Raw genomic sequence first — 136,400 nt, forward strand, 5'->3', positions numbered from 1 at the left:
ATCAACCAGCTTTACATCTGCATGTGATTCCAGACTACCTATATTTCTTCCTGGCAACACCATTCCTTTCCTTACTTAATCAGTGGGATTCTGTTGTCAGTATTATGTCAATCGGCGACCTTGTGGGGACTGGTGCTGGTGCGTGGTCCGCTGTCTGGAAGAAGTACAGCTGAAAGAAAATGGGAAGTTACCTATTTAGTTATGGTTTGATGTGACCAGCTGATGCAAGGCTACATTTGGGTAGCTCACTGACCTTACAGCCAATCGCCAGCAGTGTGTGCAGTATTACTATGGTCGCAACTGTGGCCATCGCCATCACTTTGGTGTCGTCGCGCACAACAGGCCAGAAAGTGAGGACCAGGACAGAACCAGATATCACCATGGCAACCAGGATCAGTGTCCAGCGCAACCACTCAAATGGTATGATCCACAAAACCTGGTGGTGACAGTGTTACATGTCTAGGGTTGTTTTTATTAAATAGGCTGTGGGGTTTAGGGGAAGTGAGCACAGAGTGTGCTCACATTAGTTTTACACTTCTTCTGTGCAGAGAAGTATGTTCGAGTGGTGCAGGACATGTATGAGAGCTGTAAGACAGTGGTGAGGTGTGCTGTAGGGGTGACAGAGGAGTTCAAGGTGGAGGTGGGACTGCACCAAGGATCGGCTTTGAGCCCCTTCTTGTTTGCTGTGGTGATGGACAGGGTGACAGATGAGGTTAGACAGGAATATCTGTGAGTACATCAGAGGGACAGCTCATGTTAGATGTTTTGGAGAAAAAGCCAGGGAAGCCAGATTGAGATGGTTTGGACATGTTCAGAGGAGGGACAGTGATACATTGGTAAAAGGATGCTGAGGTTAGAGCTGCCAGGAAGGAGGCCTAGAGGAAGACCAAAGAGAAGGTTCTTGGATGCAGTGAAGGAGGACATGAGGATAGTTGGTGTGGGTGAAGAGGATACAGAGGATAGGGTTAAAAGGAGGCAGATGATTCGCTGTGGCGACACCTGAAGGGAGCAGCCGAAAGGAAAAGAAGTCCTGTAAACACAGCACATACAGTGGGTACGGAAAGTATTCAGACCCCTTTAAATTTTTCACTCTTTGTGTCATTGCAGCCATTTGCCAAAATCAAAAAAGTTCATTTTATTTCTCATTAATGTACACTCAGCACCCCATCTTGACAGAAAAAAGCAGGAAATGTAGAAATTTTTGCAAATTTATTAAAAAAGAAAAACTGAAGTATCACATGGTCATAAGTATTCAGACCCTGTGCTCAGTATTGAGTAGAGCAACCCTTTTGAGCTAGTACAGCCATGAGTCTTCTTGGGAATGATGCAACAAGTTTTTCACACCTGGATTTGGGGATCCTCTGCCATTCTTCCTTGCGGATCCTCTCCAGTTCTGTCAGGTTGGATGGTGAACGTTGGTGGACAGCCATTTTCAGGTCTCTCCAGAGATGCTCAATTGGGTTTAGGTCAGGGCTCTGGCTGGGCCAGTCAAGAACGGTCACAGAGTTGTTCCGAAGCCACTCCTTTGTTATTTTAGCTGTGTGCTTAGGGTCATTGTCCTGTTGGAGGTGAACCTTCGGCCCAGTCTGAGGTCCTGAGCACTCTTGGAAGAGGTTTTCTTCCAGGATATCTCTGTACTTGGCCGCATTCATCTTTCCTTCAATTGCAACCAGTCGTCCTGTCCCTGCAGCTGAAAAACATCCCCACAACATGATGCTCCCACCACCATGTTTCACTGTAGGGATTGTATTGGGCAGGTGATGAGCAGTGCCTGGTTTTCTCCACACATACCGCTTAGAATTAACGCCAAAAAGTTCAATCTTGGTCTCATCAGACCAGAGAATCTTATTTCTCATAGTCTGGAAGTCCTTCATGTGTTTTTTGGCAAACTCTTGGGCTTTCATGTGTCTTGCACTGAGGAGAGGCTTCCGTCGGGCCACTCTGCCATACAGCCCCGACTGGTGGAGGGCTGCAGTGATAGTTGACTTTGTGGAACTTTCTCCCATCTCCCTACTGCATCTCTGGAGCTCAGCCACAGTGATCTTTGGGTTCTTCTTTACCTCTCTCACCAAGGCTCTTCTCCCACGATTGCTCAGTTTGGCTGGACGGCCAGGTCTAGGAAGAGTTCTGGTCGTCCCAAACTTTTTCCATTGAGGATTATGGAGGCCACTGTGCTCTTAGGAACCTTGAGTGCTGCAGAAATTCTTTTGTAATCTTGGCCAGATCTGTGCCTTGCCACAATTCTTTCTCTGAGCTCCTTGGGCAGTTCCTTCGACCTCATGATTCTCATTTGCTCTGACATGCACTGTGAGCTGTAAGGTCTTATATAGACAGGTGTGTGCCTTTCCTAATCAAGTCCAATCAGTTTAATTAAACACAGCTGGACTCCAATGAAGGAGCAGAACCATCTCAAGGAGGATCAGAAGAAATGGACAGCATGTGAGTTAAATATGAGTGTCACTGCAAAGGGTCTGAATACTTATGACCATGTGATATTTCAGTTTTTCTTTTTTAATCAATTTGCAAAAATGTCTACATTTCTGTTTTTTTCTGTCAAGATGGGGTGCTGAGTGTACATTAATGAGAAATAAAATGAACTTTTTTGATTTTGGCAAATGGCTGCAATGACACAAAGAGTGAAAAATTTAAAGGGGTCTGAATACTTTCCGTACCCACTGTATTTTGTCACCATATGAGTGCAAGGATTTTCCCCAAAATATCACAAAAAGAGAAAAGCAGATTATGTTGTGTCTTATGTGTGTGTGTGTGTGTGTGTGTGTGTGTGTATGTGTGTTATTCTGCCTAGTTTAGCAGTTTAGGAATTAATACAAGGCACTTGAAATGTAGTAACCACACATAAACCTTGTTTCCACCTGTTCGACACTGTTTATACAGTATACCATATGATACATATAATCCAGTTGCAGTCAAAAGTATTACTGCTTGTAATCATTTATTTTGACATCCTAGGTAAGACCTAGGGAAACTAGGGACCTAGAACGAGAACCCACAGAGCCATTTAACTAAAATTCAAGGCAGGCCAGTCACTCAGTGTCCTGCAAAATAGATTTACTTTGACAGGACTGTTTCAAAGTGTTTTCAGTCTGTTTTATTTCGTAACAACAAACTTCTTACAAAGGCCACAGACTTGCCCTGCTGCAGATGTTAAAAAGTCTTGACAACACAAATCTTACAATTTCTGTGCAAATTGCTTTGCAATATGGATAAAAGCTTGTTTAGGTCTGGACTAACTCCTTAAAAAATTTCACTGTGGTTCAAAGTTCAGTCATGACCATGGAATGAACATGCTAACTTTCAGGTTCATTCAGTTGCTGTTCTGCAGCTCTTCAGTCATATCACCCCACACTTTTCATGAGGAGATGTTTTTCTCAGTAATTTAAAATTTGTGAACATTTAAAGAACTTAGACAAGATGACAGAAACAAAGACGACAGAAAAAATGAAAATAGAATCAATTGTTTACATTCTTTCATTTACTGTGATAGAGAAGAATCACATTAAGGAAAGGCTTTGCTAGATCATAAGATGTTAATGTAGGATGCTGGCACTATTTAAAAATCTGTTTTTAACCTCAGGCCATTTTTTGGGTTTAAGATAAAACACATGGAATGTGCTTTAAGCCAGAATAATTTGTCTGTGTAAATCCTGCTTATTATGACCATGACATTCATGAGTAAATCTCACCCACTCAAGAGCAAGAGTATACTCACAGAAGTGGGGATGTAGATGAAGAGGGAGTAGCCATAAACACACACAGTCTCCAAGAAGGAATAGCCTCTGATCTGTTTCTCGGCCCCTTGCCGCCATGTGAGGAAGCCCCACAGTCCAATTGGCACCAGCCAGGCATATAAGAATATCACTACTGCAGCTATCGTTACTGAAATAAAGCAAAGACGGCACATCTCAATAAAGACAATGCAACAAATTCAGGTTCACCATAGAACCTGACAGTGTGTGGGACTGACCTCTGTGGAACTGTGGTCTGTAGTGGTAGGCAGGGTTTCCCATCTCACTGATGAAGGTGGACAGGTTCCCACTGATTGCAACGGAAAACACCAGTGTCACACATATCCAAAATGGACCTACACACACACACACACACACACACACACATATATAAATGAGGACTTTCACTCATTGCCTTCATTTCCCTGCATCAGAAGCCTAGATTCAGATATAGAAACTATGTCTCAGTTTAGAGGGATTTTGTAGTCTTTTAATTCTAATAACAACATTGGGTTTGATGTTCATCAGAAATTGTCACCAAAACACCATACACCCACAGAAAAAACACCATTGAGGATTTTCAGCATCTGTGTACAATTGTGTTGGCATTCTGAAGAGTTCTCCAAACTTTGTTCATACAATCACAAACCTGTCACAGCTAATTAAACCGTGTAACCTTAAATGCTATTATTCAGCTAATATAACATTAACAACATTCTAGCTGAACCATATTCTTCCTATTACGCAGCAGACAAGAGCTTCCTGTAGCTATGGCTCAGACTTGCACAATGCTCTGAACAAGAACGTTCAGAAGACATGTTCTCTGGTGTGAATGGTGCTCAGAGATCATTTCACAGCATCCATATAGGTTTAACGTCGGGAGAGTGCCCTCAGTGTGAGCTGCCCTTTTTGAGATAAGCCTGAAAATTAGAGTAAGAACACATAACAAAAACATTATTTGAGTATGTCTCTTTTGGCTTACCATATAAATCAGGGTTACTCCTAAGGTAGTATTTGACAAAGTTTCTTCCAGGTAATGGCATCATCGATCCCTGAACTCTGTCCAGTACCTGCATCATGTGATTAGGGTGTCAAACAACAGACCAATAATTATAATTAAATATACAATTTTATATGTATGAACTTTATTACTAAAAACACACGTATCCACTGCTCGATTAAAACTGCATGTATGAAGAGTGTATTTGTAGAGTGGTAGTGGCTCATACCTGCACCGTGTCCACATTGAAGAAAGACTGATAGTACTCAAAGGTCCAGAAGCCACCAGATGGTTTCTGTCCTAACAGCTGGGAGCAGAGACATATCTCAGCTGCTGTCACCACAAAACAGCCACACTGCTAACCAGCGTTACAGTAACTTAAGTCAACCAGAGAGAAGATTTTTGTCATTTTTAGCATAATTGGCATCTACTAATGGCTCAGCATAATAAGCTCATTAACAGGCAGGTGCATCTGTGGGCAGTCCAGTGTTGTTATTGTGGGATCTAATAATGAATAATCATTAGGCCTACTCATTCAAAAGTGTTAAATTTGGCAAATGTGTTAAAGTTCTGAACTTGTCTTGTGAACTGCCACACACATACAGTATATGCAACATAGAAAAAAGTCATAGCTGTGGACTTCCTGGAGGAGGTTAAAACATCAAACAACTTAAAACGTTAACGTTAGCAAATATAGTTGTTGACTGCCCTGACTGAACACTGGGTTGTTATTACTGTGACTTAAAGAGGGTGTGGTTACAGTTCGATGGTGTGTATATTCTCACACAATGCTAGCCAACTTAGCTGATGCACTTTATTATTTCAGTTTAGGCGGTAATGAAATAGCAATAACATGCAGCATAATAAAGCATTGCAATTATATCTCTTAATTAATAAATGAAAGAACATTCAGTTCTATGTTTACATTAAAGGAAACATTAAATTTAGGCCACATGTCTAATTTACATCAACATAACCCCAAGGCTACTTAGCAAACCAACACTAAGTTGCATACTGTCTTTATGACGGATTTAAAAATGTCTGCTATGCAGTTACACTAGAAAATGTATTTACAGTACATTTATGGACAATGAAGTCAACCACTGGGAAATGTGTTCTCCCATACATTGACCATAGCAACAAAATGCGAATGCCCAGTAGAAGAAAATCAGCCCGACGTATCAGCCAACAAATAAAATCGGCATCATATATCGATTATTGCTGACCTGATTTTTAAAAATCAGTCAGCATTGGCCACAGAAGAACCCATATCCAGTGACCTCTAAAGTCAACAAACTCTGCTCACCTCTGAATTCTCCTCTTGACCCTCCTCATCCTCTGACAGGTCTAGTTTCACATCCTCTCCTACTGTTGTGGTAGGCTTGCTGGAGGCAGACATACTAAGTGTAGTAGCAGCTGGGTCTACAGACAACAGCTCTGCTGCTTCCTCAAACTCTAGAGGGGCAAGACAGGAAGTCAGATTTAGTGGTGAAACTGGTGGTGCTACAGATGTACACAAAAAACACTCTGTTCTAGTCCAGATTAAGCTTTCCATTCAGTTTCGGTTGGCTGATCAGGCAGAGGAATGTAAGACAGACTGATGAAATCAAAACACAACAAGCAAACTTGAAGTTTGTAAAAAGGATGCTGTCATTTTGGTAAATCTATAAAGGCTGCTTTACAACAGACACTTCTTCAAAAAATAATCAGATGTCAAGTTTGTGACTTTATAAACAAGTGAGAAACAAATCCCATTACTGCCTCCTCAGTAGCTTTACTGTATCCTGTACAAATCACATAAACGCCACTAGAGGTCACTGGATCCCAGGGTCACAATAAAGCTGCTTCAGGGGAGCTTCTCATTTGCCTTTAATTTATATTTCATTACTCCTCAGGTTACCCGAAAATCAATCTGGCCAATCACATACATCATGAAGGGCATCATAGTTCATTTATGTATGCTTAAAGTAATGAGGGAGCACAAGACTGGTCTAAACTGAAGCTGATTATCAGACATGGTTTAGATTGAACTTGTTTCTGAATCACCCCTTAATAGTATTAATAGTAATAGTACACTCTAGGTCTTTTGCCACATAGTGGGGGAGAAAAACGTATAAACTAACACAGGATGATATCATGAAAACAAATAGTGCTGTCAGCAATAATGGACATTTTATTTATTTATTTTTTATTAGTTATTTAACATCTCTTCTCTTCTTCCTCATTTATCTGTCCAATTTGGGAAAGGACTAAGTGTGGGAAATGTGGAGGCAATTTAAAACAAAATAACAAGCCCCCCATGGTCTGACAGAGATTTAACGTCATGAAGATCAGTATGAAGACAGATATATTTGTGTCACAACACAAATAGCACTGATGATCTTATGAAGACCACACTATCATAAACAGGCAAGTAAATCAAAACAGCAAATGAGCAGAAAAAATACATACTCTTTACCTTGAAACTGCAAATCATTTGGACTTGCCATTGTTTCAGTGGACAAACGGCAACCTCATGCAATACCTAAGATAAGACAACCACTGAAATGATATGTGTTAGTTAGATGATATCTCTTTACAGACTCAATTCATTTGCTAAGCAGCAGGTTAACCTACAAGGAAAGTCTTTTAAATATACAGCTAAAAGTTAAAGCACGTAATTCATGACAAGTAACTGTTTATTTATGCCTATGTGTCATAGCCAGAAAAGCACACCTGTCCGCAGCAGGATATCCCTGATGGTGATGGCGTGTCACAAAGCTGAACAGCTAAAAGTAGCTAGGTCAAACACACACTGCCACTTAACACATATTTAGCATTTCTTCAAACATCCAAATGTGGCTAACATACACACAGCAACACGGTCCATGTGTGTTTAAAAAACACTAACCAATAATAACAAAAGGCTGCTAGTATATCTCTTTCCTAGCTACCGCAGGTGCTGTCAGGCTGTCTGAGATCTAGTTAGCAAGACTTCCGGTCGCGTCACTACGTAAACAAAGCTGCACGTCACAGTTTATTTTTTTGTTTTAAACAAACTTTATAAGTGTAATGACTACAAATCATAGGTATTTACGATGTAAACGAATAGAAAAACAAAAAATACACAGTTTAAAAAGGACAACGCTACCATAAATGGACAATTATTTAAACAGTTTTATAGACAGAAAAAATAAACAACCAGGAAAAATGTTTATTCAATCGAATTAAAGGAACCTAATTCATTTACTACATCACCACGTATTTTCATCATTTTTCTAAAACACCGGAACCTTTGAGAGATAGCGCTTTCTTGTCGGAAGGTTACAAGGGAGTCACCCTCGGGCCGCCATCATGGCTTCATGTGCTCTTGTGTTAGTAATCACCGGGATGTTTCTTCTGTTTGAAGGTGACTGTTCTCGCAGTTAAAACTAGTTGAAATGGCTTCGTGGAGAGTGGCTAAGAGGATGTTCTGCGCTGCGGCAGAAAAAGCAGCAGCTCCGGTCAGAAGAGGCCGCTGGGAAAAGCTAAAAAACAGCAAAGCAGGTGAGAAATTGCTCGCGGCAGACATTAGCAAGTAATTCCAGAAGGACACTGATTAGCCAGGTATTGATATACGGGCTACATTAGTTTATTCTGCTGCCTAATACAGCAGTAATATGTTGATCTGCTGTCATCATCACGCCAAGGAGCTGGAGATGGCTTACATACTGCCAAACTCCTATCTGTAACGTTGTAGTCCAGTTGTTTTCAATTGAGTCATGGTTACTTGTATACACTTAGCAGCAGCAGCCAATAATGACTTGCATAGCTGCATAACTTGCATCGCTGTTAAATTTGACACTCGATGTTGACTACGTGAATAAATCATAGGAACAAAACTTCTAAATAAGCTGTTATTTATTTCATTAACATCTCACTCATTAGTTATCCCTGCCATAGAAACAGGTGTCTAGCCCCTCATTTCTCTCAAATAAAAAAAATTAAAAAAGAGAGAGAGAAATTAGATCTAAAAAAAAAAAATCTATCATGGTATTACTAGTTACAATTATCTCAAACTTTAAAAACAGAAAAAAATATTTTTTTGGTGATTTTACTAATTGTTTGGAGATTATTCCCAACAGGGAGGATTAAGTGTGTCCTCTTCCACCTTTTGTAGGTGTGTGGTGTCGCAGCCTGGTCTCTGATTATAGAGAGGCATCTAAGGAGATATTTGTTGGTGCCTGGGAACGACCAGTGAAAGCATCAGTATACATGGCTGTGCTGGGCGGGGCCTGGGCCTGTTTCTACACAAAGCCTGACTGCTTGTCCTTTGAGACAGCCCTCCTGGAACGCTCCAACCAACTCGGCCTGCTGTCGCCGTGGATCCGCAATGCAACCTCCGACAGCCATGTGCAAGGTCTAGTGAAACTTCAAAATGAGGGCCGACTCCGCCACACCAGCCTGGGTCTTCTGTCTCTGATTTACCGTGCCGACTACGACCCTGACACCACACTGTATGAAGCCCGTTGCTCCAACCTGTCCGTACCCTGGAGGGAGCTCCCTCAGCGTGTGGTAGATGTGGGCTTTGCTGGCCGCTGGTGGATCCTGAACTCAAAGATGCAGGACTATGATGTGAATGAGGAAGAGTTCAAGCACCTGCCACCTCATATGAAGGTGACATCACCACCCAACGTTCAGGGGGTGGAAAGGAATGAGAGGCTTCACAGAGAGTACTGGTTAGCCTTGACAGTGGACGACAGTAAGATAGAAGTGCATGTAATGGACAGAAAGGAGGGGAGTGTCAGTGAAGACAGCCTTATAAAACCACAGACGGAGAAACAGGCTCAAACATAAGTGCTGTATGGAACACTGCAGGATACCAGACTGTATCAGACTTCACTCTAGACTTACTACTGCCACAACCCACCAAGGAAAGATAGTAATAAAGTAATGCATTTTGTGCCACAGTCCAGAGTGTGTCAGTCAATCTGTCTCTAGGAGTGTTACAGTTGCATCTCTGTTCTCACAATTCCATTAATATATTTATGAAGATCTGAGCCTTTTATTTTAAAGGATTTTTTGTGATTACTGTTTTTACTGTACCTCCTCTCTGTCAAATTGCCTTGTTTTCTGTTTAATTTAGCATTTCCCCACACATTACCTAGGTGCATTTTGCTCAGTTTTCTGAAACTAAGGATGTAAAATATGTTTGTTCTTCAGTGAATTTCATCAGCAAAATGAAAGCTTAAGGAACAGGTGTTTAACATCAAAATATTGGATATTTTACATCACTTCAGTTACTTTATTTTACAGTTAAGTAATTTGAATAAACCCTTTTTAATAAATTCAAATATGCTCCCTAATATTTAAACACCTTATCCATCTGTCATGTTGTCTGGTACTCCCTCAGTTAATGAAAAGTATAATAATGTGACGATGGCCTTCGTGCAGAAATGAAAGTCTGTAATGTTAGATATACAGGTGCATCTCAATAAATTAGAATATCATCAAAGTGTTGATTTACTTCAGTAATTCATTTCAAAAAGTTAATAGATTCATTACACAGTGATATATTTAGTGTTTTTTTTTTTTTTTTACTTTGACTATTGTAACTTACCCCTAATGAAAACCCAAAATTCAGTGTCTCAGAAAATCAGAATATTGTGAAAAAGTTCAATATTGAACACTCACAGTGTCACACTCTAATCAGCTAATTAACTCAAAACACCTACAAAGGTTTCCTGGGCCTTTAAATGGTCTCTGTGTGGATCAGTAGGCCACACGATCATGGGGAAGACTGCTGACTTGACAGTGGTCCAGAAAATAATCATTGACACAATGGACAAGGTCATTGCTAAATAAGCTGGCTGTTCACAGAGTGCTGTATCCAAGCATTTAACGAAAGTTGAATGGAAGGAAAAACTGTGGGGCAGCACGGTGGAATAGTGGTTAGCACTTTTGCCTCACAGCAATAAGGAACTGGGTTTGCAACCTGTGAGGGACCTTTCTGTGTGGAGTTTGCATGTTCTCCCTGTGCTTGTGTGGGTTTTCTCCAGGTACTCTGGTTTCCTCCCACAGTCCAAAAACATGTATGTCAGGTTGATTGGTGACTCTAAATTGCCCATAGGAGTGAGTGTGAGTGTGTGAGGTTGTTTGTCTCTATGTGGCCCTGTGATGGACTGGTGACCTGTCCAGGGTGGACCCCTGCCTTTCACCCAGAGAGAGCTGGGATAGGGTCCAAGCAGATCCCTGTGACCCTGGTTAAGGGATAAGCAGGTATAGATGATGGATGGATGGATGGAGAAAATGTGGTAGAAAAAGGTGCACAAGCAACAGGATAACTGCAGCCTTGAGAGGATTGTGAAACGAAGCCCATTCAACAATTTGGGGGAGATTCACATGGAGTGGACTGCAGTCAGTGCTTCAAGAGCCACCACGCACAGACATATCCAGGACATGGGCTACAACTGTCTCATTTTTTATGTCAAGCCACTCTTGAACCAGAGTCAACGTCAAAGGTGTCTTACCTGGGCTAAGGACAAAAAGGACTGGACTGTTGCTCAGTGGTCCAAAGTCCTCTTTTCAGATGAAAGTAAGTATTGCATTTCATTGGAAATAAAGGTCCCAGAGTCTGGAGGAAAGGCACAGAGTCCAATTTGCTTGATGCCCAGTGTAAAGTTTGGTTTGGGGAGCCATGTCATCGGCTGGTGTTGGTCCACTGTTTATCAGGTCAAAGGTCAGTGCAGCCATCTACCAGGTAGTTTTAGAGCACTTATGCTTCCCTCTGCTGACCAGCTTTATGGCTACATATTACAAGCTTCATTCATTCAATTAGAAACTCTGTTGGATACAACACCAACAGAAGCATCGGCTCAGGAGAAATAATACAGATGTAAAAAGCTGGTAAGCCTCACTGTTAGAAACCTGGATATGTTTAGAAACATTTCTGCACAGATGCCACTGTCAAGAAAATTTATTAATAAGAAAACATCAGCATTTTACTTAAGTTAGACTTTTTAACTCACAGTGTCCAAGTTGTAAAAACCTCATCTATAAAGCACAGTAACCTTCAGCCAAATAAATGCAGAGCAGTAAAAAGTAGTGAAGTATCTAGTTGGATAACATGGAAGCGCTGAAGACCTTGATCATAGCACCTCCTTGTGTCAAACTATTGTCAACTCTGCAGATGGTCTGTAAGTGGGTCTAACAGCCACTCTGATCCCTTGCTCTAACAATCCAGGAGACTAAACCATGATAAGGCCAAAGGTTACCAATCTGTTGCCAATCTGTAATTTTCAGCAGAGAGCCGATTGACTGCCCCTGGGTTTCTTTTCACTCTGTCCAGGATCCAGTGATGGTTATGGACTGTACCATAAGATGGCGCTCTAGTGCAAGAGAAGAAGAGGCTGAAAATCAACAAACCATTTATGAGCACTTGTCAGTTTGGCTGGTAGACCCTTATTTAACTTAATTTATAGTGTGATACATTTAATTTTAATTGGAAAATTTTTTACAAGCTGATTTACAACCAATATTCCATAATATCAAAGTGAAGGCATGTTTTTAGAGTGTCATATAAGCTTTCTGCCACTTTTCTTCATGACAATTGGCTGAGCTACTCCACTCATGACTGAAAGTTTTCTTGTGTTAGAAATATGATCACTTCAGGAAGAATAATTACTATAATAAAATCATTTTTTATTCTAAAAGATTTTAGAAACTGTTAAGTTGTATTTGCATTAGAAATTGTGAAAATTTCAAAAAAAAAATTTAAAATGATCAGTCAATGATTGATCTAAAAATGTTCAGCAACTATTTAAATAAATGAATGTGTTAAAATATTTGACCACAAAAGTCAAACATTCCCTAGCAACATCTTCTTCTTGTGAGAATTTGTTGCTTTTTTGTCATATTTGATTGGAAACTGATAATCATTCTTGTGTGAGGAAGACCTTAGTCACTATTATCTGACACTGAACAGACATTGTCATAATTAATCTATGATTTAAAACAAGATGCTAGAACATCACTACCTCTCTTCCCATGTTTCAAACTTGTGACAACTGCTCTGTAATCTCTACTTCAGTAATACATGGTTTGCACCTTCCTGTAACCAGTGAAATGTGTTGAATTATTGAATGTATTTGTAATTGAATGTATTTCACCTCCCACACTAGTTGAAGTGGTTAGAGGTTTTCATTAGTCTGAAATAGCCACTGTTCCAATTTTCCAGCCAGGGATCAACCATTTTGTTCTTTAGGCAGATTGTATATGCTATCTATGTTATACCTATTATGTTTGGTGAGAGGGTTTGCCTCCCTCTGAGTTGCCTCCTTTAAATCTTCCTCTGTCTGCTTCTCCCTCCACCTTTGCCTTGTGGCCTGTATTAACCCCTGTACTTCTGTGCATCTTGTCCCCTCCTCCACTCAGACTGTGGGTCTGTTGGTTGTGCGGGTCAGTGAGGACAGTGTCAAGTGTGTTAAAAAATATGGGACGTTTTTTTCTTATAATGAAATGTTTTCCTTTGATGGTTTGGGAGCTCAACTTGGATGTGTGTTCACTTGTGAGGAAATGTGGGGTTATGTAAGGTTCAACTGAGCATTACAATAAAGGTGCAAAGTAAGATCTCTCCTCTTGCCACATCAACACATGAAGTTCCTCATGGGATGTGATGCACACTGAAAGTCAGTGCATTTCATTTTCTGTGAACTGCTATTAGACGTGCTGTTAGAGGAGTTCATGAGGGATGCTGACACTGTCCTTTATGTCTCAACTACACTCTCCAACTCTCAGAAGGGAGCGTAGGAGGTGATGGAGGAGGCAGGGAGGAACATAAAAATGTCTGTCTGGCCATTGTGTTGACCTCATTGACCACAGCAGGACCAGGCTTGTATGCACACACACATACACACATACACTTCCAGCAACCCAATCGATATGTAAGAAAGGAGGGAGGAGGATGGAGAGACTAGGGGATACATTGCAGAAGATGGAGGAGGGTTAAGCAACAGTATAAATGAAAGTACAAGTATGGAAAAATGTGAAACAGGATCAATTTTATCAAAATATAAACAATGGTGTGAAAATATCAGTTTGTTGTGTCAACCTGGACACAACATGAATACTCCCCCATTTCTCCCACTTTCAAACAAAGTCAGCTACTAGAAATACTCAGAGTAAGGTAGCGCCGTTTATTTAGAACTTCGGAGATGAACTCTGCCCAAAAATAACAACCAAAAGATACTAATTACCCTGCTTTACCTATCCAAAAATAAAAGTCAAACAAAAGACAGGATTTATAATCTAACTCCTTATTCAAAACAGGAGAAATGGATAACAAAACAAGGGCTTCTCACTCCTACTGTGGCTACCGGGTGCATTACTTATTTACAGTGAAGTATTTACAACTTCAAACATTTAAGTTAAGATTCCAACAAAGGTTTCTACTTCTTAACTCTACTCACATAAACAATAAACAGGGGTTTCTTATTCTTAGCTCTAAGCACACAAATCATACGAAGCTGGATTTAGTTGGAAGCCGAAGGAAGAGGTGAGGGAAAACAAGCTCATCAATGAGACAGTCCACTGGAGGTTATGAGGACAACAGGTTCCCAGTAGTCCAATCAGGTGGCAACAATTAGTTCAAATGGTCCACTCAGGATTTACCACCTGTCTTACTCTATAGATAATGAATGAATGAATGAATGAATGAATTTTAAATTCAGCATAATATGTGAAACCCTTTTCAAGTGTTTCACATGTGCAAATAGATTTTCAGATGTTGGATTTTATGTATCAATTTCATTTTTCAGCAGTATGCCACATTTTCAGATGTTTCCTATGTAATCACATGTAAAAATATAAATTTCACATATAATTTTATACTTTGGTACATGTTAGTACTGGACATTTCACATGTGAAACATATTTCAAAGATAAAAATGTGAAAAAAAACATGCTGACAAAATTACTGTAAAGATTATGAACTCTCACTATACAACAAGGAGAGTTGATTTAGTATATAAAAATAGACTCTGAAAACAGCATCTCTAAAGAAGATGCTAATAAACACAAACAGCAGGATGTGCAACTGCATCAAAGGGGTTAACTGTCCGGGTCCAGGAGAGAGAAATGTGTGTTGTGTGCACGTGTGTGTGTAGCTCTATAATGTCAGCGTGTGAACATATTTGAAGGCAGCAAGGAGGGAGGAGGAGGAGATCGTGAAGGAGGGTGAAGGAAGTGAGGAGTGGAGGAGGGGTGTCTGGTAGACAGAAAGAGGGGGAGGAGAGTCAAGCCAAGTGTGCACAATATTCATTCAAACTGACAGAGGCTGTGTGTGTGTCCTGGGTTGCACTTCCCATTAATCCTCTCTCTCTCTCTCTCTCTCTCTCTCTGTCTTCCTCTCGCTCTCTCGTGCTCTGTCTCCCTCTCACCAGACAGTCTGCAGTTCTCAGCAGCAAGAAGAAGACACTGGAGAGCCACTGGAGAGAAAGAAAGAAAAGGAAAAAACTGATAAATCAGAGACGAGGAGGAGAAGTACGAAACGAAAGAGGGTGAAGGCAAGAAGTGAGAAAGAGCAGCAGTTTGGCGACAATGTGATGAGTGAATGATGAGGGCAGGGGATGAAAGAAAGAGAGTGGTGGCTTGGCTTTTCCATGGGAGGGGTAAAGAAAGGGATAGAGATAAAGGCATGCAGAGAAAGAAGGGAGGATGTTGGGTAAGTCAGTTTGCACCTTCAGTTTCTATATTTTTCCAGGTTGATAGTTGTGCATGCAACTGTGGGGCACAGATCCCAGAGCAGTCCTAACATCTAGTTTTCATTGTTGGCTTCTGAGAGAGACTGCTTGCCAGCTGACATGAATGCAATGTGACAGTGTGTCAGCGAATGTTTGCCGACACTGATGTGCATGCAGAATGCAATGGCAAGAAGAAACGCCCAGGGAGTCAGAGAAAGAGTGCAGAGTAGAGCATGGAAATGGATGTAGTAAAGCACACCAAGGTGGCATGCTAACATAGCAGTGAGCACATGCACACAATGAGGATTTTCATTCATGCGTTTTATGTATGTTTGTGAAGGACGGGCATATTTTAACAAGGGTGCATTTCTGTTTTGGGTGTAGGTGTGTGTATGCCTGTGGGTGCCATATGGATATGAATGTTGCAAGGGTTGTGTGTGCATGTGTGCGTGTGTATGCGTTAGCTGGAAGTGAATGACAATTAGATTAAAGTATTGATCCAGTCTTGGCCAGGTAGTAAAATCAGACTTGGTCACAAACACGAGAAGCAAAAAAAAAAAAAAAAAAAAAAAAAAAAGGGGGGGGGGTAACCACCATTTCCATTACCTTTGACTCCACCCACACACAGACAGACACACACACACTCGCATTATACATATACATTAATAATCTCATTGATAAGTAAAGAGTAATTGTAATTCAGAATTATTATTGTAAAATAATTAACTTTAAAAAAAACATAGTAACAGGAACATAATGTTGTGTGGCAAGCCCATCTCAGGTCACATATGCTCTTCCATGTGGAACTGAAATTGTCCTAACAAGGCTGAAAAAAGGTTATCAACAAAAATTTGTCTACAGACATATACACACAGACTATCATCTTCCCTAATAATAGCGGTGCCTTGCATGAACTCATTCACCGAAAGGGTCACGGGTTCAAGTCCCAGCTGGGGGAGGGGGAAGAAGTAAGCAAGACGTGGAGTAAAGGAAGAAGATAAAAAGGGAGGGGAGGAGGACCACCACTTACTCACTCCCTTGCTCCCCACCACGCCACTCACCCACACCCTGTCTCTGTGTCTAGCTCTACCCTCCCCCTGTCCTTTACCTCACAGCCACATTCTGTCTCCCCATTCAGAAACACATACACACACACATGCACAGGGAACAGCGCATATAGATGCACCTTGATATTACACTCAGCACGCCACCATGTGACTGTGCGTGTATTTATGCATGCATGTTTGGTATGCCTACTAAATTTGGTTGGTTTGGTTCCTGTCTAGATTTGTGTGCGTGTGTTTGTCCAGGCCTGTGTGCGAGCTCCCTAAATTAAAGAGACAAGCAGGTAAAGAGATCCATCTCATTTGAAGAGACACTGTTTGCATGTGTTTTCATCCCCATGTCAGTGCAATGTAGTTATGCACGCCAGCACCCAGTCTTGGTGGAGTGGAATACTAACAGACAGCCAAACAGTCTCACACATGCAGCCATGCAGTAGTATAGAGCAGATGTGTCAGATTTGATCCCACCACCAGTAGCATCCAGCACTATTTTTAGCTTTTTCCTATGTGCCTTTGAGCAAGCTACCCAACCGCCTGCCTGCACACTCTGCTTTAGCTGTTGTTTTGAGCTTATGAGGTTTTCCTCCTCAGATCTTCCCTCCCAGATCTTCTTAAAGATAGAGATGAGTTGAAAGTGTTTTTTCCCTGGATTTATTAGTAGTATTTATAGTAACTAAAAACAGTAAACATGGTGTGCTGGAGGCGAGGAGAGCTCAGGGCATGAAACTTCAAAACCACAAAACAGGAGTGACAAAGTGAGCAAACAGATTTTGTCACAATAAGATTACTGGCTTATACACATACATGGTTACATACACACATGGATATTTGTCACTCTGCACATGAGCATGAAACACACACACATGCATAGCATGCCTTTCATAGGAAACGAGAGTAGCTGATCTTTCACCTTTACCATTCAGCCTGTCTGGAAAATACCAAGCCTGGAATCGATCAACACTGTTCACCCAGACACTCTGCCCCAACCCACCCACCACCACCAACTCCCACTCCACCATCCCCACTCACCCATCTCTTATTCTTTCTACTCAACCATGACTTTTACCCCCTCCCTAACATCCCCCCCCCCCCCCCCCCCCCCCACCCATCACCACACACTCAACCCCAACTGCACGTACACTATGAACATACAAGGTAGCAGTGAAGAAATGTATTTTAAAAGTGTTAAAGAGTGACCTGAAGATACTGGTATTGTGTCATGAAGAGCTGAAATGTTCATAAATTCTGTAAATTTAAAATAATCCACTCAAATGTTTGTTTGTTAGAGCTTCCATTTACATCCAATCCTTAGAAACTATCTGTAAAAACAATGATTTGACCGGTCACCATTCTTTAAAAAATGATGCACTTTAGTACTTGCAAAGTAATTGAAATTGCTGTCCACTCCCTAAAGCACTGGAGAACAGGCTTTTTGTTAACTCGCTGTCAGCCTGAGTTTTTCAAGTCTTGGGGAACATTCAACGCTGTCGGTGAGTTTTTAACTTAGTGAAACCATCGAGTGTTGAGTGTACCCTTACACTTGCACTGACAGCAGTTTGAAATGCACACGGCTATGCATGTATGTACACACACACACACACACACCATATAAATGTATCATACATTACACATAACCCTTCATATCTCTACAGCATAGAAACATCATCTAGATGGACATTTCAACATAAAACACATGTGTAAGAAAAAATTTTAACAATGCCTGCATTCCATTTTGGTGTTTCAGGCCTGGTGTTGTGAAAAACAAGCTCATGTCGATGGCTTACTTACATGTCTAAACACAGCTGAGCCATTGTCACTGTTATTTGTTCTACCTGTGCTTTTCTCACTATGACAAAGTCAAATTTCTGCTGTGAAAAAGGCTTGTTAAAGTAGCTTTTAAATATTTAAATGTTGCACATTTTAGTTATGCTTTGTAATTGTAGTAAGAATCAAACATTGTCAAATGCTTACAACATTATACTAGAACAGTTTTTGCCACGGTGAACTAATGATTAGGTTTGTGTGTGTTTCTTTGCTCTTTTCCTATGGAAGTTTAGGCAGTCTGCAATTTAAAGGTAAGACTGGTGATTTTTTATTTTTGTTTTTTTTTTATTTGCTTTTCTCCCAAAAATCCCATAAAACCAATAATGAATTCATTCGTTTAGCTTATTGGTCTGTGCCATAAATCTCCATTGTTGTCCAAAAGAAAACATTATGAAAATCGTTTATATACAAAGCTGATAAATCTCTTTACATTTACATGTAAATTTGTTGTCCTGTATTTAAATTTAATAATTTTCAATGTAATGCTAGTTGTGCATCCCCAATGGGACGTTCTTGTCATTGGCACATTCCTTGTTTATACTGATCTTTGATCTTCTTTGTAGATAATCAGATTTGTTGTTGTTTTAACATTGTTTAAAATACAAAGTAGTAAAACAGTCTCATACTAGTCTCAATTGCAGGTGCTGCATGGTTGAAATTTAATTGAATAAAAACCTCAAAAACAACCATTTCCATAACTAGGTCTGCAACTGTAAATGTATTGCAAAAATGCAAAAGTAGAAACAGGGGAAAAGGTCGGGTACTGAGTCACAGCTCAGCTATATATGGCAGTGAACATTTTCCAATCCCACCTTGGTCTAAACATGACACTTGTTTGTAAAAGAAAACCCTCCTAACTTGAATCTGTGGGTAGTTTGTTTATGATTACAATTGATATATAAATGTTGTGATATATCCTGTACATATTGCTATGGTTGCTAATAATTTCACGTCAGTTATCATTAAGTTTATATTTCATCATCTTAACACTATAAATGATGGTGATGTGCTCCTGTCTGTTTACAAACGTAGACAAAATGGTTGGTACGCTTCCATTAAAGAAAGAAAAACCCACAATGGTCACTGAAAAAACTGACAAAAGTAATAAATAAAAATTTTGTGAAAATTAATTAATGAAAATCAGACATTGCTTTTGAATTATGGTTCAACTAATGAAACGTGAACAAAAATGATGGTACCCTTAACTTAATATTTTGTTGCACAACCTTTTCAGTCAATCACTGCAGTAAAGCGTTTTCTGTAACTCTCAGTGAGACTTCCTCACCTGTCGACAGGTATTTTGGCCCACTCCTCATGAGCAAACTGCTGCAGCTGTCTCGGGTTTGAAGGGTGCCTTCTCCAGACTGCATGTTTCAGCTCTTTCCAAAGATGTTCAATAGGATTTAGATCAGTGCTCATAGAAGGCCACTGAGAATAGTCCAGTGTTTTGTTCTTAGCCATTCTAGAGTGTTTTAGCTGTGTGTTTTGGGTTATTATCCCGTTGAAGAACCCATGACCTGCAACTGAGACCAAGTTTTCTAACACTGGGCAGCACATTTCGCTCCAGAATGTCTTGATAGTCTTGAAATTTCATTGTACCTGCACATATAATAAAGCCTGTGCCACATGCAGCAAAGCAGCCACAGAACATAACCAAGCCTCCGACATGTTTCACAGTAGGTACCAGTGATCTTTTTGTATGCTTCATTTTTGCATCTGAACAGCTGATGCGACTTGCCAAAAAACTCCAGTTTTATCTCATCTGTCCAAAGGATAGCTTCCCGGAATTTTTGTATCTTGTCAATATGCATTTTGGCAAATTACAGTCTCAATTTTGTCATGATTTGCTTTCAATAGTGGAGTCCTCCTCGGTCGTCTTCCATTAACTCCACTTTGGCTCAAACAGCGACAGATGCGATCTGACGCTGATGTACCTTGACCTTGGAGTTCACCTCTAATCTCTTTGGAAGTTGTTCTGGGCTCTTTGATTTACCATTTGTATTATCCATCTCTTCAAGTCATCAATTTTCCTCTCGCGGCCACGTCCAGGGAGGTTGGCTACAGTCCTGTTGATCTTAAGCTTCTGAAAAATATGTGCAACTGTAGTCACATGAACATCAAGCTGCTTGGAGATGGTCTTATAGCCTTTACCTTTAACATGCTTGTCTATAATTTTCTTTCTAATCTCCTGAGACAGCTCTTTCAGCTTTCTGTGGTCCATGTTCAGTGTGGTACACACCATGACACCAATCAGCACAGTCACTACTTTTCACCCTTTAAATAGGCTGACTGACTGATTACAAGTTTGAAGACACCTGTGATGCTAATTACAGGACAAACCTTTGTTTAACATGCTTCTGTTAAACCACAATTTAAAAGCAATGTCTGATTTTCCATCCATCCATCATCTATACCCACTTATTCCTAATTAAGGTCCCAGGGATCTGCTGGAGCCTATCCCAGACCTCTTTGGGTGGAAAGAAGGGGTACACCCTGGACAGGTCACCAGTCCATCACAGGGCATGTCTGATTTTCATTAGTTAATTTTTCATTAATTTTTAGTTATTTCAATGACCATTTTGTTTTTTTCTTTCTTTAATGGAAGGGTACCAATAATGTTGTCCTTGTGTGTACCTGCAAAGATAACCAAATTACTTTACCTTAGGATCATGAGGTCTGCATTGTTTTTGAGTCTTAAAATAATATACAGTGGGTACGGAAAGTATTCTTTTTTAATAAATTTGCAAAAATTTCTACATTTCTGTTTTTTTCTGTCAAGATGGGGTGCTGAGTGTACATTAATGAGAAATAAAATGAACTTTTTTGATTTTGGCAAATGGCTGCAATGACACAAAGAGTGAAAAATTTAAAGGGGTCTGAATACTTTCCGTACCCAGTGTATACCAAAATGTATATCAAAGTTGTTTTTGGTTGTTGTAATCAGTCCTCCTACCCATACTTAGAAATGATGATCTGTTCTTATCCCAACATTAGTGAATTTCCACACAATACAGGTAAAAAGGAAAACAGCATCTTTGTATTGGCCTCTTCCCACCTTTTGTCAAAAGCTTGATGGGTGCACTTCTCCATCTGTTTCTCATGTCAAATAGCTGCTTGCTTGTCTGCAGTTCCCGGGGGGAATAAAAGTCAGATGAAACAGTCCTCTACCAGCGCAGGTGTCCGGTTCACATTCATCGCTGTCGGTGGGTTGGTGATGTGATCAACCTGCCGGTCGATGAATGACAACTGCAGCCATGCACGTGCACGCTTCCTGAAGCACTGCTTTGATCATAAATGTCAGTTTTTCTTTCTTCTCGAGTTGATGAGGTGTTTGTGCTTTCTAATCCCTGTATGAGACATAAATAAAGAATTTGACACTAACCCTTTGAAATTACCTGTTTTTCTGCGTCATAAACTGGTCATAAAACGTGAGCTGCGTCCTTTATACACAAGCACAATTTGCTTAGGCTAATAACACACAAATAATTACACGGTCATCTTTCCTGAACACACCCATTAAATATTCTCAGTGATGGTGGAAAAAGTCAGTGTACCCTTGGAATTAATAAGTGGTTAACCTCCAATGGCAGCAATAACCCCAGACAAGGTATGCACACAATGTTCAGGAGGCATTTGGTCCGTGTTATCTTTATAGTTTAGAGATATTCTCAGGATGCCTGGTGTGAACAGCTCTCAGAGCTCATTGACAGCATCTTGAATTTTGGACAGTGTGGACTGATGAATATCTGCACTCTTTGACTGTGTAACCCTCTCCAGCTTCTAAGAACTGAGCATCTCTAAATCACTGTTACTCTGAGATCTGTTATTTGCAAAGGCATTGTTTGCATCAGCAGAAGTTTCTTGTGAAAAGCAAACTCTAAATATCTGAGTGTATTTTATAAGTGAGAGTAGCTGTAACACACACCTCCAATCTGCTTTAACTGACTGGAGTCTAGGTTTGTAACTACTGACTCTAGTTAGCTTTGGTTGATCTCATTAGCTGTGTTCACATACTTTTTCCATCCTATGCTGTGAACGTATTTAGTATGGATAAGAACAATACAATGCTCTGTGTTGTTCATAACTATAACTGCTGATCATATTTTAAAAGAAATTTACAAAAATGCAGAGAATATCTCAGGCTTCTTGCCTGTGTGTTGCTAAAAATGCACCCACTTTAAAATGGGCTATTTAGATAATGAAGTAAAAAACTAAATGATTTTAATGTCTGAGAACAACAACAGTGCATAGTAAGCAGTAAACTGTCAGGAGAGAAAAATAAAGATAAAAATAGACACAAAAGAGGCAACACGTAAACAGCAGATGAGGGAGATATGCTTGGTGGAGAAAGGAAATAACACATTAAGAAGCACATGGAGATTTGAGATGACACTGCACCATGACTCCCAGTCTTGGCTTTTTGTGTGCCTCTAAGTGTGTGTGTATATTGCACCCAGGCTTTGCAACAAGGTCACTGATCAAGAAGCCCTCTTACACACAGCATGTATAACCAGTCTTTAACCAAGGGAGAACTGCCTTCTACCATGGACCTGAATCTGAATCCCAAGAGCATATAAAAAATTACCTTTGGTTAATCTAAACATTTAAAATCAAATATATTAAAATTTCATAGAATGAGTGGAAATGTGGTAATATGGAGGACCATTAATAGCTCCAAATATCTGTTCTTGGAAACTGTAAAGTGTACCGCAGGAAGCCACTCGATTAGGGTTTCAGTAAACTGAAATAATGCAGGAAAAACTCAAGAAGAGATTTCTAGTATTTCATTTAGATCACTACACCCAGATGACATGGATGTGACTGCACATGCTAGTCACTGTCATGGCAAAAAGTACTAGGAGGCAAATCTCAGGTTATAGGATGGCAAGTTTAATAGGCAAAAGCAGCAGAGCCACAGCAGAGCATACGATCTGCAGAACGGGTCAATACTGATTGACCCCGAACACAGAAAATGAGCAACTTTTATATCCGTTCAGCAGCATTAATTTACACATCAGAGTCACTCACATGTAAATCATGCTGGCCTGGTGGCATATATAATATAATTAGCGTGTCTATGACTTTTCGTCTGCTTCCTAATGAAATACAAATCAGTGTTAAAAGTCTTTGTTGAATTCACACAGGTCACACAGGGAGGTAGCAGACATATTGTCTGTTACATCCACACAGACATGACATCAGTCTGTCAAAGTGTAAATTTCCCTCACAGTCACATTTCACAAAACACAGCATTTACAACTTGAACTGAAACTACAGCAAGAAAAATGCTTATCGTTGGGTATTTAGTTTTTAAACATTTGAGCTCTATATAAGGCTTCTTTGGAGAGTTCTTCCTTTACTCTTTAGATTTTAAAATAATACTTCAGGTGTGACTGGTGATTTTCTATTTATCTTCCACAAATCACACACACTGAAACCAACAACGTTTAGGTTGTCTGTGCTGTAAACCTTCACTTTTATGACAGCTGTTAATTTTTTTTTACAATCATTTACACATAAAAAATAACACTAACAGTTAATGAGATTGACACATAAGGAGCAAAACCTCAGCCCAAGTCAGATGACTAGAAGCCAATTCTGTCTCACAGTTTTCACAAAAGCCATTGGGATCTAAAATAGCACACCTGCACTGATCCAACACAGGCATCAGCTGTGCAGACACTATATAAAAAGGCAACAAAGAGAAGTAAGTTTGCCTGACCTCAACAAAAATGGAAGAGGGAAATGCAGAGGTCTGGTAATCCTTGAAGAGGTCACTGAGGGAGGAGATGAGCTTGACCATCTGACCTGCTCACATAACAGTCACGTAATGAGGGGGATGAAGGAATGCCTGCTTCAGGGCATGACAATGGGAAATCCTCCTCCTACCTCCGGGAGACCTGAGTTTCTCCTCTGGCATAGACCCTGGTTGTGGTTCAGGAGATGAGCTTGATCTCTTCTGTCGACTTTGCCTGCTTCGAGGCTGGAGGACTGGAGATTGAGGCTGTGGACTTGACCATGAGCTCAGAATGTTGGCTAGGAGGACCAGACTATGGAACTGATGACTCTAGAGCTGGTGATTTTGGTGGTGGCACTGGGGACTCTGACTATGGAGCGGGTGACTTCAGCATGGACCCTAGAAAACCAGGCTGGAAAGCCAGGGATGCTGACTGGGAACCTGGAGCGACTGTTGAGGAAACATGAGGCGTAGGCTGAGCCAACACCAGGCCAGAGGAACACTTGACCGTCTCTAGTGGGATTCCTGAAGTCTCAAGATGAGACAAGTGATATTTTCGCAGCTGCATAGAGAGGTGGAGGGAAGAATGCTTGCTCCAGGGCCATACAATAGCCAATACTGTCCCGGTAGTTCTGGGAGACTTTGATCGTGTTGACGAGGTCACTCAGGCACCCTGAGGTAAGTCTCTCTTCTGGGGTGAGTGCTGGAGACTCTGATGCGGAAGCAGGTGCTGATGACTGACTCACTGGGACCATGGGAAGAGGCTCTGGAGAAATGGGCTGAGACACTGGAGACGGTGACTGAGACACTGGAGACGGTGGCTGCAATACCGGAGAGTCTGACAGGAACGCAGACTCAGATGTTTTTTTCTGGCGGTGGCGTTGTCATGGTCGAGACACCGGATCTGAGCTGGCAACCGAAGTCGACAGCGGCTGGAGAAGTGGAGACTGGCTGGGGCTCTGACTCGGGCCCTGGCTTTGGCTGAAATTCTGGAGAAGCTGACTGTTGTTCCCGAGGAGGGTTCCTTCTTGCCGCTTTCCGACCCAATCCTCCTGGCTGGATGAAGTCCCCTCATACAGATTCCAACTGTGTTCAGTGAAGAGGTCCTCCTCCTCGCCGAGCGATTCCCATTTGGAGTCGTCTTCCTCCTCGCTAAGTGATTCCCACTCAGAACTATCTTCAGCAATAATATTATTTTCCTGACCAGACTCAATGCGGAACCTAGGATCGTTCTTGAGAGCCTGGTTGGAAAGAAACCGGAAGAGGATAATCATCTCTCCTGACTGGGAGCTACTCTTCTTCAGAGCTGGCGATGACTTGGCATTAGTTGGTGAGTTCCTAAACACCCTTCTTGTAGAAATACAGGCTGGGGCTCACAATGCGTGGGTGGAAAATCTTGACTGTTGGGGTCTGGAATGACACTTAACTCTGCCCACTGGGTTCATATTGAGGCCAGATTGTTCTGTCAGGAGCCGCTGTGACAGGCGAACCCAAATGCAGACAGCAGACAGACTTAAGAGTAGATATTACCTTTATTAGAGGTGACAGTGTCCATGAGGAGAAATCAATAAACAATCCAGGAAAGGCAGGTAAGTCCAAAAACGAAGGCAATACCAATGATGAGGGTGTTCAAACTTGACATGACAATGGAAGTACAATCCAGCAACAAGGTGAGGCAAGCGACAGGTATATGTACCCTAGTCGCTGATTACTCATCTGTATCAGATGAGGCTCACCTTGTGGCCCGAGACCACACACACACAAGGCAGCTCACACGGGTGAAATTAATCAACATGGCTAAACATAAAGCTACATGGGACAAACCCAGGCAAATCAGGAAACACAACCAAAACAAGAGTCCCATTACAGGACATCCATGACCGGGATCATGACAATAAAACCTGTCTAATGATCTTCTAAAATTATTTATAGGAAATCTGTCAATCAGTAGCAGAACGGCAGACCAGCTTTGGTGAGTAAGTAACAAATAGCTGTATTGGCTAAAATAATGAAGAGTACAAAAACTTGTAATGATGTTTTTAACTTTAAAATGAAAGTGGTCCTAAAAGGTACAGCAACATACGCACTTATGTTATAATTAGAGACATTTGTTTAAAGATAACACTCGCTGCACACTAATATCAGCTAATAATATCATAATATCAAGCAAACCATTACTCAAACAAAATCTGACTTTTATCCCTCTCTTATTGTATCCGCCTCTGGCTCCATGCGTTCCCTCTTCTCCACTGTCAAAAATTTATTGGGCCCCCTCGATACTCCTCTCTTCCCCACACTCTCCACCACCTTGTGCAATAACTTCCTGGATTTCTTCTCATCAAAAATCGAAAATATACACCAGCAATTTCCCCCCATCTGTGACACTGCGAACTGCCTCCACTGTACCCTTCCCTGTCTATCAGTATCCTCCCTGCTTTCGAATTTTATCATTCCACCCACCACGGTTATCTCTTCCCTGATCCTCAAATCCAAACCCTCAACCTGCAAACTTGACCCCCTACCAACCAACCTCGTCAAGCTCTGTCTCCCCTCTCTCCTTCCTCATCTTACCCACATTATTCACACTTCCCTCAGTTCTGGCATCGTACCCCCATCACTCAAGACAGCCATCATCTCACCAATTCTAAAAAAACCTGGTGTCGATCCTGCCGACCTTAACAACTTCTGCCCTATCTCCAATCTCCCGTTCCTCTCCAAAATTCTGGAAAAAGTTGTTCACCACCAGGTCCATACCCACCTTTCCGCCCATAACCTATACAAACACTTTCAATCTGGTTTCCGCCAACTTCACAGCACTGAAACTGCCCTGGTCAAAATCACCAACGACCTCCTAGTAGCCGCAGACTCTGGCCTTGTCTCCATCCTCATCCTCCTTGACCTAACTGCAGCTTTTGACACCATCTCACACAAAATTCTCCTCCATCGCCTTGCTTCCATCTGCATAGCCGGCTCGGTCCTCTCATGGTTCACCTCCTACCTCTCTGACCGCACCCAGTCCGTCCATCTCCAGAACTCCCAGCCCTCTACTGTCAGTTGTGGCGTGCCTCAGGGCTCTGTCCTGGGGCCCCTCCTCTTTATTATTTATCTCCTTCCTCTCGGAAATATCTTTAGGCAACATAACATCAATTTCCACTGTTATGCAGACGACACCCAGCTCTACCTCTCTGCTGCTCCATCTTCTACCCTCCCCCCTCCCTCCCTCCGTACCTGCTTACATAATATCAAATCCTGGTTCACCCATAACTTTTTGAAACTCAACCCTGACAAAACTGAAATTCTCCTCGTGGGCACCAGATCCACCCTTTCTAAAACCAGCACCTTCTCTATTCAAATTGACAACAATACTGTCCTCCCCTCCCCCCAAGTTAAAAGCCTGGGTGTCATCCTAGACGGTACTCTCTCCTTCACTCAGCATATCAATACCACTACCCGGTCGGCCTACTCCCATCTCCGTAACATAAACCGCATCCGTTCCTCACTCACCACCGATAGCACGGCCATACTCATTAATGCCTTTGTCACTCTCGTTTGGATTACTGTAACTCACTCCTCACTGGTCTACCTCTCAAATCACTTCGCAAACTTCAACTTGTCCAGAACTCTGCTGCCCGAATCATCACCAGAACTCCATCCTCACATCATATCACCCCTGTCCTTAAACAACTTCACTGGCTCCCTGTGTCCTTCTGTATAAACTATAAAATCCTCCTTCTCACCTACAAAGCCCTCCACTCTATTGCCCCACCATACATCACTGAACTACTTCATATCTATTCTCCGCCTCGTCCTCTCCGCTCCTCCAGTTCCACTCTCCTCTGCACCCCTACAGCGCGCCTGGCCACCATGGGCGCTAGATCCTTCAGCCACACTGCGCCCCGCCTTTGGAACATTCTCCCTCATCGCATCCGGCCGTCTCCGGACTTATCAACTTTTAAATCATCACTCAAAACGTATCTGTTCCGTATAGCGTTTTCCACCTAACTCTCTTAACTTCTCAAAGCAGCCCGTGATGTCCTACCACCCTCTGCCTATTTCATATTGTCTTATACTGTTTCATATTTGTTGTTCTGTCATCTGGGTTTCTGTATTTCAATTTACTTTTACTGTACTTCGCCCACTTCCTAGATACTCCACACTTTTGCCTTTACATTCTCTCCCTCTGTTTATGCATTGTTGTTACTGTTGTTTTAATGCACTCTGTATTTCATGCTGTATGCTTCCTTTTCTCTCTGTAAGGTGACCTTGAGACTTTGAAAGGTGCCATGAAATAAAATGTATTATTATTATTTTATTATTATTAATTCCTTCATTATGCTGAAAAAACAATGTGTACATGCAAATATTTAATTCAATTCAATTCAATTTTATTTGTATAGCGCCAAATCACAATACAAATCATCTCATCTTTTAGGGTAGGGGAGCTCAGTCTAGGCCTATAGCAGCATAACTAACTAAGGGATGGTTCAGGGTTGCCTGAAGCCAGCCCTAACTATATGCTTTGTCAAAGAGGAAGGTTTTAAGTCTAGCCTTAAAAGTACAGAGAGTGTCTGCCTCCTGAACCCAGGCTGGGAGCTGGTTCCACAGGAGAGGAGCTTGATAGCTAAAGGCTCTGCCTCCCATTCTACTTTTGGAAACTCTGGGAACCACAAGTAGACCTGCACTCTGAGAGCGAAGTGGTCTATTGGGATAATATGGTACTATGAGGTCTTTAAGGTATGAAGGAGCTTGATCATGAAGGGATTTGTATGTGAGAAGAAGGATTTTAAATTCTACTCTGTATTTTACAGGGAGCCAATGAAGAGAAGCCAATATAGGAGAAATATGATATTGATATCTATATCTATATATCTCTATACATATATCTCTATATATGTGTATATATATATATATATATATATATATATATATATATATATTGATATCTATAAATATGATATTTATAAATAAAATGTTTAAATAATGGCCCTGCGACAGACTGGTGACCTGTCCAGGGTGTACCCCTGCCTTCCACCCGAGAGAGAGCTGGGATAGGCTCCAGCAGATCCCCGTGACCCTGAACAGGAAAAGCGGGTATAGAAGATGGATGGATGGATGGATGTTTAAATAATACTCACGATCAGCCAAAGCCATTCTTGAACTTATTTTCCACAGCAAGGTAGCATAGATTTATAGGCGTGGAAAAGCCCTTGTTATGCTGCGATCTGCCTGCACCTCGCGGGAGCGCGCTTGACCAAAGTGAAAACTCCCTACTAATGAATTCTGAGGCAAAGGACTGTTTAGAGGCGTAAGTTGCTTTTTTTTCTGGTTTATCAGCAATGGACTATTTGACATCCAGACTGCAGTATGTCAGGCTGGGGAGATGTGTTTCTGGGACACTGTAATGGAGCACTGGGGCTCCACAGGAGACTGTAAAATTGGTGAAGGGAGTCTGGAATTTCTGGCTCTCTGAGAGCCCTGGATCGGTCCTGGGTCATTGAGGCCATGCTAACTGAGTGGAGTCTCAGTGAATTATGGACTCAAATCAGAGCTATTGAACTGAGGAATTGGCAGCTTCAAAACAAAATGCTAACTCAAATCAGGGCGAGAGATTCTGGATTCAAACAAAACCGAAGCAGTCTGTGGGGAGACCCAAAGTAGAATAACCCCATGGTCTGTGCGAGGCCTGAAACAAAAAGCACCACGGCAGCATTGAAAGTTATTACCCTTATTAGTCTCACAAATGGGTAATTGCATTATCACCGAAGGTGCACACACAGCAGTGAGGAGTAGGCAGGCTCAGGGGTCTCATATCAGTTGTGGTATTGAAGGTGGAGAAAAGTCACTGGTTATTCACTCCACCCTACCAACAATTCCTGCTAGTCCTGAGACTCAAACCTGCAACTTCCAGGTTACAAGTCCAATTCACTATCCATTAGGCCACAACTGCCCCTGCAGTTTTCTCTTTTGAAGTTAACAAACAATGCCAATTTCGGTTTGCATTTGAGTCTAGGGGCAAAATGGACTTGGACATGGATTCCACAGGGTTATTGTGAGTCTCCTATCATCTTTTCTCAAGGTATGTCTGCTAACTTAGCTAAGTTTCCACGTCCTGAAAGAAGTCAAATACTTTTGCACGTAGATATTTTAATATGTTCTGGAGATGCTGATACTAGAGATGCTGTCAGAGGCTAAGCAGAGCAGTAAAACTAGTCTCATGACCTGGCAGAACCAGATGGCATTAGACATGTTGCTGGCTAAGGAAGGAGGTGTTTTTAAAATGTTTGGATCTACCTGTTGTACCTTTATTCCTAACAACACTTAACCAACCAGATGGATCTGTCACTTGAGCTTTATAAGAACTCCAAGACTTATCTGAGGAGCTCGCTGAGAATGCTGGTATTAACAACTTCACTTCATGGCTGGAAGGAATGTTTGGTAAATGGAGTGGTCTGGTTCAGTCCATACTCATCTCAATGGCTGTGATCACTGCTATTTTGGTTACCTGTGGTTGCTGTTGCATTCCATGTATTAGAGGCCTTTGTCAACGCTTTGTTGATACAGCAATTAACAAACAAATGTATCGGTCCATTTCACAGGATGACCAGGACACTGAAACTTCCCCAGAACCAATGAAAGAAGACATGACTGACTTTCACCGACAATGATAAATTTGTCTTAACTTCTGGACTATACGGCACGAATGACTAACATTAAAAATTCTTATAGAAAGTGATGTGATTCTCAAAAAGACAAAGTTATGACATTTGTTCTTCTTGTTATATTTTAGTATGCTAATCATCATAGCTTTGTGATTTTACCTTAATTATTTCTGATCTTACTTTTGTTTTACCCATAATAGTAATGAGGCTGATCCCACTTACCATAATGATTCTTGTGTTTTATCATAATAAAACATTTTCATAGTTATGCTAAGCATAAACAGGAGGGATGTGTTAGGGAAATTAAAGTGTTTCACCCTCAAGTGACCTAATCCACCTTACTCTAGTATAATTGAAACACCACTGAATAGGGCCTATTGTGCAAAGATAACTTTTTCAGGGAGAAGAGTTTGCTATCCTTGACTTTTTGATAAAGACACCTAGCATCAAAACCCTGATCTCTTGTTGGAAATTGCCTCCCCTTTCTGTTCACATTATTTGTATCATACCATTAAAAATGGTGTGCTGGGCAGCTATCAGCCAGTGACTCTCATGCTGTACCAAGGTGCTTGTATGACCGTCATTGCTTGCACGTAGAATTTCCATATAACTTACTGGAATTCGTCCTCTGGGTCTCAAAGAATTAGCCTAACAAACATCCATTGTTTACTGGAAATGAAACCTCATACAGAACATTTTAACAACTTCAATAAATTAAACGCAGCACATGTACCTTGATTACCAACAGTTTTTATTGAAAACAAACAGGTGCAGCTCAGGCTATGCTGCCTGCGTTGGAGGCGATCCTGGGCCATAGGTCAGCACACTCTTTGGCCACTGGGCCTGTGATGGCTGAACCTGCAGATACAAAGGAAAGCAGTTGTAGTTTCAACACCACATGCTTCATTCAAAACATATTTAAAATAAGAGCCAACTGACTGCTGCTCTTGAAACTAGCATAATATTAACACTGGTTTAATACAATACACCTCCTTTTGCCTTTTTTCTATTTTAGCTTACAAACTGGAAATAAAATGGATTTATTTACAATTTATATTTGATTTACACATGCTTACAACTTTTGAGGTGCAAAATATTTTTTTATTGTGAAGCAAACAAAAAAGAGACTAATTTGGGTGTGCATAATTATTCACCCTCTTAAAATTAATACATTAATATTATAGCCAAAGCTATCGTTTGGCTCTACAATGTATTAATTTTGGCCAGTCTCTTTGGTTATATCTCTATGAGCTTAGCACATCTAACCACTGGGAGTTTTGCCCATTTTTCCAGGCAAAACTGCTCTAGCATTCTGCTGTTGTACTGCTGTCTTTTAAATCAGACAAGTTCTTTATTGGGTTGAGGTCTGGGCTTTGACTGGGTCAACCCAACACATTTAAATATTTCTGAGTGTTGCTTTAGCAGTGTGGTTAGGGTCATTGTCCTGTTGGAAGGTGAACCTCTTTCCCAGTCTCAACTCTTGGAGAGGCTGAAACAGGTTTCCTTCAAGAATTGCCCTGTATTTAGCACCATCCATAACTCCTTCAATTCTGACCAGTTTCCCAGTACTTGCTGATAAAAACATTCCCATAGCATGATACTGCCACCACCATGCTTTACTGTGGGGATGGTGTTCTGAGGGTGATGACAGGTGTTGGGTTTGTGCCGAACAGTGTTTTCTGTAATGACCAAAATGTTCAATTTTAGTCATCTAACCACAGTTCCTTCAGCCATAAGTTTGCATGCATACCAAAAGGGGGTGAATACAAATGCACACACCAATTTTAACTGAGGGTGTGGAATACTTTTGCAAGGCAGTGTGAACATGGCAAGATGACATGACAAGCCTCAGGTAGTGTTAATTTCATTACTGAATGCCTGACATGTCTGTTGCATTGAGGCATATCCATAAATCTTCAGTGGACCCTAAACAGTGCTTTCTGATCAATCACTGAGCTGACTAACAAAAGCAATACAGTGCTCAAATACATGCTCATATTGAGCCATTTCCCAAACTTTGGCAGCACTGAGCAGATCTCAGTGTGTTTCATCACTGATTGAGATTAGTCAGCCACAAAGGATCACTGCTATCTCACCCACAGTGATGAGTTCAGTATTCCCTTCTACGACAACTCACCCAGCCACTGAGCAGACAAAGCAAGTGCTTTTGGAAGGGGGACACAATTCCTACCAACCTACCTCCTACATTGGCTCTACAAGAAGAATCAAGTTTATAGTAATTATAAACTTAATTCTTCTGAATAATGTAAACCTCAATGAAAATTTTATACTGATACACTAATTTATAGCACAATTCTGTGCTTGAGGTAATTTTACACAGATATATGAGCAAATACATGAAGTCTATTGCTTTCTGTGTAAACGACCCTGCTCAGGAGATCTTGCGTTAAGTATAACATTTAACACAGGAACCTTGTGCAGATTCTGAACAAACCCACCTTTCATCTCTCCTTTGTTGTTTACTATAACACCTGCATTGTCTTCAAAGTAAAGAAACACACCATCTTTTCGTCGATACGACTTCCGCTGCCGTATCACCACTGCAGGATGTACTGTGGAAGCAGAAAACATGGTTTGTTCAAAGCAGCAGAACACAGCTCAGGCTGAAAACAAAGACTGTCACATTTCTGCAACAGAGTGATGACAGATATAAAAAAAACTTTAAAAAAAACTAACACTTTCAGCTGCTACTTTCTCTTCATTAATGTAATACCATGTAATTCATTTGTTACACTTGTACATTGTTTATTATAAATATGGACACGTGGGAAACATGACTAAGTTTTTAGAACTTGTGGAATCCAATAGGTTTACGCTCTGCCACTTGCCAGAGCTAGCTCTCATTGAATTAGATTTACAAAAATTACAACCTAAATGCAGAGATGTGCAGCTTATGAATGTAACATATTCAAACATTAGTTGGTGCATACTTTGTAATACAGAAAGCTGACACTTAAAATCTTTCATCTACAGGAGTAAAAATGTTTCTTCCTTTGTATATTTGAACCCCAGTTGTCTATGCAAACATCAAATCTAACTGTCTTTAAAAGTACTTGAAGTATAAGGAAACATCTCAGTGCTGAATAGATTAGTTCGCTGCACTCACCCTTCTTCCTGAGCTCTGGCTTGCCTTTCTTGACTGTGGCCATGACCATGTCACCCACTCCTGCAGCAGGCAGACGGTTCAGACGCCCCTTGATGCCCTTCACAGAGATGATGTAGAGGTTCTTGGCACCTGAAGAATAGCACGAGAGCACAAACATGAAATAAGGACAACTGTGATAGAAAAGAGTTAAACAGCAAACTAGGACAGGAGCCACAATGTTAGAAATGACAGAGACTCAGCTGCTTCACTGTCTTATCACTGATTGAGATTGGTCAGCCACAGTGGATCACTGCCATCTCACCCACAGTGACGAGTTCAGTATTCCCTTATATCAGAACTCACCCATCTACTGAGCAGACAAAGAAAGTGGTTTTGGAAGGGAGATGATTTGCACAAAAAACATCTCTGGCAGTTACCCAGCATTAATATAAACTTATTTTTTCTTATTTAAAAAGTTGTTTTCATCCATTACCACAACTGCTTGTTAATTTACCAGATCACACGGTGCTTGTCTAACCATCACACTAGGTCAACATTAACAGGTGTATCTTTATCTTTCTTTAGTTATCTAATGTCATCTTGGTTTAATTAATACTGTAGGCCTTACCAGATTTTATCTTGTTGATTTAATCTACACCAAACAAATACGTAAAAATGATCATTTTAGTTTACCATTAAAGAACTAACGTGCTGCAGTCTCAGATGGTCGACTGCCCACTGGTGGCTTCAGCAACATATTCAGCCAACAGAAAGTAGAATAGCTTTTGTTTAACTTGCAGCAAAGTAAGTGCTAGTTGTTTAAATTTCAAGCTATTCCTACCACACTAACACACTGTTAATTGCCAGATCCAAAAGGCAACAAGTGACTTTTCTGACCAATATCAGTCTTAAAACGTTTCAAACTCATCAGCGAGAGTCACGCAGTTCTCTATAATTTTGTCTCTGACATCTCTGCTACCTGATTATGGATTTTACTCAGTGGTGTTACAGACTGGGTATTTCAGAGTAGTTGTATATGTATGCTGAGATGATGTGACATTTAAGACTACAGACAGGTGGACTTAATTTAACTCATTATGTGACTTCTTAAGGTAATGGGTAGCACCAGAACTTATTTAGTAGCTTCATACCAAAAGGGGGTGAATACAAATGCACACACCAATTTTAACTGAGGATGTGGAATACTTTTGCAAGGCAGTGTGAACATGGCAAGATGACATGACAAGCCTCAGGTAGTGTTAATTTCATTACTGAATGCCTGACATGTCTGTTGCATTGAGGCATATCCATAAATCTTCAGTGGACCCTAAACAGTGCTTTCTGATCAATCACTGAGCTGACTAACAAAAGCAATACAGTGCTCAAATACATGCTCATATTGAGCCATTTCCCAAACTTTGGCAGCACTGAGCAGATCTCAGTGTGTTTCATCACTGATTGAGATTAGTCAGCCACAAAGGATCACTGCTATCTCACCCACAGTGATGAGTTCAGTATTCCCTTCTACGACAACTCACCCAGCCACTGAGCAGACAAAGCAAGTGCTTTTGGAAGGGGGACACAATTCCTACCAACCTACCTCCTACATCGGCTCTATAAGAAGAATTAAGTTTATAGTAATTATAAACAGAGCTAGAGGCAAGTTACACATGAAAAGACAGTACAAAGAAAAAGAAAAAAGGCGATATATGTAGAAAACAAAGGGAGAGAAACTGTAAAGTGAGACAGAGAAAGAGAGAGAACTTAGTTAATGAGAGAACATTATACATATCTACAGCCATACAGATATGTTCAGTTGTATGTTACATGACAATAAATACTGTCAAAAAGTTTTTGAATTTTCCTGAATTCATCTGATTTGACAGTCAGGTATTGATTACATGCAGCTGTTGATAAAACTACTAGGCTACTTAAATATATATCACACTAACTAGTTAGACATAATGATCTTCCGGACCTTTGCTTCAAGAAATTTTCTCTAACTGGACCTCTTTAAATTTTAGTTGAATACCCCTGCTGTAGGCCTATACATAGAAACACCTGTTTGAGGCTTTTTTCTTAAGAGTATCATGCTAAATATTCTCATATGCCACCACATATTTGTTACAAAAATGTAGAAGTTTTGCATAACTTCCAAATATTTACATCCAAAATATTTTTCACAACTCTCAACATACATGATTACATTTCAGACAATATACTTATTGGATTACTCATGACTCAGAATATACCCACCACAGCATCTAAAATTCAGATTCATAGATTTTATCTTGTTCATTTAATCTACACCAAAGAAATACGTAAAAATTATAATATTAGTTTACCATTAAAGAACTAACATCCTGCAGTCTCAGATGGTTGACTGCTCACTGGTGGCTTCAGCAACATATTCAGCCAACAGAAAGTAGCATAGCTCTTGTTTAACGTGCAACAAGTAAGTGCTAGTTGTTTAAATTTCAAGCTATCCCTTAACCTACCACAATAACACACTGTCAATTGCCAGATCCAAAAGGCAACATGTAACTTTTCTGACCAATCTCAGTCTTAAAATATTTCAAACTCATCAGCAAGAGTCACACACTAATGTTTCCCCTAGCAATCTGTAAAAGTTACTATCAATATATGCATTATCAAACAGAAAAAGATCACACGTAGAAAACCTAGTTTGTTGTCAAACCCAGAACAATAGATTTTAATATGTTGTTTAATGCATACCTGTGTTGTCAGCGCAGTTGATGACCGCTCCCACTGGCAGACCCAATGAGATGCGGAACTTAGCTCCAGACGAACCACCACGTCCTGCAGAAAGACAGGTTAACATATTTATCACGTCTGACCAAATACACAAATTAAAACAAGCATTATCAATTTTGTCATGTTTAATGTTAAACATGTCAAAAACACACTTTTCATGAGATAAGACAGACTAGCAACTGGTTCATACCAATTCCAGTAATTAATTAAATGCCTGGTTGTTTCTGAACTGCATTAATGCAGGTAGCTAGTTCCAGTGCAGCCCTTTCACAAATAATTTCTACAACGTATCAAGCTGTGAGTGTCGGTAAGAACTGAAAAACAAAGACTACATTCAGACACATTGTGCAGTTACAGGACAGCTAATGTCCCTTTCCACGACAGAATTTGGTCTAAACTCTTTGTCTGCTACCATACATGAAAAATTTAAAGTCAAGTAGACCGCTGCCAACGTTAGTGGACGTCTCACTTAGCCTTTGCTAACTCGGCCCATTACTGACAAATATACAGCGCGGTGAATATCATTTGGACTCACGAAACAGCGCAACATTTAATATATCCCGATTAAAATCTGTCTAAGACTGAGAGAAAGAGCAGCAAACTCTGGTTATCTTAATGTAACTGTACTTGCTTTATGCCTACATGGCATTGAGAGCGCAACATGGCTTCGGCCATCTATTCCGTAAAAATGCTATAGTCCAGAACTGGTAAACAATTGACATCTTTTCAAAACTAATCACGCAGAGAAGTTGAATTTTTCACTCTGTCAAATATGAGCAACGCACAAAAGCTGGCATGCCGTTAAAACCCCAGATGAATGTGGATTTTATGAGTTTGGTTTCATACCTCTCTTAGACATCGCGGCTACACGGAAAGAGAAAGGCGGAAAAAGGAATTGTGGGAGATAAAATTGAACAGAACTTCATCCGGGTCATGACGCGGAGACGCGCTGCGTTCGTGAACTGTCGGAAACACAACAGCCAGGAAAATGCATCCATCATATGTTTCAATTGCCATCAATTCATTTTTGATGGAAATGTATTAATCAATTATATATATATATATATATTTTTTTTGTTTCACCTCTTTTTTTATTTTTATTGTCCACTATTCATCTGAACATTGTACTCTCGCCAGCTTACTGAAATGTGCCATTTTTACTATTGTAAATTAAAGCACTTGCTATTAATTACCTTTTTTACAGACATGAAGGTACCCCTCCCTTTCAAGTTTCAAGTTGTGTTTGTCTCGGGGTGGAAGTAAGAGGCAATTACAGGCAATTATCCAAAAGACAAAAGGCAAATATACTTAATTTATCTTGCTAACGTCCCTGACTCCTGAGCTACCATGTAATAAGTTACGTAAAGTTTAGCTAAGGCAATATGTCACGGGCATACAGGCCAACTTAATGAAGAAACGACAGCTGAATACAGTACAATTAATAACGTCATGACCGAAATTAGATTTTTTTCAGCGTGGCCGGGAGCTCCCTTAAAGATTGGGTGAGGAGCTCGGAGTAGAGCTGCTGGTCCTTCACATCGAGAGGAGCCAGCTAAGGTGGCTCGGACATCTGTTACGAAGTCTGAGCCTCCCTATTTAGGCTACTGCCCTCGTGACCCTGCCCCGGACTAGCGGGAGAACATAGATGGATGTATGGATGCATAATATGTACAGATCAGCAAAACAATGGTTTAGTTTCCTTTGTTGTTGCCTGTTCATGTGATTAATTAATGAATGCTAAAGAAGACCATGGTCTCTATGTCAACTGGTTATTTTGTAGACATCTATTGAAAAATGAAACATGAAACAATTGTCATTGAGGAAATGGTGGACATTCAAAACTTTGTCATTAGCATTTCACCATCAGCACATTGTTGAAAAAAATGTAGGAACTAATATAATCTATTCAAATATTACTCAGCCACTATGATGCCCGAATGATCCTAGGAGCTATGTTGTCCAGGGAGTGACAGGGTCGTTTCACTGAAAGGTCTCGGGTGCCTGTCGAGGTGGCAATCCCCGAACTCGGTGGTGGACACCAGAGGTAAGGGATGCCGTCAAGCTGAAGAAAGAGTCCTACTGAGCTTGGTTGGCTTGTGGGACTCCCAAAGCAGCTGACGGGTACCGCTGGGCCAAGCATGCTGTAGCCCAGGCGGTGACGGCGGCAATGACGACGGCAGGTATGGGAGGAATTCGGTGAGGTCATGAAGAAGGACTACCTGTTGGCCCTGAAGAGATTCTGGCAAACCATCCGGCGCCTCAGGAGGGGGAAACAGTGCTCTGCCAACACTGTTTACAATGGAAGTGGGGAGCTGCTGACCTCCACTGGGGATATTGTCGGACGGTGGAAAGAATACTTCGAGGATCTCCTCAATCCCGTCAAAGGGAAGCAGGGGCTGGGGATTCGGAGGCTGATCCATCCATCACCCAAGCTGAAGTCACTGAGATAGTTCGGCAGCTCCTCGGTGGCAAAGCAGCGGGGGTGGATGAGATCCGCCCAGAGTACCTCAAGTGTCTGGATGTTGTTGGGCTGTCATGGCTGACACGCCTGTGCAACATCGCGGGGAGTTTGGGGATAGTACCCCTGGATTGGCAGACCAGGGTGGTGGTTCCTCTTTTTTAAGAAAGGGGACCGGAGGGTGTGTTCCAACTACAGAGGGATCACACTCCTCAACCTCCCGGGGAAGGTCTATGCCAGGGTGCTGGAGAGGAGGATCCGGCCGGTGGTCGAACCTCGAATCCAGGAGGAACAATGCGGTTTCCGTCCCGGTCGTGGAACACTGGACCAGCTCTATACCCTCTCAAGGGTGCTTGAGGGCTCATGGGAGTTTGCCCGACCAGTTCACATGTGCTTTGTGGACTTGGAGAAGACATTTGACCGTGTCCCTCGAGACATCCTGTAGGAGGTGCTCCAGGAGTATGGGGTCCGGGGGCCTTTTGCTGAGGGATATCCGGTCTCTGTACAAACGGAACAGGAGCTTGGTTCGCATTGCTTGTAGTAAGTCAGACCTGTTCCCAGTGCACGTTGGACTCCGGCAGGGCTGCCCTTTGTCACCGGTTCTGTTCATTACTTTTATGGACAGAATTTCTAGGCGCAGCCAGGGGCCGCAGGGAGTCCAGTTCAGGTACCACAGGATCTCATCTCTGCTTTTTGCAGATGATGTCCTGTTGTCTCCATTGAGCCAGGATCTCCAGCATGCGCTGGGGCGGTTTGCAACAGAGTATGAAACGGTTGGGATGAGAATCAGCACCTCCAAGTCCGAGACCAAGGTACTCAACCGGAAAAAGGCGGCTTGCCATCTCCAGGCCAGGGGAGAGATCCTGCCTCAGGTGGAGGAGTTTAAGTATCTCGGGGTCTTGTTCACGGGTGAGGGAAAGACAGAACGTGAGATTGACAGATGGATCAGGGCATCGGCAGCAGTAATGCGGTCGGTGTACCGGTCCGTTGTGGTGAAGAAGGAGCTACGCCGGAAGGCGAAGCTTTCAATTTACCGGTCAATCTACGTTCCTACTCTCACCTATCATCATGAGCTTTGGGTCATGACCGAAAGGACAAGATCTTGGATACAAGCGGCCGAAATGAGCTTCCTCCCCAGGGTGGCCGGGCTCTCCCTTAGAGATAGGCTGAGGAGCTCGGAGTAGATCTGCTGCTCCTCCACATCGAGAGGAGTCAGTTGAGGTGGCTCAGGCATCTGTTTCGGATGCTTCTTGTGCGCCTCCCTGGGGAGGTGTTCTGGGTATGTCCCACTGGGAGGAGGCCCCGTGGAAGACCCAGGACACACTGGAGGGACTATGCCTCCCAGCTGGCCTGGGAACGCCTCGGTGTCCCCCTGGAAGAGTTGGAGGAAGTGTCCAGGGAGAAGGAAGTCTGGGTATCCCTGATTATGCTACTGCACCCGCGACCCGGTTCCGGAGAAGATGTATGAATGGATCACTCACACATCTTTACTGGTTTAATTTACAGTTATACTGTCAGTTGCTAAAGACATACTATCCTTAAAAATATACTAGTAGTCATAGCATCTTTCTTCTTTGTGTGTTTGGTCTCCTGTAGTTAAACACAGCCATTTTCTTCATAACACACTTTGTTCTGGTCTGTTTGTCAATACTAATTCTTCTGTCCAGCACAGGTGAGGTAACACCTTCATGCTGTTATCCACTATAAACCCTTCTGACTGGACAACTTGGAGCAAAGTATCAGTCACAATTCATATAGTGAAGGTGTTTGAAGACTTAACAGACAAAAAACAACCTTACTCTCTCTCTACAGGAATAAAAACAGATTTTAATGTAACATCAATATTTAATGACATTGCACATTCTGACAAATGACAATCTCTGAAACCCATGCTAATCTCTCTTATATACCCAAGCTCTCCTGTATGTGTCTGGGCCATGGCTGTATCGAGAGATGGATAGATCATAAGTCAAACCATAATTTTTCCACTTGTGGTATTGCAATGAAATATCCATATAGATCATAAACTACAAACAAGGTTACTTTTTCTATGATGAATTTTTAAATCAACTTTTTTTTACAGTTTTTTTGTTAACAGCCTAATTCACCTGCTCTTAATCATTTATGGATGAGTGTGCGTGTAAGCAAGCTCGGGTATTGTTTTAGAGACTGCACAAGCAAATTTCGCTGTGCTCTTTCTTTCTGTACGGCCACACAATCCTAAAGAATACTTGGAAGACAGAAAACCATTTTGGCTCATGCAGCAGTTAACAATTTTCATTCAACTATCAGGATGCAGTTCTTCTGAATACACACATGGTCAAGGCATTGCCTCCCAGCGTCTCTTTCGCCTAAAAAGGTCAAAAGTCAGCTGGGTGGGGTATGGTGTGGGGTGAAGCTTGCAGTCCACTGATCCCTCCTCTGGTGCAAGAGGCTTCTGTCTGAACAGGTCAGAGGTCATAAAAGGTAGGAGGGAGGGGCCATCCGCTTCCTTGTTGTCAGGGCAGTGGGTGGGTGGGGCCAGTGACAGCCTATCCTGCATCACCTGGCTGATCAGCTGATCCTCCTGCACCCTGATACTGACCAGTGATTTGAAGAGATTCTGAGAGCGAGAGACATTTACCACTACAGACACATGCAAAGAGAGAAAGAGAGACGTTAAAATCTTAAAACAGGCATAAAAATACACAATGCATACAGACCTATATCAAAAAGATATATGAAGGTATAATTTAGCTGTTCAAGTTGACAGTCTTTGCTGATCTATTAATAAACTAAACATCCATAGTGCTGGTCTGGCCAGCCAGACTAACTCTTCCTATTCTATACAAAGTCTGGAATCTCTTCAGGTGAGATCGAATTCCAAGGGCTGGGCCAATGGACGCAGAATAAACCAATCAGAGAAATGAATGACATGACAAATGCTGTAGAGTAGAGATGCTAGTGGATGGCTGGTTGTTTTTGCAGTAATAACATGAGAATACACAGAGTTATCACCAGTTCTATGCATATTTTTGAACAGCGTAAACAGCAGAAGCTAGTTGTACAAAGATTTGTGGACTGGCATTGAGCAACGTTATGAATAAGTCAGTGCGTATGTGCAAGGCTTGTTTAAATCTGGTTGGACTACTGGAGTGTTGGGCTGGGCGATATGACGATATACATCGGATGGATGAAATAAAAAGTCTATCGTTCCATATTATGCTCCATTGTTTATTTCGTGGTGTTTCAAAACCACTTTTTCATGATTTGGATGACCGCAATCTTACACACCACCATGAGGATGCACACAGAAACAGCATGGCGAGTGAAATGGAGACAGAACCAGGTGGCTCTGTGCAGGAGACGGACCAGCCAGGAGAAATCGAGGAGCTCGTTCCTAAACGTGGAGCTACCTTCTGTAGCATCGAGATGGTTTGGTTATGAAAAGTCTGACACAGACCAAAAAAAAAGTACTTTGCAAATTATGTCGGATGCCAGTTCCCACAACAGGCTCAAACATCACTAACCTCTTCTACCACCTACGCAAGAACTACGTGAAAGAGTATGGAGGTTTACGAATGAGAGGCACATATATTTCTACGTTCTTCATCACACATTTGCCCAGAAGTTCTAAATAAAGTGAGAAAAATAATCACATATGAATGAGTACATTTAGTGTATACTTTAAAATGTAAAAAATAAATAGTCCTTTCCATGTGGTCAATATATACAGTGGGTACGGAAAGTATTCAGACCCCTTTAAATTTTTCACTCTTTGTGTCATTGCAGCCATTTGCCAAAATCAAAAAAGTTCATTTTATTTCTCATTAATGTACACTCAGCACCCCATCTTGACAGAAAAAAACAGAAATGTAGACATTTTTGCAAATTTATTAAAAAAGAAAAACTGAAATATCACATGGTCATAAGTATTCAGACCCTGTGCTCAGTATTGAGTAGAAGCACCCTTTTGAGCTACTACAGCCATGAGTCTTCTTGGGAATGATGCAACAAGTTTTTCACACCTGGATTTGGGGATCCTCTGCCATTCTTCCTTGCAGATCCTCTCCAGTTCTGTCAGGTTGGATGGTGAACGTTGGTGGACAGCCATTTTCAGGTCTCTCCAGAGATGCTCAATTGGGTTTAGGTCAAGGCTCTGGCTGGGCCAGTCAAGAACGGTCACAGAGTTGTTCTGAAGCCACTCCTTTGTTATTTTAGCTGTGTGCTTAGGGTCATTGTCCTGTTGAAAGGTGAACCTTCGGCCCAGTCTGAGGTCCTGAGCACTCTGGAAGACGTTTTCTTCCAGGATATCGCTGTACTTGGCCGCATTCATCTTTCCTTCAATTGCAACCAGTCGTCCTGTCCCTGCAGCTGAAAAACACCCCCAGAACATGATGCTCCCACCACCATGTTTCACTGTAGGGATTGTATTGGACAGGTGATGAGCAGTGCCTGGTTTTCTCCACACATACTGCTTAGAATTAACACCAAAAAGTTCAATCTTGGTCTCATCAGACCAGAGAATCTTATTTCTCATAGTCTGGGAGTCCTTCATGTGTTTTTTGGCAAACTCTATGCAGGCTTTCATGTGTCTTGCACTGAGGAGAGGCTTCGTCGGGCCACTCTGCCATAAAGCCCCGACTGGTGGAGGGCTGCAGTGATAGTTGACTTTGTGGAACTTTCTCCCATCTCCCTACTGCATCTCTGGAGCTCAGCCACAGTGATCTTTGGGTTCTTCTTAACCTCTCTCACAATTGCTCAGTTTGGCTGGACGGCCAGGTCTAGGAAGAGTTCTGGTCGTCCCAAACTTTTTCCATTTGAGGATTATGGAGGCCACTGTGCTCTTAGGAACCTTGAGTGCTGCAGAAATTCTTTTGTAACCTTGGCCAGATCTGTGCCTTGCCACAATTCTGTCTCTGAGCTCCTTGGGCAGTTCCTTCGACCTCATGATTCTCATTTGCTCTGACATGCACTGTGAGCTGTAAGGTCTTATATAGACAGGTGTGTGCCTTTCCTAATCAAGTCCAATCAGTTTAATTAAACACAGCTGGACTCCAATGAAGGAGCAGAACCATCTCAAGGAGGATCAGAAGAAATGGACAGCATGTGAGTTAAATATGAGTGTCACTGCAAAGGGTCTGAATACTTATGACCATGTGATATTTCAGTTTTTCTTTTTTAATCAATTTGCAAAAATGTCTACATTTCTGTTTTTTTCTGTCAAGATGGGGTGCTGAGTGTACATTAATGAGAAATAAAATGAACTTTTTTTGATTTTGGCAAATGGCTGCAATGACACAAAGACTGAAAAATTTAAAGGGGTCTGAATACTTTCCGTACCCACTGTATAAACTATTAACTGATTGAATTTACAGAAAATGCACTATTTCGTGATATATATCGTTATCGGGATATGAGATGACTTATATCGTGATATGAAATTTGTCATCTCGCCCAGCCCTACTAGAGCGTAAAGCCCGTCCTATTGCAGATAAACGGGGGTGATTGTCCCGGCTCATTTGAGCCAGAGGAAAAGACTATGGCAGGCTTTCGCTGAGAAAGAATGTGGGTCTGGCTGGCCAGGCTACCATAGTGCCAGTTCCAACTAGCAACATCATAATCTTTTCAATAAATGATAGACCAATAACTATATAACATCTAAAGCAATGAGATGTTAGATCAGGTGAGTGCCTATAGCGTCTAGCCTACGTCTGCAAGATGTCAGGGTAATTTGCATTAAAAGTAGCCAGTGATCAACTCTGCACACACCTGGTTCATCTCAGAATGTCATCAAGAGATGTGTGCATTTCTTTTGGGGCTTCTCCTTAGTCTTAAAAGGCCTCCATGTTTCTCTAACTGATCCAACACAGTATCTGTGTGTGTAGACTTATCTTTTTGTGATTGTGTGGACAAATCTCAATGTGATACTGTTTTCAGAACATTCCAGCTGGTTTTCATAACTTCAAAGCACTATCTGAGAGTTAAGGGCTAGTTTTAGGGCTAAGGTTAGAATTAGGTTTAGGGTGGGGTTAAGCATTTATTTGTGATAGGTAAGGTCACAGTAATGTTCACACAACTACAAAAAGACAAGCATGTCTGTGTTTGTGTTACCTTCAGTAGCTCTGGTGTTGATCAGGTGTTTGGTCTTCTCTGACCGCAGAGTCTCCTGAATGGCCTTCTGAGAGTTAAAGACCACCCCCTGCAGGACAACAGACAGACAGTTGTTAATCAGGTTAGTGGTGATTTATAGATAGCCTACTACTAAATATATGTGAACCTGCAGTGACTGAAGCTCCGCCTTCAGAGCCAGAGTGGTATTGAGCTCCGCCCTCTCTAGACATGCTGGATCTTGATTGGATGTTGCAGAAAGAGGCTCCACTGACTCTCTGGGGCCTCCACCAAGCAGACGTCAAAAAAATAAAATAAAAAATATCACCCAGTTAGGAAGAGTATTACTGGTAAGACAACATCCTTTGTGAATATGACCCCTGATTAATAAACACAGTACAAATTTGCGTCAAAGAGATTCTGAACTCCGTGTTACCTGGGTTAGATTATAATCTGCTGCTGTGTCCTGATGCCTCATAAAGATATACAGTGCATCCAGAAAGTATTTACACATTATGTTACAGCCTTATTCAATAAAGGATTAAATTCATTACTTTCCTCAAAATTCTACAATACCCCATAATGACAACGTGAAAGAAGTTTGTTTGAAATCTTTGCAAATTTATTACAAATAAACCCCCCCCCCCCAAAAAAAGAAAAATCACATGTACATAAAGCAGTGATTCTCAAACTGTGGGGCGCAGCGATCAGGAGTAAATTAGTCTAATTTTGTGTATATCCTAATTCATAATTTTCTTTACTGACAAACACCATATACGCAAAATAAAACAACTACATACAAAGAAACGTGTCATTAAAAAACACAAATAGAGGGAAACAAGAGGAACCATGATGTGGGAAATAAATGTTTAACGTCGGCACTTAATTGTAGCGGAACAAAAAGCAAACCTTCACGCAGCGACGCAATGATTAGTGGGCATGACAATGGATACATTTGTTACACGGACCCCTAAAAGAGCAGGCGACTCCACACGCCAGCAGACAAAAAACACGACAGACAGTAAGGTAAATCAAGCATAAGCATAAATAAGTTTCATTGTCATTTTTTGGGGTGAAGTGGGGCGTGAAACTTTATGCTTGACTTTAAGTGGGGAATGGCAGGAAAAGTTTGAGAACCACTGGCAAAGTATTCACAGCCTTTGCACAATACTTTGTTGAAGCACCTTTGGCACCAATTACAGCCTCAAGTGTTTTTGAGTATGATGCTACAAGCTTGGCACAGCCGTTTTTGGGCAGTTTCTCCCATTTTTCTTTACAGTACCTCTCAAGCTCCATCAGGTTGGATGGGGAGTGTTGGTACACAGGCATTTTCGGATCTCTAGAGATGTTCAACTGATTTCAAGTCTGGGCTCTGGCTGGGCCACTCAAGGACATTCACAGAATTGTCCTGTAGCCACTCCTTTGTTATCTTGGCTGTATGCTTAGAGTTGCTGTCCTGTTGAAAGATGAACTCTCGTCCCAGTCTTAGGTCCAGAGCACTCTGGAGCAGGTTTTCGTCAGGGATGTCTCTGTACATTGCTGCATTCATCTTTCCTTTGATTCTGACTAGTCTCCCAATTCCTGTCGCTGAAAAATATCCCCACAGCATGATGCTGCCACCACTGCTTCATTGTAGGGATTATATTGGCCAGGTAGTGAGCGGTGCCCGATTTCCTCCAGACATGACATTTGGCATTCAGCCTTTGCCATGACACTCAAAATTGAGCTCAGGTGCAGCCTCTATCCACTGATCATCCTTGAGATGTTTGTACAACTTGACTGGAGTCCACCTGTGGTAAATTCAGTTGATTGGACATGTTTTGGAAAAGCACACACCTGTCCATATAAGGTCCCACAGTTAACAGTGCATGTCAGAGCACAAAGTCTTTATTAACTGATTTGCAAAGATTTTAAACAAACTTCTTTCACGTTGTCATTATGGGGCATTGTTTGTAGAATTTTGAGGAAAATAATGAATTTAATCCATTTTGCAGTGACTAAGTACATAATTTCTTTCTGGTCTGCAATTTCAAATTTCAATTACCCCAATATTGAAAAACTACATTCATATAACTCAAATCTCAAATTCATTAAACAGTAAAGCCTGAATATAATCATTCAGATTAAATCGGACTGTCAAACTAATTACCATTATGATGTCCTGTGCTCCTTCTCTGGCTTCTCTGGCTCACTGTGATGTGAGGCTCTGCTGTTACTGTGATGACCAATGGCTCTTCAGAACACACCTTCTGGAAAACAGCCACATAACAATGTTATTACAGACACACACACACACTACATTGAACACCTTTCGCTAGTCCCCTTTCAACTAAAGGCCTAATTTCAACACCTGACAACCACCCAAAATTTCCTAACATCAATGGTTTCAGAATGTAATTTGGTCAGATGACTACAGAAAGTGTGTGTACATACACACACACACACGGTTTTTTCTGCAGTGGACCTTTACGTTCCATGAAAGCCTGAATAATATGCTGCAAGTGCTGTGTGACTCTTCTGCTAGCTGGATATAATGCTGATTTGCTTCTCTGTTGCCACATGACTCAATGCTGCATCTCAGATCTTCAGCGTCATTTAAATATCTGCTGTCAGCCATTTCTTTTCATTGGCTCTTGAGGTCATGCTTATAGTGACTGACATCATCAAGATGAGTCTTGAGTCGGTCACTCAACACAGTCTTCATAGGAAGTTGCCTCTTTGAATATATTCCAATCAGTGTTTCTGAAACAATCCTGCAGGCCTAAGATAGCAGCCCCCTCTGGCCAGACTTCCATCTGTTTCTTGAGTGGTAACTATTTATAACCATTGCGCACTGAGTGTCTTAAACACCAGCCAGTGAGTTTTAGCGCCCCTATGCTTGTGCTGGCCAGTCTATACCAAGATCTGCAGCACCCACTTTCGTATTTAGGACTGCCTGGTTTGTTTTGTTAACTGCTGCTAGAGCCATTCTCCTCTTAAGATGTCAAACTTGTTTTGACATGTATTCATGAGGAATTTGTAAATTGTCAAATGCTCTGGAACAGCGCTGTAGCCTGAGATGCGACATTGGGGCTTGCAAAACAACCATCCGTCCATTTTCTATACCCGCTTATTCCTATTTAAGGTCACAGAGATCTGCTGGAGCCTATCCCATCTCTCTTCAGACAAAAGGCAGGACAGGTTACCAGTCCATCGTAGGACCACATAGAGACTCATTCCTATGGACAATTCAGAATCAATCAATCTATCTTACATGTTCTTGGACTCTGCAAGGAAGCCGAAGTACCCAGAGAGAACGCTTGCAAAACATGCAGGCCTAAACTCTGCAAACTGTACAAAAAGGCACAAGAACTCTGCCAAACTCCAGTGGGTGAGCTGTGTGTTTACATGCCTCCATGGCATCCAGGACTACAGGAGGATGTCACCACACACACCCAAACTACATCATCACACACCAGCATAATAACATCACACACACCAAGACTACAAGATCCACATACACACCATAATCACCTGTGTGTTCTTTTTTCTTCGTGCATGTCCTCTGGAGTGGGACTTCAGCTCTGTATGCTCCATCTGATGACTTGCCTTCAGTGGGCGGGGCTTTGGGTGTGTATGGCCAAGGTTGGGAGCGGGGCTGAGCATGACGGACAAGTCGAGTTCAGGACAGTGAGTCACAGAGGAAGCTGATGGGAGTGGGAATGGGGCTGGGTGAGGAGAGGGGGGAGGAGAAAGGAAAGAGGCAGAGCTCCTCATCCTGTCCTCAAACAGAGTGAGACATGTTTGTGATTTTCAGTGGAGAACTTCTTTAGGAACATGTTTGTGCTGTTAACCCTTAAGAGATCCTAGGGAGTTTTTGTGCTAGTTTTTTTTTATTTCCAAGCTATTTTGGCTGTGTTATATGACTATAGCTCAAATTTGCCAGGGGATATTCATTTTTAAAAACTTCAGAATTGTTGTCTCAGTTCCTTAAATTAGCCTAAAATGGCTAAGCTACACAAAAACTGACACATTTTTATCCTAACGACAAAAAATATCCAATTGAAATCCACTGAAAATGCCATTTTTGATCCCACATTTGTCTTAATATAAACTAGTGCATTCCTTTATGTTAAGATTTCATTTTGGAATACCAGCTTTCAATTTGTTTTTAATATTTGACCACCAGATGGTGTTACTTTTTCCTATTCATAGCATGCAGCAAAATTTCACACTTTTTACTGTTTTCTGCAATGGTGCCTTGCTAATGATGTTGGATGGATGGTGTGTGTGGGTGTCCAACTTCATAAGTCTTTTCTCTTAGAAGGCCACACTCACACTCTTATACAGATCAGAAGGAGGAGATGAGATGTGAGAACCAAAGCAAAATTGGACTTTGTTTTGGTTCTCGTCTCTCATCTTGAATTAGTTTAGTACCTACATAACACTCAGGTTGTTTGTGCAGCTGCACTGCAGCCATGGTTATAAGTATGAGTAGTAGTGCGGGAGTAGTTGTTTTGGAGATGGCAAGGCATTGCAGCAGACATGAGACTCTGGACATGATCATGCACTCTGAGTGCGAGGATGGCTCTTCATTCTCCTCCGAAGACTTTAAGGGTGACACGGAAGAGGCCTCAGAGGTAGAAACAGACCAGCTAGTTGACTTATCTGAAGATTCAGCAGCTGCAGGAATAGTTGCAAACCTGCAAGGTGCTGCTACAGGGCCCTGTCACATCAGTAAAAGTATAGGCAGGAGTCACTGTGACTTTTGCACAGACAGAAAGAGAAGAGTTGGGGGCACCTGCTGCAAATGTGGGACGTTCACATGCAAAGACCAGTCTGTCCATTTGCAGCCTCTGCTCCACCTAAGCAGGACTGACACCCAGACACATATGCTTTGTGTTCATCATTCAGTGTTCATCTTTCTAAGATAAATGTTTTTCTGATTCAAACTGATCTTGTATTTTTTTTTTAGACCACAACAGGGGTAATAAGAATTTAGTAGGGAAAAAAACCTTTTAGTTGTAGTAGAACAAGATCTAGTGAAAATCATCATATATCAATGTAGGCCAAGATTAATCTGCCACTGCAGAAAAAAATATAATGCATCAAAATCAATGTTGATGCCAATTATTGACCCATCTGATACTCCTTGAATTGTATTTTATGGAGTTTATTCAATGAAAAACTGTGTAAGTAAACATACAGGTCTTTAAAGAGTTATTACAAACCCAAAAAATATAATTAACATTTGATATGTATATTTCAGGCTGAAGTAGTTTTAAAAGACGGACTTGTTTAAAGTGGAAAAAATATTAATATATAATATTTTTACAGCAGTTTTTGGGAAGTTAACTTTTTTTGTCATTAGGGACAAATGTGTTAGGATATCAAAGGATCTCTTAAGTGTTAACTACAAATGAGTAGGCCTCTGCTCTAAATTACCACAGTAACACAAACACATTCATCAACAAAGGCGCACACCCACTGACACACAACAGAACAATAAAGTACAAAGGTCCTGTATATGTATGTGCTAACTGAAATTAAATAATAAAATATGAAACAAAATGGGACTGGAAGAGTCTATAAATTACATAGACAAAATTTGATATACCATTAAAATAAATATACACTTGAAAATTCAAAAACTGTGCTGCGTGATATTTCGGCCAACAAACTTATTAGCTTGGAAACAGCTTGCAGGTAATATATTAGGTCAGGTATTTAATTAGTCACACAGTTTTAACTGTAGTCATTCGGCGTTGTCAACCATCATGTTAACCAGCAAACGGTTTTATCCTTCCCGTTATTAACCCTTGTGCACTGTTCGAAAACACTAGCCTTTCATTATGTTCAGGATGAAAACATCAACTATAATAAACTATATAAAAATATATCAGATAAAAAAAAAACTTTTTTTTGCTTAAATCTGTTAATCAGCTTTTAAGTTCTGATCAAAACTACAAACTTTAAATGCCTCTTTCATATGTGATGTCAGATTTGGACACACACACACACACACACACACAAATGACTTATTTTCAATATAAAAAGTGATTGTGGACTGGATATTTTTTACCCCCTAACTCAGTCTTGGACAAGTCAAAGATTAGTAACAACACTGATTTTGATGCATTGTTAGTTTTTGTGCAGCTTCAGATTTTAATTTTTAGACTAATTTACTGTTCGTGGCCCATTGACATTATAACACTATATAATCATGCATTCTTGATGGTTGGTGGCTTCCCCTGTTGGGAAGATGTATAGAAAGCTTAGTTTCTGGCTTTTATATGGAGTTTTATACGGACTATATCAGCATATTATAGTGTGTGTTAATATGTATGTGTGTGTGCGTGTGTGTCCAGTAGGTCTGGGCGATAAACCGATTTTATTCGATTAACTCGAATGTGTAGTTTACATCGACTTGTTTGAATGAAAATCGGTTTTCTCTTTAACATCCGCCGACGTTCCCCTCTGGGCTCAGCCCCTACCCACACACATTAGCCATATTAGAGATACACAAACAACATGGCAGCGAGCAGGGAAGAACTTGTTCCCAAGAAGGGCACATTGTCATCCGTAATTTGGAATTGGTTCAGTTATGCGGCGTCAGACATAGAACAAACAACACCCGCTGCAAAGTGTTGTGCCATGGCTGTGCTGTCCGCAAACAGTAAATTTAAATGTGATGCCGCACAAAAACTAACAATGCATCAAAATCAGTGTTGTTACTAATCTTTGACATATCCAAGACCGTGATAAAAGGTAAAAAATATCCAGTGAACAATCACTTTTTATATTGAAGTCACCCCCCCCCCCCAAATCTGTGACATCACTTACAAAATTGGCATTTAAAGAGTTAAAATCCCGGATTTTTTCAAACAATTAGTCGTTTTGATCAGAGTTGAAGTTGATTGACAGATTTAAGCAAAAAAAATATTTATCTGATATGTTTTTACCGTAGTCTATTTTAGTGGATGTTTTCATCCCGAACATAATGAAAGGGTAGTGAATTTGCCCCCAGTGTATTATTGACCCATGAAAAAGTCCTTAATCGTATTTCCAAAATTCATGTCAAATTAAGGTTTGACACCAAAAATCATTCCATTTGCTGAAATACAGTGAAAGAGTGAAAAATGACCCTTGGTGGATGAAAACATCCCCAACAATACAGGAGGGTTAACTCCAGTTAGTTTACCTGTCACTTTAAGTGATAACTAAAGTGAAACGTTGCTAACTAGCTAGCCTAGCTTAGCTTAGCGTTAGCGTTAAACCCAAACGCACTCCTGCGTCAACAAACAGTCTAAGTCAGCTCTGTCCTGGTTTGTCTCCGTGTAACAGCGTAGGCCAACCATTAACCCTAGTTACCCGCTAAGAAACAGAATTACCTGGTCACATTACTGCATTACCTGGTTTAATAATGTCAGAAACAATCTTTGGGAACACCAGATCCGCTCCTACAAAACACACCTCAGTCTGTCTCTCTCTGAAGATGATCGAAATGTTTTATCATCCCAAAGTTTTGGGAAGAAAAAAAACTGCTTAGCATTTGAATTCCCCTCCCCAGCAACGCAGTTGAGAAAACAATAATCCTTCTTCTTCCCTCCACCTCTTCCGCCTCCTCTTCCTTCTTCTTTTATTTTTTAATTGACAGTTTGCAGGCTGACTAATGGTGCATTAGCGCCACTAATCGAGCTGGAGTGTGAACATCAATAAGCTCAAGGAAAGCTTTAGCTATATGCTATGATTAATATCCATTATTTTCTTAAAAATGACATGTGCTTTACTATTTTTATTGTTTAGAATACGCCTTCTTGTTCCTGTTTTTCCTTTTTCTTTAATGGCGAGTAAAAACCAACATTAAGGTGCAATACCAACACAAACCTGACATGCAGACGGGTCACCCCTTAATAAGAAACATTAAAGTTAAATTCTATTTGTTAATCAGGTTTGTCTCAGGTAACTACAAAACCCTTACAGCTTCCTACACTCTATTTGTTGCTATATGTTTTGTTACAGTCATGGTGCTTTAATTTGATTTCCTTTGCTTCCCTATAATTGCAGCCATGTTGTAAGTCTTTCATTGTATTGCTCCATATTTTTCATTATGCCTTGGCTTTGCTAACTAAACTCTCCATCCATTTTATCTTTGTTTGTCTCCTTTGCTAGTGTATTTGCAATTCCATTTTCTTTAATGCACCTTTGAGCTGCGGTCCACAGAAATGTAACTGTTATATTTGTATTTTGAGGGATAATGTTTCATATGTTTAATGTGTAATGTGGGATGAAAATGACTGTAGTGAGTAATGCTGGATAGGTCACTCTAATCTTTGCAATTGTCACACACGTAATTCAGTTTATTTAAACTGTAGAAATCTCAAGACATGCCACACTTATCTCAGCAGACATCCTCATACTCAGGTGATGGACATGATTATTATTGCTTGTGTGTATCACTTATCTTTACATCCTGCAGCTGGGTCTGTCTGCAGCCTCATATAAAATAAACTGGTCTCTAAAAAATTTAAAAGCCACAGATTTAAATTCACACCAAACCAAAAATAAATGAATCAGACATCTGCATGCATAGCAAAGACTTCCTAGAAAGGAGAGGAAACAGAAGAGAACATCTTAGATAAGTCAGTAAGTGATGATCCATTAACCACCCACATCTCTCTGTCTCAGATGTAAACGGACACACAGATATTATATATACCCCTGTTACTGAGCCCTTTTTAACCATACAGCTCTTTTATAGATATAGAGACACAGTGAGCTCAGCCAACATTTATCTTACTTTAGGATATCTGATTCTTTCACATCTCTGTGCCTCTCCCAAAAACCCCTCTCACTCAGTCATCCTTGCAGCTTGTTCTGTCGGCGGTGAATGGCCCTGTTAATCTCCCTCAGCAGAGTTTCGTTGTTGTTCTTCATGTTAGCTTTTGCTGTCTCCAACACAAAGTCAATCTTCTCTTGGCTAAAAGGACGCTGGAAGGTGGAGTACTCCTCCATCTTTGCTTTGAACTCTTCCTCATCTATAGAAGATATATGGTAATATAAGCAAGCAGAAGACATAATAAAAAAACAGCAAGAAGAATAAAGAACTAATGATTATTGCTGAAATTATGAAAATAAGATGAGTTTTGTTGCACAGCCAAAAAAAAAAAAACTCACATGGTTCCAAATTTTAAAATTGCTAAAACAAATCAACAAGTGTTTGTATGTGTGTGTAACAGACCTTTGCAGTTCTGTCTGTTGAAGAGTGGTAAGTAGACAATTGTGGGTTCCTTTGCTTTTCCCTCAAACACGTAGCAATTCTTTGGCCAGTCTCTCTCCTCCAGGATTTTGTTGTCTATCTCTGGGAAAGGCTTTTTCATGCTCACTGCATAGTCTCTGGCAAGAGTCAAAGTCTGTGAAGAGAGTGCAGGTTGATTACTACTTCAAACTCTGGTTGTACAGCATCAGTTTAAGCATCAGGGATTTAAAAAGTATTCTAATTCTGACTCTGACCAAGTATTTACTGTAGCCTGCAGGTCAGTAATTTCACACAGGATTACACATCTCTAACAGAAAGCTATTGTGGACCTCTGGTGGAGTATATTCTCAAACCATAATGAATCTTTCACTTTATCTGAAAAAAAGAAATTCAATACATTTCACTGGACAAAAGTAGTCACAGGTTTCACACTTTATATAAGATATCAGGTTTCTGTTTTCAAATGGTTAATAAATAATTAACATAATAATATGTTAATTAGTATGAATTGTCTCAAGCAATTTCCAGCGGGTAAAAAGATGAGGCGCTTCACAGTACCTCAAACATGTTTCCAGCACTGTACTCTGGTGCGATGATGAGGTCAATATCTCTCTTGTCTCCCAGAAATGAAGGATAAGCAACATTGATCATTATCCCAGCATCTATCAGGTGGAATCTGTCTTTAGAGGTGAGGCAAGGTGGAACAGAGGGATCTGCTCAACAACAGAAATGTACGACATCTCAATTCAAGATTTTTTTCTCCTCCAACTTCAGAGCTGGTGATTATCCGTAGCGTTATATTACACCACTATTTATTATCTTTGGATAGAGTCAAGCTTGATCATTGTGCAAAGCTAAAAGCGCTGCTGCTAACCAGAGCCTTATGTTTACCACATAAAATGAGAGTAGTATCAATCTGAACATATAGCTCTGTCTAGAGCCAGAGTTTGGCTTGTCTATTCTGGGCTACTGTAGAAACATGGTGGTGCCACATTGCTGCGTCGGTGAAAGGAGACCCTCTCTATTTCTAGATAAGGCTACAAGGTAGATAACGATAGATTAAGATATTAAGATAGTTGATATTTTCCAGTGATTACAGTAATTACAACATATTTATAAACAATATAATCCATTTCTGCTAATAGATTGCTCTAAATGTTACATATTGAACATTTAATACAAAAATATTGATTACAGTTATTGTAAAAGCACAGACAATTGAGGCAAAATTATTTAATGTTGCTGAACGGGTTTATCTTCTCACCTGGGTATTGGTAGAGGAAGTTGCTGGTTGTTCCCCACTCCCAATTTATAATCAAGGGGAGGACTCGCTTAACAAGCAGAAAGACTGTGGGAAACACGTTGAAAACAATTTCATAGATATGCTTTACATCTCTTTTCAAATTAAATGTGTCTGTTGTCTAATAATATTAACTAGTCTGGCTGTTTATGTGCTACACTTTACACTGGCCATGTGTTGTGAAGGTTCCATCCTCCAGGGTTTCGCTCCAGGTTTCTACAGCTCCCAGCAGATCCAGACTCCACTGCTGAAAAAGGCCTTTTCTTCCATCTGGATCCTTTGATTCGAGCAACTCCGATTTATTACAATTTACCATGTCTGAAAAATCAAATGGATAGCGTGTCATCATGTTTCAAAATCAGTTGCATTCAGAGGAAAATCAAAATACTAATTGATGGCTGTCTGGTTGTCTGTAGCTGCAAAGCTTGTAAACATTTGTAACTACACGCTACCAAAACAGTTAGATTTAAAGAAAAAAACTTCTAAAAAGCCAGTTTTATGTTAAATAAACTGTGTGATCACCACTGTCACCTTGTAATATTTTCTCCAGTTTATCCAGGTCCGACACAGCAGTAGGCTGCTTAATGAGGTTTCTGGTCAGGTCCACCAGTTTAACCAGGGCATTGTATACACGCAGGTACTCTTCAGCCGCACTGTCTGTATACTCTGGTACTGACACAAACAACACAGACACAGCAAATGTGTAAAAAAACAAAAAACAAAAAAACATCCAACTCACATGCTATATTGTATCATATACTGTATGTAGAGCAGGGGAAAACATGAAGATTTTCCCCTTTGACTGCTTTTTCCACCTTTTTTTTTTCCTGCTTATCAAAACACATGTTGCATTTGTTAAAAGTTCAAACTGTGATTACCATTCAGCCAGGGAGGGATGAACTGTTTTATCATGTCGCCATGCGCCAATGCACAACCTAGAACACCTGCACAGTTTCAACACACACAGTTGGAAAATTATGACATGAATGAGTGACCATTTTATGATATGTAATGGCAAAAAAGCATTTGTTATAATCAGTGAAGTCACCGTATTTCAATGCCTGCAATTTACCAACCAAAGCCTCAGTGATTTCTTGTTGACTCCATCTGTTAACATTTTTTGTGGATATCGTCACATAATAAAAGCTGTTCCTGTCTATACATGTGTAAACAGTATAAAAGCTTGTTCCTCTCTTTGCATGACTGAACATGTTATTTTATTGTTATTTGCTGTGTTCTCTAAATTATATATATTATATTATATTATTATATATAATTATATATATAGTTGCCAGTGGGTGGTGTTGCGTGAATTATGAATTTTTAATTTTAATTTTATAGTTTAAACCCTAAATATGCTCCCAAAACACTTCACATTTCATTTCAAACTCAATACATTATTAGTAAATAAATTACTGACCTAAATTAGTAAATTATATTGTTCTTAATAATTTAGCATTAAAACGCATGAACAATTATATATTGCCATGAAAAAAGCCCTAAAAAATTGTGGAGCATATTTGTGGTTTCCATGAAATTGCGGGGTTTCTGCAAACAATTAATAATTAGGTTCTAAAGAAAAATCTGCAAATGACCCACACAAGGCCCCACACAGACTGTGAAACTAAAGTGTGTAGTGCATTGGTGAAAAATTTCACACAGAAGTATAGAGCTGTGAGACTCAAAGTGCATCCTCCATGATTCCTCCCTGCTTTGTTTTTGTTTCCTTTATTTTCAGAAACCTGTTTTACTTTTTACTTTTTTTGGTGTATTTCATGGAAGCTATGAACCAGAGGGTTTTTTGGTACATTTTTTTGGGAAAACTTTTTAAAACAACTTATTCGTTTGGAAAATATTAAATGAATAAACCACAAAGTGTGTGAACCTGATAAATGTGTTCCTGGTGGTAAATCAAAATCCCTGGTCCCACACGCATATCCATATTACTCTAAGCAGGCCGTTGTGTTTATCACATGACCTGTTAACTCTGTACACACACCTTGTAGCTCAACCATATCCATCTCGGGCTTCTGTTCTAGCAGCTCTCCACTCTGAAATCTGCTCCCCAGGTGAGACGTTTTCACAAAGAGTCCTATCTCTGGGAACCCGGCCTCATGAGGGCTCACTTCAAACCATTTCCCTAAGTGACAGAGAGTCTGTTTTACATAATGCATAGCAATAACTAACTTAACCCCTAATGTACCATGTCCATACCTTCTGTAGGCCCATTTGAAAAACAGTGCTTCTCTATGGCGCTGTAGATGGGGTATGGGTTTGTGCTATTCCTCCTAGCCTCATCTGAAAAATGCCGTAAGTCTATCTGATGAAAGACAAGATATATCTCTGAAGAACAACATATATCTTCTTTGTAAAAGTGTGTGCTGCCTATCTTAATTTGAAAATATCAGAAGTAAAAGTATGTATGTGTGTGTGTGTATTTGCCCTGCTACCTGTCTCATGACCGCAGTAGAGGTCAAGACCCCCCAAACATCAGAGAGAGAGAAGTATTCCTTTTTAGACTTCTCACTCAACCAGGCCAGAGCCTCCTCCAGTCCAACCGCAGGACCTGTCAACCTGGACACTGCTTTGTCCATGTTGGTGCTCCAGTCTGGGTCACTGTACAGGGAGGACATGGACCTATAAGAGGAAAGAGGAAGACAGACAGCTACAAGGTCATGGAGTTATCCATGATCCATGATCATCTTGGAGGAAAACAGGATTTTTTTGTAAGTGAAAAAATATAATAAAATAATTTTTTAAGTCTGTTCCAGCCAAATGTTTATGTAATGACGCACAAAAACCACCACTCTGGGAACTTGGGCACATCATTATAGGCACATCATTATTCCTCATCCATTCACTTAACCTTTCATTCATGTTCAAACTTGATTTTATGTGTCATGACTGTTACCATGTTGACCCAGAAACCCCTCCTAGGTAAAGCAGAGTGTCCAGCAGACCTTCTTTTTCCATCTGATAGAGGAAACCAATCAGAGCCACGGCTGCCCTCTGACCACCGCCTGACGCCAAGAGAGCAATGTGGGGAACTGCATCCTGATTGGAATGATGATGGAGAACTGTTAGTGTACAGCTGCTCAGCTAATTGCAAGGTACAGTAAGCTAAAAGATAATGTCCATTTATTTATGTCATTTTCCAGTCTTTATGTAAGGGCATAGAAACAGAAACAACAATTCAGGATTCATTGCAGTTAAGTTTTTCAGCCGATAAGAGAGCATGATATATGGAATGTGCCAGCATCAAGTGATGTACTTCACTATCCTTCCAAAATATAAATCTGTAAGCTCCACAAGGCCGATAAATTATGAACCAAGAAGTACTTTTACTTAACATGTTGTGATAAGTGTGTTGATATGGACTTTTACTTCAGTACAACTGATTCCCAGGCTGTTGAGTGACTCCAGAACCACTAGTTTTCGTCGGACAACATATTCCTGTTCACCAGCACACAGAGAGCGGGACTGACGAATCACGTTCTGGAAAACATACACCCATTTAGACTGAATAGGAAATGGAAACTTTGAGCTTTTATTTTTAAGTTAAATATTTTGAGTTGAATCAAACCTCTAATCTGAAATGTGCTACAATATAGTATACATTATACTGCATCCTATAAATTATTTAGTGTGATTCTATGTATTACACTGCTGCTGCAAAATAATTTCTTATAACACAGCTGTGTTAACTTAATTTCATATTTACATGCAAGTTCACTTTAATAGTTTTCACAATAGGAGGAAATACCATAATACATACCATAAATACGATCATAGCTCATACTTCACAGTAAGTGAAGGTGTGTAGGCAAATGATTGCTTTTCTCAGTATACAGTACCATTCAGAAACATATGCTACACATACATGCAGTATATCAATGTAGTTTTTTGATATAGAGTACATAGACAGTTATACACATCATCCTACCAATGTACATATGAAATCCTTTGACATGCATTTCTCACCTCTGAAGCTGCTTCATTTCCCTCCATGTTATCCACTGATTTTGCTAAAGAATCTGCAAATACAAGCCAAAAGAAGAGTAAAAAGACTGACAAATATTCTTTTCCAGTCAGCATGTTTTATGTGTGGAAACAACCTGAACTGTCAAATGACCAGCCAAAGTTAAATCCACAATATAAACTCCACAAGTCCTGTGTTGTTCTGACTCCTCTGGTTATAGTTCTCTGATCAGACAAGGGTGGCTCTGAAGATGTAAAGCTGCATAATCTCTTTCACACTCACACTTTATTGTTGGCCCCAGCCCAATGGTATGTGTATTTACACATACCATTGGGCTGGGGCCAACAATAGTTACACAAACACTCAGATGAACTCTCTCTCTCGCTCTCTGTCACACACACACACACCACACACACATTTCTACAGACCACGTGACTGATGGACCCCAGCAGCATGGACCTGTGAGCCTCACTGCTGCCAACTTTGTCTCTATATTTAGAGAGTATTCAGATTCCTCTAGCAACAAATCTTGCAACTTTTTCTGGTGTTATTGGAGACTTTTAGATATCGTTCGTACTGTTCTCAACGAGCAGTGGGTGCTGCTATGGGCCCCTCCCCTGTCCCAAGGCACTCCCAGGTAGCTCAGTCTTCGCGCAGCAGACAGGCTCTCCCAACGGCAATCAGAGCAGATGTTCACTCCTCCCAGAGCGGTAGAGAAAACAAGCTATACCAGTTTGTTTAGTGTGTAGAAATGATCTGCAGTGGTATTTGTTGGAACAGGTATTCAAACTCCTCTGTTCCGTGAGTCTGTTTAATCGATGAGACTGGAGAAGGTCTTTCTTGGTCAAATTATTGTGTTTTATTAAACATTCACTGAATAAAGCATTACAGAGCTCTGGGTCAGACTGTCCCTAACACTAACAGTGTTCTCTGTCAGTTCACGAAGTCTGACTTCCTGACTCCTCTTCGACCCAGCATTATGTACAATTTTGAATGTTATGCAAGAGCCTCAGTTCTTTCTTTGTGTTGATTGGTCCTCCCTTGGGCATTCCTCGACTGTCTAACTCTTATGGAGTTTCACTATGCTTTTTGTGTATTCAATTTGGGTCTTTAAGGGTGAACCACGCCCTAGGGACTCCAACCCGGGTCTTTACTCAACACGTCTGCCAAGCAGGACTCCAACCCAGTTCACAAAAATTTAGGTGGACCTCACCCCACCAGGGGACTCCAAACCCAGTCTTTGTTTTCTCCGTCAAGAAAATGGTCGCCAAACCGGAGGCTTTCACTTTTTTTTTCAGTTACTCTTACTTACTCTTTACTCTTAATTATTCTTTTAACTTCAACACTTTTACTTCAAACTTCTTTTCTTTACTTCTTATTTTCAACCATTAATCTTTAAAGTAAATGCTTTATTCATCAATTTATTAAATGGTTTACCTTGACACCCGACAACTTTTAGAATGTTCAATTGCAGACTTTTGATATAAACAGGCGTCTGCTTACCTTTTTATGTTGGCCAACTAGTTGGGTGTCAAAGGGAGCTGTCCGTCTACTTCGTCGACCGTCTTTCTCCCTCACCGATCACATCCGGGTCACCAAATTGTTGGAACAGGTATTCAACTCCTCTGTTCGGCGTGTTCGTTCAATCGATGAGACTGGAGAAGGTCTTTCTTGGTCAAATTATTGTGTTTTATTAAACATTCACTGAGTAAAGCATTACAGAGCTCTGGGTTAGACTGTCCCTAACACTAACAGTGTTCTCTGTCAGTTCATGAAGTCTGACTTCCTGACTCCTCCTTGACCCGGCATTATATCCAATTTTGAATGTTATGCAAGAGCTTCAGTTCTTCCTTTGTGTTTAGTCCTCCCTTGGACATTCCTCGAGTGCCACATTGCTGTTGCCAACTTCTGCCGCTCCTGGGTGTGGTTTCTGCTTCTGAGACAGACACTCACAAACACAAGCCGCATCTGGTTATAACTGTCAGCCTGCTCTATAATACTGTACTCCCCTATAAATCCCCTTTGAGCTTTTGCACTCACTTTAATCATCATACTAGAACCTAAACTGATTCATTTATATTGCAACTGATTAATTTGTATTGTAATCATCACACAGACCTTTATTTAATCCCAACAATCCCCCTTTTGGTCTCCCAACTCTCTTGTCACAGGGGTGCTCCAAATGCCATGACCTCCTCGTCATCTGACTCCTGTGCCTCCCCCTTTGGGGTCAGCAGCTGCATTTGAACTGCTAGGGCGAGGCTTTCTCTCCTGATCAACGCAGTCTCTATAAATTGGCTCACCAGACTGAGTTCTCAGCCAGTTCCTCAGTCAGGGCAGTGAGTCCCTCCAGTGCCTTGGTGATACTACCATCTGGAGCAGTGTTATTTGGGATAAATGTACAACAGAAGGTACCAAACATTTTGCATACTCCCCCTTCTTTAGCCAGAAGCATATCTAAGGCCGTGCGGTTCTGCCAAGCCATCAAGGAAGTTGGGCCTAACTGTTCGGCAACTCCACGCATAGCATCTCTGGTAGAGTTAACAAATCTTTGTTGGTTATAGTACAGGTGATTGATCCAATCCATTTTTTTTTTATTAGTGGTGCTCCACCAAAAAAAGAAAGATTCAAACCAACTTGGTTTCTAGCTTTATACTCAGTGCACTGCAGTGTCTCTTTTCACACAGTGTGGGCTGTCTAGGGAAGAACCAGACAGAGGCAACACATAAAATGGCATCACCAATTGTATAAGAGCACAGGTTCCCTGCCAATCAGGTGGGAGCACTGGTCTCAATTGGTTTCCCCCACAAAACCACCACGGGTCAGCACGTGCAGTAACATGGTCAGTGAACCAGGAAGGGTCATAGCCTGCCCCAGGAGTGGTCACATTGGTAGTAGAGTTGCACCAGTGGAGATCACCAATCTTCTTGAAGTGGAATTTCTCAAAAACAGGTATAATTAGTACTATAAGGTGTAAAGAAAGGAGGAGTAGGAGCAGGAATAGGTGGCATCAAATAATGTAAGGACTTTGTTTACTGGCTGGAGGGCAGGTGGAAGTAAACAGCTGCCTGTTGGATCATTGTGGATTGAGTCTTATCAGTGTAACCTACATATGTTAGTGACATAAATATACTTGTCTGCCCATGTCAGCTGTTCCTGTCACACATTAGCACAGTTAACTACTTTACAAAAATCAAACTGGGTAGTTTGAGTCTCATTGGCCCAAAAGATAAAAGTGGGCACATCAGTAGCTCTCTTTGGCCTAGGTTTGGTTTTGGTGTTGTTCATGGCATTACGTGGATGTAGCAATTCCTTCTCAAGGGAGGAAACGATACCAGGTCTTATCTCAGTGGAGTTAGTAGCATTCTCCGGCTGTTGCAAACCCTTCTCAAAGAGAAACAAAATCAACATAACTGTGGTCAGCGATATGACAGTCAATATGCTTATTGTCAGTGTCACCCCACAAAATAGTCTAAAGGGGTCTCAGGGCCGATATATTGGACCCTCCATGGCAAAATGTACTTCTGAGCAGTCTTCTCCCCAGGTCACTCTACTCCTCACTCACCTAATCCCCTGGGTGTGGTTGGTTTCTTCACTGGTTTGAGACGAGTGGTCCCTATTGGTCCCACCCCCCTTTGTAGCCAGACTTCACCACAGGTTAGTTGGAGTTTAGAGTGAGTCCCTGCTGGTTTGACAGAATTACTCAGACAGTACTTTTACCTCTTTACAGTGTGTTAAATGAATCCAGGAAGGTCTTTCAACAATTCTCACAATCATGGGTGTGGACAGCAGTACTTGGTCAGGTCGTTCCCAGCACAGAGAATACCAATACTTCCCCTTGATGATTTTTACAAAGACCCAGTCTCCTGGTTTCATTCTAGAGTCTGGTTCAGGCTCAGGACCCTCCTGTTGTGCATTAATCACAGATACAACATTTTTATTATTCAACATTTTTGCCATGTGATCAGCAATGGTCTCAGTCATGTGAGCATCATCCTTAATGAATGGTTTTAGCTCAGGAAGATGATAACACTGCAGTAAGATGTTTAATTACCTGGTTTACAAAATATGTACCATTATTACAATAGATTTTCTCTGGAATTCCAAATCTGGGAATAATAGTGGTTGTCAGTGCTTTAGCATCTGTTAGTGCATCAGGATGCTTTGCTGGAAACACTTCAGTCCATTTAATGCATCAATGATTACTGAACAGTATTTCTTTCCCTCACAGTTATTTAATTCCATCCATGCAAATGTGTTGAAAGGATATTCAGGTAGTGGAAACTTTCCACTATTTCTTGTCACAGTCCGTCCCTGTGGATTATTTTTGTACATATTTCACATTGTTGATTTTTTTAGAGTAGTTTGTAAAACCATATGTTGTAAACACTTTGTTTACTACTCCTACCATCCCTCCTGCTGACGTATGCACATTAGCATGCGTCAGTACAGCTGTGTATCTAAATAAACCTTTAGGTAACACTACTTTTCATCTTTACATCTTCAAACGTTATTGTCATTTAATTTACTCTCTTCTCTCTTTGTTTTTGTTGTTACCCATGAGTCTTTTCATTTCTAAGGTACACTCTTCTGCATGTCTTTAAGTATCTGCTCATCAGGAGGTTCAATTGTAACTGTAGCTTGTAAAGGCAGTGGTTTCTGTGCTACTGATTTAGCAACTTCGTCAGCTTTACAATTACCAAAAGAAATCATGTCTATTCCTCACGTTTGCATCACTCTTCCAATTAGCAACCTCTTTACGTAGCTGCACAGCATCTAACATCTGTAAAATAAGATCTTTGTGTGTGATGGTCTTACCAGATGATGTGATCATTCCTCTGTTCTTCCACTGCTGAGCAAACACATGTACAGTTGAAAATCCATAATTGCTATCAGTGTAGATATTAACTACTTCTCCTTTTCCTAATATAGAAGTTTCTGTTAAGGTAATAAGTCTCACTGCCTGCAATGATAAATGAGATGGTAGTGATTCAGCTTTAAAAACATCTTTAAGGGTTACAACAGTATATCCTGTAGAATGAGATCAGTCTGATTTTTTTTTTTTTTCACAAGATCCATCTACAAACATTGTCGTTTCAGCATCTTTATAAGGTGTGTCAGTTTGGTCAACCCTGGGCAACACTCTATTCTCAGTTTCAGCAATACAGTCATGGCCCACCATCCTCAGCTATAGGCATTAATGTAGCAGGATTAAAGGTCGTACATCGTTCAATAGTGAGATGTGGCTGTGAAAGCAATGTAGTCATGCAGGACAAATGTCTAGCTGGTGACGTGTATGCTAGTTTGTTTTGCAACAACAGGACAGAGACTGCATGTAGAACCTTTAGTGTCAGAGAATGGACCAACATAATGCTTGCTGAAGCCTGGACTGTCATGGAGGCTGCAATAACAGCTTGAATACATACAGGCATTGCTCTTGCCACTGAACCCAATTGGGCAGAATAATAAGCAATAAGCCTGTTTTTGTCCCCATAAGGCTGAGTCAGCACTGAAGTCATGTGACCATTCTTACAATCTACAGTTTGCATAAAAACATTTTTCATAGTTAGGCAGTCCTAAAACAGAGGTGCTGGTCAGGGTCTTTTTAAGATCATTAAAGGCTTTTTCTGCAATTTCAGTCATTGTATTTTATCGTGAGCTGCCATAGGTGTGTCATAAATCAATTTCAACAATGGACTAGACAACTCTGAATAGTTTGGTATCCATGCTCTGCAGAGGTTTGTCATACTTAAGAAAAACATCATCTGTCTTTTAGTTTGTGGTTTTGGTGCTTTAAGTATAGCTTCTTTTCTGTGTGAGTCTAGAGCTCTTCCTTGCTGTGAAAGGTCGTGACCTAGGTATTTAACTCAGGTACCTAGATATTTAACTAACCTTTTTCCACAACTGTAGTTTGGTCTTACTTGCTTTGTGTCCCTATTCTGCTAGAAACTTAAACAGAGCTACGTGTCTGTGTCTGTTTTATACTGTTTTTGTGTTTCAGAGCATATCAAAATTTTATTCTACATACAAAAGTATTTGACTCCCTGCAGGAGGAGAAAACTTAGCTAAGAATTGATTTACAAAGTTTTGTACCAAAAAGGAATCTTATCTTCGACCTTGTACCAGCAATGTTACTTTAGCTTTTTTTTTTTTTTCCTTAAAACATAATTTAAGTTACTTCTTCATGGCTCAAGTGTTAGCTTCAGTCAGATGTGAGTCTTGTAGCTTTTTCTGCTGTTCAGTTTGTGTATTTTGCATCTGACCTTTCTTTTGCTGTCTAGTCATGCAGAGTATCCTGCTCCTCCCTCCTGGTGCTCAGGGCGTGTCTTTCTCTGTGGGCAGCTCTTAGCCCAGTGTCCTGCTTTTCCACAGACGTAGCAGTAGTCATGATCAACTATCTGCCAGGTCTCCAGCCACGACCTCGTCCCCACCCCCTGCCCCGGCTATCAAGTCATAGCTTGTCCCCCTGGAAATAACACTCAGAAACCATTTCATTATCATAGTCAGTGAAAAACACTTCAGCTGTTTTTCTAACTTTCTTTTGTGCTTTTGCTCTTTTTTGGAGAACAGTGGTCACATCACAGCATAATTTTTTGTATCTGTTAGGACACAAGTTTGCCAACCAATCTGATGCTTTCGAATAAATCCTGAAATTTCAGGTTTGAGGCCATTCAAAAAGGCATTCTTTTAACTGCTGTGCATAAGGCCCATCCCCATTTTGTGCAGCACCTTCAGGTACTGGTATTCCACTATGAGTGTTAAACATCTTTCAGTCTGTTAAAATAAGCCAGCACTCCCTCACTATCTTCTGTATAAGGAGATTGAGGCTGAGGCACAGGATCAGAAGGTGCTGTGGGAGGTGATATTGCTCTACCAACAGCACCCTCTTCTCCCTGGGCGTACGGAGGAAGCTGAGGAGGTGGTCTACAACATATTGCCCCAAATGTTGGTGAAGAGGCTTTTAACTGTTTTTTCTATTTGCTTCTGTCTCTCTTCTCCTTCCTTTCTCTCTTTCCCTCTGTCTACTCTCTGCCTCCTTTAACCATTCCTGTGCTGCAAACAGCCCTTCTTTTCTCTGATAGTTCTGATTCTGATTTCCCTTAGTCTTACTCTTTATGTCATTTACTAAGTTCTCTACAGTTCTTTTAACTTCCCTGAAAAAACATATTTATTTTTCCATTTTTCTAATTTTTCTATGTTTTTTAGGATCCTTTTGATGCATCAATTTTGCGTCACTGGTGACTAGTTCTTCTAATTTTGTATTCTTATTACCGATTTTATTTCTTTATATTCAGTTACTATTTGTTTTTACTCACTGCTATTTATTTTATTTATTTATTTAGTATTATTATAATTATTATAGGCCTACACTTATTATTTTAACAGGCTCCTTTCTCCATTGAGAAAACTTTTTTTTTTGTTACTCTTACTTATTCTTTTAACTTCACACTTTTACTTCAAACTTATTTTCTTTACTTCTTATTTTCAACCATTAATCTTTAAAGTAAATGCTTTATTCAGCAATTTATTTAATTGTTGTGGGTTTTCTGGTATCTGACCTTCTCTCAAAAGTCTAAAAGCACTGTTCTTAACACAGTCCATGTTTGAGTTATCTTTTGTTGTACTCTCATGTGTCTTGTCACCAATAATTTGACAATAGGCTCATCTTGTTTCTTCTGCAGAATCTGGCAACATGACTTGAGTGGCGACACTTCCATAGGAAAAAAAATGGCAGCAATATTTCTGTTACGTTTGTAGTGTCGTGTGTGTTTGAGGGAGGAGGACCCACACGCAGATACAAGTGGTAGAGTGACTTTATTAAAGTTTGTGGGAGGAGACGGGTGGAGCTCGGGCTGAGACGAGTAGTGTCTCAGTCCGGGGAGGAGTGAAGCTTCGTTCATTTCTACTGCTGCTTATAGGGCAATTGCAGTTGATTACATGGCGGCATTTTTCAAATGATAAAATGCATATCCTATATAAGATGCCCCTATATACAATAGATACTGTTTTTTTTGTATGTGCTCAGCGTAGTGATTAATCCTTATTTTGATTTTTTTTATCGGAGCACCAGCCTGAGAACTTTGATGTCTTTGCCAACTGTGAAGGCCAACTTAGCGCGATTTGGTACTTCAGTAATGAATAACAATAACAACAAAATAACATTTGGTTGTCCATATACTGTACATACCCATAGGCACATATTGTATATACTTATAGTCTTTGTAGCTTCATAGTTCTATTCCACTTAGTACTTTTTTAATATTTTTAATTTCCTATTTATCTCACATCTTGCTACTTCTGGCTCTCTGCTGTGTGCTGTACTTACTGTTGCAACAATGCAATTTCCCCATTGCGGGACAAATAAAGGTTTTCTTATTCTTATTTAGAGCAGGCTAATGTGGGAAGTTATTTAACAAAGGTTTTGATTTATATATTTGTTGACCCTGAAGGCGTTAGCTAGGTCAGCCCACACATTAGCTAGCTACTTGGAGAAAAGTACATGTCATCAAATATTAAATACATCTCATATATTTAAGTCAGTAACCTAAATCTATTATGATGTGCTGGGTATGTCACGATGCGGTGGTGTGGTCGTGAAGGAGGAGAGGTGAGTACCCAAATGCAGGACACAAACAGTTCTTTATTAGCCTGGACTCACCAGGCACAGACAAAAAAATCACTAACGTAACTCGGCGTTCAGGACACAAAGCAAAGAAACTGGAGACGGCGAAAAGCTCTCCTCAGACAAACATAACACAATAACTCCAACAAAGAACAATCTCGGGAGATATAAATACACTCAGAACCAAGGACTAATCTAACACAGGTGAAACTGATCAAATTAATGAACATAAAGTTACCTAGATCAACATAGGTGAAAAATGGAACCAGACACAAAATAAAAGTCCATAAACCGGAACTAAACCTCACTCTATAACAGTACCCCCCCCCTCAAGGGCCAGCTCCCAGATGGTCCAAAAGTCCAGCTAAAAGTCCCAGCAATTCCAAATTTGGAGTCCTTTCCCAGGACAACCCACCAGGCAAAATAGATCCCCATCGTGGCTCAGGGCAGAGTCCGTGGTTGCTCTGGGGGTCAACTCCTAGAGTAATAAGTCCGGGGTTGTAGGCCCCTCGGGCAGGTGTAGGTCCGAGGCTGCTTGGGCGGATGGTTCCTCGGGCAGACGCAGGTCCGAGGCCGCTTGGGAAGACAGCCTCTCAGGCGAGGGAGGAACAGGCGCGGGTCATGCTCTGTAGCACTGACCGCACTGGCTCCTCAATGTTGGACTCTGGCTCTGAGTCCTCTGGTTCTGCAGCCCTGGGCTCTGGCTCTGGCTCCAGCTCCTCTGGCGGCTCTGGCTCCGCAGCGCTGGGCCCTGGCTCCGGATCCTCTGGTGGCTCTGGCTCCGCAGCACTGGGCCGTGGCTCCAGATCCTCTGGCAGCTCTGGCTCTACAGCGTTGGGCTCTCTTGCCGTGGGTTCGGGCTCGAGCTCTGGCTCTCTGCCGTGGGTTTGGGATCGGGCTCTGGCTCTTTCGCCGTGGGTTCGGACTCTGGTTTGGCGGCACTGCTGCGGGACTCGGGAAGCAGGCTAGTTGGCCGAGGGCACTGGAGCTCGGCTGGGCACCTATGCCTAGCCTCGGTGAACGGGAGACTCCGGGTCCAGCACGTTTCCAGTAGCATGCGGGAGGCCGTAGACAAGAAGACCACTGTTACCTTGGCGTCGGTGTGAGGACGCTGCCTCATGGCCTCCTTCAGCTGGGAAGTCAGTGCGAGTGCCTCATTCATTCATCTCAATCTGGCTTCCCTGGCCTTTTCTCAAAAACATCTAACATGAGCTGAACTCATTCCTGATCCTATCCATCCTCGTCACTCCCAGAGAGAACCTCAACATCTTCAGCTCTGCTACCTCCAGCTCTGCCTCCTGTCTTTTTCTCAGTGCCACTGTCTCTAAACCATACAACATTGCTGGTCTCACCACTGTCTTGTCCACCTTTCCTTTCATTCTTGCTGACACTCTTTTGTCACACATCACACCTGACACTTTCCTCCACCTGTTCCAACCTGCTTGCACACGTCTCTTCACTTCTTTTCCACACTCTCCATTGCTCTGGACTGTTGAACCTAGGTACTTAAAATCCTCCACCTTCTTCACCTCTACTCCCTGTAACCTCACCATTCTACTTGAGTCCCTCTCATTTACACACATGTTCTCTGTTTTACTGTGGCTAACCTTCATTCCTCTCCTTTCCAGAGCAAACCTCCACCTCTCTAGATTTTCCTCCACCTGCTCCCTGCTCTCACTACAGATGACAATGTTGTCTGCAAACATAATGGTCCATGGAGATTCCTGTCTAACCTCGTCTGTCAGCCTGTCCATCACCACAGCAAACAAGAAGGGGCTCAAAGCCGATCATTGGTGCAGTCCCACCTCCACCTTGAACTCCTCTGTCACCCCTACAGCACACCTCACCACTGTCTTACAGCTCTCATACATGTCCTACACCACTCGAACATACTTCTCTGCCACTCCTGACTTCCTACAAACCCACAGCTCCTCTCTCGGCACCCTGTCATAAGCTTTTTCCAAATCTACAAAGACACAATGCAGCTCCTTCTGGCCTTCTCTGTACTTCTCCATCAGCATTCTCAAAGCAAATATTGCATCTGTGGTTCTCTTTCTTGGCATGAAACCATACTGCTGCTCACAAATGCTCACTTCTGACCCCAGCCTAGCCTCCACTACTCTTTCCCATAACTTCATTGTGTGACTCATCAGCTTTATTCCTCTGTAGTTTCCACAACACTGCCCTTGTTCTTAAAGATGGGCACCAGTACACTTCTCCTCCATTCCTCAGGCATCCTCTCACTCTCCAAGATCTTGTTAAGTAGCCCAGTCAAAAACTCTACTGCCACTTCTCCTAAACACTTCCATACCTCCACAGGTATGTCGTCAGGACCAACTGCCTTTCCACTCTTCATCCTCTTTAACGCCTTCCACACTTCATCCTTACTGATCTTTGCTGCTTCCTGCTCCTCAACAGTCACCTCTTCTACTCTGTGTTCTCTAACATTTTCCTCATCCATCAACTCTTCAAAGTATTCCTTCCATCTTTCCATCACACTTGTGGCACCTGTCAACACATTTCCATCCCTGTCCTTGATCACCCTAACCTGCTGAACATCCTTCCCATCTCTGTCTCTCTGCCTCGCCAACCTGTACAAATCCACCTCTCCCTCCTTAGAGTCCAACCTATCATGCAAATCCTCAAACGCCCTTTGTTTGGCCTTTGCCACCTCTACCTTCACTTTACGTTGCATCTCCCTGTACTCCTGTCTGTTCTCTTCTGTCCTCTCAGTGTCCCACTTCTTCTTAGCTAACCTTTTCCTCTTAACACACTCCTGAACTTCCTCATTCCACCACCAAGTCTCCTTATCTGCTTTCCTCTTTCCAGATGACACACCAAGTACCCTCCTATCTGTCTCCCTGATCACTTTAGCTGTAGCTGTCCAGTCATCTGGAAGAACCTCCTGACCTCCCAGAAGAGCCTCTTTCAGCTCCTCCCTGAAAGCCACACAACACTCTTCCTTTTTCAACTTCCACCACTTGGTCCTCTGCTCTGCCCTTGTCCTCTTCATCTTCCTCACCACCAGAGTCAACCTACACACCACCATCCTATGCTGTCTGGCTACACTCTCCCCAACCACTACTTTGCAGTCACTGATCTCTTTCAGGTTGGAACATCTGCACAAGATGTAATCAACTTGTGTGCTTCTGCCTCCACTCTTATGTGTCACCCTATGCCCCTCCCTTTTCTGGAACAATGTGTTCACTACAGCCATTTCCATCCTTTTTGCGAAGTCTACCACCATCTGTCCTCCATCACTTCCTCGTCACCTCTGTTTCCCTCACCAACATGTCCGTTGAAGTCTGCCCCAATCACCACTCTCTCACCACTAGGGATACCCTGAATCACCTCATCCATCTCCCTCCAGAATTTCTCCTTCTCTTCTAACTCACATCCTACCTGTGGGGCATAACCACTGACAACATTCAACATCACACCTTCAGCTTCCAGCTTCAGACTCATCACCCTATCTGACACTCTCTTCACTTCCAGAACAATCCTAGCAAAATCCTCCTTCAGGATAACTGCTACTCCATTCCACTTTCCATCCACACCATGATAAAACAGCTGGAACCCTGCTCCTATAGGCCTTGCTACCTTTCCACCTGGTCTCCTGAACACACAAGATATCCACCTTTCTTCTCTCCATCATATCAGCCAACTGTCTAGTTTTCCCTGACAAAGTCCCTACATTCAAAGTCCCTACTCTAAGTCGTACACTCCTGCCCTTCCTCTTCTCTCTTTGCCTATGAACTGCCCTTCCTCCTCTCCTTCTTCGACCAACAGTAGTCCAATTTCCACCGGCACCCTGTAGGTCAACAGCACCAGTGGCAGTTGTTGTTAACCCAGGCTGTGACCGATCCAGAAGTCATATTTGTGATTTGCATGTTTGATTTACTCAGATGCCATACCTGACACAACCCACTGCATTTACCCAGACTTGGGACCGGCGCATGAAGACACTGGAATGTTCCCCCTTGTGGTTGCAAACTAAGGTGTTCATAATAATAATGATAAATTAGGGCTGTGTAATTAATTGAATTTTGATTTTAATTTCGGGTCTCAATGATCACAACACCTATGTAATTGAGAAAAAACAATGATTCTGTTTTTCAAGTTATTTTGGCCTGCGTTCTTAACTTTCGCCCCCCTGGAAGCCTGAACTCTCTCAGCCTGTACTGTTGGCGAAACAAGTCACATATGTGGTATCTAGTAGCATTTAAAAATCAGCACGAGTGAAGATGGCGTAAAGAGAGCAGCCACAGTAGTGGTGGGTGATACTGCAAGCTTTGGTGTCAATCCAATACCAAGTGAATACTGGGCCAGTATCGCCGATATCGATACCGATACTTTTGACAATTAATGCATTATCAAATATAAATACATTTTCATGACTTTCAGATGTTTTGTATCAACCACACGCTGCTCCTCTTTCTTGCTTCCATACTTCTGCTTCGTCTCTGTGTCCTCCTCCTGCTTGTTTGTTTGCTGGCCCGAGTCGCTGAGTCACGTGAGATATCAAGGTTGGTGTGTGCCTGCTTTGCTCTACAAAATTGGCATACAGGCACGGCACTTACACACAGGCACTTACTTAGAGATGAAGACAGACAAGATAGTTAGGTCGCCTCTTTGAAAAAACGGCAGCAGTGCATACGGGAGTAAAAATTCCACCAAAGTATCGATATTTTTGTCGGGGTATCGACCGATATCAATACTAGCGTTGGTATCGATATTATCGATATTAGGATCGATTCGCCCTAAGCCACAGAAGTCTGTGGTCAACAAAAGAGGTAGAAGCACTTACGTTGTTTGGGAACAGTTTGGATCAGTGGCAGACTTAGCGCTTCTTTGATCTCACACAGCAATGTATTACCCTTGTATTACTGTTATCTTTTTTCTCATGTTTTACACTGTTTCTTCTATGTCATCTCTATATTTTCTTCTTCTATTATTTTCATGTCTTTCCTCTTTTCCTCCTCCTTTGTCAGTGTGTTCCTCCAGTTTTCATTCTTTCTCCCTGTTATTTCGTTCTCCTCCTCAAATGTTATTTTCATGTCTTTCTTCATTTTCTCCTCTTTTGTCTCTGAAATATGGAGTTATTTTTGCCAAAGATGCTACAAACGTTTTGCTCTCATCTCGTTTTCTCTGCTTCTCAGCACCACTAGACGATTTTAAGCCTGATTTCATGCCCGACTGGTCAGTGTGGGGGACAAATCCAGAGCCAAAAGGCACGTTGCAGACAGGCTTGTTGAATTATGTCAGTGATTCTCAAACTGTGGGGCTGGGCGTGACGCCGTGACAGGTGGGGCGCAGCGAACGGGAGTAAATTAGTCTAATTTTGTGTATATCCTAATTCATAATTTTCTTTACTGACAAACACCAGACACGCAAAATAAAACAACCACATACAAAGAAACGTGTCATTAAAAAACACAAATAGAGGGAAACAAGAGGAACCACGGTGTGGGAAATAAATGTTTAACGTCGGCACCTAATTGTAGTGGAACAAAAAGCAAACCTTCACGCAGCGACGCAATGATTAGTGGGCATGACAATGGATAAATTTGTTACACGGACCCCTAAAACAGCAGGCGATTCCACGCCGGCAGACAAAAACACGACAGACAGTAAATTAAATCAGTGGGGCTGGTGGGGGCAGAGGAGAGACCCATGTGTGTTGTGTGCAGTGCAAAACAGGCTCATTGCAGCCACTAATAGTGATAATGCCCACAGAATGACACCTTGACCATGTTCTAGACTTTGTTGTTTTCTCAATTATGTTTAATCTTTTTTTTTTGCACAGAATGCAACATGCCTAAGTAATTACACAATTGCACTTTCATTTTATTTATTTTGAACTCTGTATTATTTATTTAGAAGTTATTTTGAATAAATTTGAAAATTTTAAGTTTGAAATAAGTTTCATTGTCATTTTTTGGGGTGATGTGGGTTTTGAAACTTTATGCTCGGCCTTAAGTGGGGAATGGCGGGAAGAGTTTGAGGACCACTGAATTATGTGAACAACACAAGTGTCTTTTTAACGTATTGTGCATGAGATAACGTTACTACAATAGAGCCGACAATGAACAGGCGTGCGTCACGATGTCACGTTTTATCGCTAACATATATTTAGCCTGCATATGACACCATGATCTAGACTTCCCTCGAAAAAATAAAAACTAATAGAACTGTACTCCGGATGTAATATATGAGTGTAGAATCAGTTAAAGTGTAAAAATGATTTGGTTTATTTTAATGTTTACCTTCCATAATGCAATTGCTGTTGGTCTGTCCCATAGAAGAACTATGCAGAGCGGTAGAGCGCAGGGTTTGTTTGGAACTATTGAAGCCTACATGGACCACGTGACCGTGCGGCGTAAAGACAAAAGAGTGTCGTCACTGTTTTCTCTACCGCTCTAACTCCGCGTCCAGAGTGCACTGCAAATCGCGCATGCGCAAAGCAGCTAATTTTCTCAAATTGCCATTGACAGGTTTTTCTATTGTCTCTTTTTGGTCCATTTAGATTGTTAATGTAGATTGTATACAAAAATGTAATGCTTAAAAATATTCATGTTTTACTGTGACTTGTATGCTCTTAAGGTTAAAAACCAAACCAGACTTAAGAAAACTAAGGTAAAAAACTAAAAAAAAACAAACAAACAAACAAACAAAAAAAAACCCTAAGTAACTCCACCTCTGTTTTGGACTGGTTTCCAAAATTAGTTTGTTAAAGAGTTTTTGTAGGTCTATGTTTGATTTTTTATTATATTTTAATGTGATTATTTCCAATGTTCTGTTTAGATGAGAAGGTAGTGAAGTAATTTGAAGTGAAACATTTGTCGAATGTGTTTGTCTGTTTCAACAGTTAGCTAAATCTAAAAAACAAATGTCTAATGGTAAATAGTTTTTCTTTCCTAAAATTAAGTAGCATATCAACCCCAAATGATCGGCCTTGCTTATCGACCATTGGCTGAACTGGATTTTGAAAATTATCGGCATCGGCTATAGAAAAACCCTTACAGGTCAACCTGTATTTTTCAGCCTATACAGGTGTGAAGTGAAACCAACTCAGGAGTGTGGGTCTACCAACTCAAGCCTATTTGGGCTAGAGATGAAGTGAAACCAACCTGAAAATTTGAGATTCCATATCAGCTCTGCTTTATACTGATGAAACTACTTGGATGAGTAGTGAAACGTTTCTGTTAGGCCCCGAGGTTTCTGTTTCCTGTTTGTCTTTTATTTTGGTACCTCAGTTCCTCTTGCCCCAGTCTCTATCCCAGGTAGCTTTGTCCTGTTTGTTCATTAGTTTGATTACTTTCACCTGTGTCCTTGGTTCTGTGTATATATGTCCCCTGCATTCCTTTGTTCTTTGTCGAAGCATTAATATGGTTATTATGTATGATGGTTACTGCCGAAGGTGCTTTTCCCAATCTGCCTACCTGCCTGTCCGCTGAGTAGAGGAGGATATTTGTGATTTGCCTGAGCCCTGGATGATTCAGGGGAAATAAAGCATGTTCGTGTCCAGCATTTGGGTCCTCACTTCTTCCTTCATTACCGACACCACCAGCTCCTAACAGTTTTGACCTAAAAAGTAGAAGTCCATTTGCCATGACTCAACCTCTAGACATCCTTATTAGCAGTAGGCCACTTAACCCGATGATGATCTGAGTGCCTAACTTGGGGAATACCTTGTGGGGTGTAGACGGTCTGGCCACTGTGTGTGGGGGGTAACTCTGTACTGAGCACCTCATGTGTCTCCCCAGGTATTGGACCTATGTGTTGCACCCCTTGCTTTCCTACCTGGAATTGCATTCTAGCCTGGTGGATCTTCAGGCCATGCAGGTTTTTGCAGATTTGTCACATCTGCAGATGGCATGCGTCGTTGTATGTCTATAAGCTTTGGTTTGATAGCTTTGATTCTGTCCCATTGGGGTGCTGACCCACCCCATTAGGGCTTTCCATAGCTTATCTATGGGTGCTCCCTCACGAGAGCTGCTGTTTGAAAAGCTCCCTGGCCCAGTTACTGTCTCTCCAGTTGTCCACTGTTTTTCCATGTCACCACTCTTTGTGGTAGTCATCTGATCTGTGCCCAGAAGAAAGTAGCTCTGCCAGATTGGTCCAATTCAGCACACATCTTGTACTGCAACATAGACACATCGTCAGTGATCATAGTAGAAACCAAATTACCATGCCACATTTTTATGGTACCATGTTTTCCAGCTCTATTTCCTGTTTATTGCTTAGAAACTACTACGTGTTCCACTAAATCATTGTAGCACTTGGTGTTTAATCTAACATTACCAAGACATTAAGTAGAAACAGATAGTTTTATGTTTTCTAACTCTTTACTTTTTACTACTCAATCTACATATTCATAACATTTATTGTTATATGTACAGTAAGGAAAGTGTCTTGCCCTGTACAATGAAATTCTTTCTTTGCTGCCCACAGTGAATGCCAAATAAAAGCAACAAGGTATAAGCTAGATAAATACTAAGTATAGTACTGTGTACAGAAGGAAATAATAAAAAAAATATAACAATAAACAAATACAAATATTGGTTATGTGTACATTGTAGTACAAGGTAAGTGTGCAATATTGCCTTATGTGCAAAGTATAGTAGAACCATATGGCAATGATAAATTAACAGTAGTAACAGATGTGCAAATTGAACCATAATGACAATAATAGCAGCAGTAACATTATTAAATGTGCAAATTGTTTGTGTTTAATTCAGCCAGTCTGTGTCCACTGGCTACCTGTTTAAAACTGTGATGGCTGAGGGAAAGAAAGAGTTCCTTAACCTAGAAGCCCTGCATTTTACACTCCTGTACCTCCAGCCTGAGAGTAGGAGTGTGACCAGTCCGTGTTGGGCATGGGTGGGGTCCTTAAGGATGGAGGCAGCTCTGCTGTGGACTCTGTGGTGGTAGGTGGCCTGCAGAGGGCAGTGGAGTCCTGGTGATCTTTACAGCAGTCTTCACCACTCTGCATTTGCGGTCTATTGCTGTTATCCTGGTGCTACCATACCACACAGTGATGCAGCTGGTCAAGATATTCTCAACAGTACAGCTGTAGAGGTTGCTGTGGATCTTGACATATGTTTCCAAGTGATCATTATAGCTTTCAGTGTCAGGTTTATTTTGAAATTTCCATGACATTAAGTAGAAACAATTAGCTTTGCATTTTGCAAGCTGTTTCTGTTTTCCTTTTTATTAGCATTAGATGTGTTAATAAAAATTAAGACCACTCCTCTTATTGAACAGAACAACAGAACTGTCAACTATTAAATATTAGGTCCCTTTCATCTAAATCTCTGTTAGTAAATGATTTGATAACTGATCACCAAATTGACCTACTTTATCTTACTGAAACCTGGTTACAGCAGGATGAATATGTCAGTCTGAATGAATCAACCCCCCTCAGTCATAAAAATTATCATGTTCCTCGAAGCACAGGTCGAGGTGGAGGAGTAGCTACAATCTTCCAGTCAAACTTATTATTAAACTTTCATCCTCAGAACAGTTATAACTCACTTGAGAGCCTCACTCTTAGTCTCTCACATACAAACTGGAAAACACAAAAACCAGTTCTACTTGTCATTGTGTACCGTCCACCTGTCCCTTACTCAGAGTTTTTAACTGAATTCCCTGACTTTCTGTCTGATTTAGTGCTTAGATCAGATAAAGTCATTATAGTGGGAGATTTTAACATTCATGTAGATGTTGAAAATAACAGCCTCAGCATTGCATTTAATTCTATATTAGATTCAATTGGTTTCATTCAAAACGTTAATAAACCCACCCACTGTTTCAATCACACCCTTGATCTTGTTCTGACCTATGGCATCGAAATTGAACATCTAATAGTTTTTCCCCCAAATCCTGTTTTGTCAGATCATTCTTTAATAACTTTTGAATTTAAAATGATGGATCATGCAGCGTTTGGAAGAAAATTCCACTACAGCAGATGTTTATCCGACAACACTGTTAATAAATTTAAGAAAATGATTCCATCTTTATTTACATCTATGCCAAGTACCAACACAGTGGAGGGCAGTTGCTTCAATCCCACTCCCTACCAAATTGATCATGTTGTTGACAGCGCTGTAACCTCACTGCGTGAAATGCTTGATTCTGTAGCCCCTCTGAAAAAGAAGTTAGTGAATCAGAGAAGACTAGCCCCATGGTATAATTTACATATTCGTACCTTAAAGCAGGCATCACGAAGGCTGGAAAGGAAGTGGCGTTCCACAAACTTAGAGGAAATTTTTCTAGCCTGGAAAAACAGTCTACTAACATATAAAAAAGCTCTCCGTAAAGCCAGAACTGCATACTATTCATCACTAATAGAGGAAAATAAGAACAATCCCAGGTTTCTTTTCAGCACTGTAGCCAGGCAGACAAAAAGTCACAGCTCTGTTGAGCCCAGTGTTCCCTTAGCTCTCAGCAGTGATGAATTTATGAGTTTCTTTACAAAAAAAATCACAACTATTAGAGATAAAATTCAGCAGATGCTTCCTATACCTGCAATAAATGAATCTTCTACTACAGTAGCTCTTGAATCATCTGTAGGACCTCAGTTATGTTTAGACTGCTTCTCTCCTATAGATCTCTCTGAATTTACATCAGTAGTTGCTTCATCGAAATCATCAACGTGTCTCTTGGACCCCATCCCGACTAGACTGCTTAAAGGCACCCTGCCATTAATGAACTCATCTTTATTGGACTTGGTAAATTTATCTCTAGTATCAGGCTACGTACCACAGGCCTTTAAGACTGCAGTAATCAAACCTTTACTCAAAAAGCCTAGTCTTGATCCAGGAGTCTTGGCTAATTATAGACCAATATCCAACCTGCCATTTATTTCTAAAATCCTGGAAAAAGCTGTTGCTAAGCAGCTATCAGACCACTTACACAGGAATGAACTATTTGAAGATTTTCAATCAGGATTTAGAGCACATCATAGTACAGAAACAGCACTGTTGAAAGTTACCAACGATCTTCTCTTAGCCTCAGATAATGGACTTGTTTCAATACTTGTCCTCCTAGACCTTAGTGCAGCATTCGACACCATTGACCACAACATCTTATTACAGAGACTGGAGCATGTGATTGGTATCAGAGGAACAGCGTTAAAGTGGTTCCAATCCTATTTATCGGACAGATTCCAGTTTGTTCATGTCCATGATGAACCTTCCACACGAACAAAAGTTAGTTATGGAGTTCCACAAGGCTCCATGCTAGGACCGATTCTGTTCACCCTGTACATGCTTCCTTTAGGATATGTCATTAGGAAGCACTCTATTAATTACCACTGCTATGCAGATGACACTCAGTTATATCTATCTATTAAACCTGTTAACACAAACCAGTTAACCAGACTTCAAGCCTGTCTAACTGACATAAAGGCCTGGATGACCAGTAACTTTTTACTTTTAAACTCAGAGAAAACAGAAGTCATTATATTTGGGCCAAAAAATCTCAGAAATAACTTTTCTAAAATTATAGCTACTCTAGATGGCATAACCCTGGCCTCCAGCACTACTGTAAAAAACCTTGGAGTTATTTTTGACCAGGACATGTCCTTTAACTCACACATAAAACAAATCTCTAGAACTGCATTCTTTCACCTGCGCAACATTTCCAAAATTAGGAACATCCTGTCTCAAAATGATGCAGAAAAACTAGTCCATGCATTTGTTACCTCAAGGCTAGATTACTGTAACTCATTACTATCTGGATGTCCAAATATCTCCATAAAAAGCCTCCAATTAATCCAGAATGCCGCAGCCAGAGTCCTGACAGGAACTAGCAAGAGAGATCATATTTCTCCTATATTGGCTTCTCTTCATTGGCTCCCTGTAAAATATAGAATAGAATTTAAAATCCTTCTTCTCACATACAAATCCCTTCATAATCAAGCTCCTTCATACCTTAAAGACCTCATAGTACCATATTATCCCAATAGAGCACTTCGCTCTCAGAGTGCAGGTCTACTTGTGGTTCCCAGAGTTTCCAAAAGCAGAATGGGAGGCAGAGCCTTTAGTTATCAAGCTCCTCTCTTATGGAACCAGCTCCCAGTCTGGGTTCAGGAGGCAGACACTCTCTGTACTTTTAAGGCTAGACTTAAAACCTTCCTCTTTGACAAAGCATATAGTTAGGGCTGGCTTCAGGCAACCCTGAACCATCCCTTAGTTATGCTGCTATAGGCCTAGACTGTTTTTTCTTCCATTAAAGGGAGTTTTTCCTCTCCACTGTCGCCAAGTGCTTGCTCATAAGGGAATTGTTGGGTTTTTAGTTTTAGTTTTTGTAAAGTGCCTTGAGATGATTTGTATTGTGATTTGGCGCTATACAAATAAAATTGAATTGAATTGAATGGAATGTGTTTCCATGTTATTATAAGCAATGTATTATAATTATTCTTACATTGTTCCTTTAAAAACAAAAGGGTGTGCTTACAACATAAGGATGATGAATTTCCACATTATATTCTGGTAATTATTGTAATCTGAAGGTATTAGGCTGATCTGAGTCTATAGGATTTCTGCTTTCATCTTCATTGTTATTAAATCATTAGATCTCTCTTCATATTATTGCCCACATGCTTTTGGCCTCTTGTTATCCTGTTACTAAAGTTGTGCTCTAATATTGTCTAGATAAACCCACTGAGATTTCTAAGATTTTAACTGGTTATTTCTTTGATAATAACCATTTATTACCCTATTATTTTCAAAATGTTACCCCCTTTGTACCTTCTTATTACCTGGCTGAAGCCTAATGTGCTACTGAAAATGCATTACAACCACATTTATATTGTTGAACATACAATTGTTTAATGAATGTAAGTTAGGCTACGTTGTTACTGCAGTTTTCAATATTTACACAATAAAATCTAATTGTTTTCTAATTATTTTCTCCTAGAGGAAATAATTAATAGGGAACCAAATATCTTAATTGCATTTTGTATAAAAACAAGTAACGTATTTGACATTTGTAATCCAAATAGGAGTTTTTAGGCATAAATCTCAGATTTGGAAAGACATTATATACCTTATAAAGAGCTCAGTTGTATTTTCTCAAGTGCAAATTCTTCACACATTTGCCTTTTAAGTGCATTTCAAGAAATTTAATTTCATAAGTCTGCTGAGCATTAAATAAGCTGCTGGACTAAAGGTTGCGTTATAATTTCATAATCACTGTATTATCAAAACAAAATCACACATTACTGATATAAGCTGTAACTGGGTAAATTACCATATGTAAATAAGCTGAAAATGTATATTTATCCTTGTAGCCTAATTCACAAACATGTTGCGAAAAACTTCAGCTCTAAACTATAATAATAATAAATGTGACTGCTGAAGAACAGACTATACAGTTCTGAAACACCTGGAAGTGGGACGGAGCTGTGACTGTAGGGTGAAGGTTCAAAGTTCATTTATTGTCATTCAAACATGTTACATGAAGAAATAAAATATGTAACCATGCCATCCAGCTAACAAAACAACCTACACCAATTTATCCAAATAAAGTGACAACAAAAAAATAATCCTAAAAGCACAACCAGAAAGTGATGCAGCTGTATCCTGTAGGTAAGTGGAGTAATACTACATTGAAGTCCAGTTTAGCTCTCCTGATTTTAATAGAGTTTATTTGTACCTGCCGCAATAAAACATTTATTTAACAAACTTTATGGTATCAGCTCCAGTCGGGGATTGAATGGCCTTCCTCCTCTCCCTCTGGTGTCCTCATCCCTGGGGGCCTCGGTGCGGAGGTTGGGTGTTGGGCTGGGCTGGGGACGCTGCTCACAAGTGGCATGGGGATGGGTATGCCACGTGCCATCCCGGTAGGTGCAGTAGCATACTGTCTGCTCATCAATGTTCACACGTTCCCCCGCTGGGATCACCTTGTTCCCAGCAAAGCAGTTGGGGCCTAGAAGGCAAGAAAGATGGTACAGCACAAATTGTTCACACAAGCAATTGAACTTATTTGATTATTTGCTCTTCATCTGTTGTTGAAAGTTTGAATTACACACAAAAGCTTGTTTGAACATTTAAGAAGTTTTTTTTTTTACCTTTTACACTAGGATCATGACAGCAAGTTTTTAGCTCCACATATAGCCTACTTCACATTTCTGCTGACCATTTTCATTTACTGTTTTACTGTTCTAGAGTTTTTAATGTACTTATCTAGCCAGATAGCGGTATGGCTCTAGATCAGTGGTCACCCACCTTTTCTCAGCCAAGATCAGTTCATGTCAGACAAAAAGCAAAGATCTACCGTATCTGTTAGAAGATTAAAAAATAAAATCCCATACAGAAGATCAATTGTGGAAGAATGCTTTATCTTTTTACCAGCAAAGCATTTTGACCACAGATATAGAACACAGTATCTAAAACTTAAATACAAATAATCACTGCAGTTTATCTTAGCTTCCAACAAAAACTGAAGGAAAAAGAATAACATTCCAAAACATTAAAAGACTGTAAGTAGAAAGTGCATTTTCAGAAATTATGGGAGTGACTGCATAAAGCTGAACATGACTGTTTTAAAAATATGAAGGCATGACCTACTGACAGCATGAAAGGGAAAAGATTTGAAAATAATTTAAATGGATGCAGTCAACACTATAAACACAATGGCACTGAAAAATCCCACTGTACTTGAATGCATCTAAGAAAAACCGTAAAGGTATAAACTACTGACAGCAGGCAAACCTCAGCTCTTCTTCCTTTGGTAAAATTCGGCACACCATTGAACCAGTCAGGTGAATGGTATAATGGTCTTATGGCAAACATATTTGCAACAGTGTTCTGATTGGTGACACATAGTAAATAATTTTTGACCCTTAAAGATCAACTTTGAATGTGTGAAGGTGTAAAGATCGACCTGTCGATTGCGATTTATGGGTTGGCTTTTGGTCTGCCAGACCTCTTCCTGTCAGTTTCTTCTTGTTTCTAAGTGTCTCTTGATGGTGAACAGAACTGTGCTCACACCTTCACCTTGACAATTTGGATTTCTTTGCAATTTCTTTAAAGGAAAGCCCTACACTTTTAAGGGTTAGAATGATCTGTATTTGTTGTTGTTTTTGGAAGAAGAATTTGTACAGAGCACAGGTGTAACTAATCCTATTCATCAACATAAAGTTACCTGGACCCTAAGCCAGACGGGATAGGAAAACAGAAACCAAAATAAAAGTCCCACAGGAAACGGAAAACACCAGGCTATGACTTAAGCATGATCCCCCCCCAACTGTCAAGGACCGGCTTCCAGACAGCCCAAAAGTCTGGAAAATAAATCTTATGGTCAACCAGGGCTCAAGAAGCAGGTGTCAAATGGCGGGCGGGCGGGAAACAGGTCAAAGTCCGGGGGTCCTTCTTGATAGTGTCCCAGGAGCCGCACTGACCTTCCATCATGGCTCTTACAGCGCAGAGTCAGGGGTCGCTCACGTGGGTGACCCCTCAGGTAACCAGACATTCGAGGCTGCTCTGCAGGACGGGCCCTCATGGGCGAGAATAACAACAGTCTCATTAATCAGTTTTTCGGGGGGATCAGACTCTGGAGTAGGGGCCCCTCGGGGAGCGGCGCCGTCAGCACACCGAGGTCTGGGCAGCAAGGATGAAATCTCAGTGGGGATGGCTTCGTCAGGGAACTGGGACTTGGACGAGACTGGTAGAGATACTGGAGACTGAGACTGGGGCGCTGGAGACAGACTGGGAAACTGGAGACTGAGATGGCCTCTTCGGGCGGTGTCATCACCGGTGCCAAGGCTGCAGGACTGGGAGCAATGGCTGGCAGAGGGGCTGGTGACTCTGGCCGCGGGAATGGGGGCTCTTGCTGAGAGACTGGTGACTCAGACCGAGGGACTGGTTCTGGCAGTGGGCTTGAAGACAAGGACGGCGGACGGCCCCCTCCAGCGCCACGCAGAGTGCGTAGCAAGAAGAGAGAGGCTAATCGGTCTGCCCTTCATTTGGTGACGTACCGTGGGGAGTGCAGGAACTCCCGCTCCAGTCGGAAGCACAAAGCGACTGCCTCCTGGTACTCTTCAGTGGAGCGTAGAAGGTTGGCAAATAGCCAAAGAAGCCCTGAGGTGAACCTCTCCTCCGGCATCTTCCTCTCACTGTCCACTGGGTCCATTCTGGCTGGAGTATTCTGTTTTCGGAAGAAGAATTAGTACAGGGCCCAAGTGCGGACAACTAAAATTCTTTATTTTAAGCGCCAATAGAAGAGAAACCTAACTCGGGATGGCTTGGACAGGAGAGGATGCAAAACAAAACTCCAGCGTGTGGCAAACTCAAACAAGGTCTCAACACACAAACTCAATTCAGTTTACAAACACAGGTGTAACTAATCCCATTCATCACCATAAAGCTACCTGCACCCTAAGCCAGGCGGGACAAGAAAACAGAAACCAAAATAAAAGTCCCACAGGAAACGGAAAACATCAGGCCATGACAGTCTTCCCTTGTTAATTGGCTTTTTCGATATCTGATTGGCTGATCAGCTTAGGGACCAAATCCATATAGGCTGGTCAATAAACTTTAATGTGATTAAACAGTTTTTCTTGGTGTATAACTATGAAATGCACATTGTTTTCAGTCATTGGTAACCAAAAGTTTTTTTCACCTCTGGCATTTTACTGCTTACCTTTGTAAACATTTTCAGGTTGTACACTGGGATCCAGCTGCATAAAAACTGGAAAAAATGGCGTGTTCTTAAACTTTTGGGCGATGGTGTAAATCCAAGCTCACAGAGCTGCCAGCTTGGCTGTAGACTATTAGCCTTGTTATTTTACTAATGGATCACATGACTGTGAGTAAGGTAAAGATGTTGTTTACAATTTTTCATCACCAGCTCTGTAGCTGGTACAGTTGCAGTCTGATGTCTTTCTTTGATTGTGATTCAGCTTCATTTTGATATGGGGTAGTAAGAGAAAAAGAACAGCAAGAAAAGATACAAGACCAAATTTATGTAATATCAAATGAAAATGTCCCCAAAACCCTAATGGCAGCAGCTATTTCTTTTCCCCTCCCACATGTAATTTACTGTATATGTTTCAGTGAAACTGTTAAGTGTTTCAACTATATATTTATACACCACGCAAGAAGAATGTCTGAATCTTCCTGCCTTTAATATTCTGTGCATCCCTCATTCACAGATGGGGGCTGCTTTATTTGGTAGCTACCTGTGAAACAATTACCAACACCTGTCAGCAGGAGGACAGGAAGTGGAGTTCATCCGATGCCAGATCCAACTGTGTTTGATAAAACTGCAGCAGCAGAGCCAAAAAAAAAAAAAAAAAAGTGACGCAACAAACTAAACCATCTGTGCTACTGTCTGTCCTGCAGAGGAGCTGTAAAAATAGACTATGGCTTAACTACAACTGCTGTAAAATAAACTGTGAAGTATGTAGACTGTTTGTGGTGTTTTTTTGTAGGTGACCATAAAGAATATGTTAAATAATGCTTTTGTTTTGCCATGCACGACATTTGCAAACCCCACTAATGCTAGAAACGGGCAGTGACATTGAAAACATGCATGACATAACAGGGATGGCTCTGTAAGCTTGCAGGGTGTATCAGGTGATGTAACCAATGGCAGGGGGTATGGGCTTAACTTTGTGTGTGTGTGTGTGTGTGTGTGTGTGTGTGTGTGTGTGTGTGTGTGTGTGTGTTAAGGACAGAGTCAGTGAGATGTGATAGCACATGTGATAGCACATATGGTAATGCTTCCGTTCTCAACTGTGTACAGCAGCACAGGCAGGAAGGAATAACATGGATGAAACTGTTGGGAAACCCTTGATTCAGACAATTAGAATTCACACTGGTAATACACAATGTATGGAGGTAAATAAGGCTGCAAGGTGCAACATAACAGTCTTAGTCCTTTGCCTAGTCCTACTTAAGACAGCAGTAAGAGAAATATTAAAGTTCTGAAGCTGGCTGGGTAACGTCATTTCACTATTAAGTCATAGTCTCTCTACTTTTTCTCTTAAATTAAATACATTTTTTAATGTGTGACCACATGAACTCCATGAAAGTCCAAAACTGGGATAGCAGCTAACAACATCTGATTAAACATACGCCAACATCTAATTAGCTTAGCATACAGTACATATTACAAACCAGTTGGTGTTAGAGGTAGGTCCACGTGTTTAGCTAATGGCGTTAGCGATGTTAAAAATAATTTCAATTACAGGTGATATGACGATAGAGGCATGGAGCGGGAAGGCTTGGTTTATGTTTCTGAGTTTTACTACAGTCTACTGACTTAATAAGTTAGGCATGGCTATAACAAGCTTTAAATACCAACAACTTGCTCAGAACTGGCTCTGCAAAAAGGTAAGGCTGCTAATATTCTGTATTCCTCAATTATTTTAGTTTTGTCTTATTGTCAACACATTCCACGAAACCCAACTGTTAGTCCATGCCTCGATTCTTATCTTATCCTCCTTATCTGTATCAATCAGTCCTGAGCCAAATATGTTCCGACAGAACAGTGTTAAATTTGTCAGCTATTTTTAAATTTAGTCTTAGTCCTACGTCAAATGTCCTTAATAGTTTCGGTCATATATAGTCAACCATATACAAATTTCATATACAATTTTTTTTTTTTAATCGACTAAAAGTCTGGGCATTTTAGTCTTATTTAAGTCAAACGCAAACTAAAAATGTCTCAGTTAATGAAAATCATTGTAGGCACATTTTCAAATTTTTGATTAACATTTTATTCAGTCTAGTCTAAACAAAAAAGATATTATTTTAATCTTTCACTCATCTCCTATATGAATGAGTTGATGAAATACACATGTTGAATATTACTCCAACTGGAGGGAATATTGGTTGGGGACTATTTTTAGCCTGCGATGGACTGGTGACCTGTCCAGGGTGTACCCCTGCCTTCCACCCGAGAGAGAGCTGGGATAGGCTCCAGCAGATCCCCGTGACCCTGAGCCAGGAAAAGCGGGTATAGAAAATGGATGGATGGATGGATGGACTATTTTTAGCTGTGGATTAATACATATTTGTGGTTCTGACAGCAGGAAGGTGTATGTTTTGTGTGTGTCCTCACAATCAAAGTGGCCCTAAAGAGTGTTCTCCTGGGAAGCATTTCTGAGTTTAAGAACTTTTACCACAGTATAATATATTGCTATTGTTTTAATCGACTTTTAATGAACTTTGACTTCAGAGTGGTGCAAAGGAAACATCAAAGGGTGACTAAAATATTAGTTACCCTCTGGGGACCATGAATATCCACAGTAAATATAATTAACACCCTCTATTTAGTTTTTGATATACCTTGTGATTGACTGAAGTGTTGGACTAACATGGATGAAGTGCTGTGGTGGAGTCTTACCTGTCTTACAGATGGGGCAGCAGCGGTTGGGTTCGTAGGTGGGGTTGACACAGTGAGGGGCAGGGCAGTCGGAAATGCTGCAGTATACCTCTCTGTTGGCCTCGCAGCGACATCGCTCACACCTAGACAACTGAAAAACACAGACTATTTGAATTTCAAGCTGACAAGACCAAGGTGAAGACTGACTGGTATGTACAGAGGATGTCATAAATGCCCAACACATGCACGCAGACGTAGCTGATCTGACTGGTAGAAGGCACTTTGTCTAATACATCATTGGTTACATAAAACACTGTCAGTGCCTGTCCTCTCACTGCTCAGTGCTCAATGAGCACATGGCTGCATGTCAGCGTGGAAGCTGTTTGTTGATATGAGGAAGAAACAGCACACCTTCCCCTCTTCTTTTACTGTTAGACCAGTTCATACATCCCAGCCCATGCCAATGTAGAGAGAAAAGCAGGAGCAGGAGTTTGGACCTGCCAATATATGTGCTTATTGCCTCATTTGTGGAAAGATAGCAAACTCCTCTTGTATTTAAATACGATAGAATTCCTTTTATTGTCATTGTATATAATACAATAAAATGTCTGTCCAGTGTGTGCTATCACGCCATGTAAAAGAGAGGAGGTGAAAAAAAAAAATCAGCTCTGCAATTGTGTTATGAATGCAAAGTCTGTTATGATGGTGCGTATGAGCATGTCTACATCTGCAGGTCTGCACTAGAGCATACTAAAACATACATATTACATAATATTGTGGCAAACATCAGGACTTTGTCCCTAATACAGCTTCCTGCTACAGCGAACAAGCCTGATGAGAGCGGTATCACTCATAATGTCTCAGGACATACACCCACAATCACATGAAAGACTCAGAAAAGGCTCAGAGAGTAACTGTAGTCAGGTGATAAGTATCTATGAACAGTACCACACATCCTCTGTGGTCACTTGAGGGCAGCAGGACCAAGCTTTAAAAGACAACATGGACATATATTACCACCTTAAAACATTCATGTGAATGGTGAGACTGAGCCAAGACATTACATGTCTGGGCTGTATAGCCAAAACAATGACCTGAAAGATGCTGTGGGGAACTGCCAGGATCTGGGACCAGGTACTTTACCGTTTTGGAGTAGTGGATGGCCTACCATCAAATTAGAACTTAGCTGTATATATTAGCAGTCTCCTATGTGCACTGTATTTTGAGGTGACAAATGGGGGAAGACCTTATATAAATGAAGCCCCCACCAACCCATAGCCCATTTGAATATATCTTCAGTCAATATAATGGAATACCTGTGTAAGCAATGTGTAACATGATCACTGTTACGACACACCATTAAGTTTACATGTGCATTATTAATGTAGCCAAAGAAATAAGACCTAATATTAAGTAGCTACAGAGGAGTGGATATCAGACAGTAAACTCTCAAAGCACTAGTGTATTAATCACAGACAGGTGATCTGCCATCTGACTTCTGCCTCACTTGGATAGATGAATACATTTGGAGCTATGTGAACTTGTGAATGGGACAGCGGGGGGAGGGTGTAGAAGTTTGGATCTTTCTCACCCTGAACTCCTCCAGGAGCCGGTACGTTTTCCCCCCGTAGACACAGACCCTGGCCATAGCCTCGCACACCGGACAGCATCCCTTATACCTGATCCGCGTGCAATGGGGGTGGATGCGGGGACACTTGGGCCGAATGCACACCGGGCCGTCCACAGTGCACGTGCATGGACACGCCGAGGGGCTCGGGTAATAAATCTCTCCGATGCCGTAGACGAAACCGTGGTCGTCGATGCACCACTTCCCCCGGTAGTCGCCGAACTCGTAGTCCATTTCGGTTTTGGATGAGTACTCCGCAGCCACCACCACCGTGAGCTCCGTGGCGCGCCCAGGACCGCGCGGTGGCAGCGGCTGAAGCACTCGCATCACGACGAGAGCGATGGGGAGGCAACTGAGTACACGGTGCCATTGCCTCATGGTGAATAGGTTTTCCACACCGACACGTTGTGTGTTTCTGCGCTCCGACGAGCTTCTCCTCCCACGGCGGGGGTGACGCCCAAACATGCGCATCAGGTGTTGTGGGTCCGGAGTGTGACCGAAGTTCAGCTCAGGAGTTCATCCATCTGAGCCAGCCAGGTGCTCAGCTGGAGCCATTGGTATGACCCCGATGACCCAACTCAAACTACAGATGATGCATTGCCTGTTTGGTGTGAACTAATGCATAACTCATTTGACTTCACAAATAAATACTGCAGGAAGGACCATGCGCTCCTGCAGTGGACATGACTGGTCAGTTAACACTCAACAGCCCTGATCTGACGGGACAGCTGACAATGAGTGTGCAGGGAACCCCAGGGCCCTGAGACTGGGGCACCCACTACTCATTTTGTGCTTCTTCCACTGTGACATGTCAAACTGTCTGCTGTGATCCTCAAAGGATGACTGTTAACTCAGACTGACTTTTTACATGGATGGAATATACTAACAGACCTTACCACAAGACAGTGGTGGATCTAGAAATTTTTACATGGGGTGGCAAAAGGTTTTGGTAGGGTGACACAAGAAGGTGATATATATGGGTCCTAACACACAGTAAAAAATGGCCAACAAGGGCAAATGTGTCGCAACAGCCAAACACTGAAAATACAGAAATGCTGCGAAAACCAAAAACACATGCAACAAAGAAATGCTGCATATTCATGGAATGGAAGTGTATCAGGCCTCTAGGGGGACCCCAAACTGATGGATGCTATAAACAACTTTTGGCTAACTTTTAGAGGCAACATAAAAAAGGTACATTTATTTCTTAAAAACTTGGCCATTATCTTTTACAGTTCTGTACTCTTATAATACTGTAAACCCTCTAAATAGGGGGCAGATGGCCCCCCTTGCTCCCCTGTAGATACGCCTCTTCCACAAAGGTTGGCTGCATCATATCTCAAAAAGAGACAAAAAATCATATATAACAGCTGAGATGAGATGGAAAGATAGTAGTCACAGACACAACATGACCCAAGACATGCTAAATGACCACAGAAACAGACAAAATTATTGTGAAGACATGTAAAAGTACCACACAAACACCCACTGAGCCCAGTTTGGGTGGCCAGCTACCTCGACCGGTTGGGGTGAGTGGATAGAGGGGAGAGAAAAGAGCAACAAACACATATTGTGCAGGTCGATGGGACCAGTAACTGCACATCAGCAATATACAGCTCCAGGGATGCCTGCAGAAGATATAGAGAGACAGAGCACAAACCACAGGAGAGAGAAGGCACAAAGTTAGTGACATTCAATTCAGCCATGTGAGAGGGGAGGAGAAGAGTGGAAAAAGACTAGGCTTTTTGAGTAATGGTTTGATTACTGCAATCTTCACCCTCCTGTACTGTTCAGGATGTTTTCATCCACCAAGGCTCATTTTTCACTCTTCATTTGGCCAGAACTTTCACTGTATTTCAGCAAATGGAATGATTTTTGGTGACAAACTTTCCATAGGTCAATAATACACTGTGGGCAAACTCACTACCCTTTCATTATGTTCAGATGAAAACATTCACTAAAATAAACTGCTGTAAAAACATATCAGATAAATATTTTTTTCATAAATCTGTTAGTCAACTTCAGTTCTGATCAAAACTAAATGTTTTAAAAAAAGTTCCAGGATTTTAATTCTTTAAATGCCAATTTCATAAGTGATGTCACAGATTTGAAATGATCTAAAAATCTTGGTGAATTAACATTTCTGAGAAAACACCCTGAATTTTGCTACATGTGGTTATCATACAATGATAAAAGGAGGGATGTGTAAAGGAAATTTTCACCTTGACATCACGTGTGAATGCAACAGACAGTACGTCTGCTACCTCCTTGTGTGACCTGTGTGAATTCAACAAAGACTTTTGACACTGCTTTGTATTTCAGTAGGAAGCAGAAGAAAATCCAGGTAGTCACACAGACTTGCTAATTATATTACTGACCACTGTGCATTGCCATGCCATTGAAACTGCTGAGTTGATATAAAAGTTTGCCATTTCCTTTGTCCTGGGTCAATTGGTATTGACCCGTTCTGCAGATTGTACGTCCTGCTTGTGACTCTGCTGCTAGTAGCTAGTGTTCCAACATCCGCAAATGGAAAATGCTCTCACAACTAGGGATCGAAGAGATACAACACATCATCCCTACCTGAGATTGGGTATCTAGCCCCAATAACAACAAGCTCCTCTGAGCTCAACACAAGAGCAAATGACCTGAGATTGAAGACCATGAGTAAGCTGAACACCTGGAACCTCTGCAGCTGGTTACCAAGAGTAAGTGAAGTATCCTCTGAAAGTCTACTAGAAGATGTGAATGCAGCATTACGAACAATCCCCACCACAGAGACGGCCCGTGGCATAGGTAGTATAGGCAAATGTTTATTCAAGATGGCGCTGCAAGAGCAGCAGCAAGTTATTTTATATACTTTGCACCGTACTGTTGCCCTGTAGCTGTGGTAACAATTGAATTTCCCCACTGTGGAATCAATAAAGAATTATCTTAGGGCACAGTCCAGCCAGGGGGCGCCACAAATGGGAGAAGAAAAAAAAAGTAACTATTGCTATTCTTATTATAGTAAAACTTGTTAGTACTATTATTTCTACATTTTAAAAAAAAAAACAAGTTCACATTAATTTAACTGCATATCAAAACCTATTAAATAATAATAATAATACTTTCCTAGGTCTCCCTCCCAGGTCCGGCTGGTTAGGCTGTACCTGCTCTCTGGGGGATGGCTGAGTTTTCTAATGTGACCCCACTGTCACCCCCAAAAGTGTTATCGACAACATGTGAAAAAGACCCAAACTGTCCAGGGAAGGAAAAAAAGAAGAGGCAGAGGAAAAACATGAAAACAGAGGTACACCAAAGATAATGTGATGAAATAATGTCTCTGTCTCTGCATTGCATTATCGAGCAGAGTGTAGAGTTCATTTGCTAACTTGCTTTTAAACGACAGTAGCCTTAGCCTAACAGGATTTGCTAATCAATAAAGACCTAGTTGTAAAGTCAGGTAATGTTACTGCAGCTGAGCATTATTGCCTAGGATGCCAAATTGGTCAGGGCCAGCACTGATGACTAAAATATTACTTTCACCACTATTATCTACCAGGATACTGTCTACCAGACTGAAAGCCCTCTGCCTCTGGCTTGGGGTTTAGGTCTGTTGGGACCAGGAGGTGGGGGATTTCTCTCCTCCTCTCTCTGTTTCTGTAACTCACTGTTTTCTTTGGCATGATTTCTTATATGCATGTATATGTTTGTTGTATTGCCTCTGTATACTGTATATACAAATTGTACAGCTTGATGTTGTTTCATTATCTGCCATAAAATATAGCCAGAGGTGGCCAGTAATGAAGTAAATTTATTTGAGTACTGGACTTCAGTAGTGTTTTTGAGAATTTGTACTTGAGTAATATTTTTTGGGGAAACTTATTACTTTTACTTCCCTACTATTGAATGATAAATATAATATAGTTTACTCCACAAGATTTCAATGAAGTGCAGAGAAATAGTTTTAAAACTGAAAGACAATTGACCGTGTTCATTAAGTTTCTTATTTGTGTGTGGTTTGTCCCACTTACACACCCTAAAGATACACACTATGGTATAGTAGGTGGTGGTATGCATTTTGAATGCTGGTTGCAAACTGCCAAGAAGAAGAAGAAGGTGAAGGTTTTCCTTATCGTGCTCAGATAAGGCAGTTTGTACTGTGCGTGGCTGTAATGATTCAGTCCTGGATCAGTCTTGGTTTAGTCTGCCTCTGGATTGGGGTTCTGGGTCTGTCGGGACCAGGGGGTGGGGGATTTCTCTCCTCCCCTCTCCGTTTCTGTAACTCACTGTTTTCTTTGGGATGATTTTTCATATGCTTGTATATTGCGCTGTGTTGTACATTTTCTTTTCTTATTAGAGGGTTTATCTATTTATCTTTTTTAATCTTTTAAATCTTTATTCTGCACAGTCTGGTGTGTTGCAATTGTATTTCACTACTGTTGTACTTTTACAACCACGTATGTGACAAATAAAAATTCTGAATTTGAATGTTGTTGAGCATATGGCTCCCTCTGTGAATGAAGGCGATTATGTCAATAGGAAGTCCTTCCACAGCATTAATGTACAGGTAAATAGTGGCCTTTAGCATTCATTATGAAAAATAATTCCATCACAGCTAATGCAGATTTTTTGTCCTGTGTGCTTAAGGTCATATGTGATGCATCACGTGATAACGAACATGGAAGCAAAGAGCCTGGACCTGTGTGCACTCACTCACAAAAACTTAATAAAAAGTTGTGTTTGATATCATTGAAACTGTGCCACCTCTGTCTTTAAAGCCTAGTGACTTCTAGTCTACACTAAACAATGTTTCCTGTTTCCCATTTACTGATTCTGTACAAACACTTTACTGAAAATAATAACTAGGATGGATGGCTCCTCTTCATTACCACATTCAGCAATACTCTGTGACATAAAAATGTGTGTTATACTATTGTATGATGTCATCAACTATTAAATGATCTATAAACCTGTATACATCAATAGCATGGCAGCAGACAAGGTTTCCTTATCATCATCCTATAATGGAAAACAATTTACCACTCTGATCTCCATTCTGTTCTGTTAGGACAATTCATTAGGAAGAATAAAAATACAACAGTAGGCCCATGGATTTCTGTTATAGTAGAAGGCTCAACCAAGCATATTACACCGTCAGTTACTGTTTGGAGGCAAAGTATAGATTAAATTATAACCCACAAATATCACAGCAATTTATGTGTTGTATGATTGGTCTGTACTGTCTTGAGAGTATCTGAAAACATTACAAAGAAGTAGCCTTTAGTATTCATCAGGTGAGGACTAGTCTTTTACCACTATAGAAGATCAATGTCACACCTCAGATATGTCGAATCACTGAGACAATGCTTTAAAAGGAAAGAAAACCAACAGTTTACAAAGACTAATGGGTCCTGACAGGTGCATGGAACAGATGAGTTTCCTCCAGCACTGCCTTCTACCATGGGTTGGCTGCAGTTCTGGGTGAGGACCATCTCCTCAGCCTGTGAGACAGGTGGTGGAGCTGGACCCCCACCTGTTCTCTGGGCGTCAGCCTATTAGCTATAAAAGTGGACATGAAACATGAATATTGAAACGGAACATTGCGAGATGTTTATTTTAGCCTACATAGGATATATCATACGCTACTAGCCCTAAATATGTGACGATGAATAATTCAATAATACCTACGCATTTGAAGGAGATTTTTATAGTTCATTTTAATTTGCTGCCATGTTCGTTTGGCACCTGTAGGGTCGCATCTGCATGGACATTGAACACGCTCAGAGGAGCACATCAATGTTGGAACACGAGAGGTTTAAAAAAAAATGTAAAGTGTTAAAAAAAAAAAAGTTTTAATAAAAAAGAATTTCAATACAGAGAATGAAAACAGTTACCCATTGACGCAGTCAGTAGTTTTCTGCCACGCTAACTCACGTTCTTTTGCTGCGGTGAATGTTGTTAAATACAGTGGGTACGGAAAGTATTCAGACCCCTTTAAATTTTTCACTCTTTGTGTCATTGCAGCCATTTGCCAAAATCAAAAAAGTTCATTTTATTTCTCATTAATGTACACTCAGCACCCCATCTTGACAGAAAAAAACAGAAATGTAGACATTTTTGCAAATTTATTAAAAAAGAAAAACTGAAATATCACATGGTCATAAGTATTCAGACCCTTTGCAGTGACACTCATATTTAACTCACATGCTGTCCATTTCTTCTGATCCTCCTTGAGATGGTTCTGCTCCTTCATTGGAGTCCAGCTGTGTTTAATTAAACTGATTGGACTTGATTAGGAAAGGCACACACCTGTCTATATAAGATCTTACAGCTCACAGTGCATGTCAGAGCAAATGAGAATCATGAGGTCGAAGGAACTGCCCAAGGAGCTCAGAGACAGAATTGTGGCAAGGCACAGATCTGGCCAAGGTTACAAAAGAATTTCTGCAGCACTCAAGGTTCCTAAGAGCACAGTGGCCTCCATAATCCTCAAATGGAAAAAGTGTGGGACGACCAGAACTCTTCCTAGACCTGGCCGTCCAGCCAAACTGAGCAATCGTGGGAGAAGAGCCTTGGTGAGAGAGGTAAAGAAGAACCCAAAGATCACTGTGGCTGAGCTCCAGAGATGCAGTAGGGAGATGGGAGAAAGTTCCACAAAGTCAACTATCACTGCAGCCCTCCACCAGTCAGGGCTTTATGGCAGAGTGGCCCGACGGAAGCCTCTCTTCAGTGCAAGACACATGAAAGCCTGCATAGAGTTTGCCAAAAAACACATGAAGGACTCCCAGACTATGAGAAATAAGATTCTCTGGTCTGATGAGACCAAGATTGAACTTTTTGGCGTTAATTCTAAGCGGTATGTGTGGAGAAAACCAGGCACTGCTCATCACCTGCCCAATACAATCCCTACAGTGAAACATGGTGGTGGGAGCATCATGTTGTGGGGGTGTTTTTCAGCTGCAGGGACAGGACGACTGGTTGCAATTGAAGGAAAGATGAATGTGGCCAAGTACAGAGATATCCTGGAAGAAAACCTCTTCCAGAGTGCTCAGGACCTCAGACTGGGCCAAAGGTTCACCTTTCAACAGGACAATGACCCTAAGCACACAGCTAAAATAACAAAGGAGTGGCTTTGGAACAACTCTGTGACCGTTCTTGACTGGCCCAGCCAGAGCCCTGACCTAAACCCAATTGAGCATCTCTGGAGAGACCTGAAAATGGCTGTCCACCAACGTTCACCATCCACCCTGACAGAACTGGAGAGGATCTGCAAGGAAGAATGGCAGAGGATCCCCAAATCCAGGTGTGAAAAACTTGTTGCATCACTCCCAAGAAGACTCATGGCTGTACTAGCTCAAAAGGGTGCTTCTACTCAATACTGAGCACAGGGTCTGAATACTTATGACCATGTGATATTTCAGTTTTTCTTTTTTAATAAATTTGCAAAAATTTCTACATTTCTGTTTTTTTCTGTCAAGATGGGGTGCTGAGTGTACATTAATGAGAAATAAAATGAACTTTTTTGATTTTGGCAAATGGCTGCAATGACACAAAGAGTGAAAAATTTAAAGGGGTCTGAATACTTTCCGTACCCACTGTATATGCTCTGGGCACTTACACAGACAGCCAGGTCGCCTCTTTGATGAAACTGCAGCATGCACACAGAAGAAAAACTGAAACTAATGCATGGATCTCATTACACTGGTATCAATCAATATCAATACCAACGTTGGTATCGATATTTAGATCGATACGTCCATCACTAGTATTCAGACCCTTTGCAGCAACACGTGAAAATTAGCGCAGGTGCCTCCCATGTCTTTTAGTCGTTGCTGAGATGTTTTTACACCCTGATTGGAGTCCACCTGTGGTACACCGACTGGACATCATCTAGAAAGGCCTGACAGCTGGCGACGCATACCAGAGCGAAAACTAAGCCATGAAGTCAAAGGAAGTGCCCGCAGAGGTATCTTTTGGTCATTTTTCCGTTCAAAGGCGGATACGATTAACAAATAAAACCAAGTGGTTATTAGATTTTTAAAATCCAAAAATTCAAATTGAAATACATTTTTCTTTTTCGTGGGTCTAAAGGGGATAACTGAAAATAAACTTTATGTAGCATAACCAAATACACAATAACGAAGAGGCAAAAACTAAAAACAGACACCAGATGTTGGCATCTCTTCTTCTTCTTTCCATTCGGAGCATTGTCGCCCCCTGTTGTTCTGTAACTAGAATGGTTCCTGTGTCTGTGACGTCATTGTAGTTTCGACAGTCATGTCCGTTTTTTTTGTTGACGGTAACCATGGCAGCCACGGAGCAACACGCCGATTTTCGAAACAATCAAAGAGTGTGCCTTAGTGGGGAACACGTGACTGCGGAAAAACTCCGTCGCATTTTTCTGTTAAATAAAAGTAACCTGAAGTAGACTCCACAGCACAGCTAGTCCTGCTACTGGGTACTCATTGGCTAACATTAGCCTTAGTTCACCTGTTAAGCTAAGGCAAAGGCAAATGTGTTTGCACCATTCATACACTACGCAATTCAAAGTGCTTTACAAGGCATAGAATTACATTAAAAGCATTGAAAAGAGCATCTAAACATAAAATAAATTTAAATCAAATCAAGTGAATTAAAATAAGACGTAAAAGCACATTAAGAAAACAAAGATAATTATTTGAAGGCAGCAGTAAACAGAGTTTTCAGTCCAGATTTGAATGAGCTGACAGTTGGAGCAGACCTCAGGTGTTCAGGAAGTTTGTTCCACAAGTGAGGAGCACAGTGACTGAATGCTGCTTCACTTTCTTTGGTTCTGGTTCTGGGAACACACAGTAGACCTGTCCCAGATGACCTGAGGGGACTGGAAACCTCATAGGGAACCAATATATCTTGGATATATTTTGGTCCACAACCATTTAGTGCTTTATAAACTAGCAATAAGATTTTAAAATCTATCCTTTGACTAACGGGAAGCCAGTGTAGTGATCTGAGAACTGGTGTGATATGGTCCAGTTTCCTGGTGTTTGTAAGGACTCTGGCAGCAGCATTCTGGATCAGCTGCAGCTGCCTGATTGACCTGTAAACAAGCCATTACAATAATCTAACCTACTAAATGCATGATGAAGGTAATGGAAGTCCTATTCACTATTCCACACATTTTATTTTGTTATTTATTATTACATAGTTTTTTTTATTGTTTCGAAAAACAGCGTAATGCTCCGTGGCGCACACGGTTACATCAACACGGGTGGTGTCTGCAGAAACTACAGTGACGTCACAGACGACGTAACCATTCAAATTAAAGAACAGCAGGGAAAACAATTTCAATTTGAATTGATAGTCTGAGCTGCAAAGATCCTGTGTGGAGATGGGACAAGAATCCAAAATAACAGCCATCACCCAAGTCCTCCACTGATCTTTAAGCAGAGTGGCTAGATGCAAGCCTCTCCTCAGTGCAAAACACATCAAAGCCTGCTTGGAGTTTGCAAAAAAAGCACCTGAAAGACTCTCAAACTGTTAGGAACAAGATTCTCTCATCTGATGAAGATTGAACTTTTTGGCCTCAATTCTAAACATCATGTCTGGAGGAAAGAAGACACCACTCGTCAGCTGCCCAGTACCATCCCAAAAGTGAAGCATGGTGGTGGCAGCATCAGGTGGGGGTGTTTTTCAGCAGCAGGAACTGGGAGACTGGTCAGGGTTGAGGGAAAGCTGAATGGACCAAAGTACTGAGATAGCCTCAATGAAAACCTGTTCCCTAGCACTCAGGACCTCAGACTTGGCTGAACGTTCAACCTTGCAACATGACAACGCTCCTACGCACACAGTCAAGACAACACAGGAGTGGCTTAGTGACATCTTTGTGACTGTTACAGTGAGCCCTAACTTGAACCTTGTCAAACAACTCTGGAGAGACCTGAAAATGCCACCAACCAACCAACCTGACTGAGCTTAAAAGGATTTGCAAAGAATGTCAGAAAATTCCCCAATCCAGGTGTGCAAAGCTTGTTACCCAAAAAGTAATTCACTTAATTCACTTAAAGTAATTCCAGTGGCTGGAAAGTAAAAGGTCTAAATATTTATTTAAATATACTTGTTTTTCCTTTTTAATAAATTTAGACATTTCTAAAAACTGTCATGTGGTACTGAGTGTAGATGGAGGAAAAAAGTTAAAACTATTGTATCAGGCTGCGACATAACAAAATTGAAAAAAAAGGGGGTTTGAATACTTACTGATTGCACTATATATAGACATACAGTGGGTACGGAAAATATTCAGACCCCTTTAAATTTTTCACTCTTTGTGTCATTGCAGCCATTTGCCAAAATCAAAAAAGTTCATTTTATTTCTCATTAATGTACACTCAGCACCCCATCTTGACAGAAAAAAACAGAAATGTAGAAATTTTTGCAAATTTATTAAAAAAGAAAAACTGAAATATCACATGGTCATAAGTATTCAGACCCTGTGCTCAGTATTGAGTAGAAGCATCCTTTTGAGCTAGTACAGCCATGAGTCTTCTTGGGAATGATGCAACAAGTTTTTCACACCTGGATTTGGGGATCCTCTGCCATTCTTCCTTGCAGATCCTCTCCAGTTCATTCATCTTTCCTTCAGTTGCAACCAGTCGTCCTGTCCCTGCAGCTGAAAAACACCCCCACAACATGATGCTCCCACCACCATGTTTCACTGTAGGGATTGTATTGGGCAGGTGATGAGCAGTGCCTGGTTTTCTCCACACATACCGCTTAGAATTAACGCCAAAAAGTTCAATCTTGGTCTCATCAGACCAGAGAATCTTATTTCTCATGGTCTGGGAGTCCTTCATGTGTTTTTGGGCAAACTCTATGCGGGCTTTCATGTGTCTTGCACTGAGAAGAGGCTTCCGTCGGGCCCCTCTGCCATAAAGCCCCGACTGGTGGAGGCAAATGGCTGCAATGACACAAAGAGTGAAAAATTTAAAGGGGTCTGAATACTTTCCGTACCCACTGTACAGTCATACACAATGGCAATGTTAATTTCAGTTTTAGAAGTCAGTTAAAATTCACTATATTCCTATTTCAGATCTCAGAAGGAAGGGAAAATACTAGACAATTACTAGTACTACCTGCTGGTATTGCAGAAAATTTCAACACAGCCACACAAAGAATTCATCTTTATTTAGACAACTAAGTTCAAACAGTACAAAAAAAAAAAAAAAAAAAGAAGCATATTACTAAGACCAAATTCAAGTAAGAAAACAAGTCCTTTAAATGCATAAGGTTACATTTGAGGGTAGTATGTGAATTTAAACGTGTGTGGTGTTAACAGCAACATACAGTGTAAATGACAAAAATGATCTTTTAAAAATAGCCTCTAGTGGTAGATAAGCTCATACATATGAAATGCTAATATTGCATGTTAGCTCTTTCTATTGAAAAACAGATGAATACAAGGGGAACAATAAACATTATTCTTATACTCGTAAGTCATTTTATCTTTCATAGCTTAAAAACACCCTGGAGGCATGCCAATCATTTCATCTTTTTTTCAGTTATCTTACACTTTTATTCTAATCAACAGTTTTCCTCAGCATCAGCTTTTTCAAGAATTGTTTAAATAACTTGCAGGATTAGGGTTAGTATTTAGTTCAGCATGCAGAATGTGAGTGCACAAATTATTAAAAGGTGGTTCCCTCTTCTCCAACATCAGACTTGGAAACAATTATCTGCACTACCAAAATATGTGTCCTCCCCAGCCAAACTGAAACGAGCACAAGTTTAATATGAAGGCAGAATTTGATTATACTCATCTAAAAACTTCCACTAGATCTCTAAAAACACAAAGTAACAGCAGTATTCAGGTAAATCACAAACTGATAAGACTACAATACTCTGAGGGGGAGCTGATTTGAATGTTTATACATAAAGGCTGAGTAATAGACAGGTACATGTATGTGCTTGCACATAACAGTCATCAGTACCGGCTCTACACAGTGGAGGTTATTTGAGGTTCTGCATTTGAATTGTGCATGTATAAGAAAAAAATGGTCCCACTACAACTGATTGAAATCCATTAAACCTTTAGTTCATGTCATAGACAACTACATTAGCAGTACTGATCAATGCATACATTGCTCTGACTGGAGTGCCCCTCTCACAGTAGGACACTCATTATAGCTGAAATGGTTATTAACAAGAGGAAAATAATCACCAACAGTTTAATCACTGATATCGGCTCAATTGTTTTCCAAGTAGAAACAAGAGAATCTCAAATTTTCTCTAGTTCAATCCCTTCAAATGTGAGCATCCGTTACTTTTCTCTGGCATATGAATCTAAACTATCTTTGGGTTTTGGATTGTTGGTCATTTGGAGGAAAAAAAAAAAAAAAAAAAAAAAAATTGTGAATATGGACCCTGCCAACTGAAAAAGTATCAGGATTATCAGGTGGATCATGGACAGTTATGGTCAACAGGAGCACATTAACAGTGACATTAAGTGATAAGCTTGATACCAGCCTACCTCACTGGCTGGTGGGACCTGATACCCTGATTGTTCCTGCTCAGCATCTGCCATTTTCCAGCCCCACAGTGTCCTGTTTTAAGTCCATATATGGTTATTTCAGACTAAGAAATTGGCATGATTAGAAAAGAGGAATGGCTTGTTTCAATTCCTGGAGCACAAACCCAGTCAGGTCAAATTTTGTAATCACTGTTGTCATTTTACTTCTACCATCAAAGCATGCTGAGTAAATTTAAAGGAAGCATACACAAATTATTCCCATATCACCAAACATTCTAATTTCCCCCTGGGGTTTTGTTTGGTCCAGCTATATGCAACTGGATGAAACCTTGCATGAACTCTTGAATGAAATATCTGCCATTTCTTGACCTTAATTAACAGACCCTTGACAATTATTTCCAATCCTAAACTTAACTGTGCTAAGGTGGCCACCAAGTCCCAGTTCTACATGTGAACAGGACTACAAGAGAGCTGCAGCACAGGGAGGACTTCTACAACTACCACAGTGTTTCTCACAAACTATTACATATCATACTGTTGACTGCTCTGGCTGGGGGGCAGTAGTGGTCGTGGGGCTGGTTCTTCTGAGGCAGAGGCAATTGGCGTGGTGGCCATGTTAGGGTTAGCCACACCAAGGTTGGTTTCCTGGGCCACTGGGGGATCTGTGGCTGCTGCTCCAGGGTTGATGTCTGAAGGTGGCGGAGGCATGCTACTGTTGCTTCCTTCATCGCTGGGGGCACTGCTGCTGGGGGTGCTGCTCTCTCTGGGGGCCTCAGGGCTCGGGATTGTTTTATCAGAGGCAGAAGAGGGGTGCTCGGATGCAGGAGGCAGAACAGGCTGAGGGTCAGACAAGAGCTCTGTAGGCGTTTCATCTGGGGAAAGAATAAGAGATTGAAGTGAAATATAACCTCTGATCAAATTAATTTTATTGCTGGCTATATTCTAACTAAGGTTCTTGATGATTTGAGAGATGCAAGCTTTTTGCTAAAACAGTGCAATTTCAACTGTCCCTTGACAAGGTGTGCTCAGAGACAGGTCAACAGGAGGCTCTGCCACTCAGATCTCATGAATGATTAAAAATAAATTAATTGGAACTGATAATATTGAGCCCTGTGATGGACTGGTGACCTGTCCAAGGTGTACCCCTCCCCTGCATTTCATCCACAGAGAGCTTGGATAGGCTCCAGCAGATCCCTGTGACCCTGGTTAGGAATAAGCAGGTATAGATGATGGATGGATGGATGGATGGATGAATATTGACTGCTGAAGCACACACAGTGGCAGATAAAAGAGTGTTTGCTAAACTCAGCACTCCCATGGGAACTTGGAAGGAAGTCATGGAGGGGAGGGTATCAAATGTACAACAAAGAATCTCCAATACATAACAACATAGCTCAGTTACTGGCTTGATGATGAAAAAAAAAAAGGAAGTGGCAAAAGGAGAACACAGACCAGCTCCCAGAAGCCTTCGAGAGAGAGCTACCAAAAACCTGTTGAAAAGAGGCGAGTACCTGTCTCCATTGGTGTCGGCTTTTCCTCGTCTTTGGTCCCTGAGGTGGGCGTGCTGCTAGCATTATCACTGCTCTGTTCTGCAGCTTTGTTTTCAGCAGCTTCATTCTGTTGCTGAGCCTGCTCAACAGCTTTCTCTGCCTGCTCAGCTGCCTCTCGCTCCCTCTCCTCCACCCGGCGCCTTGCAGCCTCTTCAGCAGCAGCCATCTCTGCTGCTAACTTCTCCATGTCCACCTCAACCTTCTGACTGCAAAGCTGGACACAGGAAACACTGGCTTCAACATTCTACTTTTGGACAAGAGCTTTCAGTTGCTCACTAATACTTCATTACTGTATGTAAATAAAAACAGGTGAAAATATCCTTGTCTTTTAGGGAACGTTCTACAAAAAACCTCAGTGGTTGCTCGTAATTCTATATGGATGTTTTGTGAATTGGAATGAACCCTTATCCACACTACATGTTCAGCTTCAATTTCTTGATGAATAAGTCCTGCTGTACCCGCTTGAGTTCAGTGTTGAATGAGTCAGTGGTCTCCAGGAATCGTCTCTTCTTGTCCTGATGCCGATCCTCAATCTGCAGAAGTTCTGCCTCCAACTTCCTCTGAAACACAGACGCATGTATGTCTGTAAAGGTTATTAGTAACTGACATTTGTTCTGTGTACATGACAGGACAATATCATTCTTTAACAGTAACAGGCTTTTCAGAAAACCTGTCCTTTCAGCCTACCTGATGCACCATAAGAGACTGAACCTGCCTCTTGAGGACCTGCATGCGGGCTGTGGTGACCACTGAGCGGACATCAGGCACTACAATCTCACTGAGGATGTCACTGATGAGCCGGTGGTTCCTTTGGAAGCGAGCAGCTGCTGTATGCTTTACTGAAAACCCATCATCATAGTCTGGACGGGGGGGAATAAGGTTAACGGTTAGTTTCACACATGCTCAGTATAAAGTTAAAACCAAAATCAATTTATATGACCAGGAAAAGAATTGCTTTCCCATTTTCTCATGGTCAATACACAGACTTTTACTTCTATTCAAGCCAGTGATATCTTAAAAGGTAGACATGTAAAACTTGCCATCTGGGTCTTCAGCAGGCTGAATGCTCATGTAGGGCTCTCCTTTGTCCATACGACTCTGTCTCTGCCGGCTCTCCTCCTCCATTGCAGCCTCAGCCCGGTTCTTGGCGTTGACATAGGCCAGATAGGCTGGTGAGTTGTGATACGCCTTCAAAGAGTCATTATACTCAATCTAGGGAGGCAGACAGAAAAAGCAAATAATATACTAAGCAAGTTGACAATTTTGTTGATTGATAAACTACACTCCCTGGTTTCTCCTCTTGTAGAAACTACATTTGCCATATGCCACTTTTCCATTATACAGTTTTAGCAGTACTCGGCTCTACTCCACTCCAGTTTTGGTAATTTTGCATTACAATTGAGTACCACCTCAATGTGGGCGGGTCATCATAGCACTTGGTTCTACATTTATTAGAAAAGTTATAGAAAAAGCACTACTGAGAAAATGAGTAGCAGTCCTACTGTGGACAGCCACTGTAAAAACACATAGGTCACCTATGGAAGAATAGAGCTCCAGTTAGTGAGGATTTGCACAATGGTTCAATTCACATTCTATAAATGTACTGTAAATAATTGTTTTTGTGCAACTGCATAGCAAACATTTGTAATTTGATTATAAAGCAGTATGAGGTGGATTGATAATTAACCATGTGGTCATGCTGATGTATGCAAATTAGTCCTGTGGTCTGAATTTAATGTTACATTTAATGTAAACAAAAATGAATTTTCCTTTGTTAATGAAGAGGTATAATTGCAATACTTTATAATACTGCATGTGCATCAGCTAAGTCAGCTAACATGGTGTGACTGTACAGACACCATGGAACTGCATGCTTTCTAGCCACACACTTTCTAAGTTATAATAATAACACTATGTTCACAGTTCTACTACGCACTTCTATGTTGCTTTTACATGTCTGGTGGATTATAAGAGATGTTTGCAAAATCTAAAGTTAAACAATAGACCTAATGGTTAATCACTATTTTTTTGGGTTGCTGAGATGAAATTTAGGTGGGCCTGAGCACCTCTAAAAAGGGTCTAAAATTGACCCTCCTTAAAGTAACATTTCATATCACCTTAAATATATATAGCTTTGAAAAATAAGATATGAAGCTATGCTATTTCCTCCCATGACATTTTTTTTTTCACTCTTCCAAAAGTTAGTTAACTTCCACTTGTCCACATCCTCTGAGGTCTGATAGAAAGTTGAAAATTGACAAGTGTCAGCGTAACACAGGTCCCACAAGAAGAACACTAGGTTCAGGGTGCACTTGCTTGTAACCGGATTAATTAGCTCATTGGGTGATTACGATTATGTTAAAATTGGCAAAAATCTACCCAATTAATTGGTGGACAACTAACTTTTACTCTGATTCACCACAGCATTTAACGCAAGACCACAGTCAGTGTCAAAGTATATATAGAGATTATTCAGACTGGGGATGAACACACAATATGTATGTCATCGTTACAAGACAGATCTTAAAAGAGGCAGGATTAATAAATATAGTTCTTGGGTAACAAACTAACAGACTACTATCGAACCAGAACTATTAACTTCTCACAATTTGGGCATTTCCAGTAGCACTCGGCTCAGCTTTTTGGGTTATTCCTTAGGGGATAGTACCTGGTAACAGGTACTTGTTTAGTACGCCCTTGTCTGACCACGAAACAAAAACCTGGCATTTTTAAAAACCAGCAACAGGAACCGTTTGTCTTCGCATTTTTAGAGTGTTTAAGTGAGGCAAATGGGTAACGCTACACACTAAACAACACTGTGGTCCTATGAGCAGGAGGTTCAGTTTCACACTGCTGAGTTATGATGGCCCCGCCCAAGCTGAGGTGGGACTCAATTGTAATGTAAAACAACCTAAACCCAGTCGGGTCCAGCTGACTAGTGCTAAATCTGTAAAATGTAAAAGGGACAAATGTAAACTGCTGCAGATTAATGTGACCCTTGTACCCCCTACTCTAGTTCCATGTGTGATGGAGGGTACGATGGCCATGAGCGATCATGTGAAAATGGGATTCCCTGTCTAGAGCCAGTGTTTGGTTTGTCCGTTCTAGTCTACTGTAGAAAAATTACTAGAGACCAGCTCTCTATGTAGATTTAAAAGGCTCGTTCTTAAAAACTAAGAAATGCAATGGTTGGTAGGTTACACACTAATGAATACTATATTTAATATATTATATATTTCAGCTAATAGAGCCCTCAAAATATCACACAATGTAACTTTAAAGTTTGTAAAAGTGACTGATCCTGGAACTGAAAACAAAAGCCCACTTTCTCTAATTCATTTCTGAAGTATTACATGCACCTGAACCCTTCTGCCAGCTCACCTTCTCAGCCTCATACTCATTCAGGTAATCCTGTTTCTCCTCATCAGTCAGGTCCCTCCACATCCCTCCAATAATCTTTCCAATCTCCCACAGCTTCAGGTCCGGGTTGGATGCCTTCACTTGGTCCCATACCTTACATGTGTAAACACACATACACAAACACAGAGAGAAATAACATTTGGTCACTACCAGGCAAATGCAGTTAATTGCAAAATGAAATCACTGCAAGATAAGAAAGCAAATAAAGGGAGCAATGCAAAGAAAAGTTGTTTTTTTTGTTTTTACTGTATCTTCTATTGTCAACCAAACAGAAACAGCAATCACGTGATTTGATCATGCTGGTAGACTCCTAAGGGTTAAAAAAATGTAAAGCATGCAGTATTACAATAATGGTGGAATGAAATGAAAAATTTCTACACAATATTCTATCAAACCACCAGTTTCACATCAGTGCAGATGTTTTTTATATCATTGCATGCTAAATTTTTCATGTTTAGAATTTGGGAAGCAGGAAGGGGTTAAGGGAGGAAAAGAAAAAGCATGAGCAGACAACATAATGAAACAGGGATATACTATAACTGCTCTTTAGCATCATAAGCAGAGGAGGTTACTATAAGCAAACAGGGTAACAGCTGAGAGACTCCACTAGCTGAGGTGGAGGTGAAGGCGTCATAGCTTGGCTGTTTCCCACCCTCAAACCCCTGCAACCTTTCAGGGGGTTGGAAGGACAAGCAGTAAAAGCAGACACCGTGGATGGGTGTCTTACCTTCCTGCTTACCTTCCGGCTGTACCGCATGTAAGGCATCAGTGGCTTGTCTGGAGGTTTGGGTGGCTTTGGGACAGTGATGCCTGAAGAGTTCTGTTGAAGTAAGGGGAACAAAGAAGGGGAGAAAAGTCTATATGAGGATATGGAAGTATTATCGAAGATTAGACAATTGCAAATCAAAACATCATAAAACATCAGCTGTTTATGGTCTCATGATGGTGAAGCTTATGTAAAAGGTAAAATAAGAGGTGCACATGTAAGCAGGACAATACATTACATGGAAATGATCCTGAACTGGATTAAATGCATTTACACACAATTATGGATGTAAATTCATTTAGCAACCAATAGCTGCATTGCTACAGGCATGTGGGTATAGTGGTCAAAACATCGGAAACTACATCAGGTATCTGGAAATTCATTAAGTATGTTCATGTTTGCATTGCCACCACTTACCAAGTAACTTGAGGACTAGGCATTTTAACTAAAAGCTTAAAAAAAAAAAAAAAAAAAAAAAAAAAAAAAAATTCTTCCCAGCTTCTAAATCAAAAGACAGGTCCACATTTTAAAAACAGTAGTGATGTAAAAGTACAATATTTCCCTGCAAAATCCCTCCAAAATAAAGTAGTAGTATAATGTGGCATGTAAATATTGTAAATACATTGCCCCCAAAAAACATAACCCATTCTTGAATCAAAATCTAAGATGCAAAAGAGAATCCAATAAATATTAATGACAGAAGGTATTTGTGCTTAAAGCATCTGTGCTGAATGATCCATTCAACTGTGTTGAGAGAAAAATAACCACAAAAAAAAAAACAAATCTAGTGTATAACGGTGTCTTAACTGATGTCGCAAAATACTTTGTGTGGCTAAATGAGCTCTAACCCCTAGAGCACCAGTGTGCCCCTGATGTGACAAACTTAAAAGCACTTTAATAATGTACTAAATACACTAAATAATACACTAAATACTTTGATAGAGTGGTTTCTGTGAAACAATGCAAATATCTTCATCAATGTTTTTACACAGAATGTACATCCCGGAAATACATCAAAGAGCTCTGAGGATTTACGTTGTACATTCTGATATCTCATGAGGGATGTTGACATTTAGTTTCTGCAATTTCTAAAGCAGAAAAAAGCAGAATCCAAGAATATAAGTTTTGTTATGGGCCAATAAGTTCCCATGCTGGAAAAGGCTTAATATGTAAATATCTAGTTATTATAGATATATATCTATATTATATATCTAGTTATAAGTTAATTATATATCTAGTTATAAGTTAACTCAATAAGTAATGCGGACTGTGTGGTTTGGGTCACACAAAAATTTGTTGTCAACTAGTAAAATTAACTAATAGTTGCAATCAGCCGAAGTACAACAGAGCTGCTAACATCATGCACTGAATCCTACTTAACTGACGTTTACTGTAAGACTGGGGAAATTATGGAAAAAGAAACTGTGAGCCTGGTAAGAGAGCTGCTAACATGAAACTGTAGACAACAAATCACACAAGTTTATGCAGCAAATAATCTATATTCCGATACCACCTCCTTTTTTCGTTTACCTTTCAGAATCATTATACCCCTACCACATTTTCTGTCATGTATTACTACAAGCCCATGTCTTACTCTATTTCACAGATTGTCTGCATTACGTTACTCTTGACTATGATTTTACCAAATGACAATTCTGTGCATTTCCAACATCCATAAAAACACTCCATCTTTCAATCTTTCATATAAAAACAATTTTTACTATAACATTTTTCATCATCATTCCAACAGCCCCTGACTTTATCTCCATGTTCTAAGCCTTTTTCACATTCCTGTCATTCCATTTTCCCCTCAAAGCTGTGGCACCGATTTAGGGCAATATATTTTCTTACTACCCTCCCTCTTATCCAGAACCCATCCCCTTTATATGTTTTCTTTTTTCAAATCCCTCCATTAATTCATTACCCTGCTGGACCCTCCGGAGCTCCCTCCCAGCCGGAGGTTGTTGTACGCCAGATGGCTGTAAGGATTGTAGCCCACAAACCCTGGGGTGGAAGGCATTTGCTGATGAAGACAAATGAGACAAAACACGAATGAGAAATGGCTCACATACAACAGGAGGAAGAGGGATAAACAAATAAGTGCCGACATTCAGAATGAGTGTGAATGTTACATGTACATTAGGATCTCGCCACAAACCCAATTTACAAGTCGCATTTTTTTGCATCACTACTGACTTAACTTCACACAGTGTTGTGTACTGTTACTCAACACAGCATAATAAAAATCATCAAAATGAATCATATTGATTCTAGTACTGTACACAGATGCCTACTAACAAAAGTTAGAAAATTTGATGTCTAGGATTTTAAACCAGATTTTGAGGAAACTTTTTTGCCAGCACCAAACTAAATCCTTGTGCACAAAACCTTAAAAAAAAAAATGGTGGCATGACAGGAAAAAGCAGAAGCGAGAGTGATAATGAAGAGCTGAACAAGAGATGTGGGAACCTCTGTATTAAAACAGAAAAAAATAAATAATAATAAAAAAAATTAAAAATCAAAGGAATACGAAATGTTGAGAAAGAGCGATTAAGACAGCAAGAAAAACTAAATAAAAAGAAACCAGAAGGAATGTAAGAGAGCCTGTTGGCCATTGTGATTGTTAAGACTAAATCTGAAAGTTGGACACTTTAGGGGCTGAGTCATGGCAACTGGACTTCTAGTTTTTAGGTCAAAATGTTTCACTACTCATCATGTAGCTTCAACAGTCTAAGAGAAAGCCAATAGGCTCACAACCACTTCAGGAAGGTGGGTCTAACAACTCTCGATTTACATAGTTCACCTAATGAGCTTATTGGGTTCCATACCAGCTTTCTTTTAGACTGATGAAGCTACTCGGATGAGAAATGAAACATTTCGACCTAAAAACTAGAAGCCCAGTTACCATGACTCAACCTCTAGATAACTTCACCTGGACAACTGACAATCTCCACATATACATTGGACACTTACTGTGGTTGGGGCAAGAGGAGGGGGAGGGGCGTAAGACGGTCGTTCTGTCCAGGGAGGAAGAATGCAAATAAGTGTCAGTATGTTATCAAAATATGTGTCATACGTATGTGTCAATATATAGTATGTCCATACTATGTCATGCCAAAGACACACACTCTATATGTCTTTGACTTATGTAAATTGAATAACGTCATATCACAGATGACCCTCAAAGGTACGAATGCATAATTATGGGTAGTGTTTTCACAGTTTCAATATCAATAACCGCCTTGACACCAATATGAAACAATATATACTGGAATTAAGGATGACAGAACCTGACAGAGTGCTGCCCAGTATCAGACATCAATAGCAAATAACAGCAATAAAAATAGGTCCTGAAAAACAATAGTCAGTCTAATTTTTAATGGGTATTGTGATTCCTTTCTAATACTGGTATGTGGTGCAACACTAACTATAGGTAATGACTATTACAGAGTAGGGGGTCAAGGTCATGACCAACATAATATGCAGACCCATTTTTGAACACTTTCTATTGAAGATTTCATTTTAAATGGATAAAATTAAATTTTACTCATCAATTTACACCAAATGGTCAGAGGTGAACTGTTAATTACTTTACACAATTTGAAATAGTTTTGCTTTTGGAGAAAGAGTTGTTGTGGATTTACATCTTAATATTTCAGGTTACCTGAAAACTAACTCATTTCCTCCAAGCTAGTTTCCCATTGCAGTTAAAGTATTATAGATAGTGTACATTACTGGTCTCAAAGCAGGACTGTGAAAAGCTGCCTATTTGCAATAATTAATTTCAACTAGCTTTAGCACTTCTACATATGACTAATCTGCATTAGTGAAAAAGGAAGTCAGGGCTATGAACACTGAAAACAACACATAACTTTATCATACTGGATCTTTCATAAGACGGATGTAACACCTGTGACTGTTGCCACTAATAGCGTCTGCTCCTAAGGGCTATGAATGACAACAAGATAAAACGTCGCTATTCACTTGTGATCTCGACTATAACAAGAACATGACCGTCACCAATGGAGTGAACTTTTGATATTTCTATCAATAACCTGAATATTTACTTACTTGACATTGTAGCTCAAGACTGCGTTAAGGAGCACCAACTACTGTCATATTGGATAACCTGGTTAAGAAAACATAAAAGGGAAAAGAATTAGTTAACGTTACACGAATTAGCTCAACACAAAGCACTGCACTATTACACATAAGTCGTTTGGTAGACAAAAACCGTTGAATTGAACCAGTAACTTAAATTTGTCACCAACTCTGATAGCCATTAACAATGCCTGACTACGTTTAAAACCAGGCTTCACCGGCCTGGCCTAACGTTACTTACCAAACATGCTAACACAAAAGACAATTCGACCCCAAATGAAAGTCAATATCGAATTAATGGTATTTACAAGTAAATTTATTCTCAAAAACCGCGGTCACGCACACAAATACATCACACGACATAAAGAATGGCTGACATTTGAACCAGCCTGGTCAACTTGGTTAGCTAACAGCTAGGTTAGCGGGTGAAGCTAGGCTAAGGTGCGTAGAAGTGGAGATAATAACACACTCCATCATCCACCGATAATCATCCAATGGTAAACAATGCACATATTAAGTAACTCCTACATCAATGTTACATAAAATCAATGACGAACATTTTAAATTATTCTGTTAGCAACAACGTAAAATGACTTACTGAACTGTCCTTTGTTCACTGGTCTCTCTACTGGGCCGCTCCTTCTACCTTTCATGCAGAAACCGGAAGAATTATTGTTCTTGTTCTTTCAATTTATTGGCGGATTGCAAACCAGCAAGAAGGGGCATACCGCCACCTACTGTAGCGGAGTATGAGAGACGCATGGCTTTGAAATGATTTATTCCAAATTAAACAGAGGCCTCCTCTATATCTCTATATGTGGTTTCCTAATTCTGTCTCCATCACATAATGCATTAGTGCCCTTCTAAGTGCCCTTGTTTCTTGACTTAGACTCAATAATGATTTAGAGCTCCATTCCTGACCTCCCTCCTGTACTATTCCTCTTAGAAGCTTATCTCATTGTGCTGCAGAACTGAGAAGTTGAGGAGATTCTTTGTCTCCACAGCCATTAGACTTTTTAACATTAACTGCTGATATTATATATAGTAAATTTTTTGTTTAAAGTAAATATAAGAGCTGCCGGACAGTCAGAATTCCCCCCATGGGGGATGAATAAAGTATCTATATATCGATCCATCCATCGGTCCGTCCGTCCGTCTATCTATCTATCCATCTATCTATCTATCTATCTATCTATCTATCTATACTGTATCTGTGGCATTGCATAATAACATGTTCAACACCTCCCGGAGTGCCATGCCAGCAGCAAAGATACATCTGACTTTTCCCCACTAAATACAAGATTGATCTTACATCTGCATGTCCAATCCTTAACCATGTGAATATCACCTCCTCTCTGCTCCTAGAGGATGTTCCTCTGATCTGTCTTACATTAACTGATTTCAGTATTCTATGGTAATGTCTCCCTTTAGTGTCCAAAACCGATTCTCTCTGCCATGCAAGGTATCTGTTAGATATCTGTTAGTCTGTTGTATAGATTGATATTAAATTCTGTAATGTGTATACCTATACCTATACCTATGCCCGTTATCAGGATTCTTAGAGCCATCTGTATATATCGTAATATATTTATAAAACTGTCTGTCTAGCCAATTCTTCTTGTCTTCCAGCAGTTGTAAATTAACATGAACATCTGGGAAAATGTATGGGTATACATTACTTAGTACTACATATGGACTATAGTTTAGATCTTTTAAGGCATATTTCTCTGCTATCTTACCTATTCCAGTCAAATCCTTTATCATTAAATTTTGTGTATTCCCAACATTAATCTAGTACTTTGGTGGTGGGATGTTCATTTCCACATTCTTTCAGTCTGACCCAGTATGCTAGTGAGAGTTTCTCTCATCTAAGGTGTAGTGGTAACTCTGCAGCTTCTACTAACAGCATGAACTGGTGAAGTTCTCATAGCTCCTATAGACAGCCTCAATCAACAACAGATCTTATTAGGGCTTGATTTACATCTAATAATGACTGTATGTCCACTCCCCAGTCATAACCACATGTTTTTTTTAAATTATTATATCTATATTCTAGTTACTACTATTTATTTACTATTTATTATTCTATTTACTATTATTTATTTATTTATCTAATTACTATCTATTTACTATTTATTATTATATCTATATTCTTATAAGATTTAATACTTTTTTACGTTTTATTTCTATCTGCTTTATATGGGATTTCCAAGTATTGTTTTCATCAAGCCATAATCCTAGATATTTGAATTCTTCCACTCTTTCTAAATGCTTTGCATATAAAAATAAATCTATATTTGTCAGTATTTTCTTTTGTGAAAATATCATAAAGCATATTTTTGTTACTGAAATTTTGAAACCTCATTCATATGACCAGCTTTCAACAATATGTAGAGCTTTCTGAATATTTTTAATCACGTGATTCACATTTCACCCTCGTTTCCATATTGCCCTGTCTTCTGTATATAATGTAGTGTTTACTACATGTACAGTACATCCCTAAAGATATCATTTAACATAATGTTAAACAAGACCGGACTGATTACACTTCCTTGACGTGTTCCGTTTTCTATTTTAAATTCATTTGATATGGATGATCCTATTTTAACCCTAAATGTTCGTTGTGATAGGAAGTCCATTATCCAATTATACATCTTTTCTTCTATACGCAGTTTACTCATTTTAATTAGTAATGCTTCATTCCACAGAGAGTCATATGCCTTTTAATATCTATGTATACTACTGCCATTATTGCTTTCATATTGAGAGTCTTTTCTATATCATTACTCATTTGTACTATAGCATCTATAGTAGACCTACCCCTATGAAAGTCACTCTGACATGGATTTATTATTCCTTTATGTTCTAAATAGTATACTAGTCTTTTCACGATCATCTTTTCCATTAACTTACCTAAAGGGGAGGTTAAAGCTATAGGTCTATAGTTTCCTGCGTTAGCTGGATATTTTCCTGATTCAACAAATGGTAGAATCATTGCACTTTTCCATGTATTGGGTTGTTTCAATTCATTCAACAATCATGTTAAATAACTCTAGAATAATACATAATGTCTTATCTGGTAACTGTTTTAAAATAGCAAATCTGATCTTGTCCAGGAGCAGACTATCAACTTCCATCTAGAGCACGATTTAATTCAATCATAGTGAAATCTAGATCTAAACTTGACTCCATGCTTTCACTTTTCCTGTTCATATTAGCTTTTTTTAATGAACTCCTTTTTCCTTTGTGTATGTTGTTGGGGAAATAAATTTTACAACTTTACTAACTTCATTTATAATTGTTTGGAAATAAATCTTACTAATTTCACTTATAATTATTGGGAAATAAACTTACATATTTACTTATTTCATTTATAATATCATTACTCTTATAAACGTTTATACATTGTTGCAAAAAGTTGTAAGATTAAATTGTGGGGATCAAGGGTTACAAACCTTGCCCCACTGTGTGAAGAAGCAATCAGATGTAAGGGAGATTCTAACACATACACTTACACATACACACACCTACACTTACACCCACACATATACTTACACATACACTTACAATACACACACACACACACACACACACACACACACACACACACACACACACACAGGTGCTTACACATATACTTACCCACATAAGTAGTTTAGGAGAATGACTAACTAAAATACTATATTTACATGTGTGTTGTGCAATGCCATAGAAATGCATGAAAATTAATGTAAACAACTTGATGCTGGGTTAACCATCTAACTTTGTAATTACTAACATATGTGTTGTGCAGGGAAAGGTCACAGGGAGAGAAAGGTCACAGGAATAGTTTCTACAGTGTGTAGGCATGATACTACAGATAAGATCAGCCTGCAGAAAGAGCAGGCCCCATATGATACACTGTTGCTGAGGGGAGGCAAGGTGAAGTTAGGGATGAGAGAATCACAGACCTCAAGGATGAGTTACCATATAAGGGGGGGTTGTGTAAAGGGATGCAGAGGTACTAGGTACTGTGTCACAGAATGTTTTGTAGGATGGGGAGCAACTCTACACAAGAAGATAAGAAGAGGAGGATGGCAACGTGCTGAGGGGACCAACCCAGGGCACCAACAAGGGAAGGTGAAAGTCTAAACCAAAGCCCTCCCCACCTGTAGTCAACCAATAAAATTTGATTTTTGGCAACCTTATAATGTCATGTATGTCCTTTGTTCATCATCTTTCTTCCTGTGAAGTTGGTTACAGCTAACTGCTTGCAGACTGTGATTTTCTGATCAGGAAGTAGGTCCTTGTACAAGCTTTGGAATTTCAGTTAAATACTTTTGAGACCAATCAAACTCTCCTCCACTAATTTCAAATAAACAAACACGCTGACAATGTCTATCTTCAAGATGGTCTCCACTATGTACACTTGCAAACATTTTCCAAAGCAAATTCGCCTTTTTTTCATTATTTATTATTACATTCTCTTCATCAACTAGAACAGGAATGTTCTTTTGCCACTCATTTTTTTAAACAGTTCAAACCTTATTTAATTGGATTTCCCTTCCTATTATTGAACAAAACTGTCCCCATGTATTTCTTATTGTAAATTCAATACTTTTCCTTACCTGTAATGGGCTGGTAATTTGAAGTTCTGTGATGGAATTTTTTTTTTGGTTTCCAGGTTTCCTGCACTGCCTGGTCTTTTTGCCAGGTAGCTTTGCTTTTGATTATTATTAGTTTCACCTGTGTTCTGTCCTTGGTTCCATGTGTATATATACCTGCTGGTTCACTTTTTGCGTTGCTGGAGTATTATTGAATATATGTTTGACTTCATACTGGGTCCTGTGTCCTTTCAACATTCCGAGATTCCTGAGTCATCTGTGTCTGTTCCCGTCCATGCCTGAGCTGAGTTTGTATTCCTGTCCTGGAATAAAGAACTATGTTGTCCGCACCTGGGCTTTATAGGAATTCTTCCTCAAAACATAACAGAATACTCCATCCATGAAGGGCCCAGCAGACATTGACGGGAGGACATCTGAGGAGGAGTTTATCTTGGGGTTCCTCCATCTTCCAAGACCTTCTCCAAGCCTCCGACAACTACGTAGAGGCACTCAATTCGCGTTCCCAGTTGGAGCAGGTGCTCCTGCACCCCCCATGCTATGTAGCTAAGGTTAAGGCAGATCAATTAGCCCCCCTCTTCTTCGCCTTCTGCACCCTGCTGGAGAAGTTTCAGAACCTGCGACTTCCCCTCCACGAGGCTAGGTAGTGGTATCTAGCCCAGCTCTAGCCCTTGCAGGCTCCCCAGTTTCCATCGCCGGCTTCCATGTCCCTGTTGCCGGCTCTTCAGTGCTCACTGCCAGCTCTCCTGTCTCCTATGCTGACTCTCCTGTCTCCTATGCAGGCTCTCCAGTCTCCAATGCTGGCTCCCCAGTCTCCGTTGCCGACTCTCCAGATCCTGACCCTACCTTAGTAAGAAAAGTTACTTACCTGTCCTGCTTGTTTCCTTAGATTCCCGTGCTCCAGTACCTACTTGTGTGCGTCTGGTGCCATTTTGTCCCACACGAAAAAATGTCCCGAGTTGACGTGTGAACGGTGCTTCCTTAGCCCCTCACTGACTCCTGCATCCCAGCCATCTGACACTGAGGAACCAATGCAATGGGTCGAGCTGGGCTGAGCCCTGATTAGCAGTGATGGTGGTTCCAATGGGGGGTGTGTTTGTACTGTGGTGAGTTGGGTCACATAGTGAAAATCTGTCCTCAGTGGCCAAAAGGGTTGACTCATCAGTGAGCCTGGAGGTACTGGTGAGTCGGGTTCCGAAAAATTCGGCTTCCCCCATCTTAACGTTGTCAGCCGTTCCACAGGTGTTCTCTTGGAACACCAGCTGGAAATTCCTCACTCACCTCTTGGAGCTGACGCTTTGCATGGTCACCTGCTTACCAGTTACTCGGGCCACCATCCCTCTCACACTTGTCCTCTTGGGCAACCACCGAGAGGACAAGAGATAATTTTTAAAATCATGTCTGTGCTTCATTTGCCCTGTAGTTTTAGGTCTCCCGTGGCTCCAGAAGCATAATCCCAATAATAACTGGTCCACGTGCCAAATTTGTCAGTGGAGTCTCCGCTGCCATGCTACTTGCCTCCGGGCCGTGCTTACTCCCACTCGTGAACGTAGAAGATCTAGAAGAATGGAGACATTGGACGCTGTTTCCTGGTAAGATAATTCACTTCCTGTCGCAAGCATGTTGTACTGTGTAGCTCGCGTATGGATTAGCAACAGACTAGCTTTAGCTTTAGCCTAAAAACTAACTAAAATCTCTGAACAAGTCAATAAATGCTACATAGTCCTGTACTAGTCAACTACCTTTCTATTTTGTCCAGTACTTCTTGCTATTTCCAGACTTAGCACTCGTTAGCCTACCAGTTAGCTTAGCTAGCTAGTGGCATGGCTTCTCCCTCTCTTTCTCTTTCCTGCTCGGTGTGCCACGTTTAGTTATTTCTCTGCCTCCTTTAGTGATAATGATACCTATAAGAAGTGCAAGGTTCTGGTAGCATTGGAGGTGAGGATCACTGATTTGGAAGCGCGGCTCCGCACCTTTGAACAAAAGCCAGCTAGCCTAGTTCTGTTACCAGGTGTGGAGCTACCGAGCTCAGACTCAGGGTCTGTTAGCGGTCCAAGGGCAGCTCCGGAGCAGCCCGGAGAATTAGCCTGGGTGACGGTCCGATGGAAACATAGCCCTAAACAGAAGCCCATGGCTCATCCCCTGCCTATTCACATTTCTAATAGATTTTCCCCGCTCAGCGACACACCCGCTGAGAGACCGACTCTGATAATTCGCGATTCCATAGTCAGAAACGTGAAAATAGAGACACCAGCGACCATAGTCAAATGATTCCTGGGGCCAGAGCGGGCGACATCGAGTCACATTTGAAGCTGCTGGCTAAGGCTAATCGTGAATATGGAAAAATTGTTGTTCACGTCGGCAGCAATGACACCCGATTACGCCAATCGAAGGTCACTAAAATTAATGTTGAGTCGGTGTGTAACTTTGCTAAATTAATGTCGGACTCCGTAGTTTTCTCTGAACACCTCCCCAATCTGACCAGCGATGACATGTTTAGCTGCATGTCGTCATCCCGTCGCTGGCTGTCTAGGTGGTGTCCAGCAAACAATGTGGGCTTCATGGACAATTGGGCCACTTTCTGGGGAAAACCTGGTCTGGTAGCGAGGGACGGCATCCATCCCACTTTGGATGGTGCAGCTCTCATCTCTAGAAATCTCAAGTTTATTAGCCAACCTAAAGTTTGCCAATCCAGAGTGGGGACCGGGACGCAGAGACTCAGTCTAAAACGCCTCTCTGAAGTTTCCTTAGAGCCATAACCCCCCACCCAAACCACATACAGACTGTGTCTACTCCTCGAACAACTAAATCATACAAATCAGAAGTTAACACAAGATGAGTTATTCATAACAACCTAATAAAAATTAAGACCACTCCTCTTCCTGAACAGAAAAACAGAACTGTCAGATGTGGATTATTAAATATCAGGTCTCTTTCATCTAAATCTCTGTTAATAAATGATTTGATAACTGATCACCAATTGACTTACTCTGTCTTACTGAAACCTGGCTACAGCAGGATGAATATGTTAGTGTGAATGAATCAACCCCCCTCAGTCATAAAAATTATCATGTTCCTCGAAGCACAGGTCGAGGTGGAGGAGTAGCTGCACTCTTCCACTCAAACTTATTATTAAACTTTCATCCTCAGAACAGTTATAACTCATTTGAGAGCCTCACTCTTAGTCTCTCGCATCCAAACTGGAAAACACAAAAACCAGTTCTACTTGTCATTGTGTACTGTCCACCTGTCCCTTACTCAGAGTTTTTAACTGAATTTCCAGTCTTCCTGTCTGATTTAGTGCTTAGTTCAGATAAAGTTATTATAGTGGGAGATTTTAACATTCATGTAGATGTTGAAAATAACAGCCTCAGCATTGCATTTAATTCAATATTAGATTCAATTGGTTTCACAAAATGTTAATAAACCCACCCACTGTTTCAATCACACCATTGATCTTGTTCTGACCTTTGGCATCAAAATTGAACATCTAATAGTTTTCCCCCCAAATCCTGTTTTGTCAGATCATTCTTTAATAACTTTTGAATTTAAAATGATGGATCATGAAGCGTTTGGAAGAAAATTCCACTTCAGAGGATGTTTATTTGACAATGCTGTTAATAAATTTAAGAAAATGATTCCATCTTTATTTACATCTATGCCAAGTACCAACACAGTGGAGGGCAGCTGCCTCAATCCTACTCCCTACCAAATTGATCATGTTGTTGACAGCGCTGTAACCTCACTGCGTGAAACGCTTGATACTGTGGCCCCTGTGAAAAGAAGATCATGAGTTAGGTCCATGGTCACATACAGTGGGTACGGAAAGTATTCAGACCCCTTTAAATTTTTCACTCTTTGTGTCATTGCAGCCATTTGCCAAAATCAAAAAAGTTCATTTTATTTCTCATTAATGTACACTCAGCACCCCATCTTGACAGAAAAAAACAGAAATGTAGAAATTTTTGCAAATTTATTAAAAAAGAAAAACTAAAATATCACATGGTCATAAGTATTCAGACCCTTTGCAGAGTGACACTCATATTTAACTCACATGCTGTCCATTTCTTCTGATCCTCCTTGAGATGGCTCTGCTCCTTCATTGGAGTCCAGCTGTGTTTAATTAAACTGATTGGACTTGATTAGGAAAGGCACACACCTGTCTATATAAGACCTTACAGCTCACAGTGCATGTCAGAGCAAATGAGAATCATGAGGTCGAAGGAACTGCCCAAGGAGCTCAGAGACAGACTTGTGGCAAGGCACAGATCTGACCAAGGTTACACAAGAATTTCTGCAGCACTCAAGGTTCCTAAGAGCACAGTGGCCTCCATAATCCTCAAATGGAAAAAGTGTGGGACGACCAGAACTCTTCCTAGACCTGGCCGTCCAGCCAAACTGAGCAATCGTGGGAGAAGAGCCTTGGTGAGAGAGGTAAAGAAGAACCCAAAGATCACCGTGGCTGAGCTCCAGAGATGCAGTAGGGAGATGGGAGAAAGTTCCACAAAGTCAACTATCACTGCAGCCCTCCACCAGTTGGGGCTTTATGGCAGAGTGGCCCGACAGAAGCCTCTCCTCAGTGCAAGACACATGAAAGCCTGCATGGAGTTTGCCCAAAAACACATGAAGGACTCCCAGACTATGAGAAATAAGATTCTCTGGTCTGATGAGACCAAGATTGAACTTTTTGGCGTTAATTCTAAGCGGTATGTGTGGAGAAAACCAGGCACTGCTCATCACCTGCCCAATACAATCCCTACAGTGAAACATGGTGGTGGGAGCATCATGTTGTGGGGGTGTTTTTCAGCTGCAGGGACAGGACGACTGGTTGCAATTGAAGGAAAGATGAATGCGGCCAAGTACAGAGATATCCTGGAAGAAAACCTCTTCCAGAGTGCTCAGGACCTCAGACTGGACCGAAGGTTCACCTTTCAACAGGACAATGACCCTAAGCACACAGCTAAAATAACAAAGGAGTGGCTTCGGAACAACTCTGTGACCGTTCTTGACTGGCCCAGCCAGAGCCCTGACCTAAACCCAATTGAGCATCTCTGGAGAGACCTGAAAATGGCTGTCCACCAACGTTCACCATCCACCCTGACAGAACTGGAGAGGATCTGCAAGGAAGAATGGCAGAGGATCCCCAAATCCAGGTGTGAAAAACTTGTTGCATCATTCCCAAGAAGACTCATGGCTGCTCAAAAGGGTTGCTCTACTCACTACTGAGCACAGGGTCTGAATACTTATGACCATGTGATATTTCAGTTTTTCTTTTTTAATAAATTTGCAAAAATTTCTACATTTCTGTTTTTTTCTGTCAAGATGGGGTGCTGAGTGTACATTAATGAGAAATAAAATGAACTTTTTTGATTTTGGCAAATGGCTGCAATGACACAAAGAGTGAAAAATTTAAAGGGGTCTGAATACTTTCCATACCCACTGTATTTGTACCTTAAAGCAGGCATCACGAAGGCTGGAAAGGAAGTGGCGTTACACAAAATTAGAGGAATTTTATCTAACCTGGAAAAACAGTTTATTAACATATAAAAAAGCTCTCCGTAAAGCCAGAACTGCATACTATTCATCACTAATAGAGGAACATAAGAACAATCCCAGGTTCCTTTTCAGCACTGTAGCCAGGCTGACAAAAAGTCACAGCTCCGTTGAGCCCAGTGTTCCCTTAGCTCTCAGCAGTGATGAATTTATGAGTTTCTTTACAAATAAAATCACAACTATTAGAGATAAAATTCAGCAGATGCTTCCTATACCTGCAATAAATGAATCTTCTACTACAGTAGCTCTTGAATCATCTGTAGGACCTCAGTTATGTTTAGACTGCTTCTCTCCCATAGATCTCTCTCAATTTACATCAGTAGTTGCTTCATCGAAATCATCAACGTGTCTCTTGGACCCCATCCCGACTAGACTGCTTAAAGACACCCTGCCATTAATCAACTCATCTTTATTGGACTTGGTAAATTTATGTCTAGTATCAGGCTACGTACCACAGGCCTAAGGACTGCAGTAATCAAACCTTTGCTCAAAAAGCCTAGTCTTGATCCAGGAGTCTTGGATAATTATAGACCAATATCCAACCTATCATTTATTTCTAAAATCCTAGAAAAAGCTGTAGCTAAGCAGCTATCAGAACACTTACACAGGAATGAACTATTTGAAGATTTTCAATCAGGATTTAGAGCACTCCAAGGACTACATAGAGGCACTCGAGTTGTCCTGCCATCTGGATGGGATTGTGAGGCAGCATCCTTGCAACATCTCCATGACAGCAGCGGTCTCCTTTGCCACTGCCCGCACATTGCTGGGGACATGCCAGACCTGGTGTTGCCCCTTCCCCGAGGCTAGGCAGAGGTGCCTAGCCCTGCCCCAGCTCCCGCTGCCGGCTCTCCCGTCACCTACGCCGGCTTCCCAGTCTCCGTTGCCAGCTAGTCTGCCAGTATTCCTGTCTAGATTGGCACCAATGTTCCCGGCTAGCATGCCTGTTCCCAGCTAGCCTGCCAGTATCCCCAGGTAGAGCGCCACTATCCCCTGGTGCTGACGATTGGCCTGCGATGCCAATCTCAAAGTCTCTCCCGGACCAGACCTTCGTCCCAGTGGGTCGGCTGGGCTGGTGGGACATGGCTGCTGGACAAACAAATAAGCTAAAGTTGGAAACAGGTTTTATCAATTAAAATCAAATAATCAATCCAGGGAGTAACTAAAGTCCAAACACAATAGAGGGAGTGAAAGCAGGAGAGTCAAAAGAGACATCAACAGGCCAGCAGTGAGTGTGTGTGAGGAGCTGGGCTTTAATACAGAGCTAACAGAAGGCAGGTGAGCATGGGCAGAGTGGGGTTAATTGGGTAATGAGATCAGAGAAAATTATGAAAAGGCTACCACCACAGGGAAAACAAGGGGTGGAGACAGGACACAGCCTGAGCTTTGGAATCTAAAATTACTGAAATGTACATTTATTCTAAAATGTTTTTGAATGAGTTCATTGGAATTATTCTTACCCACACACGTGCACATCTAACCTAGATATGACCAGATGATCTCATACGACCAAAACTAATGACCAGTCTGGGCTGGCTAGTGTAATTATACCCCAGGTCATTTAAAGCTGAGGTGAAGGTAGCCATCTTAACACTCCCTTTCTATTTCTGGCTCTGGAATCCCCTGGTTTACTGACATAATTCTTTATTTTTGCTGTAACTCTTCTGACAGCTCAAAGTTTAATCTTTTTTTAAGTCTGATATAGTATATATATATAGTATATAGTTAACCCATTTCAGTCCAAATCTTCTGGATTTACCATAAATAATGTCATCCACTAAAAAAGCACTATTCTTAGAAATACCAATACACTCAATACATATGTGACACTGGCAGTGGAACCCGAACACAGTGTAATTCATTCATTCAAACATCATTGTTTGAATGAATGTTTGGAGAAAAACGAAATAAACAATAATGGAGGTGATATCAGATAAACTGGGGTTATTTTCATTCATTTTGTCCCTGCACACTGTTACAAGCCGAAGTGAGAAAAAAGGCAGCTGTTCTCAGCCAGTCACATATGAGCCAGTTCACTGTTTAACCCAATGATGTGAAGACAGTTTTACAATATGACGCCAAGACAGCCACAAATAGATATGACACAAGCTTCTTTTAATGTTAGCACACACATGCAGGCAGTCTCTGGGAAATGTTAGTGCCCTGAGCAACTGCCTTGAAGAACCAGTGACAGGGCGCTGTAACCTGCTACAAGATGGACTCTGTTTATGGTGCTGGTCTGTGTGTTTAGCAGCGATGAACAGCTGCTCATGCGTCAGTTTATAAAATGTGCACATAGCTTTTAGCACATAAACAATGAGAAAGCGTATCTGTGAGCCAAAATAAGGACAAAAGATCACCCCTGTCTCGTCATTACTTATTTTAAGCAGATTTTAATTACATTATATCATTTCACAATGATGTAGAACATATTGTGAATTGGCAATAAAGCCAGTCAGTTATTTTGTTGAGTTATCCAGCATAATACTAGCTGTGGATGACAATGCCTATTACAGTCTTAAGGGAATAGTTTGATAAATTTGTGGATAGTTGTTAATTCACTTTCTTGCTGATATTTAGATGTTTACATTGATGACATTCTTCTATTTTTTTTGTTATAGTGTACAGATATGAGAGTGGTATTATTCTTTCCAGTAGCAGTAGTTCACAAAATGTTACCACGTTTAAGCTTGTTTAGTCTTAACCTTGTGGAAGCCTATCTCTGCCAAGAAAACCAAAAAAAAAAAAAAAAAAAATCACAAAGAAAGGCATCATAAGGCAGTTACATCTTTGTACAGTATCTGCCTTTTCCTGTCTTAGCCCAAATTTACTAAAAAAAAACTACTTGGTAAGGGTTGGTAACTTGAACAATAAGTTGTTAACCTAAACTCAACTTCAGGCTCCCATTTTTATTAATTAATTAATTAAACTCATGACCACAGGTATTTTTACAGTACTCCTAATTTTTTATATAGTACTTCTTTATAACTTATCAAAAAACTAACTGTTTACACATTTTAATCTGCATTTGAATCACACAGTTGGAATGAAAAACAAGAAACAGGACATTTCTGGAGAGTTAGCAAGACACATGTATGCAAACACAAATGGGATGTGACCATTCATTCCTTATTTATTTATAAAGCACTATGAGCTGTCTTTAGCCTTTTGATTAGTTGCAGGTCATTCCTGACCTCCCTAGCACACGCTCACAAACAGCAATGAGCTTATGAGCTGAAAATAGCCCAGGGGGAGTGTCCAGGCAGAGCAACTGGGGCATATAAAGGAGAGAAGTTCTGTATTATCTTCCAAATCTATCAGATAGAAGACAGCAAAGGAACCTCTGGAAACTTTCAGCTCTCACTCTTCACTGGACACTAAGGCTATTAGTTCTGACAGGAGAAATCTGCAATCAAGAACTTAAGAGGGTACGATACACACTGTTCGCAGGCTGCCTTGTAATTTCTTCCACTGCTGACATGATGTCCCAGCATGCTGCCTTGACCAGCCTGTTTGGCGATGACCCATTCTTCAGCCGAGAGAGGCTGCTGTGGCCGCTGCATCACGAGGCCCTCTCTTCCCTGCAGCAAGACTTCTTCAACCGGAGAGCCAAGCTGGCTGACAGCCTCCTGAGGGAGCTCCATGATGGGCTCCCCATTCTCAGACTTAGCCAGATGCCCTTAATTTCCTCCAGTCTGGCAAGGTATGTGTAACTGTGTCTCTCACTGGAAGATAGACCTGATTGGGTATGTTTACAGGTGTTTTCAAGCCTATTAATGGTTTGCTCTGGTCTATATCAGTGGATGAGTTGATATTGATCCAGATTCGGATTCTCTTTCAGGCTGAGTGATGGTAAAGAGCAGCACAGAGAGACTCCCAACACAGAGCTGCAGAAGGAAGCCCAGCAGGCCACAGAGAACAACAGCGACCTACTGGTGACCATTGATGCCCGTGGTTACTCCCCCAATGAAATCACTGTGAAACTGGAGGGGCGCAGCTTGGCAGTGGTGGCCATGAAGCAGGCTGGAGCAGAGGAGAGCCAGTCCTGTTCCTCCGCCTCCTCCAGCGCCTCCTTCTCCTCCTCAGCTTCATCTCAAATGGGGTTCGCCCAGAAAATCAACCTACCCAATCATCTGGATATTTCTGGCCTGTCTTGTTCCCTTATGGATGACGGACAGCTGCGGATCCATGCCCCTGTGGCCAAGCAGCCAATCAGCGAGGAGTGCCAGGTGCCCATTCGGTTCAGGACATCGCTGGAATTTCCCATTACCAAGAATGAAACAGAGGAGAAACACACAGACTAATGTACACACAACACATACTTCACATATTTTTAATAAACAAAAGTATTTTTATGCTCACACACACACACACACACACACACTTCCACAAAAACACTGTCTACGATGAGTCATGTTTACAATTAATGGAACTAAGTGAAGAGACTATTAATTTTATAAATTATTTTCAACTTGTATAAACTGTTGAAATGACATTGTTTGATTTTTAGAAAACTATATCAGCACAATAATCGATCAAATAAATGAATGATGGTCTTATGTTATATTAATATATTCATGAGCACAAGATGGTGCCAGCAACCAGTTGACATAGCATGGGCCAGGAGGAGAGAGAGGGAAGGAGGGAGACAGCAAGTGGCAGGAAGAAAAATACAGGAGCCCTACTGCCTGAATTATGTTCACCTCTCCTCAGGTGCCTGAATTAGTACTAGCAGGTGACAAACAGCAGCAGCAATTTAATGTTTTGTGAGTCCCAGGGAGTCATGACAGAGGAGTGAGGAAATAAAGGCATTAGGAGAAAAGGGAGAAGAGAATTAAAGGAATAGTTCATTCAAATTACAAGAAAATCATCATTTGGATTTTATTTTTGAGGCATCTGCTGACATCCTCATGGAGATGAATTGATTTAGTTGTAAGTTTGAAAATAAAACATTAAAAAAACATTTTAAAAAAATAAACTCAACAGCTGCATTTTTAAGAAGCAATGTCCCTGTTAGTTATTGCAGTGGTTGCTTTGAGTATGTACCAGCTAACTTACCTCCCATTGTTCTCTGATGTGGCTGTGTGTTGTGATGAAGATATTCTGAAGTCCTGGAGTGAACTGTTGATACATGTCATGCCACAGCCACAGAAATGGGTGTACCCACACCAAGGTGACATACATTTACACCTTGATGAGTGCTCAGTGGTTTCCCCTCCATAAACAATGCTTTCATAACTATGCAATAAATGTATCAATCATGTCATTTTGTACCTCAGCATTTTGTCAAGAATATACTGATACATCTACTCCAAAGAAAAACTTTTAATTGCTGTTTTTTTCAAACTGCAAGTAAATCTGGCCCTAAATACATTTGAGACTGCTTTATTGTTTCTAATATTCTGCCTGCATGCCACTTGCTGTCATTGTCTCCTCTCACAGTTTTGGTGATTGCCCTCCCTAAATGAAATGTCTTCACAGGCTCCACAGGGGTTTGCTGCGTGTAGGTGTATGTGATTGTGACTGCGCATGTATTTGTGTTATTTGTGCATGAGTGTTTGCATGTACGTAAGTTCTTGCATTTCCAGTGTCATAAGGACCAAATGTGCTCACGCAAGTGGAGCGATGTTCTCTGGAGTGACGGCAAGATGCAAGAGTGTGTGTGTGCAGATGTGAAGAAAAGACTAGCTGATAACAATGAATCCCTTATCATCTTATCCCCCCAACACCATCGTCAACACCGCAGCACACACATAAACGCACACACACACATTTTCTGGAAATGACTGCACATTCTCTATGCTGACAGTTATGAGGTCATAATAGTGATACAATCTCCAGTCCAGTGAGCTGATAGAGTTTGTTTTTCTTGGAGACAGGCTTCTTCAAAGGACTGACTTGTAGGGTATGTAGGAACTTGTACACAGAAGGTGGTAGTTATCACTGGGCCTGGTGAATTTATTCTTCATTTTACCTTTATTTTGGTCCTAATTTTGAGCCTCAATCTAAAACAAGAAATTTTTTTCCTGAGATTTCCTTTCACCAACCCCTCTTAATCCTTTAAGACTAAGGAAAAAAGGAAACTTTATTATCTATGTGTCTATGTGAGGAGCTCTTTATAAACACTTGGTGGACTCATTGGACTTAATGATGAGCAAAGAGGGAGAACTCCACGCACTACAACATGGCTCAGCTATACCATGGCTCAAAGGACACGGTATGGCTCATATACTTGACCTGTTGCTTAAGTCAGTGATATTTATCAGATATGATAATGGTTCTGTTTTACTGGCACCGTGCCACCAATGTCAATATCATGCTCTAAAAGTGCAGTCTGTAAGGGAACATCTGAGAACAATGATTTATTTGCAAATCCACCAAATCTGAGTGTGCTAGGTCAGGAACGTGAGCCAGATGGACAGACAGATTATCCAATATTTCTGAATTTGACAACTTTCCATGAGTCAGTGCTTCAGTCAGGACCACCTCTCCCTCATCAGAGCATAAACATGAGGCTGCAATTTCAGAGCTGGACATCTCCTCTGGGAGTCTATTGGTGACAAGACAAGGCATTGTCACTTTAGGACTAGACACCTCCACAGAGGTGGTGACACACATGTCAGACAAGAGGTGACAAAGAAAAAGAGGTGCGCTCAAAGTAAGGCTTCAACATGTTCATGTGACACAAGCGAGACCTACGCCATTGGCCAACACTTTGTCACTGGGTTTAAATTCTCTGACATTAGCATTTCTGTCAAACCATGACTTGGCCTTTTGGTATCTTGGCCTGCACAGCCTCAAGGTTTTCTTTGACATTTTCACAAGCATGGTGCAGTTTCAGTGTAAAGTCCAACAGATTTTGTTCACTTTCACTGGACAACAATTTGTCTTTTACCAGTTTTAAAGGACCACACACTGTATATGCAAAAACAAGCTCTGAGGGACTAAAACCCAGGGACTCATGAACCACCTCACGAATAGCAAACATTTGCAAATATACCCCTTCATCCCAGTCTTTTTCGAACTCCAGGCAATATGTACGTAGCATAGTTTTAAGTGTCTGATGGAAGAGCTCCTGTGCCTTAACTTTCTGAGTTAACAGCGACTGTTTGTTTTTTCCATTGTTATCATCTTTAGCGAAGAAAATAGCTAACCCCACACCATGATCTTACGACATTTCCTTGTTGTGCGGCCGTGTTCTGACGGCCCCGCCCATGATGTGGTGGTACTCAGTTGTAATGGAAAATGACCTAAACCGAGTCGAGCCGAGTCGAGTCGAGTAGTGCTAAAACGGTGTTTGAGACTTTATTAAATCTTTACCTGTAGGCTAATATCTTAGTTTTGTTCTTTGTTATTGTGTCCTCTTTTAATGAAATACATTGCCTGCAAGCTTGGGTCCAGCAATACATAGGCCTACATACATATATATATAGTATAGCAACCCTTGCAGCTGTGTTCATGTTATAATGTTGCTCTGTTATTAAATGTTCTCTTGCACTGACTGTATGAGATGTATTGAGGGTGTTTGGGGGTTAAGGCAGGTGTGTGATGAGAAAGTTGGGGGGGGGTCAAGTGAGAGCAAGACGAAGCCTGAGTTGGTGTGTGAGGTGATAGAGAGCACAGTAAGAGCTACGGTAAAACTGGTTCTGTTCTCAATAAAGCGACGGTTTGATGACTCCCTCGTCCATCTTTTCGTCACCTCCTGTGGGACAATATAATACATGTGTATATATGTATTACAAATTTTAATATTTCACTTTGCTGCTGTTCAGTTATTTTTAAATAAGTACCATCCATTGAACATGGGAAAATGGCTTAGTTGTATATATATATATATATATATATATATATATATATATATATATATATATATATATATATACACACAATAGTTTTATAATACAAAATAGCAATGTCATCTACTGCTTCACTAAGGATGATGCAAATGGGTGGTGTATTTAACCAAATAGTTTTCAGTCCAGGTTCTAGTTTTGCTGTGTATTCTCACAGCGGGATCAAGACTGCTGCAGCCCCAAGGACCTGACACACAAAGACACAGATATTGGTTGCAAAAATATGATGATGACACATTATCCATAACATCATATATCACATTATCTACAATTTTGTGTACAGCAGGGCTTGTAACAGTGACTGTGGTTGTACCAGGAAACCCCCAGCTGTGAATCGATGCATATGCTCCAGATTAATTTAAAAAAAAAAACCCCTAACTGAGAAAAACAATGTCAGTGCATCTACATGTGCATACGGTTCTGTGTGTTTGTGTTTGATTAAATCGCTGGCCGTGCCGTAAAGGTTAGAGTCGCTGAAAGCTGGGAGGAAGATTGGCAGGAAACATTTAACCAACACTGATAAAACACACAGTGCTGCCGCTGTCACTACACGTCACTCGACATCACCACACACCCATACACACACTACATTTTTATCGTTTAATGTGCAATATTTTACTTTCTTCTTTTTTCTAATATGCATTTTGAATTAAGCACATCCAAAGAGTCATGAAAATTAATATAAACACAGATATACTGACACACAATTAGCCATATGTGTGTGAACTGACACAAACAAGCAAACACACACAGACACAAATGCTTTTAAAGCCCATCTCCTGTCTTGATGTTTGGGAGCCTTTCAGTGTTTATTTAAGCCTAATTCTTCTATCTGCATCTCCGCTCTGTCAGAACAATATGACAACCAGACTTCACTGATAACTGCTTGTATCAGTGCCAAAAAGAAAAACATCACTCTAATCATATATCCAGGCACACATTGTGTGTGTGCATCTATCCTTCACTTTCCCTCTAATTGCATATTTTTGTGTGAATGTTTTTGCCTAAATTGTGTACTTGTCTTACACACAGACATTCTCTGAATGTCTCTGTTCCTACAGCAACAAATACATGCCACAGCTACTTTACTGTAACTAAATTAACTACTGGTGATGTAATGTCTGAGATTAATGAGCTCAAATTATATAGCCATATTATTGCACTTTTGTTTTCCATCTCAATACCATGCAGTAAATGGAATTCTATCTCACTGCTAACACCATTATCTGTTCATGGTGATTAACTATGCGAAGCTATCATAGCCTCTTTTAATATTAACATCACTACACATGCACTGGCATAAGTACTAATCATACAAAAAAATAAAAAAGCTTGAAAATAGGCTTTGTGTCATATGTTGGAGCGGGTGCTGGAGAGAAGGAGAGGCAGTAGGACCCAAATGCAGAACCAAAAAAGGGGTTTATTTCCTCCTGGGATTACCAGGGCAAAGATAAATGCAAAAAAATCCAAAACCGAATGAAACGGTAACATTAGACACACACATACATACACACGCTATCTGTCATCAACTAGGCCGTCAGGTAATGCTACAGCAAAGAACAAAGGAGGCAGGGAAGTATAAATAGAGAAACAACAAAGGTGATTAAATACAGGTGAAACTCATAAATGCAATTAAACTAGAGTGAAGCTGCCGGGGACCAGTGCGAGGGAAAGAGGAAGTCTTGACAAAGTAAGGGTTAACTGGTTTTATTTTTCTAATAGTCAATAAATGCCACATTGCCCTGGCCTAAAACTTTTATTTTGTAGTTTCCTTTTTGCCCTGTTTTACGTTTCCCTGCTTTGCACACCTGATTTTCCCTGATTGGTTCCACCTGTGTCTCATTAGTTTGTTGTATATTTATACCCTCCTTTGGTCTGTGTCAGCTGCTGGATCATTGTGTCACTCTCTGGTTTCTCTGTCATGACTTACCTGTGTATGCCTCCATGTATGTTATTCTTCCTGTAGTCTCCTTGTGGGTTTCCTTGTAGTTATCTTTCTTAGTTTTCCCTCATTATTATTATTGTTCCTTGGTTCTGGGTTATTTCTGGCTTCTTCTCCCAGGGTGTGTTTGGATTTTGTAATGTTTTCGCATTGTTCCCTGGACACTTTTAGTTTTTTCAATTGGTTCTTCATATTAATAAAGTGCTAGTTTCTTTACTGGTTCTGCCCTCATGTGATGTGTCTGCACTTTTGAGCCCTACCTCGTGAATTTTAAATGGAATCTGGGGATAGTTGCCATTACACAGAGATAAACAAACAAAACACATATAGGGCTTGTTTTCTTTTGTCTTGTACACATGTGGGCAAAATTGTTGGTACCTTTCCATTGAAGAAAGAAAAACCCACAATAGTCACTGAAATAATTTGAAGCTGACAAAAGTAATAATAAATAAAAATTCACAGAAAATTAACTATTGAAAATCAGACATTGCTTTTGAAATGTGCTTCAACAAATGAATAAAAAATCAAATTAAACTGGACTGCCAAGCCAAGCCCTCTCCGGTCCCAAGGCACTCGCAGGTGTGCCAGTCCTCCCGCAGCAGACAGTCCCTCCCAGCTGCAGTCAGAGCAGGAGATGTTCATTCCTCTGCGTCCAGAGTCCAGGCTGCAAAACACACATGCGTAAAGCCGCTTATTTTCTCACCACTGACAGTTTTTTCTGTTGTCTCTTTTTGATCCATTTAGATTGCTAATGTAGATTGTGTACAAAAAGTTAAAAATTTTACTGTTAAAAAAAACAACAACAACAAAAAAAAAACAACCTAAGTAAATCCACCAGTGTTTTTTTGTTAACTGTGGGAATAGTGCAGAACCTAACCTATGATGTTATCCTAGGGGAAGATCTATCTATCTTAGATAACGTACTTCAACAAAGTTTTGTATCCCAACCTTCTGCGGTGGTTACACGCTCACAAGCCTGATGATAGTTTGGTAGCAGTAAGGCAAGGAAAACTAAGAGACAGCGACGCAAAGAGAAATGAGAATGTTGCTAGGGCTAAATCTTCTGTATCTTCAGCTTCCACAGAAACTCTCCCTCTCCTCTCCTGGGCATTTAAGCCAAGCAAAAACATATAAAAAAGTAGTGGAAACCATAAATACAAATTAGTTTTGAGTGACTACCTTTTTTGTTATTTACTACCTTTTTTGTTATTTGCTTATAGAGAAGTGCTTCAAGCTTCTACTGGTTTCTCTCCTTCTGAGTTGTTATACGGTAGACAGGTGTGAGGTCCTTTGGACGTGTTAAAGGAGAATTGGATGACTGGGACGGTTACAACATCATCCAGCAATATCATCTCCTACATCCTACAGAGAGACAAGCTGGAACACTTCAGAGAACACCAGCAAATTGTAAGAGACCAAAATAAAGAGACCATCATAGTTTTGATAAGCAAGAATCCTGTCCGTTTTGGTGAATGTGTTTCTGTTTTACCTAACACCGGTCTCTCCTCCATGTGACAAACATATCAAAAGATTTCAAAGGAAATGTGACAAAATGTAATTTCCATAACAATCATTTCCAACAGTGCATTCATTATGCTAGGTTATTTGTATAGCACAATTAATATACAGAGTAATTCAAAGTGCTTTACCGGAATAAAAGAGTTAGTTAAAAAAAGTTAAAAGTACATAGGCAAGAATTCAATTAAAAAAAGAGAAATAGATTTTTAATAGAATAAAAAAAATGTAAATAAAATGAATGCAGATAAAACACCTTCTGCTGTCATAATCAGAGCTCAAAAGAAAAGTTTGGACTTAAACATTGTCAGAGTTAAGGCTTGTCTAACATCATCAGGAAGACAGATTTTAGCTGCATAAAACTGAAACACTTCTTCTCCCTGTTTAGTCCTGACTAAAGATGGTTCATATGGCACCAATATGTCAGAGATGTAATGTGGTAATGTGGAGCCATGAAGAGACTTATACACAAGCCGTGCTGTTTTAAAGTCTAATCTCTGAGCAACAGCAAGTCAGTGCAGAGATCTTAGAACAGGAGTAATGTGGTTGTACTTCCTGGTTCTAGTCAGGACCTGAGCAGCAGCGTTCTGAATGTACTGTAGCTGCCTTACAGCTGGTTTTGAGCGCCCTGTGAACAGGCCGTTACAGTAATCCAACCTGCTGGAGATAAATGCACGGATGAGTCTCTTCTATCTTTTTTAAATGCCAACGTGTAAATGCATATTGTAGGTGCACACACTACATCCATCATTGCTTAGATTGCTGCCCCCGCGAAGATAATGGATTGATGGGTTATTATTTATTTATTTACCAAAAATGATCAGAGCAGCTGTCAGGAAGGGTTTCTACCCAGAATGGAGAAGTAAAATGTGCATTTTAATACAGAAACTGTTAGATTTTCTAAAAATTCCAAGACATAAATGGACCGGTTAAAGAACTATCCGCATATGAAATTCAAATAAACAACCCCAGGAGAAAGCAATTAGGTGACCAGAACCAGTGTCCCAGAAAAGGAGAAATGAAAGACACAGATGGAAGATAAAGAAATATACTGACAATCTAATTAAGTACTTTAAATATTCTTAGGGGTAATCCATCACAGTAAGCAAATAATTCCCTTTATTTATTTGGGTTATTTTTTTTCAAAGCTGTGTCATATTCCAGCAGAACAATTCCATTTACATGATTAGATTTCAGGTGGTTACTGATATCTGATTGCACTTTTCATTTCTGTTTTTGAAACAGTATTGTGTCGCATATGTCATGTTTACATCTAGTTTGCTTTTATAGACCAAGGCTGAATATTACAGCTCCAGAATTATGAGCAAGAAAGCTGATTATACTGACATTAACACAATCTCAGTAACTCTGTAACTGTGAAACATGCAACATGAAATGAATGAGCATAAGGAAATGAGTATTTGGGTGAAAAAACTGATACAGGCACGTGTATCTGGCAGTTGAGATCACTGTGCAGTGTTCTATTACATTTATTGTGGAATTTGATTTTCCTGGTCATATCTAAATTTGGCACATTTCTGGGATGCAAGTATAGCCCAGTGGATCCATAATGTGTGAAACATAATGTGACTCCATCCATGGCCATCAGTTACCTCATGGCACTATCTGCCCTCCCAGAGCCTTTTGTCTGTCTCTCTCCTGCTTCCTTACGTGTGTTGTGTGTCTCCCCTGTCTGTCATTAATTTGCAGGTGCGCCATGGAGACCGGGCAGTGTGGATAAGTTCCACCTGCAGTTCATTACTCACCTCTGCAATAAAGACTGTGGCCCTTCACTGTGTCCTCACCAGTTCGTCTCCTCGCTGTTCCTTACCTGTGACTTTGGTCTTTCTCAGGCCTCCAGCACCTGTGACCGGCTGCTGAGTAGCTGCTAAGGGCTGTGTGCCTCTACCTTGTCTCGTCCTGCTTTTTCCTTTGTTGGAGTTTGTTTCCTGTTTGCACCAGTGATTTTTTGGTAGAAATAAATGTGCTGTTTTTGTACCCACAAACCTGCACTTGGGTCATCCTCTTTCAGAATACGCTACATAACACTGACATAGTGTTCAAAATACATAATGAGTCAAGTGAAATACAAAAAGTTAGATTTTCTGAGATTTAATATATGCACATTGTACATGTTCTGTGACTGGATGTGAGAAACTAATCTCATCTGTTTTACTGCAGAAAATGTCCAAACAGTCACTGTTTAAAACAACTCCATATAAGTCAGAGGGTAAACAAAATCATGAATTCCACTGTGCTGCTGCATTGTGTTTGGACCTGACGCATTTTATGTGCAGACCAGTCAGCCACATTAACTTTTCAAACTCGGTTTTTTCGCTCACAGCAGGCATTGTGTCTTTGCCCTCACTGCTTCCTTGTGAGATTTTATTATATCAGATAATGAGTGAAAAGGCTGAGAAGAGCAGCTGCTGCTAGGACATTAAATAACCGGTAATGTTAAAAGGCTTAATGTTAGTGAGTTCAATTGTTGCTGCTGGACTTTGGGAGCAGAAAACTGTACACTGTCTTTCTGTATAGTGGCTGGTAATATTAACTTTTCAAGTGGGGGTGAAGTTTGGTGTTTTACTGCTTTACGTATTTCTCAGCACAGGTCACCTGCATTACGGCAGATCTCTCTGTTGTTCATCAAACTTCTGAACCACCTTCACAATCTGATGCCTTTTCAAATCACTGATGTTGTGTGAACTCTTATCCACAGTTTCATCGTCCTCCTGAATGCCTCTCAGATTTTTTATTTCCATGTGCATGTGTGTAATAGGGAACGAGAGCTGGGCTTAGACCGTCGTGAGACCGGTTAGTTTTACCCTACTGATGATGTAGGGTACTTACTTGAATGATTACTTATATGTAGAACAGTCACAGTTATTCATACATGTTCAGTTTAGCATAGTTATCCAGGGGATTTTTACCATGATAATTATTGCCCAGCCTTAGACAACTTTTCTTGGTCACAGTACAAGACAACTGCGCCATATATGAGTATGCCCTTCAGTTACAATTTTAATTTCGATTAGACAATTTCATAAAAGAGGGTCATAGGTCAGGATGATGCCAGAGGTGTGGCAGTCTTTTTCTAAAGGACAGTAGGCCTACACCTGTGTGGGTAAATACTGCCCATGTCTTGGACACTGCTTGGCATGTGTGTAGGTTTTCTGGAAGAATCTAGAGGTTGAGTCATGGCAACTGACTGATTTAGGTTTCAACTGATCTAGGACTCAACCTCTAGATAACTTACACCTGGACGACTGAGAATCTGCACAGACATTCTTCTGGAAGAAACAGATAGGAAACCAAAGCAAACATCCTTGTTTTCTCCACTGATGCAGCTTT

General features: G+C 40.8%; 8 protein-coding genes across 22 annotated transcripts in view; 2 read left to right on the plus strand and 6 right to left on the minus strand.

The window, feature by feature from the left end:
* Window positions 1-7,718, minus strand: part of yipf2 (Yip1 domain family, member 2) — an 8,840-nt gene extending 1,122 nt beyond the window's left edge. Inside the window, exons 1-9 of one of the 5 annotated variants that reach the window (XM_026324998.1) lie at window positions 7,462-7,718; window positions 7,205-7,270; window positions 6,053-6,201; window positions 4,976-5,053; window positions 4,729-4,816; window positions 3,986-4,102; window positions 3,731-3,897; window positions 254-436; window positions 1-169 (exon numbers count right to left, since the gene is read on the minus strand). The exon at window positions 1-169 is cut by the window's left edge and continues 1,122 nt beyond it. In XM_026324998.1, the coding sequence (XP_026180783.1) occupies window positions 80-169; window positions 254-436; window positions 3,731-3,897; window positions 3,986-4,102; window positions 4,729-4,816; window positions 4,976-5,053; window positions 6,053-6,201; window positions 7,205-7,235 (903 nt within the window). In that variant the 5' untranslated portion in view covers window positions 7,236-7,270; window positions 7,462-7,718 and the 3' untranslated portion in view covers window positions 1-79. Of the gene's footprint in view, window positions 170-253; window positions 437-3,730; window positions 3,898-3,985; window positions 4,103-4,728; window positions 4,817-4,975; window positions 5,054-6,052; window positions 6,202-7,204; window positions 7,288-7,461 lie in introns of all 5 variants that reach the window. The other 4 variants (XM_026324997.1, XM_026324999.1, XM_026325000.1 and 1 more) reach the window with 4 other exon arrangements.
* Window positions 7,719-8,059: 341 nt separating this feature from the next.
* timm29 (translocase of inner mitochondrial membrane 29) lies at window positions 8,060-10,214 on the plus strand. Its single transcript, XM_026325008.1, has 2 exons — window positions 8,060-8,271; window positions 8,885-10,214. The coding sequence occupies exons 1-2, from the start codon at window positions 8,166-8,168 to the stop codon at window positions 9,559-9,561; spliced, it is 783 nt and encodes a 260-aa protein (XP_026180793.1). The 5' UTR covers window positions 8,060-8,165; the 3' UTR covers window positions 9,562-10,214.
* Window positions 10,215-31,457: 21,243 nt separating this feature from the next.
* On the minus strand, window positions 31,458-37,530 carry rpl23 (ribosomal protein L23). The gene is made up of 5 exons (XM_026325017.1): window positions 37,455-37,530; window positions 36,570-36,653; window positions 33,855-33,983; window positions 33,187-33,300; window positions 31,458-31,585 (listed from the first exon to the last, which is right to left on the minus strand). The coding sequence occupies exons 1-5, from the start codon at window positions 37,465-37,467 to the stop codon at window positions 31,503-31,505; spliced, it is 423 nt and encodes a 140-aa protein (XP_026180802.1). The 5' UTR covers window positions 37,468-37,530; the 3' UTR covers window positions 31,458-31,502.
* Window positions 37,531-40,873: 3,343 nt separating this feature from the next.
* Window positions 40,874-52,761, minus strand: ppp1r35 (protein phosphatase 1, regulatory subunit 35). Of its 5 annotated transcripts, none has more exons than XM_026325007.2 (6): window positions 52,609-52,761; window positions 48,670-48,863; window positions 47,306-47,405; window positions 45,326-45,441; window positions 45,160-45,247; window positions 40,874-41,691 (listed from the first exon to the last, which is right to left on the minus strand). In XM_026325007.2, the coding sequence occupies exons 2-6, from the start codon at window positions 48,799-48,801 to the stop codon at window positions 41,387-41,389; spliced, it is 741 nt and encodes a 246-aa protein (XP_026180792.1). In that variant the 5' UTR covers window positions 48,802-48,863; window positions 52,609-52,761; the 3' UTR covers window positions 40,874-41,386. The 5 variants fall into 5 exon arrangements, with proteins under 5 accessions (XP_026180792.1, XP_026180789.1, XP_026180791.1 ...); XM_026325004.1 differs by having other exon boundaries at window positions 48,670-48,913; XM_026325006.1 differs by having other exon boundaries at window positions 52,548-52,761.
* A 713-nt stretch (window positions 52,762-53,474) lies between these two features.
* On the minus strand, window positions 53,475-61,570 carry LOC113140887 (cytosolic phospholipase A2 gamma). 6 transcript variants are annotated; one of them, XM_026324985.2, is made up of 14 exons: window positions 61,177-61,570; window positions 59,676-59,728; window positions 59,079-59,189; window positions 58,606-58,748; window positions 58,145-58,331; window positions 57,909-58,014; window positions 57,694-57,834; window positions 56,573-56,638; window positions 56,226-56,366; window positions 55,860-56,012; window positions 55,659-55,742; window positions 54,953-55,107; window positions 54,377-54,548; window positions 53,475-54,173 (listed from the first exon to the last, which is right to left on the minus strand). In XM_026324985.2, exons 2-14 carry the CDS (start codon window positions 59,700-59,702, stop codon window positions 53,995-53,997), a joined length of 1,665 nt encoding a protein of 554 aa, XP_026180770.1. In that variant the 5' UTR covers window positions 59,703-59,728; window positions 61,177-61,570; the 3' UTR covers window positions 53,475-53,994. The 6 variants fall into 6 exon arrangements, with proteins under 6 accessions (XP_026180770.1, XP_026180771.1, XP_026180769.1 ...); XM_026324986.1 differs by lacking the exon at window positions 61,177-61,570 and adding an exon at window positions 59,811-59,943; XM_026324984.1 differs by lacking the exon at window positions 61,177-61,570 and having other exon boundaries at window positions 54,953-55,074; window positions 59,676-59,943.
* Window positions 61,571-81,989: 20,419 nt separating this feature from the next.
* LOC113140502 (von Willebrand factor C domain-containing protein 2-like) lies at window positions 81,990-89,588 on the minus strand. Its single transcript, XM_026324346.1, has 3 exons — window positions 89,226-89,588; window positions 87,656-87,785; window positions 81,990-82,231 (listed from the first exon to the last, which is right to left on the minus strand). Exons 1-3 carry the CDS (start codon window positions 89,586-89,588, stop codon window positions 81,990-81,992), a joined length of 735 nt encoding a protein of 244 aa, XP_026180131.1.
* Window positions 89,589-100,500: 10,912 nt separating this feature from the next.
* Window positions 100,501-112,259, minus strand: LOC113140890 (SWI/SNF-related matrix-associated actin-dependent regulator of chromatin subfamily E member 1-like). Of its 2 annotated transcripts, none has more exons than XM_026324991.1 (11): window positions 112,184-112,259; window positions 111,556-111,613; window positions 110,458-110,501; window positions 109,409-109,507; window positions 107,446-107,538; window positions 106,680-106,811; window positions 104,339-104,510; window positions 103,986-104,158; window positions 103,757-103,858; window positions 103,260-103,512; window positions 100,501-102,620 (listed from the first exon to the last, which is right to left on the minus strand). In XM_026324991.1, the coding sequence occupies exons 2-11, from the start codon at window positions 111,560-111,562 to the stop codon at window positions 102,271-102,273; spliced, it is 1,425 nt and encodes a 474-aa protein (XP_026180776.1). In that variant the 5' UTR covers window positions 111,563-111,613; window positions 112,184-112,259; the 3' UTR covers window positions 100,501-102,270. The 2 variants fall into 2 exon arrangements, with proteins under 2 accessions (XP_026180776.1, XP_026180777.1); XM_026324992.1 differs by having other exon boundaries at window positions 100,502-102,620; window positions 107,458-107,538.
* A 12,778-nt stretch (window positions 112,260-125,037) lies between these two features.
* hspb9 (heat shock protein, alpha-crystallin-related, 9) lies at window positions 125,038-127,002 on the plus strand. The gene is made up of 2 exons (XM_026325011.2): window positions 125,038-125,442; window positions 125,581-127,002. The coding sequence occupies exons 1-2, from the start codon at window positions 125,219-125,221 to the stop codon at window positions 126,041-126,043; spliced, it is 687 nt and encodes a 228-aa protein (XP_026180796.1). The 5' UTR covers window positions 125,038-125,218; the 3' UTR covers window positions 126,044-127,002.
* The last annotated feature ends 9,398 nt before the right edge of the window (window positions 127,003-136,400 follow it).

The sequence above is a fragment of the Mastacembelus armatus genome, chromosome 8 (genome assembly GCF_900324485.2).
Source record: "Mastacembelus armatus chromosome 8, fMasArm1.2, whole genome shotgun sequence".
Classification (NCBI taxonomy): domain Eukaryota; kingdom Metazoa; phylum Chordata; class Actinopteri; order Synbranchiformes; family Mastacembelidae; genus Mastacembelus; species Mastacembelus armatus.

Bases quoted from the DNA above. Each gene is read 5' to 3' on its own strand.
- timm29 (XM_026325008.1), top strand. From the start codon at position 8,166: ATGGCTTCGTGGAGAGTGGCTAAGAGGATGTTCTGCGCTGCGGCAGAA. The intron at 8,272-8,884 runs GTGAGAAATTGC...CACCTTTTGTAG, and splicing joins GCTAAAAAACAGCAAAGCAG to GTGTGTGGTGTCGCAGCCTG.
- rpl23 (XM_026325017.1), bottom strand. The intron at 33,984-36,569 runs GTATGCATTAAA...GCTATTCTTCAG, and splicing joins CAACTGCGCTGACAACACAG to GTGCCAAGAACCTCTACATC. The intron at 31,586-33,186 runs GTGGGTTTGTTC...TTGTATCTGCAG, and splicing joins CAACAAAGGAGAGATGAAAG to GTTCAGCCATCACAGGCCCA.
- ppp1r35 (XM_026325004.1), bottom strand. From the start codon at position 48,912: ATGAGGAGCTCTGCCTCTTTCCTTTCTCCTCCCCCCTCTCCTCACCCA. The intron at 45,248-45,325 runs GTTCACATATAT...GTTGTCCTGCAG, and splicing joins CGGAGCTTCAGTCACTGCAG to GGGGTGGTCTTTAACTCTCA. The intron at 41,692-45,159 runs GTAACACAAACA...ATGTGTCTGTAG, and splicing joins CAACACCAGAGCTACTGAAG to TGGTAAATGTCTCTCGCTCT.
- LOC113140887 (XM_026324983.1), bottom strand. From the start codon at position 59,789: ATGCTGACTGGAAAAGAATATTTGTCAGTCTTTTTACTCTTCTTTTGG. The intron at 58,749-59,078 runs GTAAAAGTCCAT...CATTCCAATCAG, and splicing joins TGGGAATCAGTTGTACTGAA to GATGCAGTTCCCCACATTGC. The intron at 56,013-56,225 runs GTGACAGTGGTG...TTGATTTTTCAG, and splicing joins ACTGGAGAAAATATTACAAG to ACATGGTAAATTGTAATAAA.
- LOC113140502 (XM_026324346.1), bottom strand. From the start codon at position 89,588: ATGCGAGTGCTTCAGCCGCTGCCACCGCGCGGTCCTGGGCGCGCCACG. The intron at 87,786-89,225 runs GTGAGAAAGATC...TGTGTTTTTCAG, and splicing joins GGCTCCTGGAGGAGTTCAGG to TTGTCTAGGTGTGAGCGATG. The intron at 82,232-87,655 runs GTAAGACTCCAC...CTTGCCTTCTAG, and splicing joins CTGCCCCATCTGTAAGACAG to GCCCCAACTGCTTTGCTGGG.
- LOC113140890 (XM_026324991.1), bottom strand. The intron at 104,511-106,679 runs GTGAGCTGGCAG...CTGCCTCCCTAG, and splicing joins ATGAGTATGAGGCTGAGAAG to ATTGAGTATAATGACTCTTT. The intron at 103,513-103,756 runs GTACAGCAGGAC...TCCTGTGTCCAG, and splicing joins TCAACACTGAACTCAAGCGG to CTTTGCAGTCAGAAGGTTGA.
- hspb9 (XM_026325011.2), top strand. From the start codon at position 125,219: ATGATGTCCCAGCATGCTGCCTTGACCAGCCTGTTTGGCGATGACCCA. The intron at 125,443-125,580 runs GTATGTGTAACT...ATTCTCTTTCAG, and splicing joins ATTTCCTCCAGTCTGGCAAG to GCTGAGTGATGGTAAAGAGC.